The sequence below is a fragment of the Electrona antarctica genome (genome assembly GCF_951216825.1).
Source record: "Electrona antarctica genome assembly, chromosome: 1".
Lineage (NCBI taxonomy): Eukaryota > Metazoa > Chordata > Actinopteri > Myctophiformes > Myctophidae > Electrona > Electrona antarctica.
The window spans coordinates 419504-563682 of record NC_136806.1 but is presented as its reverse complement, the minus strand read 5'-3'; the positions used below and the strand labels follow the sequence as shown (position 1 = coordinate 563682).

The window sequence follows — 144179 nt, the reverse complement described above, 5'->3', positions numbered from 1 at the left end:
CGTTTTTTACGATTTCGGAGGATTTGAAAAAAAGGAGAAAATCAAATAAAAGCGACAGGCTATAGTCCATGGTGTCGGAGGGCATGCTATAGTATGTCGTTTTTCACGATTTCGGAGGATTTGAAAAAAAGGAGAAAATCACATAAAAGCGACAGGCTATAGTCCATGGTGTCGGAGGGCATACTATAGTATGCCGTTTTTCACGATTTCGGAGGATTTGAAAAAAAGGAGAAAATCACATAAAAGCGACAGGCTATAGTCCATGGTGTCGGAGGGCATACTATAGTATGCCGTTTTTTACGATTTCGGAGGATTTGAAAAAAATGAGAAAATCTAATAAAAGCGACAGGCTATAGTCCATGGTGTCGGAGGGCATGCTATAGTATGTCGTTTTTCACGATTTCGGAGGATTTGAAAAAAAGGAGAAAATCACATAAAAGCGACAGGCTATAGTCCATGGTGTCGGAGGGCATACTATAGTATGCCGTTTTTCACGATTTCGGAGGATTTGAAAAAAAGGAGAAAATCACATAAAAGCGACAGGCTATAGTCCATGGTGTCGGAGGGCATACTATAGTATGCCGTTTTTCACGATTTCGGAGGATTTGAAAAAAAGGAGAAAATCACATAAAAGCGACAGGCTATAGTCCATGGTGTCGGAGGGCATACTATAGTATGCCGTTTTTCACGATTTCGGAGGATTTGAAAAGAAGGAGAAAATCAAATAAAAGCGACAGGCTATAGTCCATGGTGTCGGAAGGCATGCTATAGTATGTCGTTTTTCACGATTTCGGAGGATTTGAAAAAAAGGAGAAAATCACATAAAAGCGACAGGCTATAGTCCATGGTGTCGGAGGGCATACTATAGTATGCCGTTTTTCACGATTTCGGAGGATTTGAAAAAAAGGAGAAAATCAAATAAAAGCGACAGGCTATAGTCCATGGTGTCGGAGGGCATACTATAGTATGTCGTTTTTCACGATTTCGGAGGATTTGAAAAAAAGGAGAAAATCAGGGGAAAGCGACAGGCTATAGTCCATGGTGTCGGAGGCTATGCTATAGTATGTCGTTTTTCACGATTTCGGAGGATTTGAAAAAAAGGTGAAAATCACAGAAAAGCGAAAGGCTATAGTCCATGGTGTCGGAGGGCATACTATAGTATGTTGTTTTTCACGATTTCGGAGGATTTGAAAAAAAGGAGAAAATCACATAAAAGCGACAGGCTATAGTCCATGGTGTCGGAGGGCATACTATAGTATGCCGTTTTTCACGATTTCGGAGGATTTGAAAAAAAGGAGAAAATCACATAAAAGCGACAGGCTATAGTCCATGGTGTCGGAGGGCATACTATAGTATGCCGTTTTTCACGATTTCGGAGGATTTGAAAAAAAGGAGAAAATCACATAAAAGCGACAGGCTATAGTCCATGGTGTCGGAGGGCATACTATAGTATGCCGTTTTTCACGATTTCGGAGGATTTGAAAAGAAGGAGAAAATCAAATAAAAGCGACAGGCTATAGTCCATGGTGTCGGAGGGCATACTATAGTATGCCGTTTTTCACGATTTCGGAGGATTTGAAAAAAAGGAGAAAATCACATAAAAGCGACAGGCTATAGTCCATGGTGTCGGAGGGCATACTATAGTATGCCGTTTTTTACGATTTCGGAGGATTTGAAAAAAAGGAGAAAATCAAATAAAAGCGACAGGCTATAGTCCATGGTGTCGGAGGGCATGCTATAGTATGTCGTTTTTCACGATTTCGGAGGATTTGAAAAAAAGGAGAAAATCACATAAAAGCGACAGGCTATAGTCCATGGTGTCGGAGGGCATACTATAGTATGCCGTTTTTCACGATTTCGGAGGATTTGAAAAAAAGGAGAAAATCAAATAAAAGCGACAGGCTATAGTCCATGGTGTCGGAGGGCATACTATAGTATGCCGTTTTTTACGATTTCGGAGGATTTGAAAAAAAGGAGAAAATCAAATAAAAGCGACAGGCTATAGTCCATGGTGTCGGAGGGCATGCTATAGTATGTCGTTTTTCACGATTTCGGAGGATTTGAAAAAAAGGAGAAAATCACATAAAAGCGACAGGCTATAGTCCATGGTGTCGGAGGGCATACTATAGTATGCCGTTTTTCACGATTTCGGAGGATTTGAAAAAAAGGAGAAAATCACATAAAAGCGACAGGCTATAGTCCATGGTGTCGGAGGGCATACTATAGTATGCCGTTTTTCACGATTTCGGAGGATTTGAACAAAAGGAGAAAATCAAATAAAAGCGACAGGCTATAGTCCATGGTGTCGGAGGGCATACTATAGTATGCCGTTTTTCACGATTTCGGAGGATTTGAAAAAAAGGAGAAAATCACATAAAAGCGACAGGCTATAGTCCATGGTGTCGGAGGGCATACTATAGTATGTCGTTTTTCACGATTTCGGAGGATTTGAAAAAAAGGAGAAAATCAGGGGAAAGCGACAGGCTATAGTCCATGGTGTCGGAGGGCATGCTATAGTATGTCGTTTTTCACGATTTCGGAGGATTTGAAAAAAAGGTGAAAATCACAGAAAAGCGAAAGGCTATAGTCCATGGTGTCGGAGGGAATACTATAGTATGTTGTTTTTCACGATTTTGGATGATTTGAAAAAAAGGAGAAAATCACATAAAAGCGACAGGCTATAGTCCATGGTGTCGGAGGGCATACTATAGTATGTAGTTTTTCACGATTTCGGAGGATTTGAAAAAAATGAGAAAATCACATAAAAGCGACAGGCTATAGTCCATGGTGTCGGAGGGCATACTATAGTATGCCGTTTTTCACGATTTCGGAGGATTTGAAAAAAAGGAGAAAATCAAATAAAAGCGACAGGCTATAGTCCATGGTGTCGGAGGGCATACTATAGTATGCCGTTTTTTACGATTTCGGAGGATTTAAAAAAAAGGAGAAAATCAAATAAAAGCGACAGGCTATAGTCCATGGTGTCGGAGGGCATGCTATAGTATGTCGTTTTTCACGATTTCGGAGGATTTGAAAAAAAGGAGAAAATCACATAAAAGCGACAGGCTATAGTCCATGGTGTCGGAGGGCATACTATAGTATGCCGTTTTTCACGATTTCGGAGGATTTGAAAAAAAGGAGAAAATCACATAAAAGCGACAGGCTATAGTCCATGGTGTCGGAGGGCATACTATAGTATACCGTTTTTCACGATTTCGGAGGATTTGAAAAGAAGGAGAAAATCAAATAAAAGCGACAGGCTATAGTCCATGGTGTCGGAGGGCATACTATAGTATGCCGTTTTTCACGATTTCGGAGGATTTGAAAAAAAGGAGAAAATCACATAAAAGCGACAGGCTATAGTCCATGGTGTCGGAGGGCATACTATAGTATGTCGTTTTTTCACGATTTCGGAGGATTTGAAAAAAAGGAGAAAATCAGGGGAAAGCGACAGGCTATAGTCCATGGTGTCGGAGGGCATGCTATAGTATGTCGTTTTTCACGATTTCGGAGGATTTGAAAAAAAGGTGAAAATCACAGAAAAGCGAAAGGCTATAGTCCATGGTGTCGGAGGGCATACTATAGCCTACTATGCCGTTTTTCACGATTTCGGAGGATTTGAAAAAAAGGAGAAAATCAAATAAAAGCGACAGGCTATAGTCCATGGTGTCGGAGGGCATACTATAGCCTACTATGCCGTTTTTCACGATTTCGGAGGATTTGAAAAAAAGGAGAAAATCACATAAAAGCGACAGGCTATAGTCCATGGTGTCGGAGGGCATACTATAGTATGCCGTTTTTTACGATTTCGGAGGATTTGAAAAAAAGGAGAAAATCAAATAAAAGCGACAGGCTATAGTCCATGGTGTCGGAAGGCATGCTATAGTATGTCGTTTTTCACGATTTCGGAGGATTTGAAAAAAAGGAGAAAATCACATAAAAGCGACAGGCTATAGTCCATGGTGTCGGAGGGCATACTATAGTATGCCGTTTTTCACGATTTCGGAGGATTTGAAAAAAAAGAGAAAATCAAATAAAAGCGACAGGCTATAGTCCATGGTGTCGGAGGGCATACTATAGTATGCCGTTTTTCACGATTTCGGAGGATTTGAAAAAAAAGGAGAAAATCACATAAAAGCGACAGGCTATAGTCCATGGTGTCGGAGGGCATACTATAGTATGTCGTTTTTCACGATTTCGGAGGATTTGAAAAAAAGGAGAAAATCAGGGGAAAGCGACAGGCTATAGTCCATGGTGTCGGAGGGCATGCTATAGTATGTCGTTTTTCACGATTTCGGAGGATTTGAAAAAAAGGTGAAAATCACAGAAAAGCGAAAGGCTATAGTCCATGGTGTCGGAGGGAATACTATAGTATGTTGTTTTTCACGATTTTGGATGATTTGAAAAAAAGGAGAAAATCACATAAAAGCGACAGGCTATAGTCCATGGTGTCGGAGGGCATACTATAGTATGTAGTTTTTCACGATTTCGGAGGATTTGAAAAAAATGAGAAAATCACATAAAAGCGACAGGCTATAGTCCATGGTGTCGGAGGGCATACTATAGTATGCCGTTTTTCACGATTTCGGAGGATTTGAAAAAAAGGAGAAAATCAAATAAAAGCGACAGGCTATAGTCCATGGTGTCGGAGGGCATACTATAGTATGCCGTTTTTTACGATTTCGGAGGATTTGAAAAAAAGGAGAAAATCTAATAAAAGCGACAGGCTATAGTCCATGGTGTCGGAGGGCATGCTATAGTATGTCGTTTTTCACGATTTCGGAGGATTTGAAAAAAAGGAGAAAATCACATAAAAGCGACAGGCTATAGTCCATGGTGTCGGAGGGCATACTATAGTATGCCGTTTTTCACGATTTCGGAGGATTTGAAAAAAAGGAGAAAATCACATAAAAGCGACAGGCTATAGTCCATGGTGTCGGAGGGCATACTATAGTATGCCGTTTTTTACGATTTCGGAGGATTTGAAAAAAAGGAGAAAATCTAATAAAAGCGACAGGCTATAGTCCATGGTGTCGGAGGGCATGCTATAGTATGTCGTTTTTCACGATTTCGGAGGATTTGAAAAAAAGGAGAAAATCACATAAAAGCGACAGGCTATAGTCCATGGTGTCGGAGGGCATACTATAGTATGCCGTTTTTCACGATTTCGGAGGATTTGAAAAAAAGGAGAAAATCACATAAAAGCGACAGGCTATAGTCCATGGTGTCGGAGGGCATACTATAGTATGCCGTTTTTCACGATTTCGGAGGATTTGAAAAAAAGGAGAAAATCACATAAAAGCGACAGGCTATAGTCCATGGTGTCGGAGGGCATACTATAGTATGCCGTTTTTCACGATTTCGGAGGATTTGAAAAGAAGGAGAAAATCAAATAAAAGCGACAGGCTATAGTCCATGGTGTCGGAAGGCATGCTATAGTATGTCGTTTTTCACGATTTCGGAGGATTTGAAAAAAAGGAGAAAATCACATAAAAGCGACAGGCTATAGTCCATGGTGTCGGAGGGCATACTATAGTATGCCGTTTTTCACGATTTCGGAGGATTTGAAAAAAAGGAGAAAATCAAATAAAAGCGACAGGCTATAGTCCATGGTGTCGGAGGGCATACTATAGTATGCCGTTTTTCAAGATTTCGGAGGATTTGAAAAAAAAGGAGAAAATCACATAAAAGCGACAGGCTATAGTCCATGGTGTCGGAGGGCATACTATAGTATGTCGTTTTTCACGATTTCGGAGGATTTGAAAAAAAGGAGAAAATCAGGGGAAAGCGACAGGCTATAGTCCATGGTGTCGGAGGGCATGCTATAGTATGTCGTTTTTCACGATTTCGGAGGATTTGAAAAAAAGGTGAAAATCACAGAAAAGCGAAAGGCTATAGTCCATGGTGTCGGAGGGAATACTATAGTATGTTGTTTTTCACGATTTTGGATGATTTGAAAAAAAGGAGAAAATCACATAAAAGCGACAGGCTATAGTCCATGGTGTCGGAGGGCATACTATAGTATGTAGTTTTTCACGATTTCGGAGGATTTGAAAAAAATGAGAAAATCACATAAAAGCGACAGGCTATAGTCCATGGTGTCGGAGGGCATACTATAGTATGCCGTTTTTCACGATTTCGGAGGATTTGAAAAAAAGGAGAAAATCAAATAAAAGCGACAGGCTATAGTCCATGGTGTCGGAGGGCATACTATAGTATGCCGTTTTTTACGATTTCGGAGGATTTGAAAAAAAGGAGAAAATCAAATAAAAGCGACAGGCTATAGTCCATGGTGTCGGAGGGCATGCTATAGTATGTCGTTTTTCACGATTTCGGAGGATTTGAAAAAAAGGAGAAAATCACATAAAAGCGACAGGCTATAGTCCATGGTGTCGGAGGGCATACTATAGTATGCCGTTTTTCACGATTTCGGAGGATTTGAAAAAAAGGAGAAAATCACATAAAAGCGACAGGCTATAGTCCATGGTGTCGGAGGGCATACTATAGTATGCCGTTTTTTACGATTTCGGAGGATTTGAAAAAAAGGAGAAAATCTAATAAAAGCGACAGGCTATAGTCCATGGTGTCGGAGGGCATGCTATAGTATGTCGTTTTTCACGATTTCGGAGGATTTGAAAAAAAGGAGAAAATCACATAAAAGCGACAGGCTATAGTCCATGGTGTCGGAGGGCATACTATAGTATGCCGTTTTTCACGATTTCGGAGGATTTGAAAAAAAGGAGAAAATCACATAAAAGCGACAGGCTATAGTCCATGGTGTCGGAGGGCATACTATAGTATGCCGTTTTTCACGATTTCGGAGGATTTGAAAAAAAGGAGAAAATCACATAAAAGCGACAGGCTATAGTCCATGGTGTCGGAGGGCATACTATAGTATGCCGTTTTTCACGATTTCGGAGGATTTGAAAAGAAGGAGAAAATCAAATAAAAGCGACAGGCTATAGTCCATGGTGTCGGAGGGCATACTATAGTATGCCGTTTTTCACGATTTCGGAGGATTTGAAAAAAAGGAGAAAATCACATAAAAGCGACAGGCTATAGTCCATGGTGTCGGAGGGCATACTATAGTATGCCGTTTTTTACGATTTCGGAGGATTTGAAAAAAAGGAGAAAATCAAATAAAAGCGACAGGCTATAGTCCATGGTGTCGGAGGGCATGCTATAGTATGTCGTTTTTCACGATTTCGGAGGATTTGAAAAAAAGGAGAAAATCACATAAAAGCGACAGGCTATAGTCCATGGTGTCGGAGGGCATACTATAGTATGCCGTTTTTCACGATTTCGGAGGATTTGAAAAAAAGGAGAAAATCAAATAAAAGCGACAGGCTATAGTCCATGGTGTCGGAGGGCATACTATAGTATGCCGTTTTTTACGATTTCGGAGGATTTGAAAAAAAGGAGAAAATCAAATAAAAGCGACAGGCTATAGTCCATGGTGTCGGAGGGCATGCTATAGTATGTCGTTTTTCACGATTTCGGAGGATTTGAAAAAAAGGAGAAAATCACATAAAAGCGACAGGCTATAGTCCATGGTGTCGGAGGGCATACTATAGTATGCCGTTTTTCACGATTTCGGAGGATTTGAAAAAAAGGAGAAAATCACATAAAAGCGACAGGCTATAGTCCATGGTGTCGGAGGGCATACTATAGTATGCCGTTTTTCACGATTTCGGAGGATTTGAACAAAAGGAGAAAATCAAATAAAAGCGACAGGCTATAGTCCATGGTGTCGGAGGGCATACTATAGTATGCCGTTTTTCACGATTTCGGAGGATTTGAAAAAAAGGAGAAAATCACATAAAAGCGACAGGCTATAGTCCATGGTGTCGGAGGGCATGCTATAGTATGTCGTTTTTCACGATTTCGGAGGATTTGAAAAAAAGGTGAAAATCACAGAAAAGCGAAAGGCTATAGTCCATGGTGTCGGAGGGAATACTATAGTATGTTGTTTTTCACGATTTTGGATGATTTGAAAAAAAGGAGAAAATCACATAAAAGCGACAGGCTATAGTCCATGGTGTCGGAGGGCATACTATAGTATGTAGTTTTTCACGATTTCGGAGGATTTGAAAAAAATGAGAAAATCACATAAAAGCGACAGGCTATAGTCCATGGTGTCGGAGGGCATACTATAGTATGCCGTTTTTCACGATTTCGGAGGATTTGAAAAAAAGGAGAAAATCAAATAAAAGCGACAGGCTATAGTCCATGGTGTCGGAGGGCATACTATAGTATGCCGTTTTTTACGATTTCGGAGGATTTAAAAAAAAGGAGAAAATCAAATAAAAGCGACAGGCTATAGTCCATGGTGTCGGAGGGCATGCTATAGTATGTCGTTTTTCACGATTTCGGAGGATTTGAAAAAAAGGAGAAAATCACATAAAAGCGACAGGCTATAGTCCATGGTGTCGGAGGGCATACTATAGTATGCCGTTTTTCACGATTTCGGAGGATTTGAAAAAAAGGAGAAAATCACATAAAAGCGACAGGCTATAGTCCATGGTGTCGGAGGGCATACTATAGTATACCGTTTTTCACGATTTCGGAGGATTTGAAAAGAAGGAGAAAATCAAATAAAAGCGACAGGCTATAGTCCATGGTGTCGGAGGGCATACTATAGTATGCCGTTTTTCACGATTTCGGAGGATTTGAAAAAAAGGAGAAAATCACATAAAAGCGACAGGCTATAGTCCATGGTGTCGGAGGGCATACTATAGTATGTCGTTTTTTCACGATTTCGGAGGATTTGAAAAAAAGGAGAAAATCAGGGGAAAGCGACAGGCTATAGTCCATGGTGTCGGAGGGCATGCTATAGTATGTCGTTTTTCACGATTTCGGAGGATTTGAAAAAAAAGGTGAAAATCACAGAAAAGCGAAAGGCTATAGTCCATGGTGTCGGAGGGCATACTATAGCCTACTATGCCGTTTTTCACGATTTCGGAGGATTTGAAAAAAAGGAGAAAATCAAATAAAAGCGACAGGCTATAGTCCATGGTGTCGGAGGGCATACTATAGTATGCCGTTTTTCACGATTTCGGAGGATTTGAAAAAAAGGAGAAAATCACATAAAAGCGACAGGCTATAGTCCATGGTGTCGGAGGGCATACTATAGTCTGTCGTTTTTCACGATTTCGGAGGATTTGAAAAAAAGGAGAAAATCAGGGGAAAGCGACAGGCTATAGTCCATGGTGTCGGAGGGCATGCTATAGTATGTCGTTTTTCACGATTTCGGAGGATTTGAAAAAAAGGTGAAAATCACAGAAAAGCGACAGGCTATAGTCCATGGTGTCGGAGGGCATACTATAGTATGTCGTTTTTCACGATTTCGGAGGATTTGAAAAAAAGGTGAAAATCACAGAAAAGCGAAAGGCTATAGTCCATGGTGTCGGAGGGCATACTATAGTATGTTGTTTTTCACGATTTCGGAGGATTTGAAAAAAAGGAGAAAATTACATAAAAGCGACAGGCTATAGTCCATGGTGTCGGAGGGCATACTATAGTATGCCGTTTTTTACGATTTCGGAGGATTTGAAAAAAAGGAGAAAATCAAATAAAAGCGACAGGCTATAGTCCATGGTGTCGGAGGGCATACTATAGTATGCCGTTTTTCACGATTTTGGAGGATTTGAAAAAAAGGAGAAAATCACATAAAAGCGACAGGCTATAGTCCATGGTGTCGGAGGGCATACTATAGTATGCCGTTTTTCACGATTTCGGAGGATTTGAAAAAAAGGAGAAAATCACATAAAAGCGACAGGCTATAGTCCATGGTGTCGGAGGGCATACTATAGTATGCCGTTTTTCACGATTTCGGAGGATTTGAAAAAAAGGAGAAAATCAAATAAAAGCGACAGGCTATAGTCCATGGTGTCGGAGGGCATACTATAGTATGTCGTTTTTCACGATTTCGGAGGATTTGAAAAAAAGGAGAAAATCAGGGGAAAGCGACAGGCTATAGTCCATGGTGTCGGAGGGCATGCTATAGTATGTCGTTTTTCACGATTTCGGAGGATTTGAAAAAAAGGTGAAAATCAGGGGAAAGCGACAGGCTATAGTCCATGGTGTCGGAGGGCATGCTATAGTATGTCGTTTTTCACGATTTCGGAGGATTTGAAAAAAAGGTGAAAATCACAGAAAAGCGAAAGGCTATAGTCCATGGTGTCGGAGGGCATACTATAGTATGTCGTTTTTCACGATTTCGGAGGATTTGAAAAAAAGGAGAAAATCAGGGGAAAGCGACAGGCTATAGTCCATGGTGTCGGAGGCTATGCTATAGTATGTCGTTTTTCACGATTTCGGAGGATTTGAAAAAAAGGTGAAAATCACAGAAAAGCGAAAGGCTATAGTCCATGGTGTCGGAGGGCATACTATAGTATGTTGTTTTTCACGATTTCGGAGGATTTGAAAAAAAGGTGAAAATCACAGAAAAGCGAAAGGCTATAGTCCATGGTGTCGGAGGGCATACTATAGTATGTTGTTTTTCACGATTTCGGAGGATTTGAAAAAAAGGAGAAAATTACATAAAAGCGACAGACTATAGTCCATGGTGTCGGAGGGAATACTATAGTATGTTGTTTTTCACGATTTTGGATGATTTGAAAAAAAGGAGAAAATCACATAAAAGCGACAGGCTATAGTCCATGGTGTCGGAGGGCATACTATAGTATGTAGTTTTTCACGATTTCGGAGGATTTGAAAAAAATGAGAAAATCACATAAAAGCGACAGGCTATAGTCCATGGTGTCGGAGGGCATGCTATAGTATATTGTTTTTCACGATTTCGGAGGATTTGAAAAAAAGGAGAAAATCAGGGGAAAGCGACAGGCTATAGTCCATGGTGTCGGAGGGCATGCTATAGTATGTCGTTTTTCACGATTTCGGAGGATTTGAAAAAAAGGTGAAAATCAGGGGAAAGCGACAGGCTATAGTCCATGGTGTCGGAGGGCATGCTATAGTATGTCGTTTTTCACGATTTCGGAGGATTTGAAAAAAAGGTGAAAATCACAGAAAAGCGAAAGGCTATAGTCCATGGTGTCGGAGGGCATACTATAGTATGTCGTTTTTCACGATTTCGGAGGATTTGAAAAAAAGGAGAAAATCAGGGGAAAGCGACAGGCTATAGTCCATGGTGTCGGAGGCTATGCTATAGTATGTCGTTTTTCACGATTTCGGAGGATTTGAAAAAAAGGTGAAAATCACAGAAAAGCGAAAGGCTATAGTCCATGGTGTCGGAGGGCATACTATAGTATGTTGTTTTTCACGATTTCGGAGGATTTGAAAAAAAGGTGAAAATCACAGAAAAGCGAAAGGCTATAGTCCATGGTGTCGGAGGGCATACTATAGTATGTTGTTTTTCACGATTTCGGAGGATTTGAAAAAAAGGAGAAAATTACATAAAAGCGACAGACTATAGTCCATGGTGTCGGAGGGAATACTATAGTATGTTGTTTTTCACGATTTTGGATGATTTGAAAAAAAGGAGAAAATCACATAAAAGCGACAGGCTATAGTCCATGGTGTCGGAGGGCATACTATAGTCTGTCGTTTTTCACGATTTCGGAGGATTTGAAAAAAAGGAGAAAATCAGGGGAAAGCGACAGGCTATAGTCCATGGTGTCGGAGGGCATGCTATAGTATGTCGTTTTTCACGATTTCGGAGGATTTGAAAAAAAGGTGAAAATCAGGGGAAAGCGACAGGCTATAGTCCATGGTGTCGGAGGGCATGCTATAGTATGTCGTTTTTCACGATTTCGGAGGATTTGAAAAAAAGGTGAAAATCACAGAAAAGCGAAAGGCTATAGTCCATGGTGTCGGAGGGCATACTATAGTATGTCGTTTTTCACGATTTCGGAGGATTTGAAAAAAAGGAGAAAATCAGGGGAAAGCGACAGGCTATAGTCCATGGTGTCGGAGGCTATGCTATAGTATGTCGTTTTTCACGATTTCGGAGGATTTGAAAAAAAGGTGAAAATCACAGAAAAGCGAAAGGCTATAGTCCATGGTGTCGGAGGGCATACTATAGTATGTTGTTTTTCACGATTTCGGAGGATTTGAAAAAAAGGTGAAAATCACAGAAAAGCGAAAGGCTATAGTCCATGGTGTCGGAGGGCATACTATAGTATGTTGTTTTTCACGATTTCGGAGGATTTGAAAAAAAGGAGAAAATTACATAAAAGCGACAGACTATAGTCCATGGTGTCGGAGGGAATACTATAGTATGTTGTTTTTCACGATTTTGGATGATTTGAAAAAAAGGAGAAAATCACATAAAAGCGACAGGCTATAGTCCATGGTGTCGGAGGGCATACTATAGTCTGTCGTTTTTCACGATTTCGGAGGATTTGAAAAAAAGGAGAAAATCAGGGGAAAGCGACAGGCTATAGTCCATGGTGTCGGAGGGCATGCTATAGTATGTCGTTTTTCACGATTTCGGAGGATTTGAAAAAAAGGTGAAAATCACAGAAAAGCGACAGGCTATAGTCCATGGTGTCGGAGGGCATACTATAGTATGTCGTTTTTCACGATTTCGGAGGATTTGAAAAAAAGGTGAAAATCACAGAAAAGCGAAAGGCTATAGTCCATGGTGTCGGAGGGCATACTATAGTATGTTGTTTTTCACGATTTCGGAGGATTTGAAAAAAAGGAGAAAATTACATAAAAGCGACAGGCTATAGTCCATGGTGTCGGAGGGCATACTATAGTATGCCGTTTTTTACGATTTCGGAGGATTTGAAAAAAAGGAGAAAATCAAATAAAAGCGACAGGCTATAGTCCATGGTGTCGGAGGGCATACTATAGTATGCCGTTTTTCACGATTTTATAGGATTTGAAAAAAAGGAGAAAATCACATAAAAGCGACAGGCTATAGTCCATGGTGTCGGAGGGCATACTATAGTATGCCGTTTTTCACGATTTCGGAGGATTTGAAAAAAAGGAGAAAATCACATAAAAGCGACAGGCTATAGTCCATGGTGTCGGAGGGCATACTATAGTATGCCGTTTTTCACGATTTCGGAGGATTTGAAAAAAAGGAGAAAATCAAATAAAAGCGACAGGCTATAGTCCATGGTGTCGGAGGGCATACTATAGTATGTCGTTTTTCACGATTTCGGAGGATTTGAAAAAAAGGAGAAAATCAGGGGAAAGCGACAGGCTATAGTCCATGGTGTCGGAGGGCATGCTATAGTATGTCGTTTTTCACGATTTCGGAGGATTTGAAAAAAAGGTGAAAATCAGGGGAAAGCGACAGGCTATAGTCCATGGTGTCGGAGGGCATGCTATAGTATGTCGTTTTTCACGATTTCGGAGGATTTGAAAAAAAGGTGAAAATCACAGAAAAGCGAAAGGCTATAGTCCATGGTGTCGGAGGGCATACTATAGTATGCCGTTTTTCACGATTTCGGAGGATTTGAAAAAAAGGAGAAAATCACATAAAAGCGACAGGCTATAGTCCATGGTGTCGGAGGGCATACTATAGTATGCCGTTTTTCACGATTTCGGAGGATTTGAAAAAAAGGAGAAAATCAAATAAAAGCGACAGGCTATAGTCCATGGTGTCGGAGGGCATACTATAGTATGTCGTTTTTCACGATTTCGGAGGATTTGAAAAAAAGGAGAAAATCAGGGGAAAGCGACAGGCTATAGTCCATGGTGTCGGAGGGCATGCTATAGTATGTCGTTTTTCACGATTTCGGAGGATTTGAAAAAAAGGTGAAAATCAGGGGAAAGCGACAGGCTATAGTCCATGGTGTCGGAGGGCATGCTATAGTATGTCGTTTTTCACGATTTCGGAGGATTTGAAAAAAAGGTGAAAATCACAGAAAAGCGAAAGGCTATAGTCCATGGTGTCGGAGGGCATACTATAGTATGTTGTTTTTCACGATTTCGGAGGATTTGAAAAAAAGGTGAAAATCACAGAAAAGCGAAAGGCTATAGTCCATGGTGTCGGAGGGCATACTATAGTATGTTGTTTTTCACGATTTCGGAGGAATTGAAAAAAAGGAGAAAATTACATAAAAGCGACAGACTATAGTCCATGGTGTCGGAGGGAATACTATAGTATGTTGTTTTTCACGATTTTGGATGATTTGAAAAAAAGGAGAAAATCACATAAAAGCGACAGGCTATAGTCCATGGTGTCGGAGGGCATACTATAGTATGTAGTTTTTCACGATTTCGGAGGATTTGAAAAAAATGAGAAAATCACATAAAAGCGACAGGCTATAGTCCATGGTGTCGGAGGGCATGCTATAGTATATTGTTTTTCACGATTTCGGAGGATTTGAAAAAAAGGAGAAAATCAGGGGAAAGCGACAGGCTATAGTCCATGGTGTCGGAGGGCATGCTATAGTATGTCGTTTTTCACGATTTCGGAGGATTTGAAAAAAAGGTGAAAATCAGGGGAAAGCGACAGGCTATAGTCCATGGTGTCGGAGGGCATGCTATAGTATGTCGTTTTTCACGATTTCGGAGGATTTGAAAAAAAGGAGAAAATCAGGGGAAAGCGACAGGCTATAGTCCATGGTGTCGGAGGCTATGCTATAGTATGTCGTTTTTCACGATTTCGGAGGATTTGAAAAAAAGGTGAAAATCACAGAAAAGCGAAAGGCTATAGTCCATGGTGTCGGAGGGCATACTATAGTATGTTGTTTTTCACGATTTCGGAGGATTTGAAAAAAAGGTGAAAATCACAGAAAAGCGAAAGGCTATAGTCCATGGTGTCGGAGGGCATACTATAGTATGTTGTTTTTCACGATTTCGGAGGATTTGAAAAAAAGGAGAAAATGACATAAAAGCGACAGGCTATAGTCCATGGTGTCGGAGGGCATACTATAGTATGTAGTTTTTCACGATTTCGGAGGATTTGAAAAAAATGAGAAAATCACATAAAAGCGACAGGCTATAGTCCATGGTGTCGGAGGGCATGCTATAGTATATTGTTTTTCACGATTTCGGAGGATTTGAAAAAAAGGAGAAAATCACATACAAGCGACAGGCTATAGTCCATGGTGTCGGAGGGCATACTATAGTATGTCGTTTTTCACGATTTCGGAGGATTTGAAAAAAAGGAGAAAATCAGGGGAAAGCGACAGGCTATAGTCCATGGTGTCGGAGGCTATGCTATAGTATGTCGTTTTTCACGATTTCGGAGGATTTGAAAAAAAGGTGAAAATCACAGAAAAGCGAAAGGCTATAGTCCATGGTGTCGGAGGGCATGCTATAGTATGTCGTTTTTCACGATTTCGGAGGATTTGAAAAAAAGGTGAAAATCACAGAAAAGCGAAAGGCTATAGTCCATGGTGTCGGAGGGCATGCTATAGTATGTTGTTTTTCACGATTTTGGATGATTTGAAAAAAAGGAGAAAATCACATAAAAGCGACAGGCTATAGTCCATGGTGTCGGAGGGCATACTATAGTATGTAGTTTTTCACGATTTCGGAGGATTTGAAAAAAATTAGAAAATCACATAAAAGCGACAGGCTATAGTCCATGGTGTCGGAGGGCATACTATAGTATGCCGTTTTTCATGATTTCGGAGGATTTGAAAAAAAGGAGAAAATCACATAAAAGCGACAGGCTATAGTCCATGGTGTCGGAGGGCATACTATAGTATGTCGTTTTTCACGATTTCGGAGGATTTGAAAAAAAGGAGAAAATCAGGGGAAAGCGACAGGCTATAGTCCATGGTGTCGGAGGGCATGCTATAGTATGTTGTTTTTCACGATTTCGGAGGATTTGAAAAAAAGGAGAAAATCACATAAAAGCGACAGGCTATAGTCCATGGTGTCGGAGGGCATACTATAGTATGCCGTTTTTCACGATTTCGGAAGATTTGAAAAAAAGGAGAAAATCACATAAAAGCGACAGGCTATAGTCCATGGTGTCGGAGGGCATACTATAGTATGTCGTTTTTCACGATTTCGGAGGATTTGAAAAAAAGGTGAAAATCACAGAAAAGCGAAAGGCTATAGTCCATGGTGTCGGAGGGCATGCTATAGTATGTTGTTTTTCACGATTTCGGAGGATTTGAAAAAAAGGAGAAAATCACATAAAAGCGACAGGCTATAGTCCATGGTGTCGGAGGGCATACTATAGTAGGCCTATGTAGTTTTTTACGATTTCGGAGGATTTGAAAAAAATTAGAAAATCACATAAAAGCGACAGGCTATAGTCCATGGTGTCGGAGGGCATACTATAGTATGCCGTTTTTCATGATTTCGGAGGATTTGAAAAAAAGGAGAAAATCACATAAAAGCGACAGGCTATAGTCCATGGTGTCGGAGGGCATACTATAGTATGTCGTTTTTCACGATTTCGGAGTATTTGAAAAAAATGAGAAAATCACATAAAAGCGACAGGCTATAGTCCATGGTGTCGGAGGGCATACTATAGTATGTCGTTTTTCACGATTTCGGAGGATTTGAAAAAAAGGTGAAAATCACAGAAAAGCGAAAGGCTATAGTCCATGGTGTCGGAGGGCATGCTATAGTATGTCGTTTTTCACGATTTCGGAGGATTTGAAAAAAAGGTGAAAATCACAGAAAAGCGAAAGGCTATAGTCCATGGTGTCGGAGGGCATGCTATAGTATGTTGTTTTTCACGATTTCGGAGGATTTGAAAAAAAGGAGAAAATCACATAAAAGCGACAGGCTATAGTCCATGGTGTCGGAGGGCATACTATAGTATGCCGTTTTTCACGATTTCGGAGGATTTGAAAAAAAGGAGAAAATCACATGAAAGCGACAGGCTATAGTCCATGGTGTCGGAGGGCATACTATAGTTTGCCGTTTTTCATGATTTTGGAGGATTTGAAAAAAAGGAGAAAATCACATAAAAGCGACAGGCTATAGTCCATGGTGTCGGAGGGCATACTATAGTATGCCGTTTTTCACGATTTCGGAGGATTTGAAAAAAAGGAGAAAATCAAATAAAAGCGACAGGCTATAGTCCATAGTGTCGGAGGGCATACTATAGTATGCCGTTTTTCACGATTTCGGAGGATTTGAAAAAAAGGAGAAAATCACATAAAAGCGACAGGCTATAGTCCATGGTGTCGGAGGGCATGCTATAGTATGTCGTTTTTCAAGATTTCGGAGGATTTGAAAAAAAGGTGAAAATCACAGAAAAGCGAAAGGCTATAGTCCATGGTGTCGGAGGGCATACTATAGTATGTTGTTTTTCACGATTTCGGAGGATTTGAAAAAAAGGAGAAAATTACATAAAAGCGACAGGCTATAGTCCATGGTGTCGGAGCCTCGGAGGGCATACTATAGTATGCCATTTTTTACGATTTCGGAGGATTTGAAAAAAAGGAGAAAATCAAATAAAAGCGACAGGCTATAGTCCATGGTGTCGGAGGGCATACTATAGTATGCCGTTTTTCACGATTTCGGAGGATTTGAAAAAAAGGAGGAAATCACATAAAAGCGACAGGCTATAGTCCATGGTGTCGGAGGGCATACTATAGTATGTCGTTTTTCACGATTTCGGAGGATTTGAAAAAAAGGAGAAAATCAGGGGAAAGCGACAGGATATAGTCCATGGTGTCGGAGGGCATACTATAGTATGTTGTTTTTCACGATTTCGGAGGATTTGAAAAAATGGAGAAAATCACAGAAAAGCGAAAGGCTATAGTCCATGGTGTCGGAGGGCATACTATAGTGTGTTATTTTTCACGATTTCTGAGGATTTGAAAAACAGGTGAAAATAACGGAAAAGCGAAAGTCTATAGTCCATGGTGTCGGAGGGCATACTATTGTGTGTAGGTGATCAAGGTCATTGATACTGGTCAAAGTAATTTATACTGGTCAAGGTCATTGATACTGGTCAAGGTCATTTATACTGGTCAAGGTAATTGATGCTGGGCAAGGTAATTTATACTGGTCAAGGTAATTTTTCCTGGTCAAGGTAATTTATACTGGTGAAGGTCAATTACTAGTCTTATGAAGGTGATCTATACTGGTCAAGGTCATTGATACTGGATCTATACTGGTCAAGGTCATTTAGCGAAAGGCTACAGTCCATGGTGTCGGAGGGCATACTAGTGTGTTGTTTTTCACGATTTCGGAGGATTTGAAAAAGGAGAAAATCAAATAAAAGCGACAGGCTATAGTCCATGGTGTCGGAGGGCATACTATAGTATGCCGTTTTTCACGATTTCGGAGGATTTGAAAAAAAGGAGAAAATCAGGGGAAAAAGGAGAAAATCACAGAAAAGCGACAGGCTATAGTCCATGGTGTCGGAGGGCATACTATAGTATGCCGTTTTTCACAATTTCAGAGGATTTGAAAAAAAGGAGAAAATCACATAAAAGCGACAGGCTATAGTCCATGGTGTCGGAGGGCATACTATAGTATGTCGTTTTTCACGATTTCGGAGGATTTGAAAAAAAGGAGAAAATCACGTCAAAGTGAAAGGCTATAGTCCATGGTGTCGGAGGGCATACTATAGTATGTCGTTTTTCACGATTTCGGAGGATTTGAAAAAAAGGAGAAAATCACGTCAAAGTGAAAGGCTATAGTCCATGGTGTCGGAGGGCATACTATAGTGTGTAGTTTTTCTCACAATTCTCACAATTGGTTCTAGTGAACAGAAAGAATAAATACATAGACTTGGTAACCTAACTGTAGGGAGTACAAACCTGGGGGTTATCATCTATGAAAAGGCAACAAAATGAGCAGAAAATAACAATAAACCATGTAAATACAACACATTGAGCAGAGCACTGCAGGGAGTTGAACCCCGTTCCGGTAAACCAGAAGTACCACAACCAGTGCCGTAGTTCTTGTTTTGTTGTCATTTACAGGTGCATTCGTTGAAATGTAAATTTTACTATTTACATTATTAACTATTCAGATGTAATTCAGTCAGTAAGGCCTATTAGAACTGTGATTGATTGATCATACATGTTATTTGTTATTTATGTTGAGAATACAAGTGACAATAACACATTTGACAATAACAAAATAAAGCCTATCTGATTGAGGAGCAATCATATTTATATTTATTTACCTATATTTGCTGTATATTATGTGCCTGTGTATACCATTCAAACTGTAAGATTGGTTATTGTCACGGACAGAATTAAGTGATTATTTCCTTTTCCATGATGCGTGGGACTCGGGAGTGCAGTCTAAAAGCAACTTTGTACAGCCGTGAGACTCAATGCTGCATAGAGAGAGAGTGAGACTGTGAGACTGAGAGAGAGACGCTGGTAACAGGTCATCTCGCCCCTTTGCCAACTCGCCCCCGCGAAAAGTAAAGACGGCTCGCCCCGGAATTTTGAAAAGTGAAGACGGCTCGCCCCAAGCCGTGGATAGCTCGCCCCCAAAGCGTGGACATCTCGCCCCACAGCGTGGATATCTCGCCCCAAAGCACGCATATCTCGCCCCATGTTTATTTCATGTTTATTTTACCTTATTTCTCATATTAGAACATTTAGAATCAATGTTGTTTGTCAAAGGAGAACATTTAGAACCAGTTTGTTGTTGTTGTTGGTTCCTCCATTGTTACTGAAATTAGTTGTTGTTGTTGTAATATACTGCTCTGTCTGCCTAAAAGTACAGTAGGCCTACTTGAAATTCCATTCTGGAAAGGTGTTCGATTCCTCCATTACTGAAATTAGTTGTTGTTGTTGTTGTTGTTGTTGTTGTTGTTGTTGTACTCTTCTATGTCTGCCTAAAAGTACTGTACTTGTTAGAGTTAAAGATTTAGCTGGGGACCTGGAATCTGTGAAATCATTCACATCTTTCACAGTTACAGCGTCACCAACAGGTGGATTTTTGAAAATGACTCAAATCATGAAGGCTGCAATTTTTGTGGAATCTTTCACAGACTGTCATACTAGGCTGAGGAATATATCCCACCCTTTTCACATTGGCCAGTTACAGCGCCACCAACAGGTGGATTTTTGAAAATGACTCAAATCATGAAGATTTTAGGCTGAGGCATAGATTTTAGAAAATGACTCAAATCATGAAGGCAGTGTGCAATTTACGTGGAATCTTTCACAGACTTTCATACTAGGCTGAGGAATATATTCACTCAAATAAATGGTTACATTCCTACAGTTGATCTGTTGTTGTTGTTGTTGTTTTTGTTGTAGTAACGACCCAGCACACTCAAACAAAAGAGGCTGATGACCCCCCTTGGGCCCCCTCCAGATAACTAGGCACTTTACCTCATCCTCTTTCTCTCTCTCTCTCTCTCTCTCTCTCTCTCTCTGTTTAAAAGTAGGCTACTATTGTGAATCAGTGGACCATGCCAGCTTAAACACAACTCTTCTTTACTTTCAAAACTCAGAGTCAATAATAAGGCAAAGCAACATCATCACACATCATGTTGTATGTCAAGACTGAAGTAGTCGATCCCAGATAATCCCCCCAATCATCACAAAGGCAACACAGGAATACAGCACAATCAAAAATCTCTCTCTCTCTGCTGTTACCTCGAAAATACAACGGTTTTACAGGGCGACTTGTCCGGACTTTTGGGGGCGACTTCTCCGGGCTTTGGGGCGACCGATCTTCCCGTTGGGGCGACCGATCTTCGCCGCTTAGGGCGAGTTGGCAAAGGGGTGAGCCGTCTCGTATTCGAGACGCTCTACTCCTTAGTTACAACAGTGTTTCACCGGATTTTGCTGTTAAATAAATAAATAATTAGCGCGTGACTGCGCACGTCTGTAGGAACCGATAGTTAGAACTGAAATTGAATTATTGTAATGGGTATCCGGTACCCAAAGTACAGACAAGACAACTCACCCCGCCATGTCAGAAAGTGAAGACAACTCACCCGGGTGAGTTGTCCAAATACTACTACAGTTACTATTATTAATTTGTATTATTGTACGGTAGTACAGTACAATAATTAAAATGGCACGAAGAAGCTTGTGACCTCTCTACCATCATGTTAGCCTGGGTGCCAGCCTGATTCACTGTGTTCCGTGAATTTGTATTGTCACTCCGATTGCGGAGTGACTCAACAAATTCACTGAACGCAGCAAATCAGGCTGGCACCCAGGCTGCCATCATGTAGCTAGCTATATTAATGAGTTGTTTCTGACAATTGAAGTACATTAGCTAGGCTATAATAACACTAGAGGGGGCCTTATTGTAGGCTACCATATTGTAACCACTTTAACCCTATTTAAATAGTCCATTTAAAAAAAACAGATCTACAAGCTCAGAACGCATTGCAATGCGGCATGTTGTGAGATTGCAGTGTTTGACGGTTTGACTTGTTGTTACTCTGTTTTGGGGTGCCAGTTAGGCAAATGCCTAACACAATTTGGTCCACTTTGGAAAAAACTGCTAATTTTTTAAAGTCAACCTTACAATGGTTTACAAGGATAAATATAGCAGTACCAGTAGCCAGGGATAGGTTACCCAAAAAAAAGCAAACCTTCACTCAATACAACAGTAAATTCACACAGACACAGAATAACTCAGTTTGATTGCGTGTATTAGAGACTCCAGCCCACACCCAAAATCCAGTCCACAGTTTCCAAGGTACCACAGTAGTACGGTCCAGTCCGCAGTCAATAATGTATATATTCAGAATCAAAACACACTGTGTGTTTGCCCCACTGACACGTGGGGTAAATTGAGCCACATTACCCCTTTTTTTCAATTGATAGAAGGGTTAGAAATATGGGTAGATCATTAGATTTTACTGCCATCTCATTTTGCCTGGCTTCCAGGACAACTTAAGCAAAAAGTGGTTCATCTTACCCCTTTCTCCCCTATCATGTCATGTACACTTAAGTTCTGACCAAACAATTACTTCTGCTAATTCACAACAATTGTCAACAGTTTTCTTTTATAAAAAGTGAAAGAGAAGACAATTCAGGTAAAGTTGCAGATTTATTTTATTCTACTGAACAACAGGGCATGCTTAGGGAGACACACTGATACTGGGCAGGAGGCCAGGTGTCTCAGAAATGATTATTCATCAATGAGCTTCACTCTTCATCGTGGCCTTTCTGTAACAGAGGTGGAAAGACAATTAATAACTATTAACTAGCACACGCACGCACACACTCATACACGCAATACCCATCTCAAACAAGTTACAAGTGTTTTCATGTTGATTTACATAGTGTAATGAATTCACACTGACTTTGGATCCCACATCGCGGCTCTTGGCACGTAGCTTGTTGACCTGAGACTCAGCAATGTCGGCTCTCTCCTCAGCCTCATCCAGCTCGTGCGTAAGCTTACGGAACTTGGTCAGATGACCGTTGGTCTGTTCCTCCTGTTGACACAATGAAGTCAATACAATATCTAATTGAATGGGGGAAAATTAGAAATGAACAAAAGTAGAGAAGATAGAAATAACTGTCTTTCCATAGTCAATTACTGCCTCTAGGTGTGGGATACATACAATGTTTCTGTTCATATTAGACTACTTACAGCCTCCTCTGAAGCTCTCTTGTAGGCTTTCACCTTGAGCTGCAACTTGTCTACCAGATCTTGCAGGTGGGTCAAATTCTTACGGTCTTCCTCAGTCTGAAAACGGAACATAAAAAAAATAATTTTCAATTTAAATTGTGGTTTGTCAGACTGTCTCAAGACATTTTCCTTTTATCTAATTGGAATGATACCTGGTAAGTAAGCTCCTTAATGCGTCTCTCGTATTTCCGTATTCCCTTGATGCAATCATTGGCCTTTTTCTGCTCCATCTCCACTTCACTTTCAAGTTCTTTTACCTGTGACGTTGTGGGGAGACGGGTAAGGAGGTGTAACAAAGTAGCGTTCTCATATATGGTTATGATATTATTGCATGTTCCAAATAAAAACCTCACCCTGGCCTCCAGCTTCTGCACCTGCTTCTTGCCTCCCTTCAAGGCGATCTGTTCCGCCTCATCCAGACGGTGCTGCAGGTCCTTGATGGTTTGTTCCATGTTCTTCTTCATGCGCTCCAGGTGAGCGCTGGTGTCCTGCTCCTTCTTCAGCTCCTCTGCCATCATGGCAGCATCAGTAATGGCCTTCTTGGCCTTTTCCTCTGCATTTTTGCACTCCTGCAATGCTTCGTCCACCTCTGACTGAAGCTGGGACGTATCAGCCTCAAGCTTCTTCCTCAGGTTTATCAAGCTGGTGTTCTGGTGTTCAGAGATGAAATCTTATTAGAGAATGTCTTTACGTCACAATAATTCTGCCCAATTTTGGTAAATGCATCGTCTTACCTGTGAGTGCAGCAATTGCACTCTCTCGCTGATATCCAAGAGCTCTTGCTCAGCCAGCTTGCGGCCTCTCTCGGTTTGTTCCAGAGCTGCTCTCAACTCCTCCAGTTCGGCCTGCATGAGGTTGTTGCGTCTCTCAACGATGGCAATGTTCTCCTTCAGATCATCATTGGCACGGAGAGAATCGTCAAGCTGCAGTTGAGCATCCTGAAAGATTAAAAAAAACGTAAAGTATATATTTGTGGGTGCTTTTATATCAAGCAGCTGATGTTTTCTTTCACACTCTCTACCTTTAGATGAGCATGAACAGACTTGAGTTGTTTCTGAGCCTCAGCCGCCTGCCTGTTGGCCTGGCTGAGCTGGATCTCCATCTCATTGAGGTCTCCCTCCATCTTCTTCTTCAGGCGCATGGCTTCATTCCTGCTGCGAGTCTCTGACTCAAGAGAGCTTTGAAGAGTATCCACAATTCTCTGTTGGTTTCTCTTGGCCGTCTCCATCTCCTCATCCTTCTCTGCTAGCTTGCGCTCAATGTCAGCCTTCACCTGATTAAACTCAAGCTGCGCTCGAAGGATCTTCCCTTCCTCATGCTCCAGTGTGGCCTAGCATGAAGAGAAGAATGGGGTCAATAAGAATCAGAGGTAGTTTGAAAAAACTTTGAGGTAAGTTCAAATGTCATCATACTGTACCTCTGCTTCTTCCAGAGCTGCTTGAATCTCACACTTTTCATGCTCCAGCTGTTTGCGATTCTTCTCAAGCTCATGAATATTCTTTCCAGTCTGAGCAACTTGCTCAGTGAGGTCAACTATTTCCTCTGAGGATGAAGAAAAATAAGTGTCATTATGTAACAGAGTTAAATAGGTTGTAGTTAAAATCCAGCTAAATGGGGAAACTATGCCACCTGCTGTTCTACATGCCTGCACCAGGCTTCATATTAGCAAGGCACTATGGGTAATCCTCAGTGTAATGGAGGATTCTCATGAGACAGGTAATGTCTGTATGTCTGTGGACAAAACAAATGATAAACACATTGAAAAGCACTTCAAAGTTAATCTGGGTTAAAGGTCTGAAAGCTAACTATATTAGACTAACTCTGTCACGTTTTTGTTGGGTCAAACATTATTTTGTGTATGTTTTATTACTTGTAAAAAACGTAGCTGACAGGTTGTATTGTTGTCTTCCCAGACAGTGCTTTGGTCCACATATGCTGACATACTGTGTACACTGTCTCCTAGGTCCATTCTCTATGAATGCAGGTATGTTATGAGTGTTGTAATTTCATGTTTTGTGCAAATTCATGTGATTTGATAAATAAGCTAAAATAATATAAAAATGGTAACAGTTCTTGATAAAAAGATACTACATGTATTTTACATTTTCTGTATTTTATATGAAGGACAGATTTGTTTTATTTTGTTGTATTAATGTAATCCACTATACGATCACTACTGTAAAGCAGTCAGAACACTGTATAATACTGTATACTACTGTATACTCAGTGTAATGGAGGATTCTCATGAGACAGACAGTGCTTTGGTCCACATATGCTGACATACTGTGTACACTGTCTCCTATGTCCATTCTCTATGAATGCAGAATAAACACCCATGTGAGCTGTTACCACCACCACCTGAATCCCAGAGTGTGATTAATGCAGAGGAGACACACATCGGTCACATTGGTGCCGTGACTCGTCGATGACTGTCGGACCGGGCTGGTGTCTTCTCATCACTGCATCATCAGAGCTGTATTCCTTTGTGGTGGACTCTCAACTTCATTTAGTAACATCAGCCACATTTGCCTGAGGGTGTCTATATATTATATGAGTCAAAATATGAGCTCCGGACAACCTGGTAAATTTGATGGAACCCCTCTCAGTTGGGGTAGGGGTATTGCACGTGGGTTAAATCGCACACCTGTTCCATTTTCACTACGTGCTGATCGAGTGAGGGATGAAACATTTGTTGTTGTTGATTCTGTGGACAGTCCTGTTGAATGTAACAATGCATCTTCACCCCATGGTCAGTCTATGGACAGGTTACACCCACCTCAGAGCGCTAGCACATCTGTCCCAAACCCTACCCCTGATGAGGTGAGACTTGCTGACCAAATGAGCACTGTTGTACAACAGATAGGACAGCAGATAGCAGATAGTATTTTGGCACACCTCACATCAACCCCCGCATCATTCCTCACACGAGCCCCCGCATCACTCCTCACATCAACCCCCGCATCACACCTCACGACTCCTGCAGCTGCTGTGCACCTGGGCCGTGAAGATACGCACAGGAAAGAAAACTCTCTCCCCAGCCACACACTGGATCTCTCCCAGGTCCAACTAGTCACTCATAGGCAAGTCAAAGAGCCACCTACATTCAGAGGGGAAAGTTCAGATACAATGGCTGTTGATGAATGGGAGGACTTAATGAAAACCTACATCAGGAAGAGCGATATTCGAGTGGAAAATCAGGCTGAGGAGATTCTCATCCACCTGAGAGGCAGGGCAAAGGATGTTGTGCGATTTGGAATAAGGAATGGTGAGATTGATGTGCAGCGGAACCCACAGGCTATCTATGTACTCCTGCGTAAACATTTCAGCTCTAGCCACTGCTCCTCTGTTCCCCTAGCTGACTTTTATTCCACCCTGCCGAAAGACCAAGAGGATCCATACGAGTATTGGCTTAGATTGAACGGAGCTGCTGATGTTGCTGCCAGTTGTCTTAATGAGCAGGGTAAGATGTTTGACAACCCTTCTGTTGAAGTTACACGTATGTTCATCAGGCACTGCCCCAGCAGGGACCTGGCTCTTACCTTTAGGTCCAAGACAATTGATAAGTGGTCAGCTCGTGAGGTTCAGGAAGTGTTAGATGAATATCACCTAGGAAGCGGACTTAGGTCCTCTGCTGAGTTGTGTGGCAGAGTCAACGTGAATAAAATTGAGGTGAGCCCTAATGCTACTTTCAACACGGGCATACCTGAACAGAAAGCAACAGTGAGTCAAGACAACTCTACCCTTGAGAAGTTGATTGGAATGCTAGAGAAGGTGCTACTTCAAGGCCCAGGCCGTGCACAAGCCAATAGAAGGCCAAATAGCAGCAACAGGCTTCCGAGAATTGAGGGCCTACATGACATGCCATGTTCCATATGTAAAGACAGCTCTCACTCTGCCTTCACACACTGTCGAGAGGGCGGGCTGTGCTTCCTGTGTCACCTACCTGGCCATTCAAGACTCAACTGCCCGGAGGGAGGACGTCCCTATCCCCGTGGTCAGCAGGGAAACTGAATGATCTGCGTGCAGGGGAGGACAGCGCAGATCAAGTGAGTGAGCCTCCCACCTTAACAGACACTGATTATGAGACATTGTACACGACCTTGGGCAGTGCAGGCCCATCGAAGAACACTGTGATTTTTCAAGATCTGCAAAGACTCTCGAGAACTGATAGCCTATTCTACACAGATGTGACCACTGATGATGGACATTTCCTCAGGGCATTAGTGGACAGTGGCTCAATGGCATGCACTATAAGTGAGACTGCAGACACGGAGCTTTCAAAGACGACCCCTAACATTGAGAAGAAGTCAGCTGAGGGCTTTGTCATTGTTGGCTGTGGGGGTAACCTTGTCACACCGTCTGCTATGTATGACCTCACTGTATCTGTTTATGGCTACAAGGTGATAATCCCTGTTCTTGTTGTGCCAGGCCAACGTGATGACATGATTCTGGGCAGCAATGCTATCAAGTGGCTCATTACACAGATGAAGAAGGTTGTGGGCAGCCAAAGCATAGCATCTCCAGCGAACAGTGCTCTGAGTGATCATTTGCCCCGTCTAATGTCCCTGTTGTCGTCCTCAGATGAATGCAATGGTACAGCGATGCCGATCAGAATTGGAACAGCTAAGCTCAAAAGATGTGTCACTTTGAAGCCACTGTCTGAACATTTAGTGTGGGCTAAACTACCAGCATTTGACATCTCAGCAGTGGGTAGCACAGTCATGATTGAACCTACCCAGTCCAAGGCCAGGCCTGCACAAATTATGGTGGGCAGAGTTGTCACTCCCTTATGGGGAGATGGCTATGTTCCAGTTAAGATAGTAAACCCCACTAAGAAGCCACTGACACTTAGGAGAAATGCAAAGGTTGCGGATGTGTCCCCCTGTCTTTCTGTGCAGGACATGCCGGAACCAGATCACGTCCAGTCCAGTGCACAGTACACACAGATCTCGTCACCTGCACCCCGGACAGAAGCTGAGATGTCATCCATCCTGAGTGACATGGGCCTGCAGGATTTGGACCTCTCATCCTGTGAAGTCTCCCTTGAGTGGAAAGAGAAACTGCTGCAGGTCATTGAGCAGTATGAGTCAACCTTTTCAAGGCACAAAATGGACTGTGGTGAGGCGAAAGATTTCGTCCACAGAATCCACTTGTTGGATGACAAGCCCTTTAGACTTCCGTACAGGCGAGTCCCACCGTGCCATTATGACAAGCTGAGGACCGCGTTGAATGATATGGAGGAGCAGGGGATAATACGCAAGTCTCAGAGCGAGTATGCGTCTCCCCTTGTCCTGGTTGTCAAGCCGAATGGTGACCTTCGCATTTGCAATGACTTTCGGTGGCTGAATGCAAGAACGGTGAAGGACGCTCATCCCCTCCCTCATCAAACAGACACCCTCGCTGCGCTAGGTGGCAATGTGCTGTTCTCCACTATGGACCTCACATCAGGGTTCTACAATGTCGGGCTGCACGAGGACGACAAGAAATTCACAGCTTTCTCCTCCCCATTCGGTCTACATGAATATAACCGGATGCCCCAGGGCCTGACGAACAGTCCTGCCACCTTCATGAGAATGATGATGTCTATCTTTGGCGATGAGAACTTCACAAGCCTGCTTTGTTACCTGGATGACCTGATGGTCTATGCTCCATCCGAACAGGTGGCGATGGAGCGTCTGCAGATGGTCTTCTCACGTCTGGCTGCCAACAACTTGAAGCTCTCGCCGAAAAAGTGCCACTTTCTTCGCAGGACTGTTAAGTTTCTAGGGCACATTATATGTGCAGATGGTGTTAAGACGGACCCAAGTAAAGTGGAGGCCATAAATAATGTGCAGGAAACTGACTTAATGGGGTCTGATGGGGTAACCCCATGTGCCAAAAAAATCAGATCCTTTTTAGGAATGGCTCTCTACTATCACCATTTCATTGAGGGGTGTTCTGCTAAAGCCAGGCCACTGTTCAGCCTCGTGGCTGAGCCTGCGGCACCACACAAGCGAGGGAGAGGCCATAAACCCAAGTTCAAAAAGGGCCATGTGAAACTGTCTCCGGCAGACTGGACTGATGAGTGCAGAGAAGCATTCAGAACTTTGAAACATGAGCTTGTGCAGAGTGTCACGTTAGCCCATCCAGACTTTAATGCACCATTTATCCTTGCAGTTGATGCCAGCTTTGATGGCCTGGGGGCTGTCCTATTGCAGTTGCCCCCTGATGGAAAGATTGCCAGACCAGTGGCGTTCGCCAGCAAGACACTCTCACAGTCTCAGCTGAACTATCCAGCACATCGGCTGGAGTTTCTCGCTCTGAAATGGGCGGTGTGTGACAAGTTCAGCCACTGGCTGAAAGGGCAAAGTTTCTCTGTCTGGACGGATAATAATCCGTTAACATACATCTTGACTAAACCCAAGTTGGATGCATGTGAACAGAGATGGGTATCAAAGCTTGCAGCCTACAATTTCGACCTGAACTATGTCCCTGGCACAAAGAATGTGGTGGCTGATGCACTGAGTAGAGAGCCGTTTGTCCAGTCATGCATGAGCCACCGTCTTGTGACTGAACCCTACACCTTCCTGCTGAACCAAATGGGTGGAATGGTGGATAGGACGGTTCAGGATGCTTTCAGATGTACTAATAACTGCCAGCTGGTTGTTGATCAGTCTGAGGAAGGAACTGACATCTCCCCGCCTCCATCTCCGGGGTCCTTCTCTTCACGAGATGTGTCAGCCGTGCTGAATGCACATGACTCTGGAGGAGTCTGCCGAATGAGAGGCACAGGACCGGATATCCCTCAGCTTGTCAGTGTCGATCAGACCACCTCTCTACCGAAGAGTGAACTGGCTAATATGCAAGAGCAGGATGCTGTCTTGGGCAGGGCTTCCTTTTACGTCCAGCGTCACAAGAGGCCCACTAGGCGTGAACGTGCTGATGAGTCTCGTGGTGTAGTGAAACTGTTGAGACATTGGCCCAAGCTCTCTATCAAAGACGGCATGTTGTACAGGGTGAAGAAGGACAGACAGATGAACATGACCATTTACCAGTTCGTTGTTCCGGATTCCATGAAGGCTCGGGTCCTCCAAGGTCTACATGACTCAGCTGGTCATCAGGGGCAAGCTCGCACACTTTCTCTCGCCAGGCAGAGGTTCTTTTGGGTGGGGATGGAACATGACATCATCAATCATGTGAGGAACTGCTTCCGCTGTATTGTCGGGAAGACCCCAGAGCCTAATGACCGTGCTCCTCTGGAAAGCATTCGCACAACTGAACCAATGGAACTAGTCTGTATTGACTTCTGGACTGCTGAACAGACTGACAAAAAGTGTGTGGATGTTCTAGTAGTCACAGATCACTTTTCCAAGCTGTCACACGCATTCCCATGTAGGAATCAAACAGCAAAGCAGGTTGCCCGCCGTCTATGGACTGACTTTTTCAGCATTTATGGATTTCCTAGGCGGATCCATTCAGACCAGGGGGCCAACTTTGAGAGTCGACTCATTAAGGAACTCCTAGAGATGGCTGGTATTGAGAAATCCCACACCACCCCGTACCATCCTATGGGGAATGGAGTTGTTGAGAGATACAACAGGACTCTTGGCAGCATGATCAGGACCCTGCCTTCACAGTGCAAGGCCAGATGGCCGCAGATGCTCCAGATGCTGACGTTCTGTTACAATTGTACTGAGCATGAAACCACAGGCTTTGCCCCATTCTTTCTCATGTTTGGGAGGATTCCACGTCTGCCTGTTGATGTTGTGTTCCAGCATGCCCTCCCCAACAGTGCTGTTGTTGACCACTGCGACTTTGTCTCTCGATTGAAGCGTGACTTGTCTGAGGCTGCACGCATTGCCCAGCAAAACAGTAGGACAGCTCAGGCTCGTCAGGCTGAGAATTACAATCGCAAGGCGAAAGGATCTCCCCTCACTGTGGGTGACAGAGTCCTGCTTGCTAATCGTGGTCTGAAAGGGGTGAGGAAAGTCGCAGACAAATGGGACTCTACAGTTTATGAAGTGGTTTCTGTGAAGCCTGGAATCAATGTGTACTGCATCCGAGACCCTGTGACGTCAAGGGAGAAAGTTGTTCACAGGAACTTGCTCCTCCCTGTGAGCTTTCTCCCCATGGGAGGAGATGATACCTTTGGGGCAAGCTGCTCTTTAGTTACTGGAAGTGAACGGAGTGGCCCAGTGGTTCCTGTTGATGTACAGGATGGTGAGACAAAGACAATTAACTGGCTTCTGCGAATGGAGGATGGGAGTGATGGAGATGCTGCAACCAGCCAGTCTGAGTGTTCCTCTGTTGTGGATGTGGGTGCCCCATCATCCAAGATTGAAATGGCTGTAGTCCCCCACCCTGTGAGTGAGGTCTCAAGTATCCCAGATACTTCCCCAGATGCTGCACGGTTCCCTTCTCCTGCCCCCCTTCCTGAATGCATAATACCCCAGGATTCACCCTCCCAGCCCTTAGCTGAAGCGGCCCAACAGGTCCACTCCCCTCCCCCTGCCGTTGACATACAGACTGATCACACACAGACCCATGCAGCTGACATGCAGACAGATCACATACAGACACATGCAGCTGACATGCAGACAGATCACACACAGACACATGCAGCTGACGCGCAGCCGGGTGATCTCACGCATGACCGAGTAGTATCTTCACAGCCACCTCCACGTCGTACTAGGACGGGTAGAGTGGTTAGGCCACCTGTTCGATTAATTTGTGAAATGAATGAACAGATCATTGACGACTCGGTGTCAGTGTCAAGTGTTGATTCTTTGTTTTCTTATATGAAGAACATGTTTTCTGTGTAGATTTTTTTTCTTTTTTTTGCGTGCATGGGTACTTGCCAGAGGTGTCTTCCAGTTGAGTTGGCTCGTTGTAGAGCATGGTTTGCAAACTAAGAGGTGTATACGGCATCTTTTGTGTCTTATTTTAGTAAGGGGACCCTTGCTGATTTAATTCCATGTGGAAAGTTTTTTTGACTGATTTGAACTGGGTTTTGCTCTTACTGCTGTATTCTGAACTGGAGACTTGGGTTTTGTATTTTTGAGTTTGTATGTGCCCCGATTTAGCAGGATTTTAGGGGGGTGTATGTAACAGAGTTAAATAGGTTGTAGTTAAAATCCAGCTAAATGGGGAAACTATGCCACCTGCTGTTCTACATGCCTGCACCAGGCTTCATATTAGCAAGGCACTATGGGTAATCCTCAGTGTAATGGAGGATTCTCATGAGACAGGTAATGTCTGTATGTCTGTGGACAAAACAAATGATAAACACATTGAAAAGCACTTCAAAGTTAATCTGGGTTAAAGGTCTGAAAGCTAACTATATTAGACTAACTCTGTCACGTTTTTGTTGGGTCAAACATTATTTTGTGTATGTTTTATTACTTGTAAAAAACGTAGCTGACAGGTTGTATTGTTGTCTTCCCAGACAGTGCTTTGGTCCACATATGCTGACATACTGTGTACACTGTCTCCTATGTCCATTCTCTATGAATGCAGGTATGTTATGAGTGTTGTAATTTCATGTTTTGTGCAAATTCATGTGATTTGATAAATAAGCTAAAATAATATAAAAATGGTAACAGTTCTTGATAAAAAGATACTACATGTATTTTACATTTTCTGTATTTTATATGAAGGACAGATTTGTTTTATTTTGTTGTATTAATGTAATCCACTATACGATCACTACTGTAAAGCAGTCAGAACACTGTATAATACTGTATACTACTGTATACTCAGTGTAATGGAGGATTCTCATGAGACAGACAGTGCTTTGGTCCACATATGCTGACATACTGTGTACACTGTCTCCTATGTCCATTCTCTATGAATGCAGAATAAACACCCATGTGAGCTGTTACCACCACCACCTGAATCCCAGAGTGTGATTAATGCAGAGGAGACACACATCGGTCACAATTATAAGAGAACAATGACCCTATGACCCTAAAGAATGCTTCAATAGATCACATAGCCTATATGCTTACCCTGTAGATTCTTGTTCTCTCTCTTCAGGGTCTCCAGGTGGTCCAGAGATTCTTCATATGAGTTCTTCAGTTTGAAGAGATCAGTGCTCAGAGACCTGGCCTCCTTCTGGGAGCTCTCTAGCTCGACTTGAGACTCCTCGTACTTCTGCTTCCACTCTGCCAGGACCTGGAGGAAACAAGAACACCCTGTTATTTTCATAAATACTTGTGCTCTATTTTCCTGCGTGGAAATATGTTTTAGAGATAAAATTCAACCTTGTCAAAGTTCCTCTGCTTCTTGTCCAGGGCAGCAGCAGCAGCGTTAGACCTCTCCACATCGACCACGAGATCTTCAATCTCATTCTGCAGTCTGTGTTTAGTCTTCTCCAGGGAAGCACATTTAGCATTAACGGCCTCAACAGCCTCCTCTGCATCCTGGAGACGCTGAGCCAGCTTCTTCCTGGATTGCAATGAGAGAAGTTCCAAGGAAGGTGAGTGTCTAAAAAGGTGTGCCAGCATGCAAAACAACAGAAGATTGGATGCTCACTTGGCCTCCTCCAGCTCTTCAGTCCTCTGGATGGCATCAGTCTCGTACTTGGTTCTCCACTGAGCCACCTCAGAGTTAGCCTTGGACATGCCTCGCTGCAGTTCAGCTTTGGCCTCCTGCTCCTCTTCATGCTGCTCCCTCAGCAGGTCAGAGTCGTGGCGAGAAGACTGCAGTGCATGGGCTAATGCATTCTTGGCCTGAAATCAGTGTTCATTTTGACATTTTGATATTGTTTTATAGTCACGTTTCCTCATTCACAACGGCGTTTACGCTCATAAAGTGACGTTACGTGAGCGGAGCGTGAGCGGAGCGTGTTCGGGCAGGCATTTACGTGGATTCCCACATTAGGTGGGAATTTGTGAACTTGAACGTGAACTTGACGGTGACGTTGGTTTGTCGGGAACTCCGCTAAAAGCTGCGCCAGCTCAGAGGGTAGTGTACGGCTTGCGTAGATTTATTCATACGGCTTTAGTCTTCATGCTGAATCAATTAAAAGTCCCCAAATCTCAGATAAAATATGTAGGCATGTGTCCAAAACATTGGTCAGCACATACAAAAATTATAGCTTATATAAAAGCCAAGTATCACTTGTATGCCTAAATGCATGCAGTCTAGAGGCAGGTTAGCCTAGAGTCCCATACAGAAACTGCCCCTGCAAGCCCGACACCTTTTTATTTATTTATTAGGATATTTCTAGCATGTGCGATTGCGCTGCTCACTTGACAGCTTTCTACTCGCAGTGCAACGCGTTGTGAGCTTGTAGATCGGCTCTCACAGTCTCGCGGACTCGCGCTGCATGTTAAAAAACAAACTCACAATTATAATAAGAACATACACTTATCTGCATTCTGCACTGTACGAATCCAACGTTGTTTAGTGTAGTAAAGCCTGCAGTAGGCCTATTTAAATTGTTTTGTTCTTATGGAGCTCCTTGAGTCAGTCTGACCGACGGTGTGTGTGTGTATGTGTGTGTGTGTCAGCTGCCGCTGAACAGTCCAATCTGATTAGCCCTATAAAAAAATAGAAGTCCACATTATTGCATCAGCGCGTGCAATTCGGCCAGTCATAGTTTTAAGCGAGCTCACCTTAATTAATTATAATATGGGCAACTGTAGCTAGGCTGTAGGCTACTACATTGATCTCATCATGAGATCAATCAAGTTTGGTGCCAAATGTCCCGCGAATCATTTTAAAATGACGACATCATGAAATTAACCTGCACTTAGGCTGACGAAGAGGATCTGACAAAGGATATAGGCTACCCGCCGTATATGGTTGAAAATGTATATGCCTACGTGTCCATGATCAGAACAAATCCATTCTCCACATGGCATTCAGACAGATGACAGTGAGATGATATTGATCCCCGCATGAATCAATGCATCTCTGATAAAAAAAGTATAGGATATCTATTTTACCTCTAGGCGAGTGTGCAATTGTTCTTTCTTTTTTTTTATAACCCTTCAGTGCATTCATCAGCTAAGGGCTTTTATCATTGCCGAGTTGTAGGCCTAATATAGCATTTGGTCGTGTGGTGAACAGTAGCCTACAAATGAACTTCTTTCTCATTATGTGAAAGTAACTGTAACATCAGTTAACTTATTAACGTTCTGGCATTTAACAAGGAGTGAAGAAATGCGTGCCAAGTTGGCAAGTTTCGTTTATAATTATATACATATAACTCGCGCTGTTTGCTTGAAGATCTGTCCGTGCAGAGACCCGCCTGTCAAAATTAACTGCTCTACAAGCTCATCGCGGCTGTTGTATATAATTGAAAACTTGGGAATCCTCTGTGCAGTCTATGATGACGTATTTCGATATTTCCTGTTGCCTTATATGGTCGTGGATGTTCCATCAAACCAGGCGACACCAGGCGAATCGCTTGGAAAAAATGCGGAAAGGATACACTCGGCGATACGCACAAATGAAGTGATTACACCTGGTTCCCTGAATAACACGGGACTCGGACGGATTTTCCGCTATCTATACGCATGACCTTTACGCTTCCGTTACACTATGGCGTATTTCTCCTTTGTGAATGAGGACCATAGTCTTTTGAATACAATTTAATTTTGTTTTAGTCATCTGAAAAAAAAATCTACAGTTGATTTTATTGTTAAAAATGTATTTTGGCAGGCCTTGATGCTGATAATGCCGACTTTACACTTGGTTACATGCCAAAAATAGCTATCTACAAGCTAGTTTTGTTCACGAAATTGTCAGTATATTTAATAGTTTGTCATCATAGTTTTGTTTTTTATTTAGTTTGTGTTAGTGAAAAAGGTAGGCCTAATCGACGAAATTAACACTGCCTGAAATTGGTAAGATTTTTGTATCCACCTTGTGTCATTCAATCTACTCTTTATAACTAACTAATTTAATTATGTATACAATTAATTGTTACCTTGACTTCTTCCTCCAGTTGTCTTTTAAGATCCTCAATCTGCTGAGTGTAGGATAGTTTTCCTCTGGTGAGTTGAGACACCAGAGAGTCCTTTTCCTCAAGTCGGCGTGAGAGTTCACCTGATTTGAAGTACATTTAAATTGAGTGCTTTAGTAGTAAGCCATTTGAATTTATTATGATCAACACGCCATTTTACCATTCTCGGTTTGAAGCTTGGCTTTCTGCAGGGTGAAGTCATTGATGGAGCGCTGTCTCTCTTCTGCCTTTGTTTTATATTCATTCATCTGATCTTCCAGAGTCCTGCACATTTTCTCCAGGCTAGCCTGAAATAAATAGGATATCTTTATGTTAAATCAGATTAAATGATGACTAATGCTTCTTATCTGAGGTACATTTTTTAGAACAATAGCACAAACTAGAAATTACCACATTAAGATCGGACGCCTCCACCAACAAGTTGCTGTTTACATTGTTGTCTGCCCAGACTCATAATTATAGCATAGGCCTAGTGAATGAAGACTTTAATGAACACGTTTTGTGAGGTCACAGTGACTTTGTCCCTTTACCACCTACTTCTGATCAGTTCATCCTTGATTCCATTCTCAAGTTCGGGACGAACAGACAGAACGAGAAAACTTGACAACACACTGTAATCCTCCGGCATGTGGCACCATAGAATGAAGCTTTGCTCTTATTGTATGCCGTTAAACCCAATATAAACAGTGAACTATACGTACCTTGGCCTTAGCAATATGTTCCATGCTGGAGACCACATCGTCCAACTCCAGTCTGAGTTCGCTCTTCTCCTTCTCCAGTTTCTGTTTGACTCTCTGCAGGTTGTCAATCTGCTCTCCCAGGTCCGCCACACTGTCGGCCTGTTTCTTCCTCAAGGTGGCAGTGGTGGCCTCGTGATGCAGAGTGGCCTCTTCAAGGTCTCTGCGTATCTTCTGGAACTCGGCCTCCCTCTTCTTGTTCATCTCAATCTGGGCAACGGTCGCCCCGCCAGCCTCCTCCAGCCTCTCGCTGATCTCCTCCAGTTCTCTGGCCAAGTCAGATCTCTGCTTCTCCACCCGGGCTCGGGCCGTTCGCTCTGCCTCAAGCTCCTCCTCCAGTTCCTCAATGCGGGCCTAAAAGATCCAGGTCACATGCATCTTAATCATGCTTCAATTGCAGGACATAGTATTGTTCTTCAACCAGTTAATTTAACTTACCTGCAATTCCTTTAATTTCTTCAGGAGTTGAACACTCATTGCTTGTTCATCTTCAATTTTTGCATTAAGCTGGCTGATTTCAAAATCTTTTCTACGGATGACAAAATGGTATAGCTCACCTTGACAACATACATTTAAATTGAATTATAACACTCACAAACTCATGTAATAGTGTACATGTAATTACAATAGTGTCATGTAATTACTTTTTCAGCCTCTCTTCTAGTTGCTGCTTGTCATTTTCCAGGTCCATGACACTCTCATGAGACAACTTTAGGTCTCCTTCAAGCTTCCTCTTAGACCTCTCCAGATCCATACGAATCTTCTTCTCTTGCTCCAGGGACCCTTCAAGCTGTGGCAAGTGATATACTTAGTCAGATTCAATAGGTTCTATATATTTTCATGCAAATGCAAGTTGAGTTATTTCACTTCTTACATCGTCCACTTGCTGTTCCAGTTTGGCTTTGGCCTTGGTCAAGGAGTTGACTTTGTCCTCCTCTGACTGCAGGTCATCCAGTACCTGCTGGTGAGCCTCTTGTAAGGCTTTCTTCTCCTTGGTCAACGTGGCGATGACTTCATCCAGAGAAGCCATTTCCTCAACCATGTTCTTCACCTGTGGGGACAGGGATATTGTGTTATTTATGATCTCACAGTTCATGTGCTATTGGGGACATATGAATAGATGTTTTGGTGACACCTTGTTCTCGATGGCATGCTTCTCTTTCTCCACTTTGGCCAGAGTTAGTTCCAAGTCATCGATATCCTTCTTCAGCTCAGAACACTCGTCCTCCAGTTTCCTCTTCTTAGCAGTGAGTTCTGCATTCATCTCCTCCTCATCCTCCAACCTCTCTGACAACTCTTTGGCTTTCCCTTCCATCTGAATCTTGTTCTTGATCAGTCCCTCACACCTTTCCTCTGCGTCACACAGGTTGTCTTGCTCCTGTCACAGTTGAAAAACATACAATAATTGCCAAAAAATGCATGCTCGGTCAAAATAGAGAGCTTATTTCCATTGTGGGCCTTAAAAGGTATCTTCAGTGATTTCACTTAATTCAAATATCACTTTTCTTTTTCTGTGATAAATCACCCTACTATAATGTGCTGGCCATATAAGGAGTTCCTCCCTGTCCCCAGTTCACCCCTGGGGTCAAAAAAGCTTAGGTTTCGTTTTTGGCTAGAGGGCCCATCCTTCATCCAATCAGGATCGAGCGGAGGCGGGCCTTGGTGTGTGTGTGCTGTTGGCCTGTTGTGCGTCCCCCCACTGTAGAGTGTGTGCATGTGCACTTACCGGGGCGGACCGGGTTTTTTTCCAAATCACCCAAATCACTGAATTCTCCTTTAAGCTTAATCATGCATTAATTAAGATTTCTGAGAGGCGCTAACCCCTCCTATGCCAGGCTTTGTGGGTCTGTGTGAACACAAGCTTTGGCTCATGATTGGCTGATTGATTGATTGATTGAAGAATTTATTAACAGTTTGCAGAATTACAGTACATTTCAAGCACAAACTCAATACAAAGGCTGTTAACTGTGAGTGGACGACCCAATTAAGCATTACACTTGTTTCCAATAGGGTCCACCATGTTCAAATCATCAAAACATTTAGAGACGTACAAATAGACACTTCTATAGACAGAACAGGAATTCATCATAAAGGAGGTAAAAAGGGAAAATAAACATATACAGTGAGGGGAAAAAAAAGGGGTGGGCGGTGGGGGGGATTCACATTCAGCTCCGTTAATTTGTTTGTTTTCCTTGGAGGAGCTGCGTTGGGTCCCCAAGTCGGCTCCGTGGCCGTACCTTGAGTTGGCTGTGTGGCCGTGACCGTCTCTTGTGTTGTCCTTGCGTTGGGTCCCCAAGTTGGCTCAGTGGCCATACCTTGAGTTGGCTGTGTGGCCGCGACCGTCTCTTGTGTTGTCCTTGCGTTCGTGTTTGAGGGATTCCGATTTTACAGGGGCCAGTTTCGAATTGACAGTTGGTAGGGCGTTCCACATTTTGGTGGCATAGGAGCGAAAATAATTTAGTCCCTTGTTTGTGCCGAATCTGGGTTGTACATGGTTCGTTGCACTCCCTCTGGTGTTGTGGGTGTGGACTTCGTTAACATTAAGGAAGTATCTAGACAGGTACATGGGTATCTTGGTGGTGTATCGAATCTTGTGGACCAGACCCATTGCAAGATGCTGTACTCTGTCGTCGACCCTAAGCCATTCCAGCCTGTCGAAGTGGGCAGGGGTGAGGTGGGTTCGGGGGGCTAGGTCAAGTAGGAGCCTGACCAGTTTGTTTTGGGAAGTCTGGAGCCTGGTTTTAAGGGCCTTTGAGGTGCTGTGGTACCAGGAGGTGCATGCATAGTCAAAGAAACCCTGAACAAGGGCTCCTGTTAAGGTCTTCAAGGTGTTTTTGTTGACCAGTGAGGAGATCTTGTAAAGGAATCTTGTTCTATGGTTGACCTTTTTGATTACGTTGGTGGCCATTTTATCACCGGAAAGATTAGCCTCCAGGATGGAACCTAGGTAGGTAATTTCATCTTTACGTGTGATAACATTGTCACCCACTTTAACCAAGAAGCCATTTGCCTAAATCAACCCCATAGCGATGATTTGATTGGCTGAGCAAAGTACATATTGAAGATAAAAGTGATTGGCCGGAATTACATTTGTGGTGATTTGATTGGCTGAGTATGGGATGTGATGTATGAGGATAAGAGCGCCCCTCACTTCACACAAGTGTGATTTTTGAGTGGTGAAAACCACTCCAATAACCAGCTTTGTCTGTATGTTCGTGTACCTGTCCACTCAAAAAAGGAGCATGGTTGCTATGGTTAGTGTGTGACGTCACTGACATCACGTCAGACCACAGCTGATCAGGCTATATAAGACCTTGCACCACTCAGTTCACACAGGTGTGATTTTTAACATACCGTTTGGACTTGGAGCCGTAGGTCATTCTTCTCTTGGAGAATGGTGACCATTTTCTCCTCTAGTTCCTTCTTGCGTGTTTCAGATTTGGCATAGACCTCTTTAAGTTTGCCAAACTCCTGCTTCATGGTAGCCATTTCCTTCTCGGCCTCCGCTGACTTCAACAGAGGCTTGATCTTGAAGTACATCTTCATCCAGGGCCAATTCTTGACCACCATGAAGGCACGGATATTCCACTGGATCACCAGCAGTGCATCTCTGCAGAATCAAAACAAATTAAAAAAGGACATCTGGAATGCATACTGTACATCATTAATGTCACACAGCATAGGAAAAAAAACTCAACATTTGTTTTGTATTGTTTTGGTGGTGCGTTTGGCATACGTTTGGTACAAAGAATACCATTACCAACACATGTATTTGGCAAGACATCTTAATCGTTTACCCGCCAGGAACATAGGAATATTAACACGTAGAATCTTGTAGCCTGCCACAAACGGAAAAGCCGTTTTAACAGCGATGTATTCATTAATGCATGTTTTAATACGATCGTATCGAAATCTACCGTCCGTTAGCTTTGTTATGCTTCTGACACAATGGGCGCGGCCATTTTGAAAATGCGCGCGCATCCACTTACATTGCCGGCTCTGGTTTCAGACGGCTTTATCTCACAGAAGCGACATTGCAGAGGACGCTTTGTCCCAGACAAGCGTTTTCAACGGCCTGTAGCAGGCGCTGTGATACTCGCGGTCCACTTTTTCCACCACCGACCGAGAGAACGAGCACCAGCTTCGTCAACACACACGGAATGGTTTCATAGTAAAATGCGATACGGATATTTGGCTCTTCAAAGTAAGTGTCACGCGTGATTAAACCATGGCAATACGCAATCGAGGGATTAATTAATGGCGGCAGTTATTGTGTTAACAGTTTGCCGTAATTAATGCAATATATTTTACACTTAAATCCTAAATTGCAATAGCTGACTAAAATAACAGATTATGTTCCATATTGGAATGTAATTTATGAAGATAACATTTTAAATAGGGCCTTCAATATTTGACAGTCAGAACACACTATTAGTGTCAATCTATACGGTATTGAGTTTCGATAGGAACTTGTGTTTCTCTCAGAATGGGGTTGAAACCTGTGACTGTGGGTTTTCTGTGTGAATCAGTGGCGTGCACATACATTTTGAGGGGCAGGTGCTCAAGTGAAAAAGGGCACCTCGTGCGGCGCGTGGAACCGCCGGTTGCCTTAATAGTATGTGAGATTTACAGATTTTACACAACACAACAAACTGTACCAAAAAAATTGGTACTTTCATAAAGGCACATTGCTGTCCAGAGGGCAAAAGGGCAGGTGCTCTAGCACCACCTAGTGTCTATCTGTGTGAATGACCATGACCACTTGCCTGCGATCAACAGTCATCTGGAACTCAAGTCTCGCCAGAACGCCACGGGCTCTCGCCTGGATGCCAGAGATGATTAGAGTCAGTCTGTCGTCTCGCATGTCCTCTAGCTGACCCAGCAGCCCAGCTTTAAAGAACACCTGAAAGACAGGGAGCAATTACATCGAGGTGCTGTTATGTTCAATTTAATAACCACCTTGGAGTGTCCTAGTTCGTACTGGTTATGTTCAATTTAATACCCACCATCGAGGTGTTATAGGAACTGTTCTATCAAACCATGGAATGCCCACCTTGGTGTGTCCTAGTTCGTACTGGTTATGTTCAATTTAATAACCACGTTGGAGTGTCCTAGTTCGTACTGGTTATGTTCAATTTAATACCCACCTTGGTGTGTCCTAGTTCGTACTGGTTATGTTCAATTTAATAACCACGTTGGAGTGTCCTAGTTCGTACTGGTTATGTTCAATTTAATAACCACGTTGGAGTGTCCTAGTTCGTACTGGTTATGTTCAATTTAATAACCACGTTGGAGTGTCCTAGTTCGTACTGGTTATGTTCAATTTAATACCCACCTTGGAGTGTCCTAGTTCGTACTGGTTATGTTCAATTTAATAACCACGTTGGAGTGTCCTAGTTCGTACTGGTTATGTTCAATTTAATACCCACCATCGAGGTGTTATAGGAACTGTTCTATCAAACCATGGAATGCCCACCTTGGAGTGTCCTAGTTCGTACTGGTTATGTTCAATTTAATACCCACCTTGGAGTGTCCTAGTTCGTACTGGTTATGTTCAATTTAATAACCACGTTGGAGTGTCCTAGTTCGTACTGGTTATGTTAAATTTAATACCCACCTTGGAGTGTCCTAGTTCGTACTGGTTATGTTCAATTTAATAACCACGTTGGAGTGTCCTAGTTCGTACTGGTTATGTTCAATTTAATACCCACCTTGGTGTGTCCTAGTTCGTACTGGTTATGTTCAATTTAATAACCACGTTGGAGTGTCCTAGTTCGTACTGGTTATGTTCAATTTAATAACCACGTTGGAGTGTCCTAGTTCGTACTGGTTATGTTCAATTTAATAACCACGTTGGAGTGTCCTAGTTCGTACTGGTTATGTTCAATTTAATACCCACCTTGGTGTGTCCCAGTTTGTACTGGTTATGGTCAATTTCCAGAGAACCTAAGAGTTTCTCTCCCGCCTTCTTGTTGTCAATGAACTGGCCCTCAGGGATTGCATTTGGGTTCAAAATGCGGTACCTTTGTGAAATAATAGAACCATTCAGAAAAAATACAATTGAATTGATTTCCTTTTCTTCTTAAAATGATCAGTTAGTTCTCTAATGCCGACCTCTGTTTGAAATCTCCATAGAGGATCCTGTTGGGGAAGCCCTTCCTGCAGATCCTGATGCCTTCCAGCACGCCGTTACAGCGAAGCTGGTGCATCACCAGAGGGTTCTCCATGATCCCTGGAGTCTTGGTCTCGTTGGGGATGAGGCAGCGCACAAAGTGAGGGTGAGTAGACCTCAGGTTGGTCATCAGCTTGTTCAGGTTCTCCTGTGGGTCAACCATCAGGGAGGATACCAGTATTATTTGCCACTTTAACATTCTTGCCATGTAATGAAATGTAAGGCAAGTTCCCAATCTGAACTGTTTATACTATTGTGTTGCTCTGTAGATTAAATACCTCTTATCTAATGGGGCCAAACTCTGTTCTCAGTTATAGCCTAAATCAGCCCTGAGTTCTGGGAGGAAGATTTTAAATGTGTGGATGCCTTTCAAAAAGCTTCAAAACTGCTATTCTAACCATTTTAATTGATAATCAAACTGGCCTTTGTTTGTTTACAAGGCCACCGTTATCTCACCCTATGCAAAGCAGATACAGTTTGGAAGGAGGAACCTTTCTTCTTGGTGCCACCTCTGCTCTTGCCACCAGAGTCTACAACAAATTGAAAAGACAATTGTATGAATCATTGCTTACCAAGTCCATTTTGGAAAAAAAAAGCAAACCCCACGATCTTATCATCATACATCATCATACTTCATATCATTCCGGCCAATCACATCCTATATGTCCAGCTTTTAAAGGAGCATTCAGTGATTTGGGTGATTTGGAAAACCACCCAGTCCGCCCCGGTAACAAAATGTGCACATGCACGCTCTACAGTGGGGGGAAGTGCAACAGGCCAACAGCATGTGCACCAAGGCCCACCCCCAGTCGATCATGATTGGAGGAAGGCCCCCTCATCCTGATTGGACGAAGGCTTTGCCACCCGCCACCAAAACTGAAACTAGGGTTTTTTGACCCCAGGGGCTCACTGGGGACAGGGAGGAACTCCTTATATGGTCAGAACACTCTATAATAGGGAGGATTATCCAAAAAATAAGTGATATTTGAATTAAGTAAAATCACTGAATATATCTTTAATGTTACACTATGATCTGAAACTGGCCATTCAATGTTTAATGTTTGTGTTAGGACAGAGTTTGTGTTTACATGCACACTAAAAGGACATAGAAATTAACCTACTGTAAGTAAATCCTATAGTGGTGCTGAAAACAACATCCAGAAATAATTGTAATATTAATTTGTGGCTACATTATATTAAGGCTTATGAGTGGTAAATGGTGCATTTATATTGCACCATCCTTTATCCAAAGAAAGCGCTTTACAATGTGCATTATACATTCACCCATTCACACACTGTTGGCAGGCACCACCCTGCTCATTGGGAGCAGTAAGGGCTTATTCAGTCAGACCCCTTTCCACCGGTTGGTTCCCAATGGGAACCGCTTCAGTTCTTTTCCACCGGTTGGTTCCCAATGGGAACCGCTTCAGTTCTTTTCCACCGGTTGGTTCCCAATGGGAACCGCTTCAGTTCTTTTCCACCGGTTGGTTCCCAATGGGAACCGGTTCAGTTCTTTTCCACCGGTTGGTTCCCAATGGGAACCGCTTCAGTTCTTTTCCACCGGTTGGTTCCCAATGGGAACCGCTTCAGTTATTTTCCACCGGTTGGTTCCCAATGGGAACCGCTTCAGTTCTTTTCCACCGGTTGGTTCCCAATGGGAACCGCTTCAGTTCTTTTCCACTGGTTGGTTCCCAATGGGAACCGGTTCAGTTCTTTTCCACTGGTTGGTTCCCAATGGGAACCGGTTCAGTTATTTTTGGTTCATGAGCCAGAGCTCCAACATTGGTGGGAAAAACTAGACCTATATTAAATTGTTTATAGGATCAATACAAGTAAATTAATACATGATAACCCTTCCACAGTAGTAGCTTTTTCATATTTTCTATTATTTTGCATATTTTCCTACATAATGCCTCATTTGCATATTTAAAATTGTAAAATTTGTAATACAATAAATCATTGTCTTCGTGTAAGTAATCAATTGGGGAAGTTTCATGGTGATAACCATCTAATATAGGTATGGTTTTGCTCCACTCAATTCATAATTAACGTTCCAATGTTGGAGCTCTGGCGCAAAAATGCGCGTGCACGCGCATCATGCACGCGCATTTTCGCGCATTTTCACACGCAAACGTGGCCTTTACTTTCCCTCTCCACACGCAAGTTATATGAACGAACTGACACAGGCAATTAACCAGGATAAGGTGCCAATACTGTGATACAGCATATTTTATTCTTTTTTTTCTTCTTCCCCTCCTGTTCGAGGGGGAGCTGTGCCTGGGGGGAGGGGGTGAGACAGCCCCCCCAGCACCCCTACTTCCCTCAGCCATGCTAAGAACCAACAAGAACTGAAGCGGTTCCCATTGGGAACCAACTGGTGGAAAAGGGGCCTCAGTGCCTTGCTCATGCAATGAGGCTAACCCAGGGGGAGCCGTGGATCAAACTGGGAACCTTCCAATTCCCACTATGAGAACAGAAATATCTGTGTATTTGTTAATATGTACCGGAGTCAGACCCTGAATAATCTGCAAAGAGGATGGATAGCAGTTTAAGATTCGACTTCTGGTAAAGTCCCACGACCGTCTCGTTCAACGGGTCTTTGTTCTTCACCAGCCAGTTGTTGATGTTATAGTCCACAGTGCCAGCGTAGTGAACCAGGGAGAAATGAGCCTCCGCTTTGGTCTTGGAAGGCCTCGGCTTCTGGAAGTTGACGGACTTCCCCAGGTGGTTGTCGTACAGCTTAGTTTTAAAGGTGGTGTCGCTGGCCTTGGGGAACATGCACTCCTCTTCCAGGATGGACATGATACCCATGGTCTGAGGAGAAGGACATAATGTTCATTGAAGAACAACTAACTTGCTAGAAAGAGGCATATACTTTTTGTATTGATCCATGAACACATTATATTTCAACTAGAGATGTACCGATTCCAATACCCACGACCTTCGTATCGGTCGAGTATCGATCCAATACCAGTGTGTAATTTGAAATCTAGGACAGTTCTCAAAGTGGGGTCTAGGGACCCTCAGAGCTGAAGTGGACTGTACACTTCAAGTTATAAAATGGCGAATGTAGCCGATCTGCATGAGGAAATGCAGCGCTCTCGTCGACATACGCGTCAGGCAAAATAGTGTCAGAACAACTCTAATTTCAAGCTCTTACCTTTTCGATCAGGTCAATACAAGCCTGTAAGTCCATGCCGAAGTCAATGAAAGTCCATTCAATGCCCTCTTTCTTGTACTCTTCCTGCTCCAGCACAAACATGTGGTGGTTGAAAAACTGTTGCAGCTTCTCGTTGGTGAAGTTGATGCAGAGTTGCTCAAAGGTGTTGAACTGCAAAAGGACAAAATACAAAACATTAGCATAGATTTCCTTTACATTTCCTTTTTTGTTTATCCCATTTTAAGACCTGAGGTCGATTCTTAAAATGTCTTCTAAATCCTGACCATAAAGACTTCAGACTTCAGAAATGTTCAAAAATACATAATATTTGCTTTATAGCAAAAGCAAATGTTGCACAAAGGGGTTCCTAGATTGAAAGGTATAACAACATATAGGTGTTCCAGGTCTAAATGTGTTCTCAAAGTGAAAATAGAGGGTATGCGCATGCTTAACCCATTTTGACCTGAGATCAGATTCTAAAAATGTCTTCTACATCCTGACAGTCGTTCTTCGATTTTTCAAAAATAGCAGACCTACAAGCTCGTAGCGCACCACTCGGTGGCGCGCTATGAGCTTGTAGATCTGATATTTTGCAATAGCTAAAGCATAACATAATGCTAACACCAAAAGGGGTTCCCGCCCAAAATGGGTTAAAGTGAATGGCACATCGAGTGGCAAATCGAGTGGCAAAGCAACATGCAAAGTGAGTTTAACATTGTTTAATGCAATCAGATAGGACTTTTCTGTTTGGATGCATGGGCTGTCAAGGCCAGAAAGTATAGTTTTTTTGCCACTCGAGTAGGCCAGGTTTGATGATGATGTCACACGCATACCCTCTATAACAGCTAATACCACAGTCCGTATTGTCAAGTTATAGCGTAACTCACATCAAAGATCTCAAACCCGGCGATGTCCAGCACACCAATGAAGTACTGTCGGGACTGCTTGGTGTCCAATGATTGGTTGATTCTCACCACCATCCACATGAACATCTTCTCGTACACTGACTTCGACAGCGCACCGATTGCATAGTTCACCTGTGAAAGCCCGTGAAGAAATACAATTATATTAAGAAAATGATTTGCCATTTAAAGGATAGTGTAGTACTTTTATTATTCCTAAAGTTCCTATCAATCCATCAAAGAAACAGCAGCTATACGCACATTGACTGTGGGTGCTGGGCTAAAGAGGCTTCAGTTCAAAAAGGTAAAGACTGCACTGTCAGTGCACACCAAAGCAGTAAAAGATTTACTTTTCTATTACAAAAATGACAATGTTTCGGTCCACTGTGGATCTTCCTCGGGTCACATCAATCCTCCCATTGCTTCTATCAATCCATTATAGACAATTCATCCTCACCGTTGTGCCAACCTACAGTCTACAGACTAATCTTGCATTTAAAAAAATTACACCCGTGTGAAGTGAGTGGTGCAACTCTGTGTGGGGGTGCCCGGGGGGGGGGGGGGGGTTCCAGACCCACATGAACGCACCCAGGGTGCCGGCCCGATTCAGGCGAGACACCCCGCATCCGAAACGGTTGAGAAATGACAGAGTTACCGTGTGGGGGTCCCTCTACTGTACCCTCTACTGTACTGTACTGTACTGTACTGTACTGTACTGTACTGTACTGTACTGTACTGTACTGTACTGTACTGTACTGTACTGTCACTGTACTGTACTGGCACACCCAAAATCACCATATATACAGTTAATATGTGCGTGTGTGTTTGTGTGTGTGTTAGGTTGCGCACAGGTGGTGAAAAACAACCATGCTGTTTTCGTGCTCAGACGCACCCAGCCACCCACCTACCCACACACATATCTCCGTAAGGGAGTGGTTGTACCACTCAAAAAGTGGCAGAGACCAACCGAAGCATGAGCATACTATACAGTCATTATTACATAATACTATGACTCATACCTGGGCAACATCCTGTCCCTTGGTGACCCACTCGTTTCCCACTTTCACTCTCGGGTGACAGAGACCCTTGATGAGGTCAGCAGAGTTCAGGCCCATCAGATACGCAACTTTGTCAGCATCTGAGGAAATTAATGTAAGCTGAATGATGTGATATGAGCAAGTTAAAGATGGAGTGCCGTGATTCTTCTATTTTTGTCAATTATGTCATGTGTTTATGAGGTGCCTGACATCCAGCACCTGGCCTGAATATAGGCATTGAGATGTGCACACAATCTTCTCTGTGTGGTCTGTGTGTTTATGAGGTGACAGTACTTCATTAGACCCCTTGGTGTGGTTGTTATGTGCAAAGATGTCTTCCCTTTGCATTCTTCCTGGAGGCTGAAACATTGACAGTCAAACGTGCCAATGAAAAAAAGTGATATAGTGACGTCACAATATCATCCCCTCCTCTAACCCCTCCCCCTTTATCATACAAACGCAGCTGTGGGTGCGGCTTCAGGTCAGGCAGATCACCACCCATCACCACCCACCAGGAAAACCAGGCATACTTAATGAACTGGTGGGAGTGCATGTTCACATAAAAATTCCATTTTAACAAATACTGTACACTCTACTGAAATCTTCCTCCTTATATAATAATAATAACTGATGACCATGTTTTAGGGTGGATACAAATTACGGCACGCCATCTTTAAAGATGACTCAGACAAGATCGGCATTCCTGGCTGTCAAAACTGTTACATTTCAGGATTCAAATCAGAAAATGGCAAAAGTAGCAGACCTACAATAGCCTACAATCTAAAAGCTATAGAGCTTGTGGATCTGCTCCGTTTGATGCGTTTGAGTGACCTGTGGTATGATTAAGTATGGCATTCATTTACCAAAAAAAACAACAAAATTCGTAGACGGATGGAGATCAAGTTTCTGCCCGACAGAAATGATATACCATCTTGCTGCTGGTCGTTATGTTTCTTCACAACAGTCTCACCTTCGGTGCCGTCGGATTCGGCCTGCTCCTCTCTCTGCTTCTGTTTGAACTTCATGTTCCCGTGGTGCATGATGGCTCCGGTCAGCTTGTAAATGCTGTTCTTCTCTTCTTGAGTGAAGCCCAGCACGTCAAAAGCATCCTAAATAACACGATAGAGGATCAGCTAATTCTGTCGAATTTGTAGGTGATATGTTGTCGTTTGACTCAATTGATTTAGAAAGTAAAGCTCACGTCAGTGGCTTGCAGCTCCTCAGCGTCGTTGATGGAGGCCACTGTCGTCTCTCCTTGGGAGATGAAGGAGTAGTCATAGGGGTTGTTGCTGATGAGCAGCATTTCTGAGGACAAGATGAAAAAGTGCAAACAAAGAGTGTGACATTAAGGCTACAGTAGATAGCTAGTAGATAGCATAACATATTACAGTATGAACAGTGAATTACGGATATCTTACCCAGAAGTTCGGGCTTTGCCTGAGACAAGATCTGGTAGAAGATATGGTAATCTCTCTCAGCTTTTAGCTGAAAAGTCACGCGGGACTTTTCCAGAAGATCTAGAAGGACAAGGTATTACTTTTATTGTACCAAATCTACTCAGAATAGAGTATCTGCCATTACTCAATCAGTGACTTATTGTTTGAGCATGTTTGTCTTGACCCTATTGTTAAAGGAAATGGGGAATGCAAACCCCGCTCTGTCATAAGTTCAATAACCCCCATTTGGTTGCATCAATAATTACATAAACTGTTACATCTGCCTACTTACAAGTCTCAATATCAGCCTTGGCCAGCTTTCCTCTGTTGTCAAAATGAATTCGGATGAATTTACCCTAGAGGGTAAAAAACAAACAAACATACGTTTAATTCTGATTGATTATTACTTTAATTTAATGCTGGATATACACCTTTGTCTCTTTAATCACAGAGACACTCACAAATCTGGAGGAGTTGTCGTTCCTGATGGTCTTGGCGTTACCGAAGGCCTCCAGCGCAGGGTTAGCCTGGATGATTTGATCCTCCAGGGTGCCCTGAAAGAATGTACACTACAGGGTTAGTCTGGATGATTTGATCCTCCAGGGTGCCCTGAAAGAATGTACACTACAGGGTTAGCCTGGATGATTTGATCCTCCAGGGTGCCCTGTGGTTGGCAAAAGTATGCATGTTTTTTGTTTTTTTTAGAAAATGAATAAAATCCGCACATCCAGTCGAGTAAGGCCCAATCCCAATCCACTCCCTTGCTGACTCAATGAGCCCTCACTGACTTAGCTGCGCGTTCATGTGAAGTCTGCGAGGGCTTGAGGGATGTCCCATTTGAAATCGGTAAGTCAGTGAGGGCTCAGCCCCGCCCCTTTATGCACCCTTTGCCAAAGTCAGCATCAATGCTGACTTTGGCAAAGAAATTACCCACAGTTCATAGCGTTACCAGGGGAAGGAGGGGTGATCCTCCGAACGTCAATCATTTAAGTATGCAAATTAGTTATGTATCGCGGTTAGAATGTCAACAAACACAATAGTGCTTTCTCACTGTTCTCAAAGGGAGACGGACTGGAATGGAAGGATAGGCTATATATTTAATAACAAGAATAATAATAAGGGAAACATGATGAGAAATGACTAATGAGCAAAAGTAAAAGAATATGGGAATGCAATTTATAATGAATATTATTATATATGAATAATAATAAAATGATCAGCTTAAATACTAAAATAGACATGATAGACATGAATAGGCCAAGCATGTACAGTAGGCCTAGGCACTGGCTGTGAATAAGGTATATATAAAGTGATGCAAAGTGTCATTAATGGCGGACTCATATCTTCAAAGTGCTGTCCCATTCCTTTCACAACAATTTGGAGCCCTTGCAGCCTCTCACCCTCAAGCACTTACAGCTGACGTCACTAAAGTCAATGAGGGTTCAGGGCTCAGGGCTTGAGGGAGGCAATTGAGATTGGGCCTACGAGTCTTTGTGTAATGATCAAAGTGCTCCGCAGCAGCAGTCATACCAGACAGACAAACGCGTTTCGGCACGCAGGCCTTCGTCAGTGTCAAAATTGGCAAGCAACGGAAATGACATAGATATATAGAATGTTTTGTTCAATTAAAAGGGACTGTACAGCCGTGTCTCATTATTAAAGACATACATAGTAGTGAACATACATATTATTATAAGAAATCAATGTCTCATTTCAGAATCCACATTACAAAAACAGTTATTCATAGAAAACAGTTTAACACCAATTCTTCATTTAGACCTTTAGGAAATACAGTGTTTAAGAAATGGATCCACAATGCTTCACGTTGCAATAATAACCGATCTCTGTCCCCACCTCTCTTTAAAGGGTTAATAATAACCGATCTCTGTCCCCACCTCTCTTTAAAGGGTTGATATATTCAATGATCTCTGTCCCCACCTCTCTTTAAAGGGTTAATAATAACCGATCTCTGTCCCCTCCTCTCTATAAAGGGTTGATATATTCAATGATCTCTGTCCCCACCTCTCTTTAAAGGGTTGATATATTCAATGATCTCTGTCCCCACCTCTCTTTAAAGGGTTGATATATTCAACGATCTCTGTCCCCACCTCTCTTTAAAGGGTTGATATATTCAATGCCTTGAAACCTCACCTTAGAAACACTTTACTTGAATTACTATCATGCCAGGGCTGGACTGGCCACAGGACGTACCGGGCATATTCCCGGTGGGAATCTTTTTCTTTTTGGACAGGCAGGCAGGCCAATAGGCGGCAGGCCACCAGGAAAGGTCTGGGCGTGCTGCCATTCTGCCAGTACCATCATGATAATTTCACTGTAAATGTGAGTGACAAATAAACCCTCTAAGGGTTGTGTAGTTGTCTGTTGGTGGTATTAGGGCTTGTTTGTTTGTGTGTGCATCGACGGAGTGGGCGGTAGAGTTTATGCTATCTGCGCGCTGGTTGTGGTGGGCCGGTCTGGGCCAAATTCACGCAAAAATGACCGGGCCGAATTTTTGTCCCAGTCCAGCCCTGTATCATGCTTTGCATATTTACTACATTCTTTACAATACGAACCTTTTTCTCGGCAGCTGCGTCTTTTTTTCCACTTGGCACGGCAGCGATGCTGGCAAAATACTGAATGACACGCTTGGTGTTGACAGTCTTCCCAGCGCCTGACTCTCCACTGCAGGGTACAGAATAATAATGACACCAGAATACTAATATTAGGCTAAGAACAACTTTTAATACGTAATAATGACATTGTTGCCGTGTGAAGATATTTGACTCACGTGATGAGGATGGACTGGTTTTCTCTGTCTGTAGGCAAAATGATAATGTTAAAATAGCTTAGATTAGAATAGTCGAATGGTATGGCTTAAGATGGAAAGACTTTGACAAATGCGAGTTGTGTGATTGTGTACCTGCCAACATGTACTGATAGGCGTTATCAGAGATGGAGAAGATGTGAGGAGGGGCTTCAGTCCTCTTCTTGCCTCGGTAAGCAGCAACCACCTCTTGGTTGTAGACTGGCAGCCCCTTGTAGGGGTTGACAGTCACACAGAACAGCCCAGAGTAGGTCTGCCAGATAATGGGGATGGAGCAGTGGATATAGGGATGAGTGTGTAACTTAGTCTAGTCATTGACTGAAGGAGAATCGTAATGAGGCTGTAGTCTTACATAGATCATCCATGCAGCATAACGTATTGTAATGAGGCTGTAGTCTTACATAGATCATCCATGCAGCATAACGTATTGTAATGAGGCTGTAGTCTTACATAGATCATCCATGCAGCATAACATATTGTAATGAGGCTGTAGTCTTACATAGATCATCCATGCAGCATAACGTATTGTAATGAGGCTGTAGTCTTACATAGATCATCCATGCAGCATAACGTATTGTAATGAGGCTGTAGTCTTACATAGATCATCCATGCAGCGTAACGCTCTTTGAGGTTAAACAGCACAGCCGGCTCATGCAGGAAGGTGAACATCGCCATGTCTTCAATTTTATCAAACTTTGGCGGGTTCTGAGGATGGACGTCCTCCTCCTTCACGGTCACCGTCTGCAAAATAACACAGATTATTCATCCTTTGACATGTGGTGATCAATCATATACTCGGATCATAATCAATATGTCCCAACCTCAAATAAACTAGGCAACAGTGCAACACTATCTCTCTCTCTCTCTCCGTTTCTGGCACAACAGCGTCACTTTTGCCCCTACTGGTACTCACAGACACATAGGTTAACACAGTCACATAGGTTCACACAGTCACATAGGTTAACACAGTCACATAGGTTAACACAGTCACATAGGTGAACACAGTCACATAGGTGAACACAGTCACATAGGTGAACACAGTCACATAGGTGAACACAGTCACATAGGTTCACACAGTCACATAGGTTAACACAGTCACATAGGTTCACACAGTCACATAGGTTCACACAGTCACATAGGTTCACACAGTCACATAGGTTAACACAGTCACATAGGTTCACACAGACACATAGGTTAACACAGTCACATAGGTTCACACAGTCACATAGGTTCACACAGTCACATAGGTTCACACAGTCACATAGGTTCACAGTCACATAGGTTCACACAGTCACATAGGTTCACACAGTCACATAGGTTCACACAGTCACATAGGTTCACACAGTCACATAGGTTAACACAGTCACATAGGTGAACACAGTCACATAGGTTAACACAGTCACATAGGTTCACACAGTCACATAGGTTCACACAGTCACATAGGTTCACACAGTCACATAGGTTAACACAGTCACATAGGTTAACACAGTCACATAGGTTAACACAGTCACATAGGTTAACACAGTCACATAGGTTAACACAGTCACATAGGTTAACACAGTCACATAGGTTAACACAGACACATAGGTTAACACAGTCACATAGGTTAACACAGTCACATAGGTTAACACAGACACATAGGTTAACACAGTCACATAGGTTAACACAGTCACATAGGTTAACACAGTCACATAGGTTAACACAGACACATAGGTTAACACAGTCACATAGGTTAACACAGTCACATAGGTTAACACAGTCACATAGGTTAACACAGTCACATAGGTTAACACAGTCATTGCTGTTCCTTGGAGTGGTTGCACCACTCAATAATCACACCCGTGTGAACTGAGTGGTGCAACCCCCCCCCCCCCCCCCCCCCCCCCCTCTCTCATTAGATTGAACCCTACAAACCCTCCCGCGCACTCAGATCAGCCAACGCAGGGAAGCTGGAAGTACCCTCACTAAAAACGCCGGGACAACGCTCCACACGTCCCAAACTCTTCTCCCTTCTGGCCCCAAAACTGTGGAATGCACTTCCCGTTGCAATCAGAACTGCAGCATCACTCCCGATCTTCCGCCGTAGTTTGAAAACCCACCTTTTCAGACTCCATCATGGCCCATAGCACTTACCCTACCCCCTTAGACAGCACTTTTTAGACTTAGATAGCACTTGAAACAGACTTATAGCACGTCATGTAGACAGCACAATAACAGTACAGCATAGTATAATATATATGTATAGTGTCATTATATATAGATATGTTCTAGTTACGTTCTTAGCTTAGGCATGTTTCTTGATAAATGCTTTTTATATATGTGATGTATTCCCATGCTTTTTGTTCTTGCTTAATGTAAGTCGCTCTGGATTAAGAGCGTCTGCTAAATGCCTAAATTGTAATTAGCAGGCAACAGTGCAGCTCTATCTCTCTCTCTCTCTCTGTTTCTGGCACAACAGTGCCACTTTTGCCCCTACTGGTACTCATAGTCACACACATAGTCACATAGGTTAACAGGGACATTGCTGTTCCTTGGAGTGGTTGCACCACTCAAAAAAAACATGTATACACTGTATCTCTTCCACCTACCTTCCCAAACTCTGTATCAACAGTAACCATTTCACCGTCGCGACTGGTGATGGAAGCCTTGACGAACTCAACCTCAGGGTTGGGGACGAAGCATTCCTTCTTCATGTCAAAGGGACGAGTCTGGTCCTCCAGGCGCTCCCTGTCTGACTTCCTCAGATAAGGGGCGGCTGGCCCAAAGTCTGCCATGGCCTTGTCACCCATGTTTCACCCTGCATGAGATGAACAGTTGTTTTCAGCCATATTGTATCATGCTCTGTTAAAGGAGCATTCAGTGATTTGGGTGATTTGAAAAAACACCCAGTCCGCCCGGTAACAAAATGTGCACATGCACGTGTCGTATATTTTGGAACCACATTTTATCAATATAGCCTAAATCATGTTAAAACTATAGACAGACTAAATTCACATCTAAAATAGTAAGCTTGATAATACTATGGTCTCACCTACAGGACCAAAAGGCTAGACATTCAGGCCCCATTCTTCACAGCTGGCACTATGCTAAATAGCTAGGCCTACTTTGATCTAGGAGCATTCAGACCAGAGGTCTCCTGTTGTCCTTCCTGGTGACCATATATGGAGACAATTTAGACATGGTTGACCATTATCTTATGGGGGGTAGGGTAACCTGAGACCACCTTTGCATTTCCTGTTGTTGTCTCATGTATCTGTATAAGGTCTACTGAAAATGCCTATCTGTGTGTTAGTGTGTGTCCTGCCGTCAGGCTGGGTGCATGCATGGCTCCGGCCATGCATCTGATTGCTGTATTGAACTCTGCAAATAAAATGGAACTCCGAAACCTTCATTCATCTGTCTGCCTCCGCGTTTATCCTGAGTACTCTTGCCTAAGTATCAGAGGTTTGTTCATGAGCTTTATAGAGAGAAAAGCAGTCTCTCTTTGGAGTTAATTTACTTCAATTGGTGCGACGTAACCGGTGTCTTTGATGCATTTTTTGCGTCAGGCAGAAGAGAGCCGGGGCTTTTTGGATATTTCAGTCTAATTTTGGCGGTTGGTGGTTGGTTTGATTTTTTGGCGGGACGGCGTTCGTCTACAGCGGGAAGGAGTGGTCTTCTCTTCGGCGACGATGGGGAACAACAGCGCGAGCGGTGCGCTCCGGAGCTCTGATGGGCAGCGGCCTGGACTCGGCGACGGACAGGAGTGGAGCAGCCCTCTACAGCGCGTCGACGGGGAACCATGCTTCTCTTCACGTCTCGGCGGGGAGCAGCGGATCTCCTACCAGGGGAGCGGCGATGCTCAGCGGCGATTCGAGGGGGATCCTTGGCTTCATCTGCTCGGCGATCAGCGGTCTAAGGGAGGCGGAGGACCCGCTTCTTCGGCTCGGCTCTGCTTGGCGAGGCGAGGCAGTTGCTCTACGGGCTACGGTCTGCTTTGGTGACCATCTGCGGTTCTCGTGAATTCGCTTTTGTCAGTCATGTGTTGTGATTCATGACTGAAGGGAGGAGGGGGTGTGTAGAATTCATTTCGAAATGGACAAGAGGACAGTGTCAAACAGCGGCCGTACGGTGCAATGTACTGATCATACATTATACACGACACGGGCCGAAAAAGGACACATCTCCGTGGCGGTGCGTCGAGGAACTCGAGCCTTGACTGCCCGTGCGTGGTGACTGATGGACAAAGAGGTATATGTATTTTTGTGAAAGTGTTTTTAATTGCATACTAGGAAAATTGGAGGAGAAAGATGTATTGTTTTCAACATGAATTAGTAGGCATTATGTTGGTGTATGTTTTTGTCGTATAATTAGATAAGTTGAGTCATGAGTAGCCTACTTATGGAACAATGAGGTAATTTCCTAGAGACGTGTAGAGAATATTAGTTGAATATTGCTTAGACTCTGGCCTGTTAACGTATTTTTATACCTGAACTGCCTTTAGTAGAGCAGAGTTTTATTTCAAGCATTATAAACGTATATGTTATGGCACGTCCTAAATTAAGCAGTGTGGTATGGATGTTTTTTCACTTTATAGTGGTGTCTAGTATTTTAATGTGTTGATTAGCAGGGTTGGGCCTGGCGGTCCCAAGCCATAAACACGCCCGATCTCGCTTATTTGTAATCAATCAACATTTCAGATTAGATTTTAATAGAACACTAAAAGATTCTACTGATGCTGAACCGAAATTTAGTTATGTGTAAAGTATGTAATGAGAATTGCCTGAAGAAGTTATGTAACCTTGATTCCGTTTGTCTCTGTAACCATTTGAATTCTAATGTAATTGTTTGTTTGTCTTAGGCCTATCTGTTGTTTTTAATTTTATCTTTTCTTAGTGTCAAGGGAGGTCCAAATGTGGTTCCTTTTATTTTGTGATAAACGTGTAGTACGTTTATCCAGGGAGGAATGTCGTATATTTTGGAACCACATTTTATCAATATAGCCTAAATCATGTTAAAACTATAGACAGACTAAATTCACATCTAAAATAGTAAGCTTGATAATACTATGGTCTCACCTACAGGACCAAAAGGCTAGACATTCAGGCCCCATTCTTCACAGCTGGCACTATGCTAAATAGCTAGGCCTACTTTGATCTAGGAGCATTCAGACCAGAGGTCTCCTGTTGTCCTTCCTGGTGACCATATATGGAGACAATTTAGACATGGTTGACCATTATCTTATGGGGGGTAGGGTAACCTGAGACCACCTTTGCATTTCCTGTTGTTGTCTCATGTATCTGTATAAGGTCTACTGAAAATGCCTATCTGTGTGTTAGTGTGTGTCCTGCCGTCAGGCTGGGTGCATGCATGGCTCCGGCCATGCATCTGATTGCTGTATTGAACTCTGCAAATAAAATGGAACTCCGAAACCTTCATTCATCTGTCTGCCTCCGCGTTTATCCTGAGTACTCTTGCCTAAGTATCAGAGGTTTGTTCATGAGCTTTATAGAGAGAAAAGCAGTCTCTCTTTGGAGTTAATTTACTTCACACGCTCTACAGTGGGGGGGAAGTGCAACAGGCCAACAGCATGTGCACCAAGGCCCGCCCCCACTCGATCATGATTGGAGGAAGGCCCCTCTCATCCTGATTGGATGAAGGCTTTGCCACCCACCACCAAAACTGAAACTAGGGTTTTTTTGACCCCAGGGGCTCACTGGGGACAGGGAGGAACTCCTTATATGGTCAGCACACTCTATAGTAGGGAGGATTATCCAGAAAAAAAGAAAAAATAAGTGATATTTGAATTAAGTCAAATCACTGAATATACCTTTAAGCGGCGGCTTGACATATATTGTTTGTCGTGTGACAATTTCATGTTGATCATCCACTGTATTTCTCTATTCTGTATTTCTCATCACATTCATATGCCCACATTAGTGCACAACGTCTACTTCTAGTGCTGAGATAAATACTGCCACTGATTCACTTTTATGTACTTTATGTATAATATTATTATTATTTTAGGATCCTAAATTTGAATCCCAAGTGAGACATTTTAGTGATTCAAAATTTCCAGTCGCAACACAATGAAATTATTCATCTGCCTCTTTCAAAAAAGAAAACATCTGAGATTGTATTTTACCTCGGCTGCTAGCTGTATTCCTCAGATCAGATTCTGTGCTATAGCCATGTGAGCCGGCAGGCAAAAGCAAAGCAAATCAAAAGGGATTCATAAAATGACTTCATTGCATTTAAATAAACAGAGATAATAAATAATATTCTCATCAAAACCTGTATAAAAATGCACTTTTTTAAATGTATGCGATATGACAATAAATTAAGAACAATCTTAATCTGAATATACACTGTACTATATAGATGAATTACCTTTCGGAGTGTTTTGCTTACCTTTGACTGTCAACCAAGTATGCCCAAGTGAAGTGATGGAGCTGCAGTAGCTGACAGCGGGCCGTACGTCCACTAATAAAGGATGTTAGTCCACCAAATAAGGGGATGATCACCAGATAAATCATCCTTCTAATTGGGTCTGGGGCACTCCCCTGCTATGTGTGACAGGCAGAGGCAGAGAACACTGGACGGCCAAAGCGAGGGGATGAGGCAGAATATGTGTGTGTTTGTGTTGCGCGGCGTCTGGTGGGGGCAGCAGGGGTTAAAAGATTACCAGTGCTCACTTAAAGTGCCATTTAGATTATTTAATGTTGCGTACTGTAGGCATGGGCAGCAACACAACACATGCAAGCCTTAACAACATAAAATAACCTAAAAAAGGTTTTCTTGTTTTCTTTCTCGAATCTCATTCTGAACCGTGAACGCAGTAAAAGAGTACATTTTGGTTTCTTTGAAGTCGATGTGTCTATTCTGCACCAGTAAAGATAAACTATGCTGTGACAATGAATTTAAACTTTAAAGGAATGGTTTTCTTTAACCCATTTTGACCTGAGATCAGATTCTAAAAATGTCTTCTACATCCTGGTTTTTCAAAAATAGCAGACCTACAAGCTCATAGCGCGCCACTCGGTGGCGCGCTATGAGCTTGTAGATCTGCTATTTTTCAATAGCTAGAGCATAACATAATGCTAACACCAAAAGGGGTTCCCGCCCCAAAATGGGTTAAAGAGATCAACCACATTGACCACCCTATATTTTGGGCATGTCATTATGAGTGAAAAGGTTCAGAAATCGTCACAATTAACTCACAACATTTTGAGCTTTTTTTCACATGAAACATAATATGACAAAGTAAAACAATCGTTTTACTGCAGTGTTTATAATTTGTCGATTCACTTAATTTGTAATCATTGAAACAATGTGGAATCAACACATATTGTACAGCACTTAATTGGGCTCGTTTGTTCATCATCAGGATCCACTTGTTTGCAAAACTTTGCACCTCAATTTGGACTTAATTTCAATCGCCTTATAGTCAGAAAGCTACTGTGAGATGTTGATCACATCATAATTATTACTGTGCGACTGTGGCTCAAGAGGTAGAGCAGGTCGTCCAATGATCCATGGGTCGGCGGTTCCAATCCCGGCTCCTCCTGTCTACATGTCGAAGTGTCCTTGGGCAAGACACTAAACCCCAAATTGCTCCCGATGTGCTGGTTGGTACCTTGCATGGCTTCTGCCGCAATCGGTGTATGAATGTGTGTGTGAATGGGTGAATGTAATGCACAATCTATGTAAAGCGCCTTGGATAAAGGCGCTATATAAATGCACCATTTACCATTTATTATATTTTCACAACCGCAATTACTAGGCTGTTAGCTTAACAATACAGTGTTCAGGATCAATATGAAAGACCCCAATGTCTATAAATACCGGTAGACATTGAGGCAATACAGACATTACACACACTCATACAAGCTTAATGAAACATTATAGACTATAATGGTTCATAATGCCACACAAGTGTCACTGTGTGATCATCGGTTGATTTATATCTCCTTCATGTCATCAGCGCGGGATCTGTCAGCATGACCTGTCATGCCTGCCTGTCATGATCTGTCTATGGTGTGAAAGTACAGGCAGTGCTTGTCAAGAGATGGCGAGCGGCAGCTGTTTGTCTACACTACGGTGAGCCAAGACAGGGCCACACGGTCACGCTAATGAGATGCTCATTTCATTATCACTCTCGCCTGCTGTGTCAACATCCTCGCTCTGCACCAGTTGGACATGGAATAGTCAGTTGAGTGGAATAGCAGCTAATTCGTGTAAAAGCGGCAAAGCGCCAAATGGTGCACAGATGTAGCCCAGGGCGTACTCTAATGATTTAGCTAGGGCGCCCGAGTCGCCACAGCGGCCAAATCCATACGGCCAGCATTGACATTGTGGGCCCTATTATGCGTGTCTTAAGTACCAGGTCTTATGACTTAACTTAAGACCTGGAGGCGTGGTCAATGCTGTTTGGCCACTCAGAATAGCCAAATGGCATTGATCACGCCTCCAGGTCTTAAGTTAAGTAATAAGACCTGGTACTTAAGACATGCATAATAGGGCCCAATGTCCCCAAATGTTCCTCGTTTTAGTCTTTATTTTTACTCTATGGCCGTTTTTAGCCCAAGGAGTGTTTGACACGTCACATGCTATTAAAGCATAATGACATTTTTGACCTATAGATTGTTAATGGTGGCCATATGGATTTGGCCGCTGTGGTGACCCCGAAGGTTGCCGGCTCAGGCGCCCTAGCTGAGTCGTTAGAGCATGCCCTGGGCTGCATCTGTGCAAAATCTGGCGCTTTTAGACAAATTAGCACAAAATCACCAGTCTCTCTCCCTATGATCCTCTACGGGTGCAGTACTTAGTTTAGACAGTTTTTGGTTTAGACTAGTCATTGGTTAGACCAGTCATTAGTCCTACAACTACAACCTATCTCAAACCCTCACACTAAACCTAACCTCCCACGGGGCAGCACACCTAAACCTAACCTTAACCCATGTCTAACCAATGACTATAGTCTAAACTAAGTATGCACCCCTCCTCTACTACTATACAGCATCGACATGACATATATCAGGGTTTCTCAAAGTGGGTACCAGGGCACCCTATGGGTGCCGTGACACAAGTCCAAGGGTGTTCTCAAATTCTGCCCAAACCCGACCCGACCTAATGTTTTAGGGTCAGGCCGGGTCTCGGCCGACCCGGTTAGGGCCCAGTTAGGGTTAGTCAGTTTAATTTGCAGGCATGTTGAGAACGCTAGAGTGTTTACAAAACATTTCGACAGCTGTTATTTTTAAAAGATTTTTATACATTTGAAAACTTGAAATGGAACATTCTGTGTAATGAGTACTTTCACTTTTGGTTTTAAGTACATTTTGATGCCAATACTTTGGTACTTTGGTCATTTGTTCTATTATTTCTATATTGCAGTGTTGATACTTTTACTTAAAGCAGGGGTTCTCAACCTGTGGGTCGCGACCCCTCGGGGGGGGGGTCGCCAAATTAATTTGGGGGGTACCCAAATTATTTTCCAAAAAAAAAGTGTTTACATAGTACACTTAGTACACGCATAAACGAGACATGGCCAAAACATTTCCGGGGGTCCCCGGCCAAAAAGGACCACTTCATCACTTTTCAACCTATCTTCATATAATTGGTCCTCACTAATAATCATGATAAAATGGCACCATTGTTTTCTACTCAGTCTGTGGCTGTGGGCAGTTTACAAACCCGTCCACCAGTGACATCATCATTAGGCAGATTATTTTTTAAACAAGATTTTGTTTACAAAAATGTTTAGATTTTCGTTATCGTGAGAACGATGGCTTCCATTTTCGCATTGCAACTTTTCAGGACTAGAAAGCCTGCAGTTTTTATTAGCTTGTATTCCCCATCGATGATGTCACTGGAAGACGGTTTCTGAACTGCCCACAGCCCTCCTATGAGACACAGAGAGAGTAGGAAAAAAATTGCGCCATTTTTTCATGATCATTAGTGAAGACCTATTATATGAAGATAGGTTGAAAAGTGGTGAAGTGGTCCTTTAAGTACAGAACGCGAGTACCTTTTAGCCCACATAGGGCGCTGTAGCCCTATGTGGGCTAAAAGGTGATCCACTTTGTAGTCGTCGTCGTCCCCCTTTATCCTTGAACACAAAGATAACCTGTGAAATTCCTGCTGGCTGCATTTGCAGGATGGAGGATTTATACTGGCCTACATGTTGAGCAGCAGTGACAGGTGCATGCTGACACGGTGCTGCACACACACACACACACACACACACACACACACACACACACACACACACACACACACACACACACACACACACACACACACACACACACACACACACACACACACACACACACACACACACACACACACACACACACACACACACACAGCTTCATGACATGCAGAAAGAATGTGTCTCAGCCGAATCAATAGTTAAAATGACAAAAATGATTAAAATCAACTTTGCCCCAACTTTGCTCTTCGAGCATCTCTTTTGGCGTTACAAATGTCCAAAAGGTTTAAAATAGCATTCATGGAATCACTGTCCTACAATGTGCAGTGTGCACAGCACACTAGTACATTTGTGTGTGTGTGTGTGTGTGGCTGTGTGTGTGTGTGTGTGTGTGTGTGTGTGTGTGTGTGTGTGTGTGTGTGTGTGTGTGTGTGTGTGTGCGCGTGTGAGTGTGAGTGAGAGAGAGAGACTATGAAAGCCGGGGCGTCATAATACGGGTAACAGGGCGCATATGTTGGTCCGACGTACTACAGTCTGACACATGCGTGGCTGGTTAAGACTCACCCGTGGCTCCCGACATGTGTGGCTCCCGACATGCGCGGCTGGTTAAGACTCACCCGTAGCCCCCGACATGTGTGGCTGGTTAAGACTCACCCGTGGCCCCCGACATGCGCGGCTGGTTAAGACTCACCCGTGGCTCCCGACATGCGTGGCTCCCGACATGTGTGGCTCCCGACATGCACGGCTGGTTAAGACTCACCCGTGGCTCCCGACATGCGTGGCTGGTTAAGACTCACCCGTGGCTCCCGACATGTATGGCTGGTTAAGACTCACCCGTGGCTCCCGACAGGTGTGGCTGGTTAAGACTCACCCGTGGCTTCCGACATGCGTGGCTGGTTAAGACTCACCCGTGGCTCCCGACATGTGTGGCTGGTTAAGACTCACCCGTGGCTCCCGACATGTATGGCTGGTTAAGACTCACCCGTGGCTCCCGACATGTGTGGCTGGTTAAGACTCACCCGTGGCTCCTGACATGCGTGGCTGGTTAAGACTCACCCGTGGCTCCCGACATGCGTGGCTGGTTAAGACTCACCCATGGCTCCCGACATGCGTGGCTGGTTAAGACTCACCCGTGGCCCCCGCCATGCGTGGCTGGTTAAGACTCACCCGTGGCTCCCGACTTGCGTGGCTGGTTAAGACTCACCCGTGGCTCCCGACATGCGTGGCTGGTTAAGACTCACCCGTGGCTCCCGACATGCGTGGCTGGTTAAGACTCACCCGTGGCTCCCAACATGTGTGGCTGGTTAAGACTCACCCGTGGCCCCCGCCATGCATGGCTGGTTAAGACTCACCCGCAGCTCCCGACATGCGTGGCTGGTTAAGACTCACCCGTGGCTCCCGACATGCGTGGCTGGTTAAGACTCACCCGTGGCTCCCGACATGCGTGGCTGGTTAAGACTCACCCGTGGCTCCCGACATGCGTGGCTGGTTAAGACTCACCCGTGGCTCCCGACATGCGTGGCTGGTTAAGCCTCACCCGTGGCTCCCGACATGCGTGGCTGGTTAAGACTCACCCGTGGCTCCCGACATGCGTGGCTGGTTAAGACTCACCCGTGGCTCCCGACATGCGTGGCTGGTTAAGACTCACCCGTGGCTCCCGACATGCGTGGCTGGTTAAGACTCACCCGTGGCTTCCCTCTGATGTTTAGGGTTAGGTTAGGGTTTCGAGTAGGGTGTCGGACTAATGTCTGTCGGACTGTTTGTACGTCGGAGCGAACACATGATTGACCGACATATACTGACATCAGATCTTCAAAGACACTTAGCACCCAGAAGGCCATGGGTTCCCAACCACTGGTACTAGTACCACTAGTGGTACTTGAGCCCCCCTCTGGTGGTACTCAGGAGTCACCCAAAAAAAACTATTAATATTCGCCCAAAAAACTTGTCGATACATAGTTGTTCTGACCAAGAAATTGGTTGAAATAGGCTCACCTAGTCGTAAGTTTTTAGGACGGATTTAATCACATTATCAGAGCAGCAGCAAAATTGTCTTAGGAATGGAACAAAAACAAAACAATTTTCCTCCAGGGTTAATAATAGCTGAGTAGGATGGGGCAGGTCTACGCTCCTGTATTTTAACATCAGTTATTGTGGCGGTACTTGGAGTGCCAGATATTTTCTGTGGTGGTACTTCAGTATAAAAAGGTTAAAAACCCCTGCGAGTAGGCCATAGGGCACTATATTAACAGATAGCTAGGGTTAGCAGTTAGCACCCAGTAGGCCATAGGGCACTATATTAACAGATAGCTAGGGTTAGCAGTTAGCACCCAGTAGGCCATAGGGCACTATATTAACAGATAGCTAGGGTTAGCAGTTAGCACCCAGTAGGCCGTAGGGCACTATATTAACAGATAGCTAGGGTTAGCAGTTAGCACCCAGTAGGCCGTAGGGCACTATATTAACAGATAGCTAGGGTTAGCAGTTAGCACCCAGTAGGCCATAGGGCACTATATTAACAGATAGCTAGGGTTAGCAGTTAGCACCCAGTAGGCCATATAGGGCACTATATTAACAGATAGCTAGGGTTAGCAGTTAGCACCCAGTAGGCCATAGGGCACTATATTAACAGATAGCTAGGGTTAGCAGTTAGCACCCAGTAGGCCATAGGGCACTATATTAACAGATAGCTAGGGTTAGCAGTTAGCACCCGGCAGGCCATAGGGCACTATATTAACAGATAGCTAGGGTTAGCAGTTAGCACCCGGTAGGCCATAGGGCACTATATTAACAGATAGCTAGGGTTAGCAGTTAGCACCCGGTAGGCCATAGGGCACTATATTAACAGATAGCTAGGGTTAGCAGTTAGCACCCGGTAGGCCATAGGGCACTATATTAACAGATAGCTAGGGTTAGCACCCAGTAGGCCATAGGGCACCATATTAACAGATAGCTAGGGTTAGCAGTTAGCACCCAGTAGGCCATAGGGCACTATATTAACAGATAGCTAGGGTTAGCAGTTAGCACCCAGTAGGCCATAGGGCACCATATTAACAGATAGCTAGGGTTAGCAGTTAGCACCCAGTAGGCCATAGGGCACTATATTAACAGATAGCTAGGGTTAGCAGTTAGCACCCAGTAGGCCATATAGGGCACTATATTAACAGATAGCTAGGGTTAGCAGTTAGCACCCAGTAGGCCATAGGGCACCATATTAACAGATAGCTAGGGTTAGCAGTTAGCACCCAGTAGGCCATAGGGCACTATATTAACAGATAGCTAGGGTTAGCAGTTCAATCAATCAATCAATCAATCTTTATTTATATAGCACATTTCATACAACGGGTGCAGTTCAAAGTGCTTTACAGTGCAAAAATAAAACAAGAAAAGGCAAAACACAAGAGAGCATCAAGTACATAGTAATAATAAAAACAAAAATGAGCGACTAAAACGGGGAAAGGGACATGCAATGATCTAGTTAAAAGCAATGATAAAAAGGTGTGTTTTAAGATTTCGTTTAAAAATGTCCACAGATTCAGAGAACCGTAGATCCCTTGGCAGGCTGTTCCACAGCACAGGGGCATAGTAGCTAAAGGCGGCTTCTCCATATTTTTTTGTGTTTGGGGTCTCTGGGATCTCTAGGAGACCAGCACCAGAGGATCTAAGGGGTCTGCCGGGCACATATCTAGGTAGCATTTCAGAAAAATAGACCGGTGCAATTCCATTCAATGTTTTAAAAACAAGTAAAAGAATTTTAAAATCTATTCTAAAATGTATAGGCAACCAGTGCAGGGACTTTAAAATCGGTGTAATGTGTGCTCTACGTTTGGTCTTTGTTAGGACGCGGGCAGCTGCGTTCTGGACCAGTTGTAACCGACCAATGGTTTTTTTTGGTAAGCCAGACAGGAGAGCATTACAGTAGTCAAGCCTGCTGGTGATGAAACAGTGAATGAGTTTCTCTGTATCGTGTTGGGACAGAAATGGACGGACTTTTGAAATGTTTCTCAGATGGTAGAATGATATTTTTGTGGTGTTTCTTATATGTGCCTCCATGTTCAGGTCACTGTCAAATATAACACCAAGGTTTTTTACTTGGTCCTTGGTGTGAAGTGCTTTTGATGCAAGGTATGCGGATAGTTTTTCCCTCTCTGCCTTTGCCCCGACAAGGAGGATTTCAGTTTTACCCTCATTTAGTTGAAGGAAATTTTCGGACATCCATGTTTTTATATCAGTAATACACTTTATGAGGGTGTCAATTTGGGTAAGGTCATCTGGGGATATGGAGATATATAATTGGGTGTCATCGGCATAGCTGTGAAAGTGTATATTATGTTTTCTGATAACTGAGCCAAGTGGTAGCATGTATAGATTGAAAAGAATGGGGCCTAAAATTGAGCCCTGGGGGACACCGCACGTCAGCTCAACGCTATCGGAGGAGTATTCACCAAGTGTTACTCGGAAATCACGAGCAGTCAGGTAGGACCTGAACCACTCGAGAGCTGTTCCTGAGAGGCCAACACAGTTTTCAAGTCTGTCCAGAAGGATGTCGTAATCCACTGTATCAAATGCTGCACTTAAGTCCAGAAGAACAAGAACAGAGAGGTTTTTCGCATCCGTATTTTTTCTGAGGTCATTTAGTACTTTGACTAGTGCTGTCTCTGTACTATGGTTTGCTCTGAAACCAGATTGGAAAATCTCTAACATTTCGTTGTTGTTTAAAAATGAGATTAACTGATTAAAAACTAGTTTTTCTAGGATCTTACTTAAAAACGGGAGGTTGGATATGGGCCGATAGTTGCTGGGAACCAGATAGTCCAGTGTATTCTTTTTAAGGATGGGTTTAACTAAGGCACTTTTGAGTGACCCAGGAAAAATACCGGTAAGCAGGGATTTATTAATTAATTCTAATAACTCACTAGATAGGCAGTTAAAAACTGTTTTAAAAAAGCTAGTGGGGATAGGGTCAAGGGAACAAGTAGAGGACTTAAGAGCCCTTACCACTTTGCTAACAATTTCGGTGTCTACTGGAGTGAACTGGGATAAAGTGCATTTGAAGAGTGCAGGGGACCTTTTGGCAGTGTTTGCTGTCCTTGTTTTGGCAATATCCATGCGTATGGAAGTGACCTTTTCCCTGAAATAGGCTGAGAACTCGTTAGATTTTTCCTGTGTTGCAAGGTCGTTTGTAGTTTGTGGAGGGGGGTTTATTAGGCCATCAATAGTGGAGAAAAGTGTCTTTGGGTTGTGCAGATTTTTTTGGATGAGGTCAGAGAAATAAGATCCCCTGGCTTTTCTAATGGTCTTGTTATATGAGATCTGTTGTTCTCGTAAAATTTCAAAATGAACCTGTAATTTCGTCTTTCTCCATCTACGTTCCGCTTTTCGGCAGTTTTGTTTGTGTTCAATTACACTTTCATTTTTCCTCCATGGTGATTTTTCTTTGGGGAGGGCCTTCTTAAGTCTGACAGGCGCAATAAAATCAAGGGTAGACCTTAGCTTGTTGTTAAAAACAGAAACCAGTTCATCTACTGATGAGGGACGTGTATAAGGGGATTGTATGTTATTAAAGCGGTCTATGAATTTGTCAGCTGCATCAGAGTCGAGGTGTCGCTTTTTCACCAGGCGGTTTGTACTGCACTGTGGCACTGGTAAGCACACCGAAAATTCAATAAGGGAGTGGTCTGAGAAAGCAACTTTCGTGATTGATAGTATATTTACAGTAAGGCCCCGTGTAATGACCAGATCAAGGGTGTGGCCACGGTCATGAGTTGGGCCACTCACATGTTGAGCGAAGCCCATGTCAGACAAAAGAGTGATTAGATTAGCCTGTATATCAGATTCATTATCAATATGGTAGTTAAAATCTCCACTGATGATTGTCATATCGTAGTTTGTGTTAATGATAGATAGGAGCTCAGCAAATTCAGTTAGAAAAAGAGGGCAGTTTTTCTTTGGTGGTCTATATAAAGTTAAGGTTAGGACAGGGGACTGGCAGTTTAAGATAGAGGCGTGATATTCAAAAGAAATACATTTATCAAAGGAAATACTCTTACTATTTAGAGCAGTACTGCATATGGAGGCTGTTCCCCCACCTGTCTTTCCCTGCCTCATGGAATATGAAAATTCATAATTTGCAGGGGATGCTTCAATAAGAGCAGCAGGAGCGTTTGAGTATAGCCATGTTTCAGTGAAAAATATGCAGTCTAAGTTATGCTCTGAGATTATATCATTGACTAGAAAAGTTTTGTCCTGATTTAAAGACCTGGTATTTAACAGTGCCATTTTTAAATCCTTAGTATTATGACATAAGGGTAATTTCTGAAAAAAGGGTACTAACGTGACAGTTATTAAATTTGAGGGAATTTTTGTACGCTTTGACATATTTTGCTGTCTATGTCTTATTATTGTTTTAATATTGAGTGTGATAATTGGTTGGTTAGTAATATAATTTGTTAAACTAGTTGTGGATGTTGGTCCAAGCTCAATGGAAATGAGGCTGGGAATTGAACTATTTGCGGAACTATTTGAGCTGAGACCAGGGGGACGTCAATCCGTGACGGACGTGTCAGGACTGGACTGTGTTGTTGTTGTCGAGTAAGGTGAATGATGTCGGAGGCTAACAGATATGTTTGTGGCCAGTGCTTGACTTCCCCGGCTGCTCGGGTGTAGACCGTCTTTGTAGAAAAAAGCACCCAGTAGGCCCAGTAGGCCATATAGGGCACTATATTAACAGATAGCTAGGGTTAGCAGTTAGCACCCAGTAGGCCATATAGGGCACTATATTAACAGATAGCTAGGGTTAGCAGTTAGCACCCAGTAGGCCATAGGGCACTATATTAACAGATAGCTAGGGTTAGCAGTTAGCACCCAGTAGGCCATAGGGCACTATATTAACAGATAGCTAGGGTTAGCAGTTAGCACCCGGTAGGCCATAGGGCACTATATTAACAGATAGCTAGGGTTAGCAGTTAGCACCCGGTAGGCCATAGGGCACTATATTAACAGATAGCTAGGGTTAGCAGGTAGCACCCGGTAGGCCATAGGGCACTATATTAACAGATAGCTAGGGTTAGCAGTTAGCACCCAGCAGGCCATAGGGCACTATATTAACAGATAGCTAGGGTTAGCAGTTAGCACCCAGTAGGCCATAGGGCACTATATTAACAGATAGCTAGGGTTAGCAGTTAGCACCCAGCAGGCCATAGGGCACTATATTAACAGATAGCTAGGGTTAGCAGTTAGCACCAACAGATAGCTAGGGTTAGCAGTTAGCACCCAGTAGGCCATAGGGCACTATATTAACAGATAGCTAGGGTTAGCAGTTAGCACCCAGTAGGCCATAGGGCACTATATTAACAGATAGCTAGGGTTAGCAGTTAGCACCCAGTAGGCCATAGGGCACTATATTAACAGATAGCTAGGGTTAGCAGTTAGCACCCAGTAGGCCATAGGGCACTATATTAACAGATAGCTAGGGTTAGCAGTTAGCACCCAGTAGGCCATAGGGCACTATATTAACAGATAGCTAGGGTTAGCAGTTAGCACCCAGTAGGCCATAGGGCACTATATTAACAGATAGCTAGGGTTAGCAGTTAGCACCCGGCAGGCCATAAGGCACTATATTAACAGATAGCTAGGGTTAGCAGTTAGCACCCAGTAGGCCATAGGGCACTATATTAACAGATAGCTAGGGTTAGCAGTTAGCACCCGGCAGGCCATAGGGCACTATATTAACAGATAGCTAGGGTTAGCAGTTAGCACCCAGTAGGCCATAGGGCACTATATTAACAGATAGCTAGGGTTAGCAGTTAGCACCCAGTAGGCCATATAATTAGGGCACTATGAACAGACTGTAGCTAGGCTGCTAAACAGGCGCTGAGCTCCGTCTCACATTCACAGTATTTGATACCTGCTGTTACGTGTGACGTGATGTGACAACACACCCCCAGGAGTCTATATAGGCTTCTTGTTCCCCTCCTTTTTCCCCTCTTTTCTCCGAACATAGCCGATCTACAAGCTCACAGTCACAATGTGTCGTGTTGTGACATGTTGCGAGCTTGTAGAATATCTTCTCTGAATGCATAGCAACTTATTATGACCCACTTATAATAGAGAGTATGCACGTGACATCATCATCAAACCAGGAAGTTATGCAGGAACGCCTACTGAGTGGCAACAAACTACTTTCTGGCCTTGACAGCCCATACATCCACACAGAAAAGTCATATCTGATTGCATTAAACAATGTTAAACTCACTTTGCATGTTGCTTTGCCACTCGATTTGCCACTCACTTTAAGCATGTGCATACACCCTCTATTACATGGCCAGTATCGGGACCCCGGGGTTCAGGTAATTTCCCTACGGTATAGCCCTAGGCCATCGGTCTGAGGGCGAGCTATTGCAGGCTGTTCATAGAACAGTGTTCAACCCGTCTATTACCACGTCCCATTCATCATCACATGTCTCATTCTCAGCTGCCAACAGCCCTCGAGTCTCTGACTTTGTAGGAAGGTGTGAGGCGTGCGGCGTGCACCTTGCCCCACACACACTTAAGTTTGAAATCAGAGCCAGCTTCATTTAAACGGGGCTATTGTTAGTGTGTCTGTCGTGGCAAAGGTTGAGTTTTTTGAGCGGGGGTGTCGAGTGCTGAGGGAGACTGCGGTTCAGAGCCGTTAAGACCACGCAGACTTGGGACGTCTGTGAGGTTTCACAGCATCTCCTGCAAGACAAGACGATGCTTGGCTACGAATACTATCGCAACGAACAATGGTGTAAAACTGAGAAACATATTGAAAGGCATCGACCGTCCTGAGCTCTGTCCACATGCTCTGCTGACTTTTTTTTTAGCTAGCTGTCTTTGAAGATCCTGCCTTGGGAATACTCAGATACACGGGTATCTGTTTGTCAGTTATGGAGCCATGGCCCTCTTGCGGGCATCGACTGAGGTGCTTCCCGTACCTGGCTTTAGAAAGCATCAAGCAAGGATGCTTGTTGCCGGAGGAGGAGAACAAGGACATGGAGGAGATATCCCTGCCTATCGTTTTCTAAGAGACGTTCTGGGTCAAAACTGTAATCAACGGTCAAAGGTATGAAGGCTCAAACATTATATTCTCTGTTTGTGTTCCACGAATGTTAAACCATTGCATAAATGTACACCATGAAATCCTGAGTGTTGTTAGTTTAACTCTGAGAGCGTACACATGTAACCAAATGGACCCTTACGGCCGGGTTGGTTACAAGCGAATACATTAACAGCACCTTTGTCTTCGCACACGTGTACAATTTTGATATTTCTAATCATCGATAGCTCACTTGTTCCTCCGGTCGGTCTGTCTCAGACAGCTAGAGGATGGGTGGGCTGTGGAGACCCCCAGAGGTCATTGGGGAGGTTCCAGGGTTGTCCCCGCAGCCCAACCGCCTATTTTAATTCATCTATAATTCAGTCAACGTGATATTGTTACAATTCAAAAAGAAAATATACTGTATGTGCGTGTGACTATTCAAATGATGTGTTTCAATGTCACCATCATAATTGTACAGTATCTGTACTATTGCGACTCGCAATAGTACAGATTATTTGCGACATACAGTAGTTAAATATGATCAAAACATGGTTACACCATGTTGATAGACCTCTTGAGTCCACCTCTGAACAGCGCTCAGCGGGTCGATGGAGACCCAATCGGCCTCCGGTTCCAACTCCGATGTTGTGGATTTTCCCCCTGGGGTTAAGAGGTTGTTTAATGCCACTTGACAATATTGCTTCTAAATCAAATTCTACTCTTTGCTGAAGAAAGTGACACTGAAAATCAAGCATCATTAAGGTCAAATTAACTTGGTGTTTTATTAAATGTACCTAACAATTAATCAGGATTAAAACGTATGAAGTAGTAACTCTATGAAGTAGTAACTCCCTCAAGGACCCCCAGGGGTCCTTGAGGGAGTTCTAGGGGTACCCAGCTAAATTATAGTTTGGAACCAAATGGACCCTTATGGGTCTGTAACTCTGAGTGTACAAATGGAACCAAATGGACCCTAACAGGTCCATTTGGTTCCATTTGTACACTCTGAGTTAAATTAACATTGATTATACAATATAAATTGGGGTCCCAGTGACAGAAATGCCATTAAATGGGGGTCCGACTGGGGGTAGACTAATGCATGTCAAACTGGGGGTCGTTGAAATTAAACTGGTTGAGAATCACTGCTAGAGCCGTAAAACTCTTCTCTTAGGGGGTCCCTGCATGGTATGTCTTTTCAAATGGGGGTCCGCGGGTTAATTAGTATCAATTTGGGGGTCCTTGACATGAAAAAGTTTGGGAACCACTGAGTTTATGTCCCCACTCCCTATAAAGATTTGTTGCACATTTGGCAGTCCACTAGACTAGAGCAGTGGTTCTCAAAGTGGGGTCATAAAAGTGTATTTTATACGTGTCGTCGTGTGGGGTTTTATCCTTCAATGTGGATGTTTGTACCCCCTTTTTACGGAAGGAAAGTATAGGCTTTCTTCTTTTTTTTAATATAATGTTTATCCCACGATTTTGTAACCACATTAGATAATTTTCGATTTTCAATTTCAATAATTTTCAATTTCCATTAGATCATTTTCAATTATCTAATGTGATCCTGGGCTCTACACACCCTCCGCCAACCTAGTCCCCATATATGGGGGACATGGGGAGAGCAACGGACTTGAACTCATGCTTCCTTCATGCCCAAGTTGCTCCTTTACACCTGACAGGGGGGAGTTTTCCTGGTTGGACGTAGCGCGTGGAAGGAACACGTTATTCCAACCAGTTCCTTTCCCCTCCATCAGGCGCCCCGGCTGGCCAGGGGGAGGCAGTTTAGAGACCAGGATTACTGCATGTTTTTTGTGAGGGTACCTACCCTAGGGGACACGGGGAGAACATGTGAGGGTACCTACCCTAGGGGACACGGGGAGAACATGTGAGGGTACCTACCCTAGGGGACACGGGGAGAACATGTGAGGGTACCTACCCTAGGGGACACGGGGAGAACATGCAAACTCCACACAGAAAGTATAGGCTTTCTAATAACACAAGCGGCCTTTGTATTGGTGAGTAGTGAAAACCTTTTTATTTTCGCTACAGACGAGAGGCATGGTTTGCATTTCATGCGAGCGCAGGAAGAGAAGAGTAACACAGCTCTAATGCAAAGGCATCCACGCTGGAAGATTCATCACATTATTACAAATAATAATCTAGTGTTGCAGATTGTGGCTACTGTTCCTGCACAGCAGTGTCGTTTTTGGCAGCAAATATTGATTTTAGTTTCAGTCATAGTCTCTTGAATAGTTTATTTAGTTTTAGTCACATTTTAGTCACCTGGAGTCTAGTTTTAGTCGACTAAAATGTATTTTGGCGGGCCTTGATGCCGTCGTAATGACTGTTTTTACACTTGCTGAAAATAGCCGCTGCGACGCGTTGTGAGCTTTATTTCCAGCATGCAACCAAGTATAAAATGACGTATACTGGATCTCTTGTCCACTATAGTCCCTTCCATTTTCAGACTGGTAAACCAGCCTACGAAATGGATCACCTTGCTTCTGACTGGGCACCGTCATTACATCTGGGTCCATACCATATGTTCTTAGTTGAAATGGCATAGGGCATTGGTACACAACCCATACCATATGTTCTTAGTTGAAATGGTATAGGGCATTGGTACTCAACCCATACCATATGTTCTTAGTTGAAATGGTATAGGGCATTGGTACTCAACCCGAAACTGGCCCCCGTAAAATCTGAATCCCCCCCACCGCCCCCCCCTTTTCCCCCTCACTGTATACGTTTCTTTTCCCCTCCATTATGATGAATTCCTGTTCCGTCCTTTGTCTATATAGAAGTGTCTATTTGTACGTCTCTAAATGTTTTGATGAATTGAAAATGGTGGACCCTGTTGTAAACAAGTGTAATGCTTAATTGGGTCGTCCACTCACAGTTAACAGCCTTTGTATTGAGTTTGTGCTTGAAATGTACTGTAATTCTGCAAACTGTTAATACAATTTTCAATCAATCAATCAATCCTAACATTTTAGTCTAGTTTTTATTTGTTGACAAAATTGTCAGTATATTTAGTCTTAGTTTTAGTCACCATAGCTTAGTTTTCATTTAGTTTCCATTTAGTTTTCATCAGTGGATTTTTCGTCATAGTTTTAGTCGACCAAAACACTGCTGCACAGCAGGATCTAAATGTGTCAATGGAGCAGCAGGGAGAACTAAACACCTCCAGCCACTACAATCGTATCAACTACTATAACAAATGTACATATAATTGTATAAATTATAATTGTACTATAACCACAACATTGTATGTTGAGATGAGATGAGATATACTTTATTAACCCATTTATGCCTGACCTCGAAATTAAAAAAAAATCTTCTAAATCCTTTTCTGAAATAAATATTTTCACGATTTTTCAAAAATAGCAGACCTACAAGCTCGTAGCGCGCCTCTCGGTGGCGCGCTATGAGCTTGTAGATCTGCTATTTTTCAATAGCTAAATTATAACATAATGTTTAAAACACCAAAAGGGGTTCCCGCCCACAATGGGTTCCCCGAAGGGAAATTGAAGCGTGACACATAAATCAAGCTGGAAAAACAGAAAACAGTCAAAACAAATAAACACAAGTGGACATAAAACACACTAGACCAGGACCACACGCAAACTTTGGGGAGGCAGTTCTTATGCATTTGCGTTATAGAGTCTGATGGCAGTTGGCATGAAAGAGAGTCTATATACCGCTCCGTATGCATCCTCTGGGGGGGAAGGTGAGCCTTCGACTGAAGGCGCTCACCCTATCCTGCAGCATGACATAAAAGGGGTGGGAGGGATTTGCCAGCATGGAGTTTAGTTTGTCCTTGATCCTCCTCTCAGCGACCAACTGCAGGCTCTCCATTCGGAGGCCAACAACCGAGCTGGCCTTCTTGATGATTTTATTGAGCTTATGTTGAGCTCCCCGGCCTTGATGCCCCCCCCCCCCCCCCCCAGCATACTACTGCATAGAATAGCACACTGGCTACAACAGACTGGTAAAACATTACTAGCCTGCTGCACACATTGAAGGACTTGAGCCTTCAGGAGGTACAGTCTGAGTCGTGTCTGAGTTATATTAAAGAAGAAGAGATAAAAGGTCCTGCGCCTGCGTCAGTAATTTGTTATGCTGTAACCAACCTGTATTGCAGATGCAGACCAAAGGAAAAACACAAGGTTGCATTGAAGTTAACTTGCAATATCTTTATCCGACTTAAACTGGACCAAACTAAATAATGCAATTGAACAATAAACAGGGTTCAAAATATAAATGTTAATGTTCAAACTAGTCTCTGATTCTTTTAAGCTCCTTTAAATGTCTCCAATGAGTAGTATAGTTCCCAAAAAGTAATCCCAAAAGTAATCAAACCAAAAATTGTAGATTATTATTATTATTCTATTTTCCAAAGATCAAGTAGGCCTATCCATAAAGTCATCAAATAAAAAGGCAATGCATATTGCTCAAAAAGGGGAAAAATGTATATTCCTCAGAATCCTCACCCAACCTTCAAGTCAGGAGGCCACAGCAGGTTCCCCTTTGTCCAACAGCTCTGAATTGACCAAACGTTTCTACTTAAGATCTTAATGTTTTCCAGACCCACTGCTGCTATGTGGTTTATCAATTTCTGATTGTTTATAGTGACCTATAAGGGTCTCTTTGACAAACCACCCCCATGCAAACGATCTTTTCGATACCTAAAATGGAACCGTCACCCCTTTGATAAACCAGTCCCTTGACTTGAAGTGCTCTCGGGAGGTTCCCTCGTCAGGAAGTGCCCCTCCAGCTGAATCGAGTTCCCTTGATTAGTCACCCTCCTTGTGCAGAAACAGGAAACAGACACCATTCGTTGCCATGGTTACCATCATGCCGTTGTGTTACCTGTTATTTTGTTTGTACAGTTATATTGCATTGCATCGTGTATATGTTTTTGTGACATGTGGATTTCATTAATGGACATTTAAAATTAATTACAGAAAAAAGGACATTTCATATACATCCATGGTGTTTATAAATCATTGTGTTAATTTGGTGTTTTCATTTATAGTTTTTCACAGTGGGGTAAATAAAGAGCCCTTGTGAACATTGGAGCGTTGTCTATTCTGCATCAGATGAAGATTAATTGTTTAGGAGCAGTTTATTTGTCATTTATTTGTGGTGGTACAGTACTTACATTTGTAGGTCTTGGTTTCCATGCGGACAGAGAGCAGGGCTGCACAAGGCAATCGAGTCTAGATCGGCATAGACTCGCTCTTGAGGGCTTTATAAGCCACGTACACTCAAGGCTGCTTGGTTTCGGACGGCACTTAACATGGCGCAGCCTCGCGTGAACGCGCATACCGAGTGCAAGTGTGCAGGGCGAGTGGCGAGGAGGCGGTTTCAAAAAGGGCCTTCCTGTACTTTTCTAGATGTTTCTGGTACCTCACTGCCTCTTCATGTAATTTGCCAACATGCTTTTTCCCCACAGCTCCCCCTATCAAACCTTGTCTAATTACACAAAACATAATTTTTCTTCTGGGTTAAATATTGAACCATATTTGAAACCAATATTCCCTTGTTATCACCCAGTATGTTTCACTTTAATTCAATACTCATACCAGGACATGAGATACATTTCTTCACACATTGGTCTGACTACAGTGTCACACACCAACTACTATAGACTAAAGTTTTTTTGGTGTTAGCATTACGTTATGCTTTAGCTATTGAAAAATAGCAGATCTACAAGCTCATAGCGCGCCACCGAGTGGCGCGCTACGAGCTGTAGGTCTGCTATTTAAGAACCACTGACATAGAAAAATAGCTTTTTCAGAAAACTGTCAGGATGTAGAAGACATTTTTTTGAATCTGATCTCAGGTCAAAATGGGTTAATAAACCATAATCCCTGAAGAAGACCTTTCCAGGTCAAAACGTTGGCATTCATTTTAATAAAGTATCCTGCGTAACGTAGTGGCTATGAGTGAGCAGCTTTTTCTTCACCTTTAGACTTACAGTAGGTCAGCAGCACCTCCTCAGCACTGCCACTGGTGTGCGCCCTTCTCCTGTTTGTTTGCCAGCTGTGGTATTTATGCCTTATACGACCATCATCATATATTTAAATAATGAGAAACAATACAGGTTCAGATGCAGATTCATTTTATTCTACTGAAGAACAACAGCACGCTTAGGGAGACACGGTGTCTCAGAAACTATTCACCTGCGATGTTCACTCTCCATCGAGCCCTTTCTGAAAGAAAAGAGGAACAAAGAAAACACATTATTATGGGCGTTCCACAAGTGTGGAGAGGACACTGATGTCTCTTAAAGGCCCTTTTACATTTAGAATGAGGTATTAGGTATACCTTCTATAGGCCTTTTACATTTAGAATGAGGTATTAGGTATACCTTCTATAGGCCTTTGCGTTGTGAGGCATTGTGAGCTTGTAGATCGGCTATTTTCTAAATTTTTTGCCTCTTTCTTACCGGTATATTATTTGACAATTTGGCAAATCTTTGGCCAGTTTTTATAGGATAGTTTGCTGATAGTTTGATGCAGTAATCTTTTTCTTTCTTTCTTTCTTTGGTATTAAAAAAAAAGTCTTAAAAGTCCTTCAATTATTATTCCCCCCCAAAATCACCACACAGGTTGAGAACCAGCTGGTCTGATCTGATCTGATCTGTACACACCTTGGATCCCACGTCGCGGCTCTTGGCACGTAGCTTGTTGACCTGAGACTCAGCGATGTCGGCTCTCTCCTCAGCCTCATCCAGCTCGTGCTGCAGTTTACGGAATTTGGTCAGATTACCGTTGGACAGCTCCTCCTGTTGGAAAGACACAATGTGTAGATTTTCTTTTCTTATTATAATTGTTTTAGACATTTCTAAAATGGGCTGAAAGATGAGGATAGTGCTGCTCAGTGTAGCATTTGATGTTTGTTAAAAGCTATAGCACTCACAGCTTCCTCAGCCGCTCTCTTGTAGGATTTCACTTTGAGCTGCAGCTTGTCCACCAGCTCCTGAAGACGGGTCAGATGTTTACGGTCCTCCTCGGTCTAGAGACAGAAAACAAGAAGAGCGTTTTATATCTGAAACCTCGGCTGCTTGCTTTCGCTTTAGGTTTTGAAAAACGTTTGAAACCAAATAGGTAGGTAGCCTACCTGATAAGGTAATAGGTAGGTACCCTACCTGATAAGGTAATAGGTAGGTACCCTACCTGATAAGGTAATAGGTAGGTACCCTACCTGATAGGTAGGTACCCTACCTGATAGGTAGGTAGCCTACCTGATAAGTCAGTTCCTTGATGCGTCGTTCAAATTTTCTGATTCCCTTTATGGCATCACTGGACTTCTTCTGTTCACTCTCCACCTCGACTTCAAGTTCTCTGACCTACCAAATAATATTATATTATAGGAAAGAAGAACTAAACTGTGTATTTCTTCTTTATTTTGTTAGCCTCTTTGTTATTATGAACGGTGCAACATTCCACTCACCCTGGCTTCCAGCTTCTGCACCTGCTTCTTGCCTCCCTTCAAGGCGATCTGTTCCGCCTCATCCAGACGGTGCTGCAGGTCCTTGATGGTTTGTTCCATGTTCTTCTTCATGCGCTCCAGGTGAGCGCTGGTGTCCTGCTCCTTCTTCAGCTCCTCTGCCATCATGGCAGCATCAGTAATGGCCTTCTTGGCCTTTTCCTCTGCATTTCTGCACTCCTGCAACGCTTCCTCCACCTCTGACTGAAGCTGGGACGTATCGGCCTCCAGCTTCTTCTTCTGGTTTATCAGGCCAGTGTTCTGGTCGGAGATGATATCGTATTAGAGAATTGTGTTTATTCCATCAAGTTGCAACAATTAAACATACCGATACATTTTGTTGTACTGGTATAGCGCTAGATGTTTTTTTCTGAGCCTTTTCCACCTCATTTCAGATCCATCTATCCATCTATTCATAAGCATTTGGCTACTATTCATGCAATTTGACAGTTTTAGTCAGGCGGGAAATAGTTCATGTAGTTGAAAATCTTTGAATTCTGCGTGGCCGGAGGTTGATTATCAATTAGGGTCATATGAAGGTCATCTGTGCCAAATGTCATGCTTTTATTATCACCAACTGAACTATCATGTCAATTTCCCACCTTACTCTGTTGGAATAGATCAAAGTCAACCATAAACCTCACACAAAACATCCCCATTTTCTCAAAATAACGAATAGTTATGCTCCTTTCAACTCAACACTATGGATCTGGATCATTTCAATCTACAATTGTCACCACAGGTGGAATGTCAAATCCCACATGTTGTGTCCTTTCCCAGGAGTCATCCGTCAAATGTGTTGACTCTGTCTTACCTGTGCATGCAACAACTGGACCCTTTCACTGACATCCATCAGCTCTTGCTCAGCAAGCTTGCGGCCCCTGTCAGTCTGTTCCACCAAGGATCTCAACTCCTCCAACTCTGCCTGCATGAGGTTGTTGCGTCTCTCAACGATGGCAATGTTCTCCTTCAGATCACTATTGGCATGAAGAGAATCATCAAGCTGCAGTTGAGCATCCTGAAAGAAAAGAAAAATAGAATCAGTGAATGAGAATGAGAATAGGTTCAGGAGAATTGTTCAGTTTTTTTCCCCTCACACTCTCTACCTTTAGATGAGCATGAACAGACTTGAGTTGTTTCTGAGCCTCAGCCGCCTGCCTGTTGGCCTGGCTGAGCTGGATCTCCATCTCATTGAGGTCTCCCTCCATCTTCTTCTTCAGGCGCATGGCTTCATTCCTGCTGCGAGTCTCTGACTCAAGAGAGCTTTGAAGAGTATCCACAATTCTCTGTTGGTTTCTCTTGGCCGTCTCCATCTCTTCATCCTTCTCTGCTAGCTTGCGCTCAATGTCAGCCTTCACCTGATTAAACTCAAGCTGCGCTCGAAGGATCTTCCCTTCCTCATGCTCCAGTGTGGCCTAGCATGAAGAGAAGAATGGGGTCAATAAGAATCAAAGGTTCGATTTTGGAAAAAAACTCTTTGGGGCAAGTTCAAAGTAGCATCATACTGTACCTCTGCTTCTTCCAGAGCTGCTTGAATCTCACACTTTTCATGCTCCAGCTGTTTGCGATTCTTCTCAAGCTCATGAATATTCTTTCCACTCTGAGCAATTTGCTCAGTGAGGTCAACTATTTCCTCTGAGGATGAAGAAAAATAAATGTCATTATAATAGAACAATGACCCTATGACCCTAATAGAACAATGACCCTAAAGAATGCTTCAATAGATCACATCACAGCCTAAATGCATACCCTGTAGATTCTTGTTCTCTCTCTTCAGGGTCTCCAGGTGGTCCAGAGATTCTTCATAGCAGTTCTTCAGTTTGAAGAGATCAGTGCTCAGAGACCTGGCCTCCTTCTGGGAGCTCTCTAGCTCGACTTGAGACTCCTCATACTTCTGCTTCCACTCTGCCAGGACCTGAAGAACATGCATGTTATTTTCATAACTACTTGTGCTCTATTTACATGCAGTGAAATAATTGTAGGTCTACAGATAATACAAGTCAACCTTGTCAAAGTTCCTCTGTTTCTTGTCCAGGGCAGCAGCAGCAGCGTTCGACCTCTCCACGTCCACCATGAGATCTTCAATCTCATTCTGCAGTCTGTGTTTGGTCTTCTCCAGGGAGGAACATTTAGCATTAACGGCCTCAACAGCCTCCTCTGCATCCTGGAGACGCTGAGCCAGCTTCTTCCTGGATTGCAATGAGAGAAGTTCCAAGGAAGGTGAGTGTCTAAAAAGGTGTGCCAGCATGCAAAACAACAGAAGATTGGATGCTCACTTGGCCTCCTCCAGCTCTTCGGTCCTCTGGATGGCATCAGTCTCGTACTTGGTTCTCCACTGAGCCACCTCAGAGTTAGCCTTGGACATGCCTCGCTGCAGTTCAGCTTTGGCCTCCTGCTCCTCTTCATACTGCTCCCTCAGCAGGTCAGAGTCGTGGCGAGAAGACTGCAGTGCATGGGCTAATGCATTCTTGGCCTGGTGAAATAAACACAGCAGACTGCAGTGCATGGGGTAATGCATTCTGGGCCTGAAAATATTAGCCTGGTTAATAAACCAGACCGAATCAGCCGTTGGAAAAAAAAAGTTGCCTACCAGCGGATTACGGTCTGGCGAGGCTCAGAAGCACGCCTCTTTCCTACAACTGAGAACAGGTCGGACCAATCGGGACACGGTATGCAATATAGGCGGGCTTTGGTACAGTGACGTTCAATGCTTGAGACTTTTGACTGACAGTAGCTCTGACCAATTGCGTCAAAGAGAAAATGTTTGAACCCGCCCCCCGGGAAATGAAATCCAAGTGGAGCCAGCCCAGACTGATATACCGCGACAGTGTTGTGTGATATTAGTCTGGCTTATTAGCCAGGCTATGAAAATATATGTTGTTAAAGGACCACTTAACCACTTTTCAACATCTCTTCATATAATTGGTCCTCACTAATGTTCATGATAAAACACCACCATTTTTTCCTACTCAGTCTGTGTCTCATAGGAGGGCTTTGGGCAGTTCGGACACCCGTCCACCAGTGACATCATCATTAGGCAGATTTTTTTTTAAAACAAGATTTGTTTTAAAATATATTTAGATTTTTATTATCGTGAGAACGATGGCTTCAGCTTTTGCATTGCAACTTTTCAGGAAAAGAAAGCCTGCCATTTCTATTAGCTTGGATTCACCATCGATGATGTCACTGGTGGACGGGTTTCTGAACTGCCCACAGCCTTCCTATGAGACACAGACTGAGTAGAAAAAAATTGTGGTATTTTATCATGAACATTAGTTAGGACCAATTATAGGAAGATAAGTTGAAAAGTGGTGAAGTGGTCCTTTAACGCCTCTGTGTGTCATTTTAGTTGTTGCTATATTTGACGCTGTTGTCAGGCAGAAAGCTCTTATCATCCATATTGTAATGTGTTGTTTTTTTATTTATTTTTTCTTGGCTTAGTTGAACACACTACACTGACTACAGCGTCACGTTGCAGATCTTCTACTTAAAGGGGCATTCCACTCATTTTCAACATTTGACTATGTCATTAATATACCTTAGAGCTGTGGAAATAATAAAAAAGTTCCCCCATTCTGTGTTTCCTGGAACTGGAGGTCTGAAAAAAATCATTAACATGGTGAAATACATCTTGATGATGTAATCAAGATGTGTTTCACCATGTTAATGATTTTTTTCATAATTACAGTTCTAGGAAACACAGAATGGGATGACTTTTTTATTAATTCCACACAACAGCTCTAAGGTATATTAATGACATAGTAAAATGTTGAAAATTAGTGGAATGCCCCTTTAAGCGTTTTTTGAATTTGAGTCCTGAGAAGTAACAGTTTCAGTAATATGAGGTTTCTACCCAAGATAGGCCAGCTGCTACCAGCAATTATTTTTTTAACGTTTTCAGAAAACTAGTGGTTTTAAGAATTGGTCCCAGGTCTAAATGGGTTAAAACAATTAAAATCGGATGAATCTGTGTTATTTATTCATCAAATGTTCTGTTGTTTCATTATCTGTTACCTTGACTTCTTCCTCCAGTTGTCTTTTAAGATCCTCGATCTGCTGAGTGTAGGATAGTTTTCCTCTGGTGAGTTGAGACACCAGAGAGTCCTTTTCCTCAAGCTGACGAGAAAGCTCGCCTGGTGTGACGCAAATAAAAAATGGCCGCGTTTTAGTGTCTCATAATATTTAACCCATTCTGGGCGGGAACGCCTTTCGGTGTTAGCATGATGTTATGCTTTAGCTATTGAAAAATAGCAGATCTACAAGCTCATAGCGCGCCACCGAGTGGCGCGCTACGAGCTTGTAGGCCTGCTATTTTTGAAAAAGAACGACTGACATAGAAACATAGCTTTTTCAGAAAACTGTCATGGATGTAGAAGAATTTTTTAGAATCTGATCTCAGGTCAAAATGGGTTAAATGTGCAAATCAACAAGTCCATTTACCATTCTCGGTTTGCAGCTTGGCTCTCTGCGTGGTGAAGTCATTGATGGCGCGTTGTCCCTCTTCTGCCTTTGTTTTGTATTCATGCATCTGGTCCTCCAGAACTCTGCACATTTTCTCCGAGTTAGTCTAAAACAGAAAGCATGGTTGGATTCAATAGAATAAAGAAGTATTATTTTGTCACTCACTCATACAAGCAGAGAAATGTTGGTGTGCCTTCAGTTGGACTCCCTACCTTGGACTTAACGATCTGCTCCATGCTGGAGACCACATCGTCCAACTCCAGTCTGAGTTCGCTCTTCTCCTTCTCCAGTTTCTGTTTGACTCTCTGCAGGTTGTCAATCTGCTCTCCCAGGTCCGCCACACTGTCGGCCTGTTTCTTCCTCAAGGTGGCCGTGGTGGCCTCGTGATGCAGAGTGGCCTCTTCAAGGTCTCTGCGCATCTTCTGGAACTCGGCCTCCCTCTTCTTGTTCATCTCAATCTGGGCAACGGTCGCCCCGCCGGCCTCCTCCAGCCTCTCGCTGATCTCCTCCAGCTCTCTGGCCAAGTCAGATCTCTGCTTCTCTACTTTTGCTCGGGCCGTTCGCTCTGCCTCAAGCTCCTCTTCCAGTTCCTCAATGCGAGCCTACAAGATCCAGGTCAAATGCAAATGCATTAATCATGGATTCAGTTGCATGACTATTAAAAAAAAGATCACTTGTGAGCGGTGCCCTTTATCATGATGATGATGAAGTTCGCTTAAGTTTCATTACCTGCAACTCCTTCATTTTTTTCTGGAGTTGAGCACTCATTGCTTGTTCGTCTTCGATTCTGCCATTGAGTTGGGCCATTTCAAAATCTTTTCTGATGACAGAAATGTTATAATAGATCATTATACCTTGACCACATACTTTTAAATCATATTATACACGGATATAGTCAAGTAGAAGCAGTCATTACTTTTTCATCCTCTCTTCTAGTTGCTGCTTGTCATTCTCCAGGTCCATGACACTCTCATGAGACAACTTTAGGTCTCCTTCAAGCTTCCTCTTAGACCTCTCCAGATCCATACGAATCTTCTTCTCTTGCTCCAGGGACCCTTCAAGCTGTGGCAAGTGATACAAGTACTTGGTCAGAATGATTCAGTCATACATCTCCGCTGTCTGGCAGAAACCAGTGATACAAGTACTTGGTCAGAATGATTCAGTCATACGTCTCCGCTGTCTGGCAGAAACCAAAATATTAACTTTTCAGGAAAACAACAAAATACTGCCTCATCGAAGTTGGTATCGTGACTTTATACATTGTCAGATACTTGAATGTGTCCTCATATTATCATCACAAATGCAGCTCAAGTGGAGTTAGGAGGTTTTTGACATGTGGAGATTGTTGTTTTGTCCATCATTGATTAGAATGAAAGTCAAAAGGGGGGGGTACAAACCCACTCACAGACGTAAAGGGAGTTCAATGGCACTGATTTGAAAAATAAAATAAAGCTGAATAATTGAGATTTTTCTTACATCGTCCACTTGCTGTTCCAGCTTAGCTTTGAACTTGGTCAGGGAGTTGACTTTGTCCTCCTCTGACTGCAGGTCATCCAGTGTTTGCTGGTGAGCCTCTTGTAAGGCTTTTTTCTCCTTGGTCAGCCTGGCGATGATTTCATCCAGAGAAGCCATTTCCTCAACCAAGTTCTTCACCTACGATTTAAGCAGTGACATGTAACAGGTTTCCCCAAGTAAAGCAATTGTTCACATAAGAGATGGAAGATAATATGCTATTACCTTGTTCTCGGTGGCATGCTTCTCTTTCTCCACTTTGGCCAGAGTTAGTTCCAAGTCATCGATATCCTTCTTCAGCTCAGAACACTCGTCCTCCAGTTTCCTCTTCTTAGCAGTGAGTTCTGCATTCATCTCCTCCTCATCCTCCAACCTCTCTGATAACTCTTTGACTTTAGCCTCCAGCTGAATCTTGCTCCTGATCAGGCCCTCACATCTCTCTTCAGCGTCGCCAAGATTATCTTGCTCCTGTCACAGTTGAAAACATACATGATACTCTAGTACATTTGATCACATATAATAGTTTGTAGATTATCAATAATGTTCTAACATACCGCTTGGATTTGGAGCTGTAGGTCATTCTTCTCTTGGAGAAGGGTGACCATTTTCTCCTCTAGTTCCTTCTTGCGAGCTTCAGATTTGGCATAGGCCTCTTTAAGTTTGGCAAACTCTTCCTTCATATTAGCCATTTCCTTCTCAGTCTCCGCTGACTTCAACAGAGGCTTGATCTTGAAGTACATCTTCATCCAGGGCCAATTCTTGACCACCATGAAGGCACGGATATTCCACTGGATCACCAGCAGTGCATCCCTGTGGAGTTTTTACTTTGTAACTATATTGCGGAGCAGCATAAATGTAAACGAATGGGAAGTAATTTTCCAAATACGTCTGGCATTTTAAAGGTCACACTGCAGTGATGCCAGTGAACAAACTATCAGTGTTACAATCCCAGCTTAACCCGTGTTCTAGGTTGTAAAATTGCCCACAAAAAGGTATATTTTACAAAATAACTTTTACAAACTAACATTATGAATGTATGACTGTGTTGGGTGACCATGGGTTGGGGTAGTATGTATTGCAAATTAATATTAATCTTTAATGTGAGTGAGTTTTCTTACCGGCGTTCTACAATCTTCTGGAACTCCATTCTTGCCAGAAGACCTCGTGACCCCGACTGTATTCTAGTGATAATCAGAGCCAGTCGGTCGTCTCGCATCTCCTCCAGCAGGCCGAGCAGCCCAGCTTTGAAGAACACCTTTAGGGCACAGGGATCGACACGCACGCCATGAAAACCAATATTCAATGTGGTCGATGAACCATTTATGAGTTACTTATACTCATAAATGTATACTGACCTTTGTGTGTCCAAATCTATACTGGACATGGTCAATAGCCTCAAGAGAGCCCAACAGTTTCTCTGCTGCCTTCTTGTTATCAATGAATTGTCCATCAGGGATGGACGACGGGTTCAGAATGCGATATCTTTGTCATAAACAGGAGAGAGAATCGCTATTTTACCTGATGTTTTTTTTTCCAGAAATATACTACATGCCGACAAAAACATATTGACCAAGTCATTTGTGGCGATACGTCATTGACATCTATCTTTCTATACCTCTGTCTGAAATCTCCATAGAGGATCCTGTTGGGGAAGCCCTTCCTGCAGATCCTGATGCCTTCCAGCACGCCGTTACAGCGAAGCTGGTGCATCACCAGAGGGTTCTCCATGATCCCTGGAGTCTTGGTATCGTTGGGGATGATGCAGCGCACAAAGTGAGGGTGAGTAGACCTCAGGTTGGTCATCAGCTTGCTCAGGTTCTCCTGTAAACGCACCACAAGGGCATTCAGTTTGGTGTCGACGCCAATTTGGCCAAAGGATGTGTGGATCGGCGTCCTCACAGAAATATGGGTGGAGTTGTCATCACTATCTTACCCGATGTAGACAGGATACAGTTTGGAAGGACGAGCCTTTCTTCTTGGCACCACCACCACCTTTCGCCTTGCCATCTTTAGGAAAATATTAATTAGAGAAAACAAATCACACTTGGGTGAAATTTTCAAAAAACACATTTATGTGGGGAAATACACCAGTGAAAGATTATATCAAAAATATATTTTGTTTATACGTAATTGGAAGAAGGTTATGGCACAGTATGGCTTTTAAGGCTCATCAGAACATCATAAATATCAGTCTCAATGCATACCAGAGTCCCCTGCGTAATCTGCGAAAATGATGCCGAGAAGCTTCAGATTAGACTTCTGGTAAAGTCCCACGACCGTCTCATTCAACGGGTCTTTGTTCTTCACCAGCCAGTTGTTGATGTTATAATCCACAGTGCCAGCGTAGTGAACCAGGGAGAAATGAGCGTCCGACTTCGTCTTGGAAGGCCTCGGCTTCTGGAAGTTGCCGGACTTCCCCAGGTGGTTGTCGTACAGCTTCGCTTTAAAGGTGGCGTCGCTGGCCTTGGGGAACATGCACTCCTCTTCCAGGATGGACATGATACCCATGGGCTGAAAGGGTCATTAAAGGAGAATTTCAGACTGGAAGGCTTTCCTACCTTTATTTGTAGTCGTTACGTCCACACCAAAGAGGTCCAGGTGTTATTTGTAGTTGTTACGTCCCCACCAAAGAGGTCCAGGTGTTATTTGTAGTTGTTACGTCCCCACCAAAGAGGTCCAGGTGTTATTTGTAGTTGTTACGTCCCCACCAAAGAGGTCCAGGTGTTATTTGTAGTTGTTACGTCCCCACCAAAGAGGTCCAGGTGTTATTTGTAGTTGTTACGTCCCCACCAAAGAGGTCCAGGTGTTATGTGTAGTTGTTACGTCCCCACCAAAGAGGTCCAGGTGTTATTTGTAGTTGTTACGTCCCCACCAAAGAGGTCCAGGTGTTATTTGTAGTTGTTACGTCCCCACCAAAGAGGTCCAGGTGTTATGTGTAGTTGTTACGTCCCCACCAAAGAGGTCCAGGTGTTATTTGTAGTTGTTACGTCCCCACCAAAGAGGTCCAGGTGTTATTTGTAGTTGCTACGTCCCCACTAAAGAGGTCCAGGTGTTATTTGTAGTTGTTACGTCCCCACCAAAGAGGTCCAGGTGTTATTTGTAGTTGTTACGTCCCCACCAAAGAGGTCCAGGTGTTATTTGTAGTTGTTACGTCCCCACCAAAGAGGTCCAGGTGTTATTTGTAGTTGTTACGTCCCCACCAAAGAGGTCCAGGTGTTATTTGTAGTTGTTACGTCACCACCAAAGAGGTCCAGGTGTTATTTGTAGTTGTTACGTCCCCACCAAAGAGGTCCAGGTGTTATTTGTAGTTGTTACATCCCCACCAAAGAGGTCCAGGTGTTATTTGTAGTTGTTACGTCCCCACCAAAGAGGTCCAGGTCTTATGTGTAGTTGTTACGTCCCCACCAAATAGGTCCATGTGTTATTTGTAGTTGTTACGTCCCCACCAAAGAGGTCCATGTGTTATTTGTAGTTGTTACGTCCCCACCAAAGAGGTCCATGTGTTATTTGTAGTTGTTACGTCCCCACCAAAGAGGTCCAGGTGTTATTTGTAGTAATTTTGTCCCCACCAAAGAGGTCCAGGTGTTGTGTAGTTGTTACGTCCCCACCAAAGAGGTCCAGGTGTTATTTGTAGTTGTTACGTCCCCACCAAAGAGGTCCAGGTGTTATTTGTAGTTGTTACGTCCCCACCAAAGAGGTCCAGGTGTTATTTGTAGTTGTTACGTCCCCACCAAAGAGGTCCAGGTGTTATTTGTAGTTGTTACGTCCCCACCAAAGAGGTCCAGGTGTTATTTGTAGTTGTTACAACCCCACCAAAGAGGTCCAGGTGTTATTTGTAGTTGTTACGTCCCCACCAAAGAGGTCCAGGTGTTATTTGTAGTTGTTACGTCCCCACCAAAGAGGTCCAGGTGTTATTTGTAGTTGTTACGTCCCCACCAAAGAGGTCCAGGTGTTATTTGTAGTTGTTACGTCCCCACCAAAGAGGTCCAGGTGTTAATTGTAGTTGTTACGTCCTCACCAAAGAGGTCCAGGTGTTATTTGTAGTTGTTACGTCCCCACCAAAGAGGTCCAGGTGTTATTTGTAGTTACGTCCCCACCAAAGAGGTCCATGTGTTATTTGTAGTTGTTATGTCCCCTCCAAAGAGGTCAAGGTGTTATTTGTAGTCGTTACGTCCCCACCAAAGAGGTCCAGGTGTTATTTGTAGTTGTTACGTCCCCACCAAAGAGGTCCAGGTGTTATATTGGCTATTTCCCCTACCATAAGCGCTCAATTAATTTAATTGAATTGGGTTTATATATAACATTGATTACCTCAGTGGTTTAAATTGTTATTGTTTTGCTTCAGTCTACTCCCATTTCCTGATTTCTGGATCAATGTACCCCTTTAGTACCTTTACCCTACATTTGCTTAGAAAAAGAGAAAACTACATCTAGCATATCGTTGCTGTCGGGAAGAAACCTCAGAACTCTAATTTAGTTTTTTGTAAATGAATGCCCAATTTTGCCATATATTACAGTGTCATACAAAAGTAACAAAATAATATCAAAATCTACAAGCTCAAAACGTGTTGCGTAAGTTTATCTCAACAGTAGTGTAGATTGTCAAAGGCCCAGAGACTGTCTCTTCTCATCAAAAATAATAATAATCATAATAATGATATATGTCTCACCTTTTCAATCAGGTCAATACAAGCCTGTAAGTCCATGCCGAAGTCAATGAAAGTCCATTCAATGCCCTCTTTCTTGTACTCTTCCTGCTCCAGCACAAACATGTGGTGGTTGAAAAACTGTTGCAGCTTCTCGTTGGTGAAGTTGATGCAGAGTTGCTCAAAGGTGTTGAACTGCAATCACAGGTTTGGGGATTATGTTCAGGTCTCGCAGCAAGCAGACTAACCCATTTTGATGGGAACGATTCTACAAATGCCTTCTAAATCCTAACAGTTTTCTGAAAAAGCTATGTTATTCGATTTTTCAAAAATAGCAGATCTACAAGCTCATAGCGCGCCACCGAGTGGCGCACTATGAGCTTGTAGATCTGCTATTTTCCAATAGCTAAAGCATAACATAATGCTAACACCAAAAGGGGTTCCCGCCCAAAATGGGGTAACAGAAGAACACACAAACGATGCATTTGTCCTGCAAAACTCACATCAAAGATCTCAAACCCGGCGATGTCCAGCACGCCGATGAAGTACTGGCGGGACTGCTTGGTGTACAAAGATTGGTTGATCCTCACCACCATCCACATGAACATCTTCTCGTACACTGACTTAGACAGTGCACCGATCGAGTAGTTCACCTACACCGAAAAAGGAAAATATGTTTTACAAACGTTACAGCATCTCTCTCTCTCTCTCTTCAAGCATTGTATAAATATATATTTTTTTTTAATGACACAAATGTATGCATTTCATTTACCTGGTCAACACTCTGTCCCTTGGTGACCCACTCGTTTCCTACTTTAACCCTTGGGTGACAGAGACCCTTGATGAGGTCAGAGGAATTTATGCCCATCAGATACGCAACTTTGTCAGCATCTAAAGGAAATCAAAATAGGTAATGTTACCATCGTGGCGAGAAGACTACAGTGCATGGGCTAACGCATTCTTAAATTAGTAGCTTAGTGAGTAGTATTAAAATGTTAGTCTTTTTGTATGTCCAATGTAATTGTATTTTGTTCATAAAGTTAACATATTAAAGGTAGCCTGGCTCCAGCCCCTGAATCGCTAGCCACGCCCATTAAAAAAATATATTCAGGCGATTCAGGGTCTGGTGACGCTCTCGAAGGAGGTCTGAGACTCGGTTGGAAATCTGACCGACGAATCAGCGTCGTTTCAACTCGATGACGTCAAAACAACAGCGCCGTCCAGACACAAACAAACATGGCTGCGCCAGTAGCATAGCAACTTATGCTACTCTTTTGGTGTCACATTTAGCTTCATACTGGGTGAAAGTCTCATTCAAAAAATTATTTTTTCGCTCGAAAATGTTAGTTACAATGACATTGAGTTGACGTGTTTTTTTTTTTTGGTAACTGTTGCATAATCGCAATTTCGCACTCGAGTCCCATGCCCCGGCCATTTAGCTCTGTCCCCCCCCGCTGACATGCCCTCAACCACGGCTAAGTTCAGCCTGCTGCGGTCGGAGCCTTGTCATCTGCTTTGCTACTATTGTGATTGGTTAAGGGTGAACCAATCGCCGAAGACTGCCTCTTTGTCAACGCCCATCTCAGAAACGGCGGTAGTAGGGAGGGCTTTCAGACTGAATAATGGAGTGAAACGAAATGAAAATTCAGGCTGAGTCTCAGGCTATATTAAAGGAATTTGAAATTAAAACAAAAATACTAATTTCAGGATTCCAATTAAAAAAAAGCAAAAAAGTGATTCAGGATTTCAATTCAAATATAGCAACAGCTGAGCTACAAGCTCAAAACGCGTCGCAGTGTGACACGTTTTGAGCTTGTAGATCGGCTGCTCCATCGTCAAAGTAGCCCACGTTGCCCACCCCTGCTATAGTATGATCAAGTACAGGTGTTAATTAATGAAAAAATCAGACCTGTCTGACGTGAGTGGTGCTGCACTGCACTGCACTGCACTGCACTGCACTGCACTGTACTGTACTGTACTGTACTGTACTGTACTGTACTGTACTGCACTGCACTGCACTGCACTGCACTGCACTGCACTGCACTGCACAAGCCCTCCTCCCTGGCCTGTGTCTGTGTGTTAGGCTGTGCAACAGTGACACTTGGTGGTGAACAGAAGCTATAACGCTATTTCCGTGCTTGGACAGACAGACAGACAGACCTGCAGGTTCCCAGGGACACACATAGCTGTCTATATGAGTGGTTGCACCACTCAAAAGAATAACACAGAAAGTTAAAATATGAATGAATGGAGATATGAGGTTTCTGCCCTTCATGTGCATGGTTGCCATGCAGTGTAAACAGACTCTACAGTTCATGCGGTTGCCAGTGTAAACAGACTCTACAGTTCATGCGGTTGCCAGTGTAAACAGACTCTACAGTTCATGTGGTTGCCAGTGTAAACAGACTCTACAGTCATGCGGTTGCCAGTGTAAACAGACTCTACAGTTCATGCGGTTGCCAGTGTAAACAGACTCTACAGTTCATGCGGTTGCCAGTGTAAACAGACTCTACAGTTCATGCGGTTGCCAGTGTAAACAGACTCTACAGTCATGCGGTTGCCAGTGTAAACAGACTCTACAGTCATGCGGTTGCCAGTGTAAACAGACTCTACAGTTCATGCGGTTGCCAGTGTAAACAGACTCTACAGTTCATGCGGTTGCCAGTGTAAACAGACTCTACAGTTCATGCGGTTGCCAGTGTAAACAGACTCTACAGTTCATGCGGTTGCCAGTGTAAACAGACTCTACAGTTCATGCGGTTGCCAGTGTAAACAGACTCTACAGTTCATGCGGTTGCCAGTGTAAACAGACTCTACAGTCATGCGGTTGCCAGTGTAAACAGACTCTACAGTTCATGCGGTTGCCAGTGTAAACAGACTCTACAGTTCATGCGGTTGCCAGTGTAAACAGACTCTACAGTTCATGCGGTTGCCAGTGTAAACAGACTCTACAGTTCATGCGGTTGCCAGTGTAAACAGACTCTACAGTTCATGTGGTTGCCAGTGTAAACAGACTCTACAGTTCATGCGGTTGCCAGTGTAAACAGACTCTACAGTTCATGCGGTTGCCAGTGTAAACAGCACTAAAAAGAGAGCGTCACCCTCAGTGCCGTCCGCTTCAGCCTGCTCCTCTCTCTGCTTCTGTTTGAACTTCATGTTCCCGTGGTGCATGATGGCACCGGTCAGCTTGTAAATGCTGTTCTTCTCTTCTTGAGTGAAGCCCAGCACGTCAAAAGCACCCTGGATAAGATGTTATTATCGGATCATAAATAAGTCATTATGAATAATTGAATTCGGATGTTGGGGATAAAATTCATCTGACTTTTTGGGAAATGTATATATATTTAGCTCACGTCAGTGGCTTGCAGCTCCTCAGCGTCGTTGATGGAGGCTACTGTCGTCTCTCCTTGGGAGATGAAGGAGTAGTCGTAGGGGTTGTTGCTGATAAGCAGCATTTCTGAGGACAAGATGAAAATGAAAGGTGCCGTTAGTGGTCATTTTCTTTAATATGTATTCATTAATTTCATGGGAAAGCTCTATATTCTGATGGTTGCTTTTAGATACATAGCAATGACTGCTTATACCCTTATGTTAATACATTATATTGTATACAGAGCAATTTGTTCAGCAATTTAAAGGACCACTTCACCACTTTTCAACCTACCTTCATATAATTTGTCCTCAATGTTCATGATAAAATGTCATTTCTTGAGGGCCTATGTACAGGTTTAATGTTTGTTTTTAGTTCAATGTTTGTTTTAAAAACGCCATTGACAATAAAGAGAATTTAATGTTTGTTTTGACACTGTTTGTTTTACATCATCATTACATCACCTAATCATAGCAACATGAGTTAGACGTTAATATATTAGAGTTAATCCAAGCTATACCGAATTCCCTCCTCGATGTTGTAAGATGATAAGAGCGCCCCTCACTTCACATGGGTGTGATTTCTTCAACTCGGTCTGTGTCTCATAGGAGGGCTGTGAGCAGTTTAGAAACCCACCAGTGACATCATTGATGGGGAATCCAAGCTAATAGAAACTGCAGGCTTTCTATTCCTGAAAAGTTGCAATGCGAAAATGGAAGCCATCGTTCTCACGATATTACAAATCTAATTATATATTTTTTTTTTATCTTGTTTAAAATAGAATTTGCCTAATGATGATGTCACTGGTGGACGGGTATCTGAACTGCCCACAGCCCTCCAGACACAGACCGAGTAGAAAGAAATAGTGGTATTTTATCATGAACATCAGTGAGGACCAATTATATGAAGATACATTGAAAAGTGGTGAAGTGGTCCTTTAATTTCATATCGCATTACCCACCCAAAAGTTCAGGCTTAACCTGAGACAAGATCTGGTAGAAGATGTGGTAATCTCTCTCAGCTTTCAGCTGGAAGGTCACACGGGACTTCTCCAGAAGATCTGTGAAAAAGAAGATTAACCCATTTTGACCTGACGTAAAAAAAAAAAATTAAAAAAAAGTCTTCTGAAAGAATATATATATATATATATATATTCAAAGATTTGTGCCGCATTTTCACGATTTTTCAAAAATAGCTGGTTATTGGAGTGGTGCAAACCACTCCAATAACCAGCTTTGTCTGTATGTTCGTGTACCTGTCCACTCAAAAAGGGAGCATGGTTGCTATGGTTAGTGTGTGACGTCACTGTTGCACCACTCAGTTCACACGGGTGTGATTTTTCAATAGCTAAAGTATAACATAATGCTTAGTTAAAACACCAAAAGGGGTTCCCTCCCCAGAATGGGTTTAAGGTGGTTGCACACTGGACGCGTTTTTCGGAAAACCGATGGAGAAACGCCGCTAGAAATCCGAAAAAAAACGTGCTCGGTGTGTAGGGGACCTTTACTCGTTGTCAAAACGTGCTGGGTGTGTCGGTGTGTAGGGGACCTTTACTCGTTGTCATTGTTCTACATTCATGATACACTTTAACTTAGCTTCTGAGTAAAGTGGTGAGTAAAAACAGAGAGAAGGGCTGGAGCGGTGGCGGTGGTTTGCTCTTCACCGCGGCTCAGTGACGTCATGTTGTAGTTCGGTGGTCACCCCACCACCGAAAATCCAGACTATGTATGAGCCGTGAGAGTCGAACAACACAACCATACAGCTACACAACTGTAGTGTGTGTCATATAAACGCTATTCAACACCCCCCAAACCCCCCCCCCCCCTCCCCCCCTCACTCTGATCCAGACACAGCTGCCATCATCCGTGGCTTATACAGCCCTGATTAGGCCAGCCAGCATGGTGTAAATATGCTCTCCGCTTGCCAGATTCTGCAGGACAAATTAGCAACCATTTCTTCGAAAAACAAAAGCCCAAGAGAAGCGACTAGACATCAGGTTTAACCAGTATATAAACATATTATAGATCCATCGCAAATTGTGTTGTGAGCTTATAGATCTGCTATTTTCTAAAAGAAAATAAATACATAAAAAAGAAAAAATGTGAGATTTTTGGAATGTCTTTGAAACATTGAATCGTGGGTCCCTCGATGGCAAAATATATAGTTTCAGATGGGGGTCCATGGTCATGGACAAATACATATTAATTCTGGGGGTGGGGGGTCCTTGACATAAAATGTTTCACAGCCACTAAAAAGATTAGTAAACAAGCCCAAATGAGAAACTACACTTAACTCATTTACCGCCCGACACCCCCATCTGGTGTCTGGATTGTGTAGTCCAGGGCCACCAGCCAGTCATTTAATACGGCAACACCTTTAGTTTGAAAGCCGTCTCAGTCGAAAGCCGAGAGTCAGGAAGTGAATTATGGCTATGTAACTTCTGCCGCGACCCAAAACATACATTTTGTAACCGGGGATCATATCGTTTAGAGAAATGAGGCGCAAATCAAGCTTGTTTTGAGCCAAAAAAGAAGACGCCGAGATATTACAATTATAAAACTACGTTCCTATAGATAGCATAAGCCAGCAGAATTTTCATTTCCAGTTTTTTTCCCGTTTTTTTTCATCACACTGGATCTGTTACGAGCGCGTACAGAACATACAGTTGGGAACAAGTCCCAAAAACCGCAACCCGCGATTACCAATAATATTTACAAGCAACTTTACAGAAAGTGGCATAAAATAAGTGTTCATGGGCATGGCAACACTGCTGGGCGCACCTTTCTCGTTGGATGTTATTTTGTCTTTCATTCAGTAGGCTATATTACTTACAAGTCTCAATATCAGCAGAGGCCAACTTTCCTCGGTTGTCAAAATGAATTCGGATGAATTTGCCCTGAGAATGAAAAGAAACCTCTGAGTGTAACTGACTGTTAATATTCATGTCTCGTGTCGATCAACACGTTTGACTCAGTCGGACACTCACAAATCTGGAGGAGTTGTCGTTCCTGATGGTCTTGGCGTTGCCAAAGGCCTCCAGCGCAGGGTTAGCCTGGATGATTTGATCCTCCAGGGTGCCCTGAAAGAATGTACACTCAATCATTATTGGTAAATTGTGTTTCAGTGGTGGAAAAAGTAGTTTTTCTTTTCTTACTTAAAACACCTTGATGTACGCGGATGTAGTTGGAACCAGTAAATCAGTGTGCCCAGCGATTTGCAGCTTCAGAGCCCATTTCAAGGTGACAGCCTCCAGCATAAATAGCATAGCATCTTTCCAAAACACCCCCGGAGGATCGCCGACCAACGGCCGGTATGGTTACTTATAACGCGACTACCGACGGGACCGCGATGGGCCGTCAAAAACATAACCGTTGGGTAGAATTATAATCATTGATTTAGATTCAGAGTTATTCGCGTTTTTAGATTTTTAATCCCATCCATTAAACTTAGAGTATATATGAATAGAGACGGCACCCAAGTTCTCCTCCCATGCACTTGCATTAAGTTGCTCAAAAGCGCATGAGGCAATTTCACTCCTCCTTCCGGGTAGGAACAGAGTGCATTCTGCGATGGATTGGACCCAAACACATGAACGCGCTGGCCGTTGACTATCACTGCACGCGTTCATGTATGAAACAGCTATCACGTGTCATCATGAACGTGCGCAATGATAGTCAACGGACCAGCGCATTCATGTGTTTGGGTCCAAAATGCAATACCAAATTCGGCCACTATGTCCATTTCGCCTCAGGGTTTCCTCCGGGTGTCGTCTCTATTCATATATACTCTAAGCCATTAAAATGGAGAACACTTTGGATCCCAACCGGATCCCAACCGGATCCCAACAGGAAATGACATTGAACGTTGCCCAATAGACGCTCCTAGACTGTAGACTGGTGGTGCGCTCGGTTATCAAACAATGATTTCTCCGTCTTTTGATTAATCTCCGTCCTGGGCATCCAACGTAATTAATTAATAAACAACCATGCTGTTTTCGTGCTCAGACGCACCCTGCCACCCACCCACCCACACACATAGCTCCGTAAGGGAGTGGTTGCACCACTCAAAAAATACCTCAACAGTGCAAAAGTACAATAAATAAGTAAAGGCACTTTACTTTACACCACTGTTCTATTCTATATTTTATCGTACAAACCTTTTTCTCGGCAGCTGCGTCTTTCTTTCCACTTGGCACGGCAGCGATGCTGGCAAAATACTGAATGACACGCTTGGTGTTGACAGTCTTCCCAGCGCCTGACTCTCCACTGCAGGGTACAGAATAATAATGAGACACCAGAATACTAATATTAGGCTAAGAACAACTTTTAATACGTAATAATGACATTGTTGCCGTGTGAAGATATTTGACTCACGTGATGAGGATGGACTGGTTTTCTCTGTCTGTTGACAAGAGAAAAGTTACAAATACTGTAGCATGGGCAGTGGACAGTGCAGTGGTGGTATAGCTTAAAGCTGCTATACGCAATGATGTCAACATTTTAACCCATTTAGACCTGACATCGATATTTAAAAAATGTCTTCTAAATCCTGACAGTTTTCTGAAAAACCTATGTTTCTATATCAGTGGTTCTCAATATTTCATGTCAAGGACCCCCAGAATTATCTGTATTTGGCCGCCGACCCCCATCTGAAAATATGTAGCAATATGAAGCAACGATTTGAGTAAAAACGTTCGGTCTGAAAGAATATATATTCAAAGATTTGTGCCACATTTTCACGATTTTTCAAAAATAGCAGACCTACAAGCTCGATTTGCCTTGTCTACTTCCTGATTGGTTAGTCATTTCGACCAGGTTTTTTCGACCAATGACAAAGCTTCTATAGGAACATACTTGGAATGCAGATTGTGGCCCCTAGATGTGTCACAGAGACTACATTTATTTTGGGAGCATTTTACTCATTGCTGGCTGTCTGAATACAAAACAATTGCTTTAATGCAGTGGTTCTAAGCCTGTGGGTCAGGACTCCGGACCCCCAGGGGATGCAAAAAAAGATGCAAAAATTGTGACATTAGACGATCTAAAGCTCACAACGCCTCGCGCCGCGAGGCGTTGTGAGCTTGTAAATCTGATATTTTCACATTTTTAATCTGTGGAACCAAGTCAAAAGAAATGTAATGCCTCAACTCCTACATTCCATTGTCAGGGCAGGGGGGGGGGGGGGGGGGTCATGTTTTGGGGGGTCATGGCCTGAAAGGTTATTGTGTACCATGAGGACTATTATAATGTCACAAACATTTAATGTTTCATTTACCTGCCAACATGTACTGATAGGCGTTATCAGAGATGGAGAAGATGTGAGGAGGGGCTTCAGTCCTCTTCTTGCCTCGGTAAGCAGCAACCACCTCTTGGTTGTAGACTGGCAGCCCCTTGTAGGGGTTGACAGTCACACAGAACAGCCCAGAGTAGGTCTGCCAGATAATGGGGATGGAGCAGTGGATATAGGGATGAGTGTGTAACTTAGTCTAGTCATTGACTGAAGGAGAATCGTAATGAGGCTGTAGTCTTACATAGATCATCCATGCAGCATAACGTATTGTAATGAGGTTGTAGTCTTACATAGATCATCCATGCAGCATAACGTATTGTAATGAGGCTGTAGTCTTACATAGATCATCCATGCAGCATAACGTATTGTAATGAGGCTGTAGTCTTACATAGATCATCCATGCAGCATAACGTATTGTAATGAGGCTGTAGTCTTACATAGATCATCCATGCAGCATAACGTATTGTAATGAGGCTGTAGTCTTACATAGATCATCCATGCAGCATAACGTATTGTAATGAGGTTGTAGTCTTACATAGATCATCCATGCAGCGTAACGTATTGTAATGAGGCTGTAGTCTTACATAGATCATCCATGCAGCATAACGTATTGTAATGAGGTTGTAGTCTTACATAGATCATCCATGCAGCGTAACGTATTGTAATGAGGCTGTAGTCTTACATAGATCATCCATGCAGCGTAACGTATTGTAATGAGGCTGTAGTCTTACATAGATCATCCATGCAGCATAACGTATTGTAATGAGGCTGTAGTCTTACATAGATCATCCATGCAGCATAACGTATTGTAATGAGGCTGTAGTCTTACATAGATCATCCATGCAGCATAACGTATTGTAATGAGGCTGTAGTCTTACATAGATCATCCATGCAGCATAACGTATTGTAATGAGGCTGTAGTCTTACATAGATCATCCATGCAGCGTAACGTATTGTAATGAGGCTGTAGTCTTACATAGATCATCCATGCAGCATAACGCTCTTTGAGGTTAAACAGCACAGCCGGCTCATGCAGGAAGGTGAACATCGCCATGTCTTCAATTTTATCAAACTTTGGCGGGTTCTGAGGATGGACGTCATCCTCTTTCACAGTCACCGTCTGCAAAATAACACAGATTATTCATCCTTGTCAGACATGTGGTGATCAATCATAGACTTGGATCATACTCAAAGTCGTAAGATTTGTCACACACGTTACTGTAGTGAAATTTGTTCTCCACATTTGACCCATCTCTTGGAACGGTGAGCTGCAGCCGTGCTGCGCTCGGGAATCATTTGATCAGTTGATTTGACCCCCCAATCCAACCCTTTGATGCTGAGTGCCAAGCAGGCCCGGCGGCATTGGGTCCCATTTCTACAGTCTTTGGTATGACCCGGCCATGCATCGAACCCCGACCTCCCAGTTTCAGGGCACTCGGGGATCGTAACAAAGACTCGTCCTTGTCCGTGGAACATTTTAGATTTCTGTTTTAAACACCATAATTCTTATTTTGATCATTAAGACCCAATTACTGAATGTCAGTCTCCAGGTTTTCTTAAGAATATGTTTGACACCATGCAGTCACCTACTTACGACACCATCTATGGCGTATTAGGAGGCCAACTACTGGCTCTCAAGTGTTTTTTTGTTGCAAGGACCCTGTGACCCTGTCACTACCCAGGGCAAGGAAGGACACAACACAGGGCAGCTTCCTTAAGTAGACTGGTTTATTCCTCCATGTGCAAGGAAGGAATAACACAACATATGACATTTTTACACAGGAGAGGCGGTAGCTCTCCACTGTCCGGACAGAGGCTCTCTCTTGAGTGTTTGTGGAGACGACTGATTTATCCTGTTGTGCCTTTGATCAAGTCCATGATGCACAACAGGTGCGCAGCCACACCCAGCTCTGAGTCCAGTTTTAGTTTTACTCAGGCCAGGTGTGACTGCTTAACTCAGTCATCCTCCATCTCACAGACCCCCATTTTGGGCGGGAACCCCTTTTGGTGTTAGCATTATGTTATAGTAAGAGAAATCTATGCAAATCTGGGAACTAAATCGTTACCAAGAAATTTCTTCACCAATGTGTTTCTAAATGTGTCTAATAACATGTACTAAAAGTTTGAAATTCAACTCCCGTGGGAAATTGAGTTATTAGCATAATATGCATAATATGCCCATAACATCCTATATAAGGCAAAAAAGTCCAAATTTCATCATTCTTTAAGTAACATGTGACATATGAAACTAGGGTGTTTGCATGATTCTGAATCCATTCCAAGCATTAGTTTTGCACAAAAAACACTCCTTGGGAGGAAAACGGCCACACAAACGTGATGAGGTCAGCACATTAAGGCACATTAAGTGGATATGGCCTAATTTAGCCCAAGGAGTGTTTTTTGTGCAAAACTAATGCTTGGAATGGATTCAGAATCATGCAATCACCCTAGTTTCATATGTCACATGCTACTTAAAGAATGATGAAATTTGGACTTTTTTGCCTTATATAGGATGTTATGGGCATATTATGCATATTATGCTAATAACTCAATTTCCCACGGGAGTTGAATTTCAAACTTTTAGTACATGTTATTAGACACCTTTAGAAACACATTGGTGAAGAAATGTCTTGGTAACGATTTAGTTCCCAGATTTGTCAAATACCTGATAAAATGCCCTTACTATTATGCTTTAGCTATTGAAAAATAGCAGATCTACAAGCTCATAGCGCGAGTGGCGCGCTACGAGCTTGTAGGTCTGCTATTTTTGAAAAAAATAAGACATTTATAGAATCGTTCCCAGGTCAAAATGGGTTAACTCTGATGGAGCCAAATGGACCCATTTGGTTTCATTTGAACACTCTCAGAGTTACAGACCTGTTATGGTCATTTGGGGGCTATAGCTCTATGTGTTTCAGAGTTACAGACCTGTTATGGTCATTTGGGGGCTATAGCTCTATGTGTTTCAGAGTTACAGACCTGTTATGGTCATTTGGGGGCTATAGCTCTATGTGTTTCAGAGTTACAGACCTGTTATGGTCATTTGGGGGCTATAGCTCTATGTGTTTCAGAGTTACAGACCTGTTGTGGTCATTTGGGGGCTATAGCTCTATGTGTTTCTGGTCATATTATTGCTCACTCGTCTTGTGTGTTTGAGGCAAAAATGAATTTATTTACCAAAAAAACAAAAGGTCCACCACAAGTCAGCATGTCGATGACCCCTGATCATCATACTGATGTAATGTTGGCATTTAGCAGCTCTGAACCCGAGATCAGATTCTAAAAATGTCTTCTACAGCCTGACAGTTTTCTGAAAAAGCTATGTTTCTATGTCAGTCGTTCTTCGATTAAAAAAAAATAGCAGACCTACAAGCAGCCTACAAGCTATGAGCTTGTAGATCTGCTATTTTTCAATAGCTAAAGCATAACATAATGCTAACACCAAAAGGGGTTCCCGCCCAGAATGGGTTAATCCAGAGCAATTTACAGTAAGCAAGAACAATAATAATTAATATTTTATATATTATATAGAAATAGTCAAGGATCATAAGCAAGCTAAGAACATCTGTCTAACAGTGATATTACTATATTACATACTGTATAACAAATGTTATATTTTATGCGTGCGTGTGCGTGTACCTACCTTCTTGAACTCAGTGAAAGCGGTGACCATGTCACCGTCGCGGCTGGTGATGGACGCCTTGACGTACTCGACCTCCGGGTCGGGGACGAAGCATTCCTTCTTCATGTCAAAGGGACGGGTCTGGGCCTCCAGGCGCTCCCGGTCCGACTTCCTCAGGTAGGAAGCAGCCGCTCCATAGTCTAGCATGGCGATGTCACCCATGTTTCACACTGTTTCAGCACAAACAAGGTCTTATTAGCACCAAATACAGTGACATTCAAATACAAAGTTGTCGTCATCTATTCCATTCTATAATCCAGTTTATTTACAGTTAGATGTATGGCATAACTGACATCATTAGACAGCATACAGAGCTCATCCTCGTTCCTACTCTACTGTGTGTTTAAATGTTTTAGTAACAGAGATCAATTCAAAGAAACCAAGAGGTCAGAGCTTTCATAATGCCTTCATTGATTGAAATCCCGTACAAAACCTTTTTGACCTGGGAACGATTCTACAAATTTATTCTAAATCCTGACAGTTTTCTGAATAAAATAATGTTCACTATTTTTCAAAAATAGCAGACCTACAAGATCATAGCGCGGCACTCGGTGCCGCGCTATGAGCTTGTAGGTCTGCTATTTTTCAATGGCTAAAGTATAACAATGATTAAAACACCAAAAGGGGTTCCCGCCCAGAATGGATACACTAGTGTAAAGGTTTATTTTGCACTATACAGTCCGGTATACATTTGAAAAACAATTGCATCTGTTAAATGAAAATTCAAACAAAATGGAGGTTCTAGAAAGTTGGATACATACATCATGCCATTATAGCACACTCGCTCACAGATACTCAAATGCAGTCAAACATTAATTATACTGAACCTGGGTATAGTTTGAACTTCCCAGGAGATTCGGGATCTGCGTTAGCCATGGGAAACGGAGAGAAGCCAATGAGAACTTCAGCAACAATTTTCAAATATGAAACAATTTTCACTATGTTGTGTTTCAAAAGACCTTAAATATACCTGATCTGAAATCCCCTGTGTGTGTGTGTGTGTGTGTTTGTGTTTGTGTTTGTGTGTGTGTGTGTGTGTGTGTGTGTGTGTGTGTGTGTGTGTGTGTGTGTGTGTGTGTGTGACTGTGACTGTGACTGTGACTGTGTGTGTGTGTGTGTGTGTGTGTGTGTGTGTGTGTGTGTGTGTGTGTGTGACTGTGTGTGTTTTGCTTACCTTTGACTCTCGAGTCTCGACCTTTGATGGCTGAAGCAGAGTGATGGCAGGGCACTGAGGGCAGGCAGTCTTTCCGTTAATAAATGTGGTTCGTCCACCAAATATGGGGATGGATTTTCAGATAAGACTGTACATTTAAAAAAACATCCTCCAAATGGGGCTGGACTATTGTGGCTGGTGTTTCTATTTGTTGCTCTCACCTTGTGACAAACAAATCGAGGACACTGAATGGTACACAGCAAAGTAAGGGGAGGGCAGTATAGGGAGATCAGAGATAGGGCTATACTCCATATAATGATACCATTATCTGCAGTAAATAAATGTTGTTGTTTTTTTTTACATTGTCCTGTAATATTCTAAAATCCTTCATGCTTTTCCCTGTAGTTTTATGAGGTAGCTGACCATGTGTTTGGTTGCTTCATTTAAAAAATGGTAAAATCCACATGGGGTACAATGACTTTGTTTTCGTTTTAAATCCTGTCCTTGGCTCAACTTCACTTTCTAGTCATGTATGACACATGCTGGACATGCGGTCAAAGAACATATCTGGCCGTGGATGTAAATATCCTGAATTACAAACCAAGATAAACAGCTCAGAGAAGCTCTAGCATGTGTTGTAGTGCGGAAGGCATTTGTAGAGGGGTTCCGAGGCAATGAAGGACTGCAGCTGTTGTCTACCAGAGCTATGGTCGGAGGACTTGTCACTCACAGAGTCACCGCTATTCTACCCAGTTATTGTAAATCTTCAGGCCTTGGCTGAACTTACCGTCATGGCATTGTTCCCTTGCCTTGATGACAGAGATAACCCCCCACCAAATTCTTGTCTGAATGTTTTTTTTGCTATGATTGAGGAGGGCAGCTTTGTATGGGTGCCGATATATCTGAACTGAGTCTCCTGGCTCTGGGGATAGATGAGGCATAACAGTCTCCTGGCTCTGGGGATAGATGAGGCATAACAGCTGGTGCACAATGGTTCTCATTTAATGGCGATGGATATGCTGTATGATGACATGCGCTGTACCAAAATAAAACGCTATGTCAGGGAAGTTCAATTGGAGAAAATCTAATCAAATGCGCGTTTTTTGTGAAAGCAGTGGCCTCGCTAGCGTCCATATGGTGTCAAGTAGGCTGCATCCTAGTTTTCATTATGTGATCTACTATTAAAAAGGTTAACACATTTCAAATGATGAGTTAAAGCATTCATTGGCTTTTCAAGTCATGTTCATTTGAATAGGATAGCCCGTGCGTGCGTGCGTGCGTGCGTGCGTGCGTGCGTGCGTGCGTGCGTGCGTGCGTGCGTGCGTGCGTGCGTGCGTGCGTGCGTGCGTGCGTGCGTGCGTGCGTGCGTGCGTGCCCCTCAATCAGGTGAGGAAAACTGCCAATACAGATTCCTCAAAAACATTTAGTTTCACAGAAGAGGGGGGCAGATATGCGTGGGTTATAGGTGCAACATGTTTAGTAGAAATATGATCTATTTCAGTATACATGCAGTATCAGTGAAACAAAAAGACAAAAAAAAAATTCCATGAACTACTGTTGCAATTGTAATAATAATATCCTTTTATTAAAAGTTTCAAAAACATTAAAAATCTCAATGTCTCAAAATCAAAATCAGGATAGCATTTTATAACTGGGGGGGATATATTTGTGGGATATCTGCGCGCAGAAAATTTCCTGAGGAGGGGGGATACTTTTGCGCATAATTACGTATATTTTCCGTGTGGGCAAAACACTGCCAACACAGCAAAACACATGCAGCCACGGTACATGGCTTTTTTATTTAGGGGATAATCCCCCTCCTCATGAAACTGAGGGTGTCGATCCCCCCCCCCCCCCCCCCCCCACCCACCCACCCCTATCTGCGTGCCTGCTCAAAATAATTAATCTCTCAAGAACAGATTATGTGCTGCGCTACTGAATCTGTCAGCAGGGTCATTCAGACACTGTTGATAGTGGGAATGAAAACACAGGCACACCACAGGAAGTGGAGGGCTGAGGGCAGGACAAACCAGAGTAATCTAGTAAGAGAGTGGCGACACTAGCGTTGACTCCCATTGTAACAATGGAATGCGGAAGTGCTATCTCAATGGGATAGTTCCAGCCATAGGAGCAATGTTTGGAACTATAGCCCATAGGCGCCCGCTTTGTCTCAATGGGATAGTTCCAATGTTTGGAACTATAGCCCATAGGCACCCGCTTTGTCTCAATGGGATAGTTCCAATGGGATAGTTCCCGCTTTGCCTATGGGCTATAGTTCCAAACATTGGAACTATCCCATTGAGACAAAGCGGGTGCCTATGGGCTATAGTTCCAATGTTTGGAACTATAGCCCATAGGCACCCCACTTTGTCTCAATGGGATAGTTCCAATGTTTGGAACTATAGCCCATAGGCACCCGCTTTGTCTCAATGGGATAGTTCCAATGTTTGGAACTATAGCCCATAGGCACCCGCTTTGTCTCAATGGGATAGTTCCAATGTTTGGAACTATAGCCCATAGGCACCCGCTTTGTCTCAATGGGATAGTTCCAATGGGATAGTTCCCGCTTTGCCTATGGGCTATAGTTCCAAACATTGGAACTATCCCATTGAGACAAAGCGGGTGCCTATGGGCTATAGTTCCAATGTTTGGAACTATAGCCCATAGGCACCCCACTTTGTCTCAATGGGATAGTTCCAATGTTTGGAACTATAGCCCATAGGCACCCGCTTTGTCTCAATGGGATAGTTCCAATGTTTGGAACTATAGCCCATAGGCACCCGCTTTGTCTCAATGGGATAGTTCCAATGTTTGGAACTATAGCCCATAGGCACCCCGCTTTGTCTCAATGGGATAGTTCCAATGTTTGGAACTATAGCCCATAGGCACCCGCTTTGTCTCAATGGGATAGTTCCAATGTTTGGAACTATAGCCCATAGGCACCCGCTTTGTCTCAATGGGATAGTTCCAATGTTTGGAACTATAGCCCATAGGCACCCCGCTTTGTCTCAATGGGATAGTTCCAATGTTTGGAACTATAGCCCATAGGCACCCCGCTTTGTCTCAATGGGATAGTTCCAATGTTTAGAACTATAGCCCATAGGCACCCGCTTTGTCTCAATGGGATAGTTCCAATGTTTGGAACTATAGCCCATAGGCACCCGCTTTGTCTCAATGGGATAGTTCCAATGTTTGGAACTATAGCCCATAGGCACCCGCTTTGTCTCAATGGGATAGTTCCAATGTTTGGAACTATAGCCCATAGGCACCCGCTTTGTCTCAATGGGATAGTTCCAATGTTTGGAACTATAGCCCATAGGTACCCGCTTTACGGCGAGATCAAAGCGTGTCGCTGCTCTCCTACTCTACACTCTGGGCCAAACGGGCCAACATCCTGTTATACACATTCTACTGTGGAAACAAACAGCAGAGGGTGCTGTTTCTTTTTTTTTTTGCCAATGAGTTCCCAGATTGCAAAATAATTGGCATGGGTGACATATGGGTTGACGTCAAGGGGCCAGTGAGGCGCTCCAACGTTGAAGCTCTGGGCCCTAGTGGTAAGAGGAACGACTGCAGGTGGACCCGTGCACGAACACGTAGGACCATCACTCCCTACGTCACCCATACGTCACTCCGGACCTCAAATTTGAGGTCCGGAGGAGGTACTTCCGGCAGTCTTCCGGGTACTTCAAAACGCCACTGAACAACTTCATCGAAATGAATAGCTTGGGGGCGGGGCTAGTGCTCCAGTTCGGTCTCTATCCTTTGTATACTCTATGGTTGACGTGGTTAACGCAGTCAATATGTAACTTTCCTCCTCTACCCCGGATTTGAACCTGGTTTCCTGCTTAAAGGGGCATTCCACTCATTTTCAACATCATCATCATTAATATACCTTAGAGCTGTTGTGTGGAAATAATACAAAAGTCCCCCCATTCTGTGTTTCCTAGAACTGGAGGTCTGAAAAGAATCATTAACATGGTGAAACACATCTTGATGATGTCATCAAGATGTGATTCACCATGTTAATGATTTTTGTGTTAATGATTTCTCTAGGAAACACAGAATGGGGGGGACTTTTGTATTGTTTCCACACAACAGCTCTAAGGTATATTAATGACATAGTAAAATGTTGAAAATGAGTGGAATGCCCCTTTAAGTGCTGACATTTTTACCATTGAGCTAATACTAGAGCCTGGCTGCTTGCTCAGGGGATAAGTTGAGTCTTTACCATCAGACCAAAAGTTGTGTCAGACCCTGCATGTGTCTAGGTGACCTTTGACCCCATCTAAATATCTCAATGGAAGAGAAGGGAGACTAATTGCAACAACCACAATTGTATAGCATTATAGGTTATATTATACTGTGGACAAAATTACATGCCCCCAAACTATGGAACGCGCTCCCCTCCCACGTCAAATTGGCTCCTTCCATCGAGACTTTTAAATGTCGCCTAAAGACCCACCGCTATACCTTGGCTTTTAACCCCGCCTGAGTTCCGTCTGTCCTTGTATAGGTTTTTGTCTCACTGTGACGCTGTTGCTTTTCTGTTTTTTTTCTGTGTTGTGTCTCAGTGTTTTTCACTGTTTGTACTTTGTATTCTCTGTTGTTGTTCTGTGTGGTAGCTATAGTGCTGTAGTTGTTCTGTGTGGTAGCTATAGTGTTGTTGTTCTGTGTGGTAGCTATAGTGCTGTAGTTGTTCTGTGTGGTAGCTATAGTGCTGTAGTTGTTCTGTGTGGTAGCTATAGTGTTGTTGTTCTGTGTGGTAGCTATAGTGCTGTTGTTATTCTGTGTGGTAGCTATAGTGCTGTAGTTGTTCTGTGTGGTAGCTATAGTGCTGTAGTTGTTCTGTGTGGTAGCTATAGTGTTTTTGTTCTGTGTGGTAGCTATAGTGTTGTTGTTCTGTGTGGTAGCTATAGTGTTGTTGTTCTGTGTGGTAGCTATAGTGCTGTTGTTGTTCTGTGTGGTAGCTATTGCTGTAGTTGTTCTGTGTGGTAGCTATAGTGTTGTTGTTCTGTGTGGTAGCTATAGTGTTGTTGTTCTGTGTGGTAGCTATAGTGCTGTTGTTGTTCTGTGTGGTAGCTATAGTGCTGTAGTTGTTCTGTGTGGTAGCTATAGTGCTGTTGTTGTTCTGTGTGGTAGCTATAGTGTTGTTGTTGTTCTGTGTGGTAGCTATAGTGTTGTTGTTCTGTGTGGTAGCTATAGTGTTGTTGTTCTGTGTGGTAGCTATAGTGCTGTTGTTGTTCTGTGTGGTAGCTATAGTGCTGTAGTTGTTCTGTGTGGTAGCTATAGTGCTGTTGTTGTTCTGTGTGGTAGCTATAGTGATGTTGTTGTTCTGTGTGGTAGCTATAGTGTTGTTGTTCTGTGTGGTAGCTATAGTGCTGTTGTTGTTCTGTGTGGTAGCTATAGTGCTGTTGTTGTTCTGTGTGGTAGCTATAGTGTTGTTGTTGTTCTGTGTGGTAGCTATAGTGCTGTTGTTGTTCTGTGTGGTAGCTATAGTGCTGTTGTTGTTCTGTGTGGTAGCTATAGTGTTGTTGTTCTGTGTGGTAGCTATAGTGTTGTTGTTCTGTGTGGTAGCTATAGTGTTGTTGTTCTGTGTGGTAGCTATAGTGCTGTTGTTGTTCTGTGTGGTAGCTATAGTGTTGTTGTTGTTCTGTGTGGTAGCTATAGTGCTGTTGTTGTTCTGTGTGGTAGCTATAGTGCTGTTGTTGTTCTGTGTGGTAGCTATAGTGTTGTTGTTCTGTGTGGTAGCTATAGTGTTGTTGTTCTGTGTGGTAGCTATAGTGTTGTTGTTGTTCTGTGTGGTAGCTATAGTGATGTTGTTGTTCTGTGTGGTAGCTATAGTGCTGTTGTTGTTCTGTGTGGTAGCTATAGTGCTGTAGTTGTTCTGTGTGGTAGCTTTAGTGCTGTTGTTGTTCTGTGTGGTAGCTTTAGTGCTGTTGTTGTTCTGTGTGGTAGCTATAGTGTTGTTGTTCTGTGTGGTAGCTATAGTGTTGTTGTTCTGTGTGGTAGCTTTAGTGATGTTGTTGTTCTGTGTGGTAGCTATAGTGCTGTTGTTGTTCTGTGTGGTAGCTTTAGTGTTGTTGTTCTGTGTGGTAGCTATAGTGTTGTTGTTCTGTGTGGTAGCTTTAGTGCTGTTGTTGTTCTGTGTGGTAGCTTTAGTGCTGTTGTTGTTCTGTGTGGTAGCTTTAGTGCTGTTGTTGTTCTGTGTGGTAGCTATAGTGTTGTTGTTCTGTGTGGTAGCTATAGTGTTGTTGTTCTGTGTGGTAGCTTTAGTGCTGTTGTTGTTCTGTGTGGTAGCTATAGTGTTGTTGTTCTGTGTGGTAGCTATAGTGTTGTTGTTCTGTGTGGTAGCTATAGTGCTGTTGTTGTTCTGTGTGGTAGCTATAGTGTTGTTGTTCTGTGTGGTAGCTATAGTGTTGTTGTTCTGTGTGGTAGCTATAGTGCTGTTGTTGTTCTGTGTGGTAGCTATAGTGTTGTTGTTCTGTGTGGTAGCTATAGTGTTGTTGTTCTGTGTGGTAGCTATAGTGCTGTAGTTGTTCTGTGTGGTAGCTATAGTGTTGTTGTTCTGTGTGGTAGCTATAGTGCTGTAGTTGTTCTGTGTGGTAGCTATAGTGTTGTTGTTCTGTGTGGTAGCTATAGTGTTGTTGTTCTGTGTGGTAGCTATAGTGTTGTTGTTCTGTGTGGTAGCTATAGTGTTGTTGTTCTGTGTGGTAGCTATAGTGCTGTAGTTGTTCTGTGTGGTAGCTATAGTGTTGTTGTTCTGTGTGGTAGCTATAGTGCTGTTGTTGTTCTGTGTGGTAGCTATAGTGCTGTTGTTGTTCTGTGTGGTAGCTATAGTGCTGTTGTTGTTCTGTGTGGTAGCTATAGTGTTGTTGTTCTGTGTGGTAGCTATAGTGTTGTTGTTCTGTGTGGTAGCTATAGTGTTGTTGTTCTGTGTGGTAGCTATAGTGCTGTAGTTGTTCTGTGTGGTAGCTATAGTGTTGTTGTTCTGTGTGGTAGCTATAGTGTTGTTGTTCTGTGTGGTAGCTATAGTGCTGTAGTTGTTCTGTGTGGTAGCTATAGTGCTGTTGTTGTTCTGTGTGGTAGCTATAGTGCTGTAGTTGTTCTGTGTGGTAGCTATAGTGCTGTAGTTGTTCTGTGTGGTAGCTATAGTGTTGTTGTTCTGTGTGGTAGCTATAGTGTTGTTGTTCTGTGTGGTAGCTATAGTGCTGTAGTTGTTCTGTGTGGTAGCTATAGTGCTGTTGTTGTTCTGTGTGGTAGCTATAGTGCTGTTGTTGTTCTGTGTGGTAGCTATAGTGCTGTTGTTGTTCTGTGTGGTAGCTATAGTGCTGTTGTTGTTCTGTGTGGTAGCTATAGTGTTGTTGTTCTGTGTGGTAGCTATAGTGTTGTTGTTCTGTGTGGTAGCTATAGTGTTGTTGTTCTGTGTGGTAGCTATAGTGCTGTAGTTGTTCTGTGTGGTAGCTATAGTGTTGTTGTTCTGTGTGGTAGCTATAGTGTTGTTGTTCTGTGTGGTAGCTATAGTGCTGTAGTTGTTCTGTGTGGTAGCTATAGTGCTGTTGTTGTTCTGTGTGGTAGCTATAGTGCTGTAGTTGTTCTGTGTGGTAGCTATAGTGCTGTAGTTGTTCTGTGTGGTAGCTATAGTGTTGTTGTTCTGTGTGGTAGCTATAGTGTTGTTGTTCTGTGTGGTAGCTATAGTGCTGTAGTTGTTCTGTGTGGTAGCTATAGTGCTGTTGTTGTTCTGTGTGGTAGCTATAGTGCTGTTGTTGTTCTGTGTGGTAGCTATAGTGTTGTTGTTCTGTGTGGTAGCTATAGTGTTGTTGTTCTGTGTGGTAGCTATAGTGTTGTTGTTCTGTGTGGTAGCTATAGTGTTGTTGTTCTGTGTGGTAGCTATAGTGTTGTTGTTCTGTGTGGTAGCTATAGTGTTGTTGTTCTGTGTGGTAGCTATAGTGTTGTTGTTCTGTGTGGTAGCTATAGTGTTGTTGTTCTGTGTGGTAGCTATAGTGTTGTTGTTCTGTGTGGTAGCTATAGTGTTGTTGTTCTGTGTGGTAGCTATAGTGTTGTTGTTCTGTGTGGTAGCTATAGTGTTGTTGTTCTGTGTGGTAGCTATAGTGTTGTTGTTCTGTGTGGTAGCTATAGTGTTGTTGTTCTGTGTGGTAGCTATAGTGTTGTTGTTCTGTGTGGTAGCTATAGTGTTGTTGTTCTGTGTGGTAGCTATAGTGTTGTTGTTCTGTGTGGTAGCTATAGTGCTGTTGTTGTTCTGTGTGGTAGCTATAGTGTTGTTGTTCTGTGTGGTAGCTATAGTGTTGTTGTTCTGTGTGGTAGGGTTAGTGTTGTTGTTCTGTGTGGTAGCTATAGTGTTGTTGTTCTGTGTGGTAGCTATAGTGCTGTAGTTGTTCTGTGTGGTAGCTATAGTGCTGTTGTTGTTCTGTGTGGTAGCTATAGTGCTGTAGTTGTTCTGTGTGGTAGCTATAGTGCTGTTGTTGTTCTGTGTGGTAGCTATAGTGCTGTAGTTGTTCTGTGTGGTAGCTATAGTGCTGTAGTTGTTCTGTGTGGTAGCTATAGTGCTGTTGTTGTTCTGTGTGGTAGCTTTAGTGTTGTTGTTCTGTGTGGTAGCTATAGTGTTGTTGTTCTGTGTGGTAGCTATAGTGCTGTAGTTGTTCTGTGTGGTAGCTATAGTGCTGTAGTTGTTCTGTGTGGTAGCTATAGTGTTGTTGTTCTGTGTGGTAGCTATAGTGTTGTTGTTCTGTGTGGTAGCTATAGTGTTGTTGTTCTGTGTGGTAGCTATAGTGTTGTTGTTCTGTGTGGTAGCTATAGTGCTGTTGTTCTGTGTGGTAGCTATAGTGTTGTTGTTCTGTGTGGTAGCTATAGTGCTGTAGTTGTTCTGTGTGGTAGCTATAGTGTTGTTGTTCTGTGTGGTAGCTATAGTGTTGTTGTTGTTCTGTGTGGTAGCTATAGTGTTGTTGTTCTGTGTGGTAGCTATAGTGCTGTTGTTGTTCTGTGTGGTAGCTATAGTGCTGTAGTTGTTCTGTGTGGTAGCTATAGTGCTGTAGTTGTTCTGTGTGGTAGCTATAGTGTTGTTGTTGTTCTGTGTGGTAGCTATAGTGCTGTAGTTGTTCTGTGTGGTAGCTATAGTGTTGTTGTTCTGTGTGGTAGCTATAGTGCTGTTGTTGTTCTGTGTGGTAGCTATAGTGCTGTAGTTGTTCTGTGTGGTAGCTATAGTGTTGTTGTTCTGTGTGGTAGCTATAGTGCTGTTGTTGTTCTGTGTGGTAGCTATAGTGCTGTAGTTGTTCTGTGTGGTAGCTATAGTGTTGTTGTTCTGTGTGGTAGCTATAGTGCTGTTGTTGTTCTGTGTGGTAGCTATAGTGCTGTTGTTGTTCTGTGTGGTAGCTATAGTGTTGTTGTTCTGTGTGGTAGCTATAGTGTTGTTGTTCTGTGTGGTAGGGTTAGTGTTGTTGTTCTGTGTGGTAGCTATAGTGTTGTTGTTCTGTGTGGTAGCTATAGTGCTGTAGTTGTTCTGTGTGGTAGCTATAGTGCTGTAGTTGTTCTGTGTGGTAGCTATAGTGCTGTTGTTGTTCTGTGTGGTAGCTTTAGTGTTGTTGTTCTGTGTGGTAGCTATAGTGTTGTTGTTCTGTGTGGTAGCTATAGTGCTGTAGTTGTTCTGTGTGGTAGCTATAGTGCTGTAGTTGTTCTGTGTGGTAGCTATAGTGTTGTTGTTCTGTGTGGTAGCTATAGTGTTGTTGTTGTTCTGTGTGGTAGCTATAGTGCTGTTGTTCTGTGTGGTAGCTATAGTGTTGTTGTTCTGTGTGGTAGCTATAGTGCTGTAGTTGTTCTGTGTGGTAGCTATAGTGTTGTTGTTCTGTGTGGTAGCTATAGTGTTGTTGTTCTGTGTGGTAGCTATAGTGCTGTTGTTCTGTGTGGTAGCTTTAGTGCTGTAGTTGTTCTGTGTGGTAGCTATAGTGTTGTTGTTCTGTGTGGTAGCTATAGTGCTGTTGTTCTGTGTGGTAGCTATAGTGTTGTTGTTCTGTGTGGTAGCTATAGTGCTGTAGTTGTTCTGTGTGGTAGCTATAGTGTTGTTGTTCTGTGTGGTAGCTATAGTGCTGTTGTTCTGTGTGGTAGCTATAGTGTTGTTGTTCTGTGTGGTAGCTATAGTGCTGTAGTTGTTCTGTGTGGTAGCTATAGTGTTGTTGTTCTGTGTGGTAGCTATAGTGCTGTTGTTCTGTGTGGTAGCTATAGTGTTGTTGTTCTGTGTGGTAGCTATAGTGTTGTTGTTCTGTGTGGTAGCTATAGTGTTGTTGTTCTGTGTGGTAGCTATAGTGCTGTAGTTGTTCTGTGTGGTAGCTATAGTGTTGTTGTTCTGTGTGGTAGCTATAGTGCTGTAGTTGTTCTGTGTGGTAGCTATAGTGTTGTTGTTCTGTGTGGTAGCTATAGTGCTGTTGTTGTTCTGTGTGGTAGCTTTAGTGTTGTTGTTCTGTGTGGTAGCTATAGTGCTGTTGTTGTTCTGTGTGGTAGCTTTAGTGCTGTAGTTGTTCTGTGTGGTAGCTATAGTGCTGTAGTTGTTCTGTGTGGTAGCTATAGTGCTGTTGTTGTTCTGTGTGGTAGCTTTAGTGTTGTTGTTCTGTGTGGTAGCTATAGTGCTGTTGTTGTTCTGTGTGGTAGCTTTAGTGCTGTAGTTGTTCTGTGTGGTAGCTATAGTGTTGTTGTTCTGTGTGGTAGCTATAGTGCTGTAGTTGTTCTGTGTGGTAGCTATAGTGCTGTTGTTGTTCTGTGTGGTAGCTATAGTGTTGTTGTTCTGTGTGGTAGCTATAGTGTTGTTGTTCTGTGTGGTAGCTATAGTGTTGTTGTTCTGTGTGGTAGCTTTAGTGTTGTTGTTCTGTGTGGTAGCTATAGTGCTGTTGTTGTTCTGTGTGGTAGCTTTAGTGTTGTTGTTCTGTGTGGTAGCTATAGTGCTGTAGTTGTTCTGTGTGGTAGCTTTAGTGTTGTTGTTCTGTGTGGTAGCTATAGTGCTGTTGTTGTTCTGTGTGGTAGCTTTAGTGTTGTTGTTCTGTGTGGTAGCTATAGTGCTGTAGTTGTTCTGTGTGGTAGCTTTAGTGTTGTTGTTCTGTGTGGTAGCTTTAGTGTTGTTGTTCTGTGTGGTAGCTATAGTGCTGTAGTTGTTCTGTGTGGTAGCTTTAGTGTTGTTATTCTGTGTGGTAGCTTTAGTGTTGTTGTTCTGTGTGGTAGCTATAGTGCTGTAGTTGTTCTGTGTGGTAGCTTTAGTGTTGTTGTTCTGTGTGGTAGCTATAGTGTTTTTGTTCTGTGTGGTAGCTATAGTGCTGTAGTTGTTCTGTGTGGTAGCTATAGTGTTGTTGTTCTGTGTGGTAGCTATAGTGTTTTTGTTCTGTGTGGTAGCTATAGTGTTGTTGTTCTGTGTGGTAGCTATAGTGTTGTTGTTCTGTGTGGTAGCTATAGTGCTGTAGTTGTTCTGTGTGGTAGCTATAGTGTTGTTGTTCTGTGTGGTAGCTATAGTGTTTTTGTTCTGTGTGGTAGCTATAGTGCTGTAGTTGTTCTGTGTGGTAGCTATAGTGTTGTTGTTCTGTGTGGTAGCTATAGTGTTGTTGTTCTGTGTGGTAGCTATAGTGTTGTTGTTCTGTGTGGTAGCTATAGTGCTGTAGTTGTTCTGTGTGGTAGCTATAGTGTTGTTGTTCTGTGTGGTAGCTATAGTGCTGTTGTTGTTCTGTGTGGTAGCTTTAGTGTTGTTGTTCTGTGTGGTAGCTATAGTGCTGTTGTTGTTCTGTGTGGTAGCTTTAGTGTTGTTGTTCTGTGTGGTAGCTATAGTGCTGTTGTTGTTCTGTGTGGTAGCTTTAGTGTTGTTGTTCTGTGTGGTAGCTATAGTGCTGTTGTTGTTCTGTGTGGTAGCTATAGTGCTGTAGTTGTTCTGTGTGGTAGCTTTAGTGTTGTTGTTCTGTGTGGTAGCTATAGTGCTGTAGTTGTTCTGTGTGGTAGCTTTAGTGTTGTTGTTCTGTGTGGTAGCTTTAGTGTTGTTGTTCTGTGTGGTAGCTATAGTGCTGTAGTTGTTCTGTGTGGTAGCTTTAGTGTTGTTATTCTGTGTGGTAGCTTTAGTGTTGTTGTTCTGTGTGGTAGCTATAGTGCTGTAGTTGTTCTGTGTGGTAGCTTTAGTGTTGTTGTTCTGTGTGGTAGCTATAGTGCTGTTGTTGTTCTGTGTGGTAGCTATAGTGCTGTTGTTGTTCTGTGTGGTAGCTATAGTGCTGTAGTTGTTCTGTGTGGTAGCTATAGTGTTGTTGTTCTGTGTGGTAGCTATAGTGTTGTTGTTCTGTGTGGTAGCTATAGTGTTGTTGTTCTGTGTGGTAGCTATAGTGCTGTTGTTCTGTGTGGTAGCTTTAGTGCTGTTGTTGTTCTGTGTGGTAGCTTTAGTGCTGTTGTTGTTCTGTGTGGTAGCTATAGTGCTGTAGTTGTTCTGTGTGGTAGCTTTAGTGCTGTAGTTGTTCTGTGTGGTAGCTTTAGTGCTGTTGTTGTTCTGTGTGGTAGCTTTAGTGCTGTTGTTGTTCTGTGTGGTAGCTTTAGTGCTGTTGTTGTTCTGTGTGGTAGCTTTAGTGCTGTTGTTGTTCTGTGTGGTAGCTATAGTGTTGTTGTTCTGTGTGGTAGCTATAGTGTTGTTGTTCTGTGTGGTAGCTATAGTGCTGTTGTTCTGTGTGGTAGCTTTAGTGCTGTTGTTGTTCTGTGTGGTAGCTTTAGTGCTGTTGTTGTTCTGTGTGGTAGCTATAGTGCTGTAGTTGTTCTGTGTGGTAGCTTTAGTGCTGTAGTTGTTCTGTGTGGTAGCTTTAGTGCTGTTGTTGTTCTGTGTGGTAGCTTTAGTGCTGTTGTTGTTCTGTGTGGTAGCTTTAGTGCTGTTGTTGTTCTGTGTGGTAGCTTTAGTGCTGTTGTTGTTGTGTGGTAGCTATAGTGCTGTTGTTCTGTGTGGTAGCTATAGTGTTGTTGTTCTGTGTGGTAGCTATAGTGTTGTTGTTCTGTGTGGTAGCTTTAGTGCTGTTGTTGTTCTGTGTGGTAGCTATAGTGTTGTTGTTCTGTGTGGTAGCTTTAGTGCTGTTGTTGTTCTGTGTGGTAGCTATAGTGCTGTTGTTCTGTGTGGTAGCTATAGTGTTGTTGTTCTGTGTGGTAGCTATAGTGCTGTTGTTGTTCTGTGTGGTAGCTTTAGTGCTGTTGTTGTTCTGTGTGGTAGCTTTAGTGCTGTTGTTGTTCTGTGTGGTAGCTTTAGTGCTGTTGTTGTTCTGTGTGGTAGCTATAGTGCTGTTGTTGTTCTGTGTGGTAGCTTTAGTGCTGTTGTTGTTCTGTGTGGTAGCTATAGTGTTGTTGTTCTGTGTGGTAGCTATAGTGTTGTTGTTCTGTGTGGTAGCTATAGTGTTGTTGTTCTGTGTGGTAGCTATAGTGTTGTTGTTCTGTGTGGTAGCTTTAGTGCTGTTGTTGTTCTGTGTGGTAGCTTTAGTGCTGTTGTTGTTCTGTGTGGTAGCTTTAGTGCTGTTGTTGTTCTGTGTGGTAGCTTTAGTGCTGTTGTTGTTCTGTGTGGTAGCTTTAGTGCTGTTGTTGTTCTGTGTGGTAGCTATAGTGCTGTAGTTGTTCTGTGTGGTAGCTATAGTGCTGTAGTTGTTCTGTGTGGTAGCTTTAGTGCTGTAGTTGTTCTGTGTGGTAGCTATAGTGCTGTTGTTGTTCTGTGTGGTAGCTTTAGTGCTGTAGTTGTTCTGTGTGGTAGCTTTAGTGCTGTAGTTGTTCTGTGTGGTAGCTTTAGTGCTGTAGTTCTGTGTGGTAGCTTTAGTGCTGTAGTTGTTCTGTGTGGTAGCTTTAGTGCTGTAGTTGTTCTGTGTGGTAGCTTTAGTGCATTTGTTTTTATTTTCTCCTGTACAGCACTTTGTAAACCCTGAGTTTTGAAACGTGCTATATAAATAAAGTGGATTGGATGTTATTCTTACATTAGTGAGCATTCATTCAATCAAATACATTTTTGGTTGCTTCATTCTTTGAATTTATTTGACATTATGCCCACTTTCTGCCCACTAAACAAAATCCAAGATATTGTGTCTGGTCTATTCTTAGCTTTATTGGTGTGGGACGGGTTGGGTATTCATGTGTCATCGTGCTTAGTAGTGCCGCCTGTCTGTCCGTCCGTCCGTCCGTCCGTCATCCAGTTCATGGTCACTGCGTCTGAGCATGAGTAGTAAAGTAACCCGACTCCTCTGAGAGAGAAGGCACATTAGTGGGTGTTTAATGTCTTAGTCCATACATGGGCAACTGGCGGCCCGGGGGCCACATGCCCCCCCCCCCCCCCCGCACATGCACCATCATTTAAGCCATTTTGGGTGGGAAGTGGAAACCCCTTTTGGTGTTTTAAAGCATTATGTTATACTTTAGCTATTGAAAAATAGCAGATCTACAATCTGCTATTTTTGAAAAATCGTGAAATTGTGCCTCAAATCTTTGAATATATATTCTTTCAGTGTTTCAGTTTTTAACTTTTTTTTTGTTTTGTTTTTTAAATCTTTGCTTCTGAGGGGGTTCCTGGAACAACATATTTTCAGATGGGGGTCGGTGGCATATTACATATCATTTTTGGGGTTCTTGACATGAAATATTGAGCACCACTGATACAGAAACATGAGTTATTTCAGAAAACTGTCAGGATTTAGAAGACTTTTTTTTTTTTTTGACGTCAGGTCTAAATGGGTTAATGTGGCTCGCAGGTTAATATCAGAATACTGATATATATTATTACAGCTGTTACAATTCCAAACATGACCCACTTTAATTACTTACATTACAGTTTATATATGTTTAAATGTTTTTTGTCTTTTTTTATGTCCAATGTATTTGTATTTAGTTCATAAAGTTAACTTAACTATAACTAAATGCATTTGAAATGAAATAAAAAGGTTACTTTTCAGGATTCCAGTTCAAAAATAGCAAAACATACATAGTTCAGCATTTCAATTCAAATATAACAAAAAAAGCTGATCGACAAGCTCAAAACGCATTGCACTGCGACATGTCTTGAGCTTGTAGATTGGCTATTTTTGCTACATAAAGTTTATTACGGTTTATTAATGTAAATTATAATAATAATAATTATAATAATGAAAATTAATTCCACACTGGAGTGAGTGTGGAAATATAGTGGCCCTATCCATCGTCAAAGTTGCCCACCCCTGTCTTAGTTGACAGAAATAATAAAATTCATATCACCTTATCACCTCGATAAGGCTTTGTTGATCATGGCAAAACACACATCACAGTGAGTGGAATAGCAACTATAAAGATTTGTAGTAGTCGATAGAAATAAATTCAATAGGCAGACAGAATATGATGTCGACTCAATTTATAATTAAAGGCATTTAGCAGACGCTCTTAATCCAGAGAGATTTACAGTAAGCAAGAACAAAAACATGGTAGGCCTAATACATCAAAAATAGTCATTACATTACATTACATTACAGTCATTTAGCAGACGCTTTTATCCAAAGCGACTTACAATAAGTGTATTCAACATAGGTAGGGAACAAAAACTACTAATCACCAGAAGTCTTTAGTGCATTTTCTGCAAAAACAAGCAACCAAGAGTATACCTAGCGCTAAGGTAAAAGTGCAATATATCAGCTACCTATTTCCTTAAACAGATGAGACAAAATAGCTAAATCAAATGAGCATGAGCTAAAACAATTAAGTGTATCGACTAAACAAGATCCAATAAACAATACAACAATAGAAAACAAGCGTTCGTACAACTAGTTAACAACAAGTAGGTCAGGCAGAGAGGAAGGGTAGTGTTTCCTGAAGAGGTGGGTTTTCAACCTGCGGCGAAATATGGGCAGTGATAGTCATCATGAATCATACCATACATAAGCTAAGAACCTAACAGTGCAGGAATATCTAATGAAATATACGTATATACACTATATAGAGTGCTATGTCTACATAAAGTGCTATCTAAGTTACTATGTTTAGCCTTTGCATACGTACGCCTGTAAGGTTGCTGAGGCTAGGGCAAGTGTTACGTACGACACTACGTACGGGCTATACAGGAGTCTGAAGAGGTGGGTTTACAGACGACGGCGGAGGATTGGGAGTGAGTCTGCAGTTATTATGTGGATTTGCTGATGTTTCCCACCTGCTCTATGAAGCTCTTGTCATACTGATCACACTAAACAGATTTATCTGTGCGCTCATGACGTGAGTTAGTAAAACTCTTTCCACACCGACCACAAAGGAAGTTTATATTCAGTGTACAACCTTGTGAACTTCTAAATTATTTGAATTATCAAAAGCTTTTCCACACACACACACACACACATCACAATAATTTGGGTTTCTCTCCAGTGTGAATTCTCTAGTGGTCCCTGATGACTTGTCAGGCTTGTGAAAGGGATCAGGTCAGGTCACTCTCTCTGTCTTTGATGTTCTCTCATTAACGCGCAGTCGCGCACACTTGCATGCGTAGTGCGCACGCGTATGTGCACGCGTGCACACACACACACACACACACACACACACACACACGCGCGCGCACGCACGTGCACACACACGCACACACAGTAACATCTTTATTTCTATTCATGTCTCTCCACAGATCACATGAGGACAAGAAGACCATGCATGGACAGGTACCATGAGGCTTATATCTATGGATCCTAGAAACACACAGGATGGTCGGACCCTGCAGTAGCTCGCCCTGTTTAATATCAATAAGGTAAGCATGTGTGCAAAAGTTGATCAAAAAAAATTGAAAGTAGGCCTATACAAAATAATCTATTTGTGGATTTGTATTTTATTGTGTTAACTTAACTACTTTCAAACTGGCATCAGGATGTTTCCTTTTTTGTTTTCCCTTTTTTAAGCTATTTTTATATTATACAACAATGTCAAACAACATAGTATATTACATTTAGTTTTAATTAATACAAAATCTAAGTACAGAATAAATGTTTAAGAAGTAGTGAAAATTGCCGATCCACAAGCTCACAACACGGACCAAAGCGACGCATTGTGAGCTTGTAGATCGGCTATTCTGTGTGTTTATGTTGTATTTCAGAGCGGTGTTACATAGATTAGTGCATGTGTTTATGGACTGCATTTGTGTTTTATCTGTTACTGCTTTCCTGTTTATGACAGTCAAGGGATAGTGTACCTTCGGTTTTTTGGATGTGTATCAGAGTCCTTTGACATGTAATTGTGTAGGTATTTTTTAAGAAGCCTATAATGAGCCATATTTTTACGGGGTTTAGATGGGGTTCTATTCTCTGCAGTGTGTTACTTTGGCATTTACATGAAGCCCATGTTATTGGCACTGGGATACGTCACGTTGAGCCAGGCAGCTCCCTCCATGTTGCTAAGGTCATGGGTTCATTGATACGTCACGTTGAGCCAGGCAGCTCCCTCCATGTTGCTAAGGTCATGGGTTCATTGATACGTCACGTTGAGCCAGGCAGCTCCCTCCATGTTGCTAAGGTCATGGGTTCATTGATACGTCACGTTGAGCCAGGCAGCTCCCTCCATGTTGCTAAGGTCATGGGTTCATTGATACGTCACATTGATCCAGGCAGCTCCCTCCATGTTGCTAAGGTCATGGGTTCATTGATACGTCACGTTGAGCCAGGCAGCTCCCTCCATGTTGCTAAGGTCATGGGTTCATTGATACGTCACGTTGAGCCAGGCAGCTCCCTCCATGTTGCTAAGGTCATGGGTTCATTGATACGTCACGTTGAGCCAGGCAGCTCCCTCCATGTTGCTAAGGTCATGGGTTCATTGATACGTCACATTGATCCAGGCAGCTCCCTCCATGTTGCTAAGGTCATGGGTTCATTGATACGTCACGTTGATCCAGGCAGCTCCCTCCATGTTGCTAAGGTCATGGGTTCATTGATACGTCACGTTGATCCAGGCAGCTCCCTCCATGTTGCTAAGGTCATGGGTTCATTGATACGTCACATTGAGCCAGGCAGCTCCCTCCATGTTGCTAAGGTCATGGGTTCATTGATACGTCACATTGAGCCAGGCAGCTCCCTCCATGTTGCTAAGGTCATGGGTTCATTGATACGTCACATTGAGCCAGGCAGCTCCCTCCATGTTGCTAAGGTCATGGGTTCATTGATACGTCACGTTGAGCCAGGCAGCTCCCTCCATGTTGCTAAGGTCATGGGTTCATTGATACGTCACATTGAGCCAGGCAGCTCCCTCCATGTTGCTAAGGTCATGGGTTCATTGATACGTCACATTGAGCCAGGCAGCTCCCTCCATGTTGCTAAGGTCATGGGTTCATTGATACGTCACGTTGAGCCAGGCAGCTCCCTCCATGTTGCTAAGGTCATGGGTTCATTGATACGTCACATTGAGCCAGGCAGCTCCCTCCATGTTGCTAAGGTCATGGGTTCATTGATACGTCACATTGAGCCAGGCAGCTCCCTCCATGTTGCTAAGGTCATGGGTTCATTGATACGTCACATTGAGCCAGGCAGCTCCCTCCATGTTGCTAAGGTCATGGGTTCATTGATACGTCACATTGAGCCAGGCAGCTCCCTCCATGTTGCTAAGGTCATGGGTTCATTGATACGTCACGTTGAGCCAGGCAGCTCCCTCCATGTTGCTAAGGTCATGGGTTCATTGATACGTCACGTTGAGCCAGGCAGCTCCCTCCATGTTGCTAAGGTCATGGGTTCATTGATACGTCACGTTGAGCCAGGCAGCTCCCTCCATGTTGCTAAGGTCATGGGTTCATTGATACGTCACGTTGAGCCAGGCAGCTCCCTCCATGTTGCTAAGGTCATGGGTTCATTGATACGTCACGTTGAGCCAGGCAGCTCCCTCCATGTTGCTAAGGTCATGGGTTCATTGATACGTCACATTGAGCCAGGCAGCTCCCTCCATGTTGCTAAGGTCATGGGTTCATTGATACGTCACGTTGAGCCAGGCAGCTCCCTCCATGTTGGGTTAGGGTCATGGGTTCAAGGTTGTACCAAAGATTATTCATTTATAAAGATGGGCGAACTTCATTGGAGCCACTAGAGGCGAAATGGTACACAAAGCCTACAAATGGTCTCCTAAATAAAGTAGGCATGGTTTGCTTCTCCCCTGACCTCCCCACCCCCTCCTCCCCTCTCCCAGGCTGACAACAACACTGTCATTTGGATGAGCATTGAGGCAAATGTCATGATGATGATGATGATGATTTCCCACTATAATATTCACATATATATTCTCATCTTAAATATGGGGCCAGAGCCCCCTTTGTCGTCCGTCAAATTGCAGATGGACAGAGAGACTGTTCTGGACTCCTCTCAAATCTCACGAGAGTTTATTGTTGCGATAAAGAAAGGTTGATAACAAAGTAGATTTTCTCCTGATTTGTCTCGCTAAAATAAGCCATTTTAGTATGAATATATTTGAGTGACGATGGAGCTAAAGAATGGATCATAAACTGTGTTCACGTTCATTCTCCCATTAGAAATGAATAGACTCCAACATTTTTCCCGTCTCCTAATAATGTTACCGTCCACCTCACGCAGATACAGGAAGTAATGCAAAGTTGGCCCCTCTTGGGTTGTACCGCTCTCTGCTCCAATGCACGTTTTGACGTCCAGAATATGCGTTCAAGCAAAAGGACAACTGTGATGGAAAAGGAGCCATGAAGGCAGCCAGGTCGCTGTTATAATCTGTTAACCCATTTTGACCTGGGAACGATTGTACAAAATGTCTTCTAAGTCTCCTCGATAAAAACCTTATGTTTCTATGTCAGTCGTTCTCAAACATTTTCATGTCAAGGACCCCCAAAATTATATGTAATTGGCCGCCGGACCCCCCCTAGAAGCAAAGATTTGAGTTAAAACGTTTGCACTGAAAGAATATATATTCAAAGATTTGCGCCGCATTTTTACGATTTTTCAAAAATAGCAGACCTACAAGCTCATAGCGCGGCACTCTGTGCCGCACTATGAGCTTGTAGATCTGCTATTTTTCAATAGCTAAAGTATAACGTAATTCTTAAAACACCATAAGGGGTTCCCGTTCAGAATGGGTTAAGATTCTCTCTTGATGGTGCAGAGGTTGTGGGTTCAAATTCCAAACTCTGCCAAAGTTTACTCTTACTCTTTACTCCAATGCACATTTTGAAGTTAGAGGGTCAAACATCCAGAACAACACAAGCACCAAAGAAACCTTCTTAACCCTAGAACACTTTAAACACAATTATATTTTTCTAATTTTCATAATGTCTCTTATGTCTGAGCCGAGTTGACGTGTGTGGGTCTTTCAGTATAGGTTACCCCAAGAGGAGAATTAGCAAGAGAGGCCAACTTTGCTTTACTTCTGCGTGAGGTGGACGGTAACATTATTAGGAGACGGGAAGAATGTTGGAGTCTATTCATTTCCAATGGGAGAATGAACGTGAACACAGCTTCTGAACCATTCCTTATTATTATTATTATTATTATTCATTTCCAATGGGAGAATGAACGTGAACACAGCTTCTGAACCATTCCTTAACTCCATGGTCACTGAACTAAATACTGGACCCAATCACCACAAGGCACACAATATTTCCAAGATATTCATACTAAAATGGCTTCTTTTAACGAGACAAATCGGGAGAAAATCTACTTTGTTAATGACATTTCTTTATCCCAGCAACAAACTCTCGCGAGTCCGGAAGCCTCTCTCATAGGGGGCTCTGACCCCATATTTAAGATGACAATATGTGAATATTAATAATATTCATTCACATAACGTGAAATGAATGGATATAAAAATAAAATGTGTGTTCCAATGCTTAATAATATAATTTTCCATAACTGTAGGCCATGGGAAATGGCATTTTCCATATAATGCTCTCAATGCTCCACACGACGTTGTCAGTGTTGTTGTGTTGTTTCAAACCACGCCTACTATATTTAGGAGACCATTTGTCTCTAGTGGCTCCAATGAAGTTGGCCCATCTTCATAAATAGACCATCTTTGGTATACCTTCATGATGACATCATAGAAGGTGGTTTGTTTCCCTGCCCATATCCCTGTTTTTTTCTCTACAGGCAGGTGTTTGGGTGATCAATTTCACCCGTGTGAAGTGATAGACAAAAATCCCATACACCCACAATGAGATTTTCTTTTTCACTGGACCATTCACATGGACCATTCTCATGTCCCAGGAATGGGTGGACCAAAAGGAGAAGTTCCCAGCTCCATTTGTTTAGGAATATTTCAAAAATAATACCCACGTTCCCCCACTTAACCCATTGGGCGGGAACCCCTTTTGTTGTTAGCATTATGTTATGCTTTAGCTATTGAAAAATAGCAGATCTACAAGCTCATAGCGCGCCACCCGGTGGCGTGCTATGAGCTTGTAGGTCTGCTATTTTTGAAAAATCGTAAAAATGCGGCACAAATCTTTGAATATATATTCTTTCAGAGCGAATGTTTTTTTTGTTTTTTTCGACGTCAGGCCTACATGGGTTAAAGACGTTGCCATGAATTGCTGTACTTATTTTACATTGGGTAAAATACAGTATAGCCATGTTTAGTGATGGTGTGGGGCTGTGCCTGGGCAGTGGTCCTCTACCCGTGAGATGGGACCCCCAGGGGGGTATTTTGGCACCGTTACTTACAGCAGGGGTTCTCAACCCGTGCTGTAAAAAAAAAACTTGTAGATCTTCTATTTTTCAATAGCTAAATTATAACTGCTTAAAACATCAAAAGGGGTTCCCGCCCAAAATGGTTTAAGGTTATTGTAGCAGTCAATTTATATTGGGGGTCGGGAGGGGGCGGGGCGGGGGTCCCGAGACATTGCCAAAGCATTTCCGGGGGTCCCCGGCCAAAAACGTTGAGAACCCCTGACTTACAGTATAGTAAAGTTTATCTTTTTGGCCTGCAGGCAGACATTTAATTGTGTATTTTGTCTATTTCTGTTCAAATTAACTTTATATTTCTACATGTACTTCTTTATTTCATGTATTCCTTAATTTATTCATAACAATCATAACCATACAATTGTATGTCTGACATCCTGCACCAGCGCCAGTAGTTATTATATTACTGTAAATGTTGCTTTTGAAGTTATAACTTGATCACCTGAAATATTAATTCAATTGAATCAAGATTTCAAAGTACAAATGAAAATGTTTTTTTTTCTTTTCTTTTTTAGTTCCTGAGTCAAGTATCAAAAAAGTAATCCCAAGAGTAATCAAACCAAAAATTGTAGATCTTCTATTTTCCAAAAATCAAGTAATCAATAAAGTCATCAAATAAAGGCAATGCATTGCTTATATTCCTCACCCAAGCTTCAAGTTAGGAGGTCACAGCAGGGTCCCCATTTGTCCAAAAGCTCTGAATTGTTTCAGAGCTTAAACCCTCAGAAATGTTCCTTGGCCAAAGTTTACTCTGTGGTTCATCAATTTATGGTTTAGTATTGGAGTCTCTTTAACAAACCTCCACCAAACACTCTTTTTGATATCTAAAATGGAAATGCCTGGCCGCCGCACTTCCTGTAATTTTATAGCTTGTCCTGGTACCTCACTTCCTGGACCTATTGCTAACATGCTCTTTCTCCACAGCTCCCCCTATGATCAAACCGTGTCAACAGAAACTTAAATAGGCCTGACCTCAAAATAAAATAAAAAAAAATCTAAATCCTCCAGTTTTCTGAAATAAATATGTTCACGATTCTCCAAAAATAGCAGACCTACAAGCTCATAGCGCGCAACTTGGTGGCGCGCTATGAGCTTGTAGATCTGCTATTTTTCAATAGCTAAAGTATAACATAATGCTTAAAGGGGCATTCCACTCATTTTCAACATTTTACTATGTCATTAATATACCTTAGAGCTGTTGTGTGGAAATAATACAAAAGTCCCCCCCATTCTATGTTTCCTAGAACTGGAGGTCTGAAAGAAATCATTAACATGGTGAAACACATCTTGATGATGTCATCAAGATGTGTTTCACCATGTTAATGATTCTTTTCATACTTTTCATACTAGGAAACACATAATGGGGGGACTTTTTTATTATTTCCACACAAAAGCTCTAAGGTATGTTAATGACATGGTCAAATGTTGAAAATGAGTGGAATGCCCCTTTAAAACACCAAAAGGGGTTCCTGCTCAAAATGGGTTAATGATCCTGGTTTCACTACACAAAACATAACAAAACATAACAAAACAAAACAAAACATATTTTCCGTATACTATACTGTACATTCCAGGGGTTACATATTCAACCATATTTTAACCAATATATTCCCTTGTTATCACCCAGTATGTTATGTTCATTTTCATCCAATACTCATACCAGGAAAGGAAATACATTTCTTCACACATTCTTATGTGGCAGTGTCAATTTATTTTTTAAATATGGCAGCTCTGGCCCATAGTATTAGGGACCTGGATATTGGATATGAGGCACACTGGCCCAAACACAGGTTGTGAAACACTAGTATAGACTGTTCTCCACAATCATAATTGTCTCCCTTCCCAAGTCATTGTCACATTATTTGCACGAATTGTAACTTCCCATTAAACAATTTCCCAGTTGGCCTTTTGCACCATAGATATATATAAACTCTAGATAGCTCACCCGCGCTGTTGGCCAATGGAGAGCGACGTCGTTACGTGGCGGCCATCTTACCTCGGGACACATAACATTGTGTCTATGGGGCATGTACTCTTAAATGACCATAACTTGCTCAATTTTCAACCGATTTTCAAACGGTTTGGTTTGTTATAAACGTCAGAGACGTCCGCATACTTATATGATTTTATACGACGTTCATATAAAAAAATAAATTAAGCAGATAAGTGTCCTGAATCATAGCCACGTTGACAACGTTTGTAATAAACCAACCCGTTTGTAAATCCGTCAAGATTTGAGCGAGTTATGACTGTTTCTGTTTGAGCTGCCATTGAACATACTGTACTGTAGCCCCGAAGTAAGATGGCTGCCGGGTGAACGACGTCAGAAACTCCGCCTTGAGCCATCTAGTGTTTATATATATCTATGTTTTGCACTCCTTTTGCACATAATTATTATTATTATGAAATGTTTGATTTTAAATACCACTGGGAATTTGACCTGACAGATCTGCTGTGAGTGAAAGTGTAATTTGATCCATGGTTTCTTAATCCATGAAATGAATGACATGATGCACACATGTTTATTTGAATTTTACTTTATTCTACAGTTGCTTTGGATACGGAGGGGGAGGAGCTTAACCATATCACAGAAGGTCAAAGGCTCTCCGGAGGTCATCGGTGAGTCTCACTCCTCATCGAGCCCTTTCTGTGATGAAGGACAGCAGAGAGAAAGACAATTGAATTAGAGAAGATTGTTGAAAAGAGTGTTGCAAGATGGAAATGGAACAGATCTGTCGCTGAACTACCTCAACAATCATTAATCAGAAGAAGAAGTCAAAGTCAAAGTCGTACAATTTGTCACCCACATTATTTACATCGTTACCCATCCGCATTTGACCCATCTCTTGGAGCGGTGAGCCACTGCCAAGGAGCGGTGAGCTGCAGCCGTGCCGCACTCGGGAATCATTTGATTAGTTGATTTGACCCCCAATCCAACCCATTGATGCTGAGTGCCAAGCAGGGAGGCATTGGGTCCCATTTTTACAGTCTTTGGTATGACCCGGCCGGGGATCGAACCCCGACCTCCCAGTTTCAGGGCGGACACTCTAACCACAAGGCCACTGTCTGGTGCTGAACACACTGGAGCAGCTCAGACAATTATAACTATAAGCCTCTCTTTATTAGACTTAAGGCCTATTCATATTCTCCACTCTACCCCGGCCACTCAGGGGTAGAGTGGCCGGATGGTAACCTCAAGGTTGCCAGTTCAAACCCGGGCCACCCCAGAGTTAGTGTCGAAGTGTCCTTGAGCAAGACACTGAACCCCTAATTGGTCCTGATGTGCTGGTTGGTGCCTTGCATGATTTCCTCCGCCATCGGTGTGTGAATGTGTGTGTGAATGGGTGAATGTAATGCACAAACTATGTAAAGCACCTTGGATAAAGGCACTATATAAATGCACCATTTTACCATTTACCATGAATGACGCTAACGCACACCCTCTCGTGTAATATTGCTTTATAGCATAACTTCACTGTTATAATTAAAATGTATCTTTATAAACTGGTGTGGTCTGATTTCTTTGATAAAGTACATTGTATGAGGAGAGATCATTTATCTACTGTGTTAAAAAAGAAGAAGCATTGTTGATGGAATAACATTTACACTACATGCAGAAAGGCAGTGATTACCTGTACTGTCTTGGTATTACCTAGTTTTTCTTGATTGTTTTAATATAATCATGGTGTACCGTATAGTTAACCCTAACCCCACTATAAAACCACTATAAACAGGGATCTGCTTATTTTTATTTATATCTTTGCATTTATCATATTTTATGATCAATAGTATAATATGATTGTTTATGGAAACATAGGGATTATGGGAAGAGGGCACAATTTGTGCTTGGAGAGTACGAGAGGGCGAGAGAATGTGTGTGTAACAGTTTTTTGTTTGTGTCATTGTATTTGTAATTTCTTGTTTTATATTTGTTGGTTATACTCTGATGCAGGGGTGGTGCCACACTCACTCCAGAGGGCCAATATATTTCCACACTCACTCCAGAGGGCCACAGTGCATATTACTGTCGTAGCAAAAATAGCTGATCTAAAAGCTCAAAACGCGTCGCAATGTGACGCGTTTTGAGCTTGTAGATCAGCTATTTTTGCTATATTTGAATTGAAAACCTGAATAATTTTTTGCTATTTTTGAATTGGAATCCTGAAAAGTATCCTTTTGATTGAATTTCAAATACATTTAGTTATAGTTATGTTAACTTTATGAACTGGTAACATAACTACATTGGACACAAAAAGACAACAACATTTTAATACTAGTCATGAAGTACTAGTCATTTAATACTAGTCTTGAAGTAATTAAAGCGGGTTTGGAATTGTAAGAGCTGAAATCAATATTATATCAGTATTCTGATATTAACATGCATTAAGTGAAGGTGGGGGCCACATGTGGGCCGCCAGTTGCACACCCCTGCTCTGATGTGATTTTCATGCTACAAAAAGCCCAATACAAATATTTTATATAACTGGGGGGGAAGGGGGGGGGGGGTGTATCTGCTAACCTTGGATCCCACATCGCGGCTCTTGGCACGTAGCTTGTTGACCTGAGACTCAGCGATGTCGGCTCTCTCCTCAGCCTCATCCAGCTCGTGCTGCTGTTTACGGAACTTGCCCAGGTGTGAGTTGGCCTGTTCCTCCTACGCAACATCATCACAGGAAGACAACACCCTTCATTTTAACTGTTCATACAAACACCTGCTCCTCTTACGCAACATCATCACAGGAAGACAACACCCTTCGACGTCGAAATTTAAAAAAATATGACAATTTTCGGAAAGATTTGAGGCACATTTTGACGATTTTTCGCTATGAGCTTGTAGATCTGCTATTTTTCAATAGCTAAAGTTTAACGTAATGCTTAAAACACCAAAAGGGGTTCCCGCCCAGAATGGGTTGTCTCTGAATTGTTTCTACACAGTTTTAGCCTCTACATTGAATTCAGATGAGATGAGAACTCCAACAGTCTGGCTATAAAGGCACAGTTGTCGATTGTTTTTGTGAATGCTTTGCACTTACAGACTCTTCTGCAGATCTCTTGTAGGCTTTGACTTTCATCTGGAGCTTGTCTACCAAATCCTGAAGACGCACCATGTTTTTACGATCCTCCTCCGTCTATGAAGATGAAGAACCATAGGAAAGATCAACGGTTATGTATTCATTCTGGTTAACGGAGTATTCCGCTATTCAACCATGAATAGTTAACCCATTTTGACCTGAGATCAGATTCTAAAAATGTCTTCTACATCCTGACAGTTTTCTGAAAAAGCTATGTTTCTATGTCAGTGGTTCTTCGATTCGATTCGATTCTGGGGGGGGGGGGGGGGGGGGGGGGGGATGAATAAAACCATACAGTATATGAGGTGTTGTTATTTAGAATGCTGAATAAAACCATACAGTATATGAGGTGTTGTTATTTAGAATGCTGAATAAAACCATACAGTATATGAGGTGTTGTTATTTAGAATGCTGAATAAAACCATACAGTATATGAGGTGTTGTTATTTAGAATGCTGAATAAAACCATACAGTATATGAGGTGTTGTTATTTAGAATACTGAATAAAACCATACAGTATATGAGGTGTTGTTATTTAGAATACTGAATAAAACCATACAGTATATGAGGTGTTGTTATTTAGAATACTGAATAAAACCATACAGTATATGAGGTGTTGTTATTTAGAATACTGAATAAAACCATACAGTATATGAGGTGTTGTTATTTAGAATGCTGAATAAAACCATACAGTATATGAGGTGTTGTTATTTAGAATGCTGAATAAAACCATACAGTATATGAGGTGTTGTTATTTAGAATGCTGAATAAAACCATACAGTATATGAGGTGTTGTTATTTAGAATACTGAATAAAACCATACAGTATATGAGGTGTTGTTATTTAGAATACTGAATAAAACCATACAGTATATGAGGTGTTGTTATTTAGAATACTGAATAAAACCATACAGTATATGAGGTGTTGTTATTTAGAATGCTGAATAAAACCATACAGTATATGAGGTGTTGTTATTTAGAATACTGAATAAAACCATACAGTATATGAGGTGTTGTTATTTAGAATACTGAATAAAACCATACAGTATATGAGGTGTTGTTATTTAGAATGCTGAATAAAACCATACAGTATATGAGGTGTTGTTATTTAGAATGCTGAATAAAACCATACAGTATATGAGGTGTTGTTATTTAGAATGCTGAATAAAACCATACAGTATATGAGGTGTTGTTATTTAGAATGCTGAATAAAACCATACAGTATATGAGGTGTTGTTATTTAGAATGCTGAATAAAACCATACAGTATATGAGGTGTTGTTATTTAGAATGCTGAATAAAACCATACAGTATATGAGGTGTTGTTATTTAGAATACTGAATAAAACCATACAGTATATGAGGTGTTGTTATTTAGAATGCTGAATAAAACCATACAGTATATGAGGTGTTGTTATTTAGAATGCTGAATAAAACCATACAGTATATGAGGTGTTGTTATTTAGAATGCTGAATAAAACCATACAGTATATGAGGTGTTGTTATTTAGAATGCTGAATAAAACCATACAGTATATGAGGTGTTGTTATTTAGAATGCTGAATAAAACCATACAGTATGAGGTGTTGTTATTTAGAATGCTGAATGCATGTCAATTTATTTTTTGCCGATACTGTTGTTGAGATTTAGGTACAGACATGCAATGAATGAATTACCTGGTATGTTAATTCTTTAGGTACAGACATGCAATGAATGAATTACCTGGTATGTTAATTCTTTAGGTACAGACATGCAATGAATGAATTACCTGGTATGTTAATTCTTTGATGCGTCGCTCGTATTTACGGATTCCCTTGATGGCCTCGCTGGCCTTTTTCTGTTCTCCCTCCACCTCCGTCTCCAAATCTCTGACCTGCAGGTACAGCAACATCATGGCATTCATTATGTACACATTACATTCCACCGATCCACAACACAAGATCAGAGATATAAGAATTATAAGAAGTATAAGTTTGCTCATTTGTTATTGCAGTATATGATATATATATATATATATATATATATATATATATATATATATATATATATATATATATAACAATATGAACGGAAACAATCAATGAAGTTTTCAACCCATTTAGGCCTGACGTCGAAATAAGAAAAATGTTCGCTCTGAAAGAATACATATTCAAAGATTTGTGCCGCATTTTTACGATTTTTCAAAAATAGCAGACCTACAAGCTCGTAGCTCGCCACTCGGTGGTGCGCTACGAGCTTGTAGATCTGCTATTTTTCAATAGCTAAAGTATAACATAATGCTTAGTTAAAAACACCAAAAGGGGGCCTGGGCCATGGCTCAGTGGTCCAGGCACCTTGGCTGGTAATCCAGTCTGGCAGTGTGCCGCGGGTTCGACTCCCGATCCCGACGGCCTTTACTGCATGTCTTCCCCTCCATCTCTCTCCCCATTTCCTGTCAGCCTACTGTCTGTCCCTCCATAAAAAATATAAAAGGGTTAAATCAGTTCTACAGATCCATCCATCCATCCATCTTCAACCGTTTATCCAGAGTCGGGTTGCGGGGGCAACAGTTCCAGTGGAGAGTTTCCGGACTTCCCTCTCCAGAGATACCGTACAAAATCGATATAGCGAACAGTGGCACTCACCCTGGCCTCCAGCTTCTGCACCTGCTTCTTGCCTCCCTTCAAGGCGATCTGTTCCGCCTCATCCAGACGGTGCTGCAGGTCCTTGATGGTTTGTTCCATGTTCTTCTTCATGCGCTCCAGGTGAGCGCTGGTGTCCTGCTCCTTCTTCAGCTCCTCTGCCATCATGGCAGCATCAGTAATGGCCTTCTTGGCCTTTTCCTCTGCATTTCTGCACTCCTGTATTGCTTCCTCCACCTCTGACTGAAGCTGGGACGTATCGCCCTCAAGCTTCTTCTTCTGGTTTATCAGGCTGGTGTTCTGATTTCACATGAAGTATAATGTAAAGTTATATTGTGCATAAAACAAACATGTCTAATCAACTGTAATTGATGAAGAGTAAAGCTTCAGAGGAGCACAAATCTCCACCAGAACAGAAGGCATTCTCCTCCATCGTTGTGGAGCGATAAGAAGAATAAGAAGAATAAGAATACCTGTGAATGCAGTAGCTGCACTCTCTCGCTGACATCCAACAGCTCTTGCTCAGCCAGCTTGCGGCCTCTCTCGGTTTGTTCCAGAGCTGCTCTCAACTCCTCCAGTTCGGCCTGCATGAGGTTGTTGCGTCTCTCAACGATGGCAATGTTCTCCTTCAGATCGTCACTGCATCGAAGAGAATCGTCCAGCTGGAGTTGGGCGTCCTTAATGGAAAGGAAGGAAGAACAATTCAGTGTACAGACATTGTTAAATCAGAAACATCCGATGACAACAACAGTCATTGTTTTTTTCTTTGTACCTTCAGATGAGCATGAACAGACTTGAGTTGTTTCTGAGCCTCAGCCGCCTGCCTGTTGGCCTGGCTGAGCTGGATCTCCATCTCATTGAGGTCTCCCTCCATCTTCTTCTTCAGGCGCATGGCCTCGTTCCTGCTGCGGCACTCTGCGTCCAGCGAGGCCTGCAGGGTGTCGATGGTCCTCTGCATGTTCCTCTTGCACTGCTCCGACTCCTCGTCCTTCTCGGCCAGCTTACGCTCAATGTCGGCTTTGATCTGGTTGAACTCGAGCTGGGCTCTCAGAATCTTACCCTCTTCATGTTCCAAGGAAGCCTGGTATACATAACAGAGTTCATATCATATATGCCTGGTATACATAACAGAGTTCATATCATATACCGCACACTGGTATTTCATATTTTAAGCAGTGATGAACGGATGCCTAGACACCAGAGTAATCTAGTAAGACAGTGGCGACACTAGCATTGACTCCCATTGTAACAATGGAATGTGGAAGTGCTCATTCTATCTCAATGGGATAGTTCCAATGTTTGGAACTATAGCCCATAGGCACGCGCTTTGCGGCGAGGTCAAAGCGTGTCGCCACTCTCTTACTATTCCACTCGTCTCTAGACACATACTCTGCATGGCAAAAGACCACTTTGGAGGTGTTCATTTGTGTTTTTGTTTTGCTTAACATTGAATTGAATACAATAAAAGTGTCATTTAACACAAATGGCCTGTTGTTACCTCGGCTTCCTCGAGGGCAGATTGAATCTCACTCTTTTCCTGTTCCAATTGTTTCCTCTGTTTCTCCAGTTCGTGGATGTTCTTTCCTCCCTCGCCAAGTTGCTCAGTGAGGTCAGAAATCTCCTCTGTGAATAAAATTGTCATCAGGTTTGATCATTTTTGAAACAAACGTGTTGCACATGAAATCGTCACATTATGGACGATACTTGCCAAGAAACCACAGACAAAATGTTATTTAGGTAAACTTTTAGCTCCTGGTATTTTCCCCACCATGGAATCTTTAACCCATTTTGGGCGGGAAGTCGGGAACCCCTTTTGGTGTTAGCATTATGTTATGCTTTAGCTATTGAAAAATAGCAGATCTACAAGCTTGTAGGTCTGCTATTTTTGAAAAATCGAAGAACCACTGACATAGAAACATAGCTTTTTCAGAAGACATTTTTTAGAATCTGATCTCAGGTCAAAATGGGTTAAAGCTTACCATGTAGATTCTTGTTCTCTCTCTTCAGGGTCTCCAGGTGGTCCAGAGCTTCTTCATAGCAGTTCTTCAGTTTGAAGAGATCAGTGCTCAGAGACCTGGCCTCCTTCTGGGAGCCCTCCAGCTCACACTGGGACTCCTCGTACTTCTGCTTCCACTCTGCCAGGACCTGGAGGGTGGAGAGACAGAAAGACAGTGATATGAACACTCTGCCAGGACCTGGAGGGTGGAGAGACAGAAAGACAGTGATATGAACACTCTGCCAGGACCTGGAGGTGGAGAGACAGAAAGGCAGTGATATGAACACTCTACCAGGACCTGGAGGGTGGAGAGACAGAAAGACAGTGATATGAACACTCTGCCAGGACCTGGAGGGTGGAGAGACAGAAAGACAGTGATATGAACACTCTGCCAGGACCTGGAGGTGGAGAGACAGAAAGACAGTGATATGAACACTCTACCAGGACCTGGAGGGTGGAGAGACAGAAAGACAGTGATATGAACACTCTGCCAGGACCTGGAGGGTGGAGAGACAGTGATATGAACACTCTGCCAGGACCTGGAGGGTGGAGAGACAGAAAGACAGTGATATGAACACTCTGCCAGGACCTGGAGGGTGGAGAGACAGAAAGACAGTGATATGAACACTCTGCCAGGACCTGGAGGGTGGAGAGACAGAAAGGCAGTGATATGAACACTCTGCCAGGACCTGGAGGTGGAGAGACAGAAAGACAGTGATATGAACACTCTGCCAGGACCTGGAGGTGGAGAGACAGAAAGGCAGTGATATGAACACTCTGCCAGGACCTGGAGGGTGGAGAGACAGTGATATGAACACTCTGCCAGGACCTGGAGGGTGGAGAGACAGAAAGACAGTGATATGAACACTCTGCCAGGACCTGGAGGGTGGAGAGACAGAAAGACAGTGATATGAACACTCTGCCAGGACCTGGAGGGTGGAGAGACAGAAAGACAGTGATATGAACACTCTGCCAGGACCTGGAGGTGGAGAGACAGAAAGACAGTGATATGAACACTCTGCCAGGACCTGGAGGTGGAGAGACAGAAAGACAGTGATATGAACACTCTGCCAGGACCTGGAGGGTGGAGAGACAGAAAGGCAGTGATATGAACACTCTGCCAGGACCTGGAGGGTGGAGAGACAGAAAGACAGTGATATGAACACTCTGCCAGGACCTGGAGGTGGAGAGACAGAAAGACAGTGATATGAACACTCTGCCAGGACCTGGAGGGTGGAGAGACAGAAAGACAGTGATATGAACACTCTGCCAGGACCTGGAGGTGGAGAGACAGAAAGACAGTGATATGAACACTCTGCCAGGACCTGGAGGTGGAGAGACAGAAAGACAGTGATATGAACACTCTGCCAGGACCTGGAGGGTGGAGAGACAGAAAGACAGTGATATGAACACTCTGCCAGGACCTGGAGGGTGGAGAGACAGAAAGACAGTGATATGAACACTCTGCCAGGACCTGGAGGTGGAGAGACAGAAAGACAGTGATATGAACACTCTGCCAGGACCTGGAGGGTGGAGAGACAGAAAGACAGTGATATGAACCCTCTGCCAGGACCTGGAGGGTGGAGAGACAGAAAGACAGTGATATGAACACTCTGCCAGGACCTGGAGGGTGGAGAGACAGAAAGACAGTGATATGAACGGAAACATAATGTATAACTGTTACTGCATCAACTGAGGGTTGTAACAATATCAATTAGAAATGGCCTCAGCATGGTGATGAAAAGCATGCTATAGGGATTTTATGATACCCTAAACCAGTGGTTCCCAAAGTGGGGTCTGGGGACCCCCAGGGGTACTTGAGGGTGTTCCAGGGGGTCCCCAGCTAAATGATCATTTGGAACCCCCAATATAAATGGGGGTCTCAGAGATAGAAATGCCATTAAATGGGGGTCCGTAGACTCTAATGCATGTCAAACTGGGGGTCCTTGAAATTAAACGGGTTGAGAATCACTGCGAGTCGTAATAATCTTCTCTTATGGGGGTCCCTGGCATATCTTTTTTAAATGGGGGTCCACAGGGCTAATTAGTGTCAATTTGGGGGTCCTTGACATGAACAAGTTTGGGAACCACAGCCCTATACTGTATACTTAGACGACCGGAGTCTCCCGAGGGGTCTATACTAGGATGTATGTGGTTAAATATACCTATTTTACTAAAGGCTTTCCATATCATGTCAATAACCGACTGTTGTTCCAATTTGGACTTTCAGACCCTGAAGAAAGCAACCTGCCGAAACGTTGGTTCAATAAAGTTTCTAGCATCGTGACTACGAGCTGTGCGGCCTCTATTCTTAAGTCCAATTTGGACTATAAAATATAGTTTTTGCACAATCTAGGTAAAGCGCCTTGGATAAATGCACCATTTACTATAATTAGAAACTAGTTAGTTCTTTGCATTCGTCAGTGGTTTTATGAGATGTTGTTCGATGCTAAACTAATGTCCACCCATGTTTTAAATTGTGTTGCCAAAAAACACCTAGTTACCTTGTCAAAGTTCCTCTGCTTCTTGTCCAGGGCAGCAGCAGCAGCGTTGGACCTCTCCACGTCCACCATGAGATCTTCAATCTCATTCTGCAGTCTGTGTTTGGTCTTCTCCAGGGAGGCACATTTAGCATTAACGGCTTCAACAGCCTCCTCAGCATCCTGGAGACGCTGAGCCAGCTTCTTCCTTCAGATAATTAAACAATGGGATAATTGGAACATTTTTGTTTTTTCTCCTTGGTTATGTTGACTGTAATATATTTTCCTCTACCAAGAGAAGCTGCTTAGTCATCTAACAGACACACTTTTTGTTCGTCTTACATTTAAAAAAATATAACATAACACAAACAAAAAGCTGGTCTGCTCGACAAAGTAAAATATGGCATGTGTAGGAAATGTGATCAGATTAATCAGCTTGATTAGGAAACGTGATCAGATTAATCAGCTTGATTCCTAAACTGGAGTATTTTACAATTCAGGCATTTAGCAGACACTCTAAATCCATAGCGATTTGCAGTAAGCAAGAACGACACAAGGTAATACATCAAATGCATAGAAATAGTCGTCTAGGATCATTAGTAAACTAAGAACATATCATCAGTCAAAACCGTAGAATATCAACAAATAATAAGTCACTATAACCTGTACATTGAAACTATACTATATGATACAAGGTCTACAAATGAACCAGCATAGCATCTGTCTACATAACATGCATATGAATTACACTTCAGCCTTTGATCATCATCTGTCTACATAACATGCTATATGAATTACACTTCAGCCTGTCTACATAACATGCAATATGAATTACACTTCAGCCTTTGCAAAAGCCTGAAAGCTCGTCGAGGCTAGGTCAAGTGTGATGGCAAATGCTACAGGCTAATGTGGAGTCTGAAGAGGTGAGTATCTTCAGAAGATTGAGAGTGAGTCTAGCCGTTCTAATTGCAATGGAGAGTTTGTTCCACAAAATGATAAGCTATACAGTGTCTTACTTGGCCTCCTCCAGCTCTTCAGTCCTCTGGATGGCATCAGTCTCGTACTTGGTTCTCCACTGAGCCACCTCAGAGTTAGCCTTGGACATGCCTCGCTGCAGTTCAGCTTTGGCCTCCTGCTCCTCTTCATACTGCTCCCTCAGCAGGTCAGAGTCGTGGCGAGAAGACTGCAGTGCATGGGCTAATGCATTCTTGGCCTGGTGAAATAAACACAGCAGACTGCAGAGCATGGGCTAATGCATTCTGGGCCTGGTGAAAAGATTTTCATGCAAATAGACGAAAATGTTAGGGTGTGACCATGCTCATTCTTTTGAGGGACAGGTACACAAACACACACACACGGGTACTAACGAAGCCAGTTGTTGGAGTGGTTTGCACCACTCAAAAATCAGGCACTATGGAATCATGGCTCACTAAAATGTATTTTAGTCAACTGTAGATTTAGTCAACTAAAACACAGAAACTAAAAGAAAACTAAAACATTTCAGAACACTTTTTTATGACTAAAACTAAATAAAAAGGTGCTGTCAAAACTAAGGCAGATTAACCAATTTTGGGCGGGAACCCCTTTTGGTGTTTTAAGCATTATGTTATGTTTCAGCTATTGAAAAATAACATATCTACAAGCCCATAGCGCGGCACTCGGTGCCGCGCTATGAACTTGTAGGTCTGCTATTTTTGAAAAAATGCGTGAAAATGCGGCACAAATCTTTGAATATATTCTTTCCGAGCAAACGTTTTTAACTCAAATCTTTGCTTCTGATGGGTTCCTGGAATAACATATTTTCAGATGGGGGTTTGCGGCCAATTCCATATAATTTTTGGGGGTCCTTGACATGAAATATTGAGCACCACTGATACAGAAACCTATAGGTATTTCAGAAAACTGTTTAGAAGACATTTTTTAAATGTTGACGTCAGGCCTAAATGGGTTAAGCAGTATACACTTCTGGATCCTAATTTCACCTTGGTCTCCTCTTCTAGTTGTCTCTTAAGGTCCTCGATCTGCTGAGTGTAGGACAACTTTCCTCTGGTCAGCTGAGACACCAGAGAGTCCTTCTCCTCCAGCTGTCTTCCGAATTCACCTGAATCACAACACTCATTATTGTCCTGCAAAAAACCTTGTAGCCGCCGGGGGAGTTTATGTTGTTCTTTTACATGGGGTAAACGCATACCATTTTCAGTTTGCAGCTTCGCTTTTTGCATATTGAAGTCATTGATGGTACGTTGAGCCTCTTCGTATTTTGCCTTGTATTCGCCTGCCTGATCTTCTAAAGTCCTGCATGCCTTCTCTAGATTTGTCTGAAAATGAATTGAATCACGGAAAGCATTGAAACGATGTTGCTTGTATGCCAGATTCCAGATATTGTGGGCTTTGTCCAACTAAACGGAATACATGGTCTAATTTATAGCAATTTCTCCAACCTTTGTCTTCACAATGTGCTCCATGCTGGAGGCCACGTCGTCCAACTCCAGTCTGGCTTCGCTCTTCTCCTTCTCCAGTTTCTGTTTGACTCTCTGCAGGTTGTCAATCTGCTCTCCCAGGTCCGCCACACTGTCGGCCTGTTTCTTCCTCAAGGTGGCAGTGGTGGCCTCATGATGCAGAGTGGCCTCTTCAAGGTCTCTGCGGAGTTTCTGGAACTCGGCATCCCTCTTCTTGTTCATCTCAATCTGGGCAACGGTCGCCCCGCCAGCCTCCTCCAGCCTCTCGCTGATCTCCTCCAGCTCTCTGCTCAAGTCAGATCTCATCTTCTCCACCTTGGCCCGGGCCGCTCGCTCTGCCTCAAGCTCCTCCTCCAGTTCCTCAATGCGGGCCTTAGAGGAGAGCATTGTTAAATCAAAGTCACACCTTTTTTTTCTCCTTCCATAATAGTTGTGTAATTATATACCAAGTAACATTACAGACCTGGAGCTCCTTGAGTTTCTTTTGAAGCTGAATGGAAATGGCCTGTTCATCTTCTATTTTGCTGGTGAGCTGACTGACTTCAAAGTCTTTCCTGCGAAGAAGAAGGAGTAAGAGTCAGAACAAGCCTATACTCAATCTAAAATGTTCAGAATGTGTACGTGATATTATTTATTTTACTTTTTAAGACGTTCTTCCAGTTGTTGCTTGTCGTTCTCCAGGTCCATCTGGCTCTCCTGGGTCAACTTGAAGTCTCCCTCCAGCTTTCTCTTTGATCTTTCCAGATCCATTCGAACCTTTTTCTCTTGTTCTAAAGATCCCTCGAGCTGGAGAACGTCATACAGATTATTGTTCTAAAGATCCCTCGAGCTGGAGAACGTCATACAGATTATTTTTCTAAAGATCCCTCGAGCTGGAGAACATCATACAGAGTATTGTTCTAAAGATCCCTCGAGCTGGAGAACATCATACAGATTACATCTGTTCTAAAGATCCCTCGAGCTGGAGAACATCATACAGATTACATCTGTTCTAAAGATCCCTCGAGCTGGAGAACATCATACAGATTACATCTGTTCTAAAGATCCCTCGAGCTGGAGAACATCATACAGATTACATCTGTTCTCGAGCTGGAGAACATCATACAGATTATTGTTCTAAAGATCCCTCGAGCTGGAGAACATCATACAGATTATTGTTCTAAAGATCCCTCGAGCTGGAGAACATCATACAGAGTATTGTTCTAAAGATCCCTCGAGCTGGAGAACATCATACAGAGTATTGTTCTAAAGATCCCTCGAGCTGGAGAACATCATACAGATTATTGTTCTAAAGATCCCTCGAGCTGGAGAACATCATACAGAGTATTGTTCTAAAGATCCCTCGAGCTGGAGAACGTCATACAGATTATTTTTCTAAAGATCCCTCGAGCTGGAGAACATCATACAGATTATTGTTCTAAAGATCCCTCGAGCTGGAGAACGTCATACAGATTATTGTTCTAAAGATCCCTCGAGCTGGAGAACATCATACAGATTATTGTTCTAAAGATCCCTCGAGCTGGAGAACATCATACAGATTATTGTTCTAAAGATCCCTCGAGCTGGAGAACATCATACAGAGTATTGTTCTAAAGATCCCTCGAGCTGGAGAACATCATACAGATTACATCTGTTCTAAAGATCCCTCGAGCTGGAGAACATCATACAGATTACATCTGTTCTAAAGATCCCTCGAGCTGGAGAACATCATACAGATTACATCTGTTCTAAAGATCCCTCGAGCTGGAGAACATCATACAGATTACATCTGTTCTAAAGATCCCTCGAGCTGGAGAACATCATACAGATTACATCTGTTCTAAAGATCCCTCGAGCTGGAGAACATCATACAGATTATTGTTCTAAAGATCCCTCGAGCTGGAGAACATCATACAGATTATTGTTCTAAAGATCCCTCGAGCTGGAGAACATCATACAGATTATTGTTCTAAAGATCCCTCGAGCTGGAGAACATCATACAGATTATTGTTCTAAAGATCCCTTGAGCTGGAGAACGTCATACAGATTATTGTTCTAAAGATCCCTCGAGCTGGAGAACGTCATACAGATTATTGTTCTAAAGATCCCTCGAGCTGGAGAACATCATACAGATTACATCGACTGTGACGTGCAAAGTGGACAACCTGTCAAGCTACTTCAAAAGAGTGAGAAACGGCCACGGGCCAGAGGGACATTCACTGATGCCTACTCACATCGTCCACTTGTTGTTCCAGCTTAGCTTTGGCCTTGGTCAGGGAGTTGACTTTGTCCTCCTCTGACTGCAGGTCATCCAGGGTTTGCTGGTGAGCCTCTTGTAGGGCCTTCTTCTCCTTGGTCAGCCTGGCGATGATGTCGTCCTGAGAAGCCATTTCCTCAACCAAGTTCTTCACCTTAAGAAGCAGTGATGGTTTAAGCAGTGACGTGTAAACAGTTCCCCCAGAAAAGCAATTGATCACATAAGCAACAACGAGAGATGGAAGATAATATGCTATTACCTTGTTCTCGGTGGCATGCTTCTCTTTCTCCACTTTGGCCAGAGTTAGTTCCAAGTCATCGATATCCTTCTTCAGCTCAGAACACTCGTCCTCCAGTTTCCTCTTCTTAGCAGTGAGTTCTGCATTCATCTCCTCCTCATCCTCCAACCTCTCTGACAACTCTTTGGCTTTGCCTTCCATCTGAATCTTGTTCTTGATCAGTCCCTCACACCTTTCCTCTGCGTCACACAGGTTGTCTTGCTCCTGTTCAAGTACCAAGTTACAAATGGTAAATGGTGCATTTATATAGCGCCTTTATCCAAGGCGCTTTACATAGATTGTGCATTACATTCACCCATTCACACACACATTCATACACCGATTGCGGCGGAAGCCATGCAAGGTACCAACCAGCACATCGGGAGCAATTTGGGGTTCAGTGTCTTGCCCAAGGACACTTCGACATGTAGACAGGAGGAGCCGGGATTCGAACCGCCGACCCATGGATCATTGGACGACCTGCTCTACCTCTTGAGCCACAGTCGCCCCAAGTTACGTGTTGTAAACACTATATAAAATGTATGCATTTATTACTGGGGCAACACAACACACAATATTCCAACTTACAGCCTGGACGTGGAGCTGCAGGTCATTCTTCTCTTGGAGAAGAGAGACCATTTTCTCCTCTAGTTCCTTCCTTCGGGCTTCAGACTTTGCAAAAGCCTCCTTCAACTTGAGGAATTCCTCCTTCATGTTGGCCATCTCCTTCTCTGATTCAGCAGACCTCAAGAGAGGCTTGATCTTGAAGAACAGCTTCATCCAGGGCCAATTCTTGACCCCCATGAAAGCACGGATATTCCACTGGATCACCAGCAGTGCATCCCTGCAAATTCAAAGATATTCTCAATAAATCCCTGCAAAATGTTGCTAATTGAAAATGATTAAACATTGAATGACGAAAGCAAGTCAAATAGCAAGCCAATGATGAAGGTTTGACTACTACATTCACGCAATAAAAGTAAATGAGATCAAATTACAACCATAAAATGATAATCATTTCAGTAATATGGCATGTCTGACCTTCGTTCTACCATCTTCTGGAACTCTGCTCTTGACAGCAGACCTCGTGATTTAGCTTGTATTCCAGTGATGATGAGTGACAAACGATCATCTCTCATCTCCTCTAGTGTTCCTAGGAGGCCGGCCTTGAAGAACACCTACAAGATATAGGGAGCAACAACATTTCCTTTTTTAAGCAACTGACGACAGTTGGCTCTGTTGTGCCTACTTATGTAAGAGAGAGACAGGTGTGACGTCTGGTGTGTATCTGACATTTGGAGTTTTTATATGAGAGTAAATGTTTATCCTTGTCTGACATTGAAAATAATAGATTCAGAACAGACTTTGTTACCTTTGTGTGTCCAAATTTGTATTGGTTATGATCAATGTCCAGAGAGCCAAGTAGTTTTTCAGCTCCTTTCTTGCTGTCAATGAACTGGCCGTCAGGGATTGCAGCAGGATTCAGGATGCGATATCTGCAAAATAAATGCTAGAACTTTGTAGTCTAGGAAAAGAGAAGGGAACGCGCACACTCATGCTCCAAAAGATACATTAATGACGACGTTTCGAGCCAAGGCTCTTCATCTGGTCAAACCCCTTCGAGCCTTGGCTTGAAACGTTGTCAATAAATGTATCTTTTGGAGCATATGAGTGTACGGCTTCCCTTCTCTTTTCCTACGTCACTTTTTGAAGCCAGCACCTCCACGAAGTGATGTGCGTATTTTACTATAGTTTCTGTAGAACTTTGTAGTCTACCCTTGTTTTTCACACGGAATAGTGTAACTTAGCAATGTACAGTACATGGTGCTACCTCTGTCTGAAATCTCCATAGAGGATCCTGTTGGGGAAGCCCTTCCTGCAGATCCTGATGCCTTCCAGAACGCCGTTACAGCGAAGCTGGTGCATCACCAGAGGATTCTCCATGACCCCGGGAGTCTTGGACTCGTTGGGGATGATGCAGCGCACAAAGTGAGGGTGAGTAGCCCTCAGGTTGGTCATCAGCTTGTTCAGGTTCTCCTGTAAACGCACCACAAAAGGGGATTCGTTTGGTGTCGACGCCATTTTGGCCAAAGGATGTGTGGATCGGCGTCCTCACAGAAATATGTGACCAGGTCTAGCAAAATGGTCCTCATCTCGCCTATAATGAAAAGGCAGAAAATCTAAAATAAACTTGATTTTTCTTTTGTGTGATTTTCGTTTTTTTTTTCCATATTAACACAGCTTGAATGTTGAAGAAGGTTTTCATTCCAACAGATTATTGATTTGGTCAAATTAAATGTATACATTTATTAGTCAAAGTAGGATAGCCAGCTCTAGGTGTTGAAATGTTGTGAACATTCAAAGGGGATTTTCTCAGCTTTGGGTAAAACGGCACAATCATTTTAAAATGGTCATATCTCCTTCAAATATTTTCCAATTTCATTGAATGATACATCATATGAAAGCTTACATTCTGTACTTTAATAATCTGTAAAAAACTGAAAAATTACTCTGGTCGAGATGAGGCCCTATTTGCCAGACCCGGTCACATATGGGCGGAGTTGTCATCACTATCTTACCCGATGTAGACAGGATACAGTTTGGAAGGAAGAGCCTTTCTTCTTGCTCCCGCCTCCCTTACCCCCCTTACCACCGTCTGAGGAACGAAACACTCAGCATTAGATGACTTTGTATAGTCAAAGATGTGTGGTTAAAATGAGATGTCAGCATTAGATGACTTTGTAGAGTCAAAGATGTGTGGTTAAAATGAGATGTCAGCATTAGATGACTTTGTATAGTCAAAGATGTGTGGTTAAAATGAGATGTCAGCATT

At 42.8% G+C, this 144179-nt stretch overlaps 3 protein-coding genes across 4 annotated transcripts in view; all 3 read right to left on the bottom strand.

Annotated features, from left to right (window-relative positions):
- Positions 1–21887: 21887 nt before the first annotated feature.
- On the bottom strand, positions 21888–54479 carry LOC306930157 (myosin-7-like; the record flags this gene model as incomplete). Its single annotated transcript, XM_079510943.1, has 37 exons — positions 21888–22001; positions 22139–22273; positions 22432–22527; positions 22623–22727; positions 22824–23120; positions 23205–23408; positions 23492–23800; positions 23888–24012; positions 32457–32622; positions 32712–32895; positions 32983–33179; positions 35387–35505; positions 35583–35709; positions 36124–36513; positions 36598–36688; positions 36804–36949; positions 37034–37210; positions 37295–37537; positions 39514–39769; positions 40926–41062; positions 42059–42182; positions 42274–42479; positions 42788–42861; positions 44836–45145; positions 45492–45662; positions 46379–46528; positions 47413–47531; positions 48401–48539; positions 48632–48735; positions 48849–48947; positions 49159–49222; positions 49328–49420; positions 51440–51548; positions 51655–51682; positions 51787–51943; positions 52288–52431; positions 54279–54479. 37 exons carry the CDS (start codon positions 54477–54479, stop codon positions 21981–21983), a joined length of 5817 nt encoding a protein of 1938 aa, XP_079367069.1. The 3' UTR covers positions 21888–21980.
- Positions 54480–77140: 22661 nt separating this feature from the next.
- Positions 77141–102587, bottom strand: LOC306927249 (myosin-7-like; the record flags this gene model as incomplete). Its single annotated transcript, XM_079506959.1, has 38 exons — positions 102575–102587; positions 101362–101570; positions 98695–98838; positions 97704–97860; positions 96803–96830; positions 96586–96694; positions 95416–95508; positions 95262–95325; positions 93391–93489; positions 92413–92516; positions 92161–92299; positions 89832–89950; positions 89563–89712; positions 89084–89254; positions 86618–86924; positions 86347–86420; positions 86029–86234; positions 85769–85895; positions 85532–85668; positions 84968–85223; positions 84639–84881; positions 84378–84554; positions 83818–83963; positions 83631–83721; positions 83114–83503; positions 82881–83007; positions 82455–82573; positions 80717–80913; positions 80446–80629; positions 80190–80355; positions 79951–80075; positions 79547–79855; positions 79255–79458; positions 78405–78701; positions 78196–78300; positions 77871–77966; positions 77602–77736; positions 77141–77161 (listed from the first exon to the last, which is right to left on the bottom strand). The coding sequence occupies exons 2-38, from the start codon at positions 101560–101562 to the stop codon at positions 77141–77143; spliced, it is 5817 nt and encodes a 1938-aa protein (XP_079363085.1). The 5' UTR covers positions 101563–101570; positions 102575–102587.
- Positions 102588–126752: 24165 nt separating this feature from the next.
- The window catches only part of LOC306930151 (myosin-7-like), a gene marked incomplete at its 5' end in the record, with an annotated part of 31356 nt that continues 13929 nt past the window's right edge, over positions 126753–144179 (bottom strand). For both annotated transcript variants that reach the window (XM_079510923.1, XM_079510924.1), the window contains 23 exons: positions 126753–126856; positions 128729–128863; positions 129243–129338; positions 131046–131150; positions 131902–132198; positions 132372–132575; positions 132671–132979; positions 133397–133521; positions 133878–134043; positions 136399–136582; positions 137391–137587; positions 138357–138475; positions 138566–138692; positions 138816–139205; positions 139297–139387; positions 139474–139619; positions 141047–141223; positions 141329–141571; positions 141935–142190; positions 142388–142524; positions 142719–142842; positions 143178–143383; positions 143926–144002. In XM_079510923.1, the coding sequence (XP_079367049.1) occupies positions 126836–126856; positions 128729–128863; positions 129243–129338; positions 131046–131150; positions 131902–132198; positions 132372–132575; positions 132671–132979; positions 133397–133521; positions 133878–134043; positions 136399–136582; positions 137391–137587; positions 138357–138475; positions 138566–138692; positions 138816–139205; positions 139297–139387; positions 139474–139619; positions 141047–141223; positions 141329–141571; positions 141935–142190; positions 142388–142524; positions 142719–142842; positions 143178–143383; positions 143926–144002 (3932 nt within the window). In that variant the 3' untranslated portion in view covers positions 126753–126835. The remainder of the gene's footprint in view (positions 126857–128728; positions 128864–129242; positions 129339–131045; positions 131151–131901; positions 132199–132371; positions 132576–132670; positions 132980–133396; positions 133522–133877; positions 134044–136398; positions 136583–137390; positions 137588–138356; positions 138476–138565; positions 138693–138815; positions 139206–139296; positions 139388–139473; positions 139620–141046; positions 141224–141328; positions 141572–141934; positions 142191–142387; positions 142525–142718; positions 142843–143177; positions 143384–143925; positions 144003–144179) is intronic.